The following is a 143,029-nucleotide window of genomic DNA, read 5'->3' on the forward strand; positions in this document are numbered from 1 at the left end:
CGGGCCCTCCCCCGGCTGCCCCGGCCGGTGCAGCCCTCTTGTCTCCGCCTGCCCCCGACAGATGTATATGTTTTTGTCACCGAGCAAGTTTCCAAGAAGCTCGACAGGGGAAAGTCTGGAAAAGTTAATCCCCCCCGGCAGCTGTTGGCTTCGGGAGCCTCCGAGCGTCACCTTTGACACGCTGCCCGTGCGAGGGGAGCCGGGGCCGCAAGCTGTCGGGGCGCGGGAGGCGCGGGAGAGCCGCGCAGGGCGGCCGGGCGCGGCGGGCGGCAGCGCGCGCGCACGCAATTAAAAAAGAACCGCTAAAAAATTTTAAAAAAATTAAAAAGGGAAAAAAAAATAAAAATTTAAAAAACCCTTTGTCCGGTCCGCTCCAACGCGTTGTGCCCGCTGCTCTGCGCTGCCCCGGGCCGGGCCGCCCCGTCGGGGCGGGCCCCGCTGCCCGCGCCGTGTTTGCTGGCGTCAGACGGGAGATTACGGCCGTTTCGTGGTGTCATTATCTCGGATTTAAAAAGCACACACACGCAACGCAATTCAAACAAGCAAAGTTGCGTTTTAAGTCCGCTCCGAGTATCTGCTGATCAAATAAAGACTTAAGGGCGGTAACGATTATTCTGTTAAATATATGGTACTTGACTGCACAAGCAGTAATTGATTAGCGCACCGAAATGATCTCTCTCCGGCGCTCCCCGCTCCGCCGGCGGGGCGGGAGGCTCCGCGGGGGGAACCGTGCCGGGGTCCGCGCCGAGGGGAGCCCACGGCCGGCCACCCCCGACGGCCGGCAGCCGGGGCGGGGTGCCGGCCTCGCCCGCCCAGCCCCGGGCCCCTGCGAGCCCAGCGGGGGTCCCGGGGCACCCCGCGGCCGAGCCGGGCCCGGGCGCCGTCGAGGAACGGCGGCACCGCCGCTCCTGCGCTCCTGCGCGGTCCTCCGCACCGGCGGGTTTTGCGCACCAGGGCCGCTTCCCCGTGGGGATCCCCGCAAAGAGTAACGGGAACAAACATTGTAAAAAGAAAAGATGCGAGTAGGGCTGCGGGGAGGTGAGTGCGAATCTGCGGCCGCTCCTTTCTAAGGTGAGAAATTGAACCCCGGCAGAGGCCGGCGTGTCACAGGACTCCGAATTGTTTGGGGTTGGCTTTGTGCTCCTTTCTCAAGAAAAATTTGATGCTGTAATTTCCTGCGAACTGGAAGGAGTAACTTATGTTCACTATGGTGTTTGCTTTGGTAACTAATCGCTAAACGCGTGGAGATGAAATATTTTTAATTAAACTGTAAATAGTGTATAGATATTGATAATGAAGAAACTGACGACGTTTCGATTAGATCCGTGACATCACCTCGCGTTGGCCTGGGAAACAATCACAGCCGTTCACCTCGGCCTCGAAATGCTCCCGATAATTTTGTTTTATTTTATCTTAAACATTTCCTGAGATCATTAATTAGGTTTCGGGTTTATTTTTTCTTCTTTCGCAGATACATCTTTCCTTATCTATCCCTCGCTATAAGAAATGGAGACGCTGTTAACGTTAACATTACAAAAATTCGGAGAGATGTGGAAGCGTTTAGGGACGGGGGAGTCAGTGGAGAGGCAGGAACTGTGCGGGATCTGTACGTGGTTTTTACCGCAAAATAAAATACGGAGGAGTTTCGTGCACGCAGGGAAAATGAACGGAGGTGAGTAACGGGTGTCTTTCGGAGACGCCGTTCAATGGCGCTGAATTCTTACAAATATGCACGTGTGTGTTAACTGCAGGAAATAAATAAACCCGCTGTGGAAATTCTGAATTTACGGGGGAAAAAGCTCATGATACTCGCTTCCAGGGCGGTACGCGCAACACGCTTAGTAGGGAGTTGTCATGATTTTAAAAGTTTCCTGCGAGCCTGCCCGTGTCTGGGGCTGTATGTAGCTCGCCGACCGCACGCACGCACGCAGCCACACGCAGAGGCTGTGCACACGCAGCCACACACACGCCCGCGCCCACGGCCGGTCCCGCACGGCAGCCGGGCTCCCGGGGCAGGGCCCCCGTGAGCGCCCCACGGAGCCGGCGGCACGGCGCGGTGCCTGGGCGAGAGGCGGGCAGCGGGGAGGCGGCGGCTGCCGCCCGCTCCGCTCCGGGGTCGCCGCGGGCGGCTGCGGGGCGGCGGGCAGGGGCGCCTGGGCCCCGCAGGCCTTACGGTGGGGGCGGCCAGGGCAGCGCGCTGCCCCTCGCACCGAGGGAAACCTTCGCAGGCCTCGGCCACGAAGCTGGGGCGAGAGCTCCGAGAGAAATAACCCCGGAGGGGATTTCAGCCGCTGCCGGGGGGGACGCCTGCCCTGGGACCGGCCCCCATCCCCACTGCCGCGGTCTGAGCCAGCCCCGCGGGGCCGGTGGCCCGCTGGCAGCGGGCTCCTGGCTCTCGGCGGGGAAGGGGCCTCGGGGCTTTAGGCCGGGCGAAGGGAGAGTGACGGCCTCCCGTTGCAGACCTCCGCACGGATCGCGCCGGGGAGCGGCAGGACGGGGCGGTGTGGCCCCGCTTTGCACCCCGCCGGCGGGGACTCGGCCGGGGCAGGTGCTCCGGCCCCGGCCCCCTCTCCGCGGAGAAGACGGGGCGCTCCCGCGGGGGGAAGCGGCGGCGGCCGGGGCGCCAGGCGGGGCGGCCTTTGTGCGCTGCCGGCCCGCTGCCTCCCGGCTGCGGCCCCGCGGCTCTCCCGCGGCGCGCCTCGGCCCGCCCCGTCCCTCCCGCCGCTCGGCGCCGCGCACACGCTGCACTCTGCCCGGCGTGGTTCGTTATTGTTAATGGGCGAACAATAGGCACATCTGCCCTTTCTTCCAGCATAAAGGCACCTTAGCTAACGAGGGGGGCTGGCGGGTGGGCTCGCTTTTTCTTTCTCCTCCTCCTCCTTTTCTTTCTTTTGGGGGAAAAAATAAAAGAAAACCAGCGGCATGTCCGGCTGCTGGGCGCCTCGGGACATATGCTCGCCTTGCACCGCCGGGCACGGCCCCCGGGCCACTCGGGGTCCCCGGCGGGGCGGCAGGGGGGGTCCCCATCGCGTTGCCCGCTCGGACCCAGCGGGACCGCGGCACGGGGAGGGGGAGGACGCAAGAGCTTGGCGGGGCGGGGTAGAGGCGAGGCGGACGGGGTACCCCGGCGGGCCCCGGGACGCAGCGCCGTGGGGCCGCTGGCGCCCGTCCCCGGGCCGGGTAACGGGAAGTTCCCCGTTAGGGCGGCGCAGAGAGGAGACCCCCGGGTCGGCGGGCGTGCGGGGGCCGGCGGCTGCGGGACACCGCGGGTGGACGCGGCGAGGGTGCGGGGGTACACATCGGGCAGGGCCCACGGGCGCCCCGGGGCAGGGCGGTCTCACCCCCGGAAGCTCCCGGTGAAGTGAGGGCGAGGAGGCTCCGCGCTCACGGAAAACGCGGAGTCACCGAAGGGGCGGGGCGGGCGGCCCCGACACCCGGGAGCCAGCCGCCCGCCCGGCGGAGGCGGGGTGCGGAGGGGGCCGGCCCTTTGTGCCCGGCGGGGAGGGAGGGGAGGGGGCGCTAGGACCCGGGGGGCGGCGGCGCGGAGCAGCACTGCTCCGCCGGCTCTGGGCGCCGCCGCGCGGAGCTCGCCTCCTTAATAGGGGCGGTGACGTCACGGGGCGGGGCGGCGCGGGCGGGGGCGGGGGCGGCGCGGGGGCGGCGGGCGCATGCGCCGTGCCGGCGGCGGCGCCGCTGCAGCAGCGGAGCGGTGTCCAAACGGCGGAGCGCAGAGAGAGCCATGGCTAGAGATGGCGAGGGACGCGGCCAGACACCCGCCGCGGCTGCGGAGCCTGGCCTGAGGGAGCGGGGGCCCTAGGACCGACCCCACGGCGTCGTCCGGCAACGGGGGAAAAAAAAAAAAAAACAATAAATAAATCACCAAAAAAAGGGAAAAAAAAAAAAGGGGAAAAGCCACCAGCCCGGCAGCAGCAGCACCGCCGCCAGCCCACAGCGCCCGCCCGCCGCCGCCGGCCCGCGGGAGGAACCGGCCCGCGGCCGCCGCGAAGAGCTCCGGGACGCCCCGCCGCCCACCAGATAGATGTGCGGTCCGGCCGCCCGCACGGCCGACGATGAACGCGCAGCTGGCGATGGAGAACATCGGCGATCTGCACGGGGTGAGCCATGAGCCGGTGCCCGCCGCCGCCGACCTGATGAGCGGCAGCCCCCACCACCGGAGCGCGGTGGCCCACCGCGGCAGCCACCTGCCGGCCCACCCGCGCTCCATGGGCATGGCCTCCATCCTCGACGGCGGCGACTACCACCACCACCACCGGCCGCCCGACCACGCGCTGACCGGCCCCCTGCACCCCACCATGACCATGGCCTGCGAGACACCCCCCGGCATGAGCATGAGCAGCACCTACACCACCTTAACCCCCCTGCAGCCTCTACCTCCCATCTCGACGGTCTCGGACAAGTTCCCCCACCACCACCACCACCATCACCACCACCACCACCCCCACCAGCGGATACCAGGCAACGTGAGCGGCAGCTTCACGCTCATGCGGGACGAGAGGGGTCTGGCGTCCATGAACAATCTCTACACCCCCTACCATAAGGATGTTACCGGCATGGGACAAAGCCTCTCTCCGTTGTCTGGATCGGGCCTGGGGAGCATCCACAACTCCCAGCAAGGGCTGCCCCACTATGCTCACCCCAGCGCCACCATGCCCGCCGAGAAAATGCTCACCCCAAACGGATTTGAAGCCCACCACCCTGCCATGTTAGCCAGGCATGGCGACCAACACCTCACCCCCACCTCCGCTGGCATGGTGCCTATCAACGGGATCCCACACCACCCCCATGCCCACTTGAACGCCCAGAGCCACGGGCAGATCCTGGGCTCTGCCAGGGAGCAAAACCCTTCTGTAACTGGTTCGCAGGTCAACAGTGGAAGTAATTCAGGGCAAATGGAAGAAATCAATACCAAAGAAGTAGCTCAGAGGATCACCACCGAGCTCAAGCGGTACAGCATCCCCCAGGCTATCTTCGCCCAGAGGGTGCTGTGCCGCTCTCAAGGGACCCTCTCGGACCTGCTGAGGAACCCCAAGCCCTGGAGCAAGCTCAAATCCGGCCGGGAGACCTTCCGCAGGATGTGGAAGTGGCTCCAGGAGCCGGAGTTCCAGCGGATGTCTGCTCTGCGGCTGGCAGGTGAGCCCGCTGCGGGGCGGTCGGGGCACGGCGGCGGCGGGGCTGGGGCCCGGGGCCTGGGCAGGCCGCCCCGCTCCCTGCCTGCCCCTGAAGAGCAGCCCCGGTGTCCCCCCGCCCTCCGCCGCCCCGTTTCTCTCCTCTCCCCGCTCCGCGCACCGGCACCGTCCGGCTCCTCCGCGCCGCGCTCCCGCCTGCCAGACAAAGCCGGGCCGGGGCTCGGGCTGCGCACTGCGGAGCCCCGGCTCTCCCCGTTAGCCCGGGCAGGGCGAGGCGGAAAGGTTTCAGTTGGCGGTTTGTCTGAACCACCGGGCCGTACCGGGCGGTGCCGGTCCCGGCCGGGCGGTGCACAGCCGGGACCGGCACCGCCCGGTACGGCCCACGGACGGGGTGCGGGGGGATCCCCGGTAATGCACGGCCGAGAGGAATCGGTGCGTCTGCTTTGTGCCGGTGGCGGCGGCGGCCCCGGGCTCCGGTCGCAGCGCCCGGCGGGGCTCGGGGCCGGCGTTAGCCCCGCGTCCCGCCCGGGTTGGGTCAGGAGTGCTGGGACAGGGGTTTTCCCCCAAACGGTACGAGCCCGGCGTGTGAGCGCCGGCTGAGGAATGCTGTCGGCTAAAATCGTTAGATTTTTTTTTTTTTTTTTTAACTGGTTGTAATTATCATTAGGCCGTGGAGTTTGAATTTCGCCTGGATGTCTCTGCATGAGACACGCGGTCCCTGTCGTGTCTCCGCGCTGCTCCGGAGCCTCAAACCCCCTCAGCCTTTGCTGCTGGGTGCGCTGCGGAGCGCGGCTCCCGTATTGTCTGCTCCGAGATCGCCGTCCCGTTCCGTCCCTGCTCTCCCTCCGCGCCTCCCCGAACCTGCCAGCCTGCCCTCCCAGTGCAGAGCCCCGGTTTAATATGCCGTGAGTGAGGGTTTGTTAATTAAGTGATAGGTCTCCATTAATTTGTCCCTGGAGAACGCGAGACAGTCAATCCGAGTTGGAGCCGGGGTCACTGATCCGTTTCACAGACAAAAATAAGGGAAGGGCCAAATCTTTCTCCTTTCAAATGCACAAATGCTCCTGCGCTCTCGACTACAACGACGGTGGGAATTGGGAACGGCTTCCCGACCGTGCGGGGACCCGGCTGGGCCACCGCCGTGCTCCTCGCCCGGTGTCAGCCGACGTCCTCGTTTCTGAAGCCTAAAGCAGCGGTGGGAAGGGCCCGCAGCAGGCTCCCCCCCGGCTGCAGCGGGCCCTGCGGTGCGCGCCGGCGGGAGGACGTTGCTCTCTTTGGCTTCCACTCCTGCGGAGTCAGTTTCAAAGGTCTGAGCTCTCAGAAAATGCCCTTTCCTCCTTCCCTTCCTCAACAACCGCCCCACCAGGAGAAAACCCTCGTCTTGCTGGTGCTACCCAGGAGAGGAGGATGGAGTCTGTGTTCCCAATATCCCCGTAACGATTGCTAAGGCGAACTTTCTTCGATTTGGAGCGTATATTTACGACAATTCGGTCGACCTGAATCTCCGCTCGTTGGCATAGATCGATACTGGAAACAACCCTTCGCTTCGGAGTCTGCTGGCATCCCCCGGCTGGCGCTGCCGGCCGGGAGGCGCTGCCAGCCCCGGCTGCGGGCCCGGGCGGGCGGGAGGCGGCAGCTCCCCGCGGCGCGGCCGCTTTCTGCCGGGGGACGGCCGCGCTCTGCCCAGCTGCCGGGGCCGGAGAGACCCATTGTTCGCTTCTGCCCCCAAACCGCCCCTTCCTCCAGCCACCCCAGCGCTGCCCTCGCATAAACGGATCCCGGTAATCCCGTTAGAGAGACAAAGCCTCATTATTCCGCCTTCCCTTTCCGATGAAACCCGAAAGCTGGCACCTTGCAGAAACGGCCTCCCCGGGGCGAAGCTGGGCTCGCAGCCCGGGGAGAAGCGGGGGGGTCGGGGAGGGCTGCCCGAGCGTCCCCGCGTCCCCCGCAGCCGGTGCGGGCAGCGCAGGGCTCCGGCGGGGCCCCGGGGCTCTCCCGGCGCTGCCGGGGGCTTCGCCCGCCGCGGCCCCTCCCGGGCGCCGGCAGCCCCGCAGCACGTGGTCATTTGCATAGCGCCGCGTCCCAGCCAATGGGGGCGGCCCCTGGACCCCCGCCCCGCCCCGCGCAGGCAGCGCGCCCCTCCGCGCTGCCCCTCCGCGCTGCCGCTCCGCGCTGCGGACGATCCGCTGTGGATGCACCAGCCATCGATTTTGTTTTGTGCAGGTCTTAAATGTGTGATGATCTTACTAAGTGGTAAAAATCTGCCCCGATTGGTATTGATGTATGAACATCAATTCAAAATACCATAAATTACTCCAGCCGACGCAAATTAAATTTCGCGTCCGAATTATAACTCACTCCCGGGCGTTTAGAGAATTATCAGGTAGATAAATACCCAGAGCGGAGCCCTCGCCGCCTTCCTTTCCGCCCTTTCTGATTTCCTGCAGGCAGCGGCCGGGAGGCAGTCAGGGGGATGGAGCCTGCTTATTTTAGGCCTCACGGTCTTGCCCAGCACTTTATCTTGCGTATTTGCCCCTTCCAGCCATCCCTGGGGGATTCCTACCTCCCAGATTACAGAAGCTCCGACAAATAGAGGAAAAATTGGTAGTTACATGGAAGCAGGATTGAGGTCTTGACACTTCCTGGGCTGTCTCTTGAAATGTAAGCAGAACTGCTAATTGCAAAGCTGACCTCTTCCAGCCTCCATCTTATTCATCCCATCTTCCTTCTCCTCTGTTCTCTTTTCCTTTGTCTGTCCCCCTCTCGCCCCCCCTCTATCACTGAATATTTATCTATTTAGCCATTTCTCTGTTAGTTATTCTCCCCCCTCTCCCCCCGCCTTCACAGACATTTGGAAGGGCAGTGAAGGGATACCGAAAAAATAAATACAATTCAAAGAAAATGTACAGCCCTTTTGCAGCCTGCTGGGATTTAAGGGTGAATTAATTTCAGGTTGTTTTCGTATGGGGGGAGGGAATAGGAGGGGATAAAGAAGGCAAAAACCGACTCGTCTTGCTCAGGAAAAAAATAATCTGCTTCGAGCCATTTGTTGTTGGAAACGCATCGGCCCGAAGGCCGGCTGCCGGCCCCGCTGAGGCTGCCGGCCCCGCACAGGCCGCCCCCCGGGCGGGCGGGGAGCGCCCCGGGGAGAAACGCGGCCGAGAAACGTTTCGAGCACGGGCGAGGGGGCTACAAGGGACCCCTCAGGCCCCTTTGGATCTACTGCAGGAGGGGTCCGCTTTGCCGAGGTGCACCCTCTGGGCGAGCTCGTCCCGACGGGGCCCCTCCGCGGCGGCTTCCCGGCCGCGTCCCCCGAGCCCGGCCCGGGGCGGCGGAGGCCGGGCGAGGGGACCGGAGCCACGGGGGAACCGCGCTCGCCCGCGGGGCTCGGGCGCAGGGGGTGGCCCGAGCCTCCAGCGCTGCTCGATATTCGCCTGCGACCGGACTGTCATTTTTCAGGGTTGCATCTCTTTTTCTCCCCTCCCCTCTTTCTTTCTCCCTCCCGAAGTGAATCCCGGCTGAGCTGAAGCCTTGGGAAGCCGGCGAGAGATTCTCGCCAAATTAACTGTAAAGAAATCGATACAGTAATCAGAGCGTTTTCCACATTAAATATGAAATCTAATGGACGCCGTTTGCACCTCTCGCCCCGCCGGCCGCCCCGGCGTGCCCAGGGAAGGTCGGTGCCGCCCCGGCCCCAGCAGCGCCCGGGCCCCGGGGGCCTCATTGGGGCTGTTTAATATTTACCCGGAGGCGACTTCGCATAAACGCATTTGCATCAGGGAGGCGGAGGGCATCGACCGGGGGGTTCGCCGCCGGCACCCCCAGCGCGGCGCGGGCCCGGGGGAAGGGCTCGGCCCCTCCGCGCCCTGCGGGCCGCCCGGAGGCGGCGGGGACGGGCACGGGCCTGGCTCCGCGCACCGCGGGCGCCGACAGCGGCCGCTCCGCAGCTGCCGGCGCGGTGCTGGGGCCGAGGCAGGGACCCCCGGCCCGGTGGGACCGGAGGGCGGGAGAGCGGCCCCCAGCCCGCCCCTGGCGCGATCGTGCCCCGCCGCAGCGCCCGGTGCGCAGCCGGGCGGGCGCTGGGAGCCGCGCTTGTTTGCCGGCCGTGTCCTTGCGGCGGGATTGATTTACAGCCGCTCGCACACAGCCGCGTTTGCCCTTCGTTAATGTTTGCCCAGCGGGAGGCGGAGGAGCGGGGCCGGGCGGCGGCCAGCCGCGTTCCTCCGCACCGGGCCGGGCCCGCCCCGCGACGCCCCCGCCCCCGGTAGCAGGGCCCGGCCCGCGGTTGTTTGTTCGTTGGTATGTTTGTTTTAATTACCCGCCGCGTGGCGGGGAGGCGCCGGGGGCCGTGCCCCGCTCCCGCCCTCGCTGCCGCTGGGGTGAAACAGCCTCAAAACGGGGCCGCTCCCCACGGCGGGCATCGCCGGGGCCGCCCCGGGGGGCCGCACGGCCGGGCTGCGGGCGCGATGCCGGCCTGGCCCGCCCCGTCCGGCCAGGGCCACCGAGCCGCCCGCAGCCCTCGCACCTCGGTTCCCGGGGGCTCTGCGCCATCTACTGACCGCCGGCGGGCGGGAGCCGGCCCGGGCACCCCGCCTGCACCGGGCAGCGGCGGCGGCGGCTCCCCCGGGCTGGGAGGCGGCGGCTGCGGCCCGGCGGGGAGCCGTGCACCGCTGCCCGGTGTCTGCGTCCGCCGGCGCCCCGATCCCCCGGGGCCGGCGCGGCCCCGCCCGGCTTCAGCACCGCGGACAGCGACCGCCGGCCCGGCCCGGCCCCGCTCCGCTCCCGGGCGAGCCCCGCGGCGGGGCGGGGGGCGAGGCCGGGGGAGGCCGGGGCGAGGCCGGGGGGGGGGCCGAGGAGAGGCCGGGGGAAGCCGGGGGGGCCGGGGGGAGGCCGGAGGAGGCCGGCCCTCCCGGTTCGGGGACGGGGCCGCCCGCAGCGCGGCCGCAGGGTTTTGCCGAGCCGCCCCGCGGCTGCCGGCGCCGGTGGGGAGCGGCGCAAGGGCGGCCGCAGGCAGGGCCGCGCTGCTGCGGGCGGGCCGGGCTCTGCCCCCGCCCCGCCGCCGAGCGCTCGGGCCGCCCGCGGGGGCGCCGGTGCCGCCTCGGCTCCCGGCCGAGGGGAGCGGGTCTGGGGACGGCGCCTTCCCACCCGCGCCGTAACTGTGCTCCCCCCGGCACTGCAACGGTGCGCGGCCCCGCCGCGGGCCCCGCCGGGCGGAGGGGTCGGGATGCCCAGGAGCAGAGCAGAGAGGTGCGTGGCGCCAGGGCTGTGCCCGCCGCGGGTGGGGACCCGGGCGCTGCCGGGGCTGCAGCTGGGTGCTGGCGTGTGCGACCTGCCCGTCACACGGCCGGCAAGGAGCGCGATGGCGAGACTGAGACAAAATGACCTGGAAATGCGCAGGCCAGGAACGCATCGGTGCCCGTGTTCGCATGTACCGGCACTGAACCAAAGCTCATCCTTTGCCTCAGGCAGCCTTTACCTGGCCTCTGTGCAGCAGAAGGATCCCCATAACCTCCACACAAGGGACAAGTTCGTTTTGAGGGAGACCTAAGGTGGCTCTTAAGCGCAGGAGCTTTTGCTGAAGTGCTGGTGGCTTTAACCTGAAGACTACAGGCATCGAGGGGAGTTTTTCCTGAGGACAGAGTGAGGAGCCAGCATGGCATCGTGTCGGGTACTTCCATGATCTAATCGATAAATGTTGATTCGCATTTCAAATATCAATCTATCTGGATGAATCATTGCGGGTTACTGACAGAGAAGCCACCGATGCTTACCGACTTTCTTCGGAAATGCAGCTTACTTGAGCCATTTCGCTTAAGAGGAAGTCAGTTTTATGATGCTGAAAGAGTAATTTATAGGGACAATTTATTAGCTCAACGGTAGTTTTGATTTTTTCCCATTTTAGGGCGGTAGGAGGTCTCAGTGGGGACATTTTATGTACAGCCCAAACGCAACTGAAACGCGACGGATTGCTGCTTCGCGGGTGGGCAAGCAGCATCGTGAGCCGCTGCGCCGTGCAACGCGGGCGTCGGGGTGTGCGAGCGCTTTCTGGCCGACCCGAATGCGGGAATGCTGCTGGTCAACGAGCCGCGAGTGCCAAATCCGATGGCGCGGGGGCTCCTCCTTAGCGACTCCGGTGCAGAAGCTGCTGCCGTGAACCCCCGCTAAGGTTACGGGTGTATGTAAGGTACGGCAGTGCTGTGGCCGCCCCCCTGCACCCTAGAGCTGCCGGTGAGAAGCTCCGGACGGGCGGTGCAATCAGCGCAGGCAGCTTGCCCGCAGCTCCGCAGCCCTCCCCCGCAGAGGCAGGCTGCCGCGCTGCTGCCGTAGTGCCCCCCAAAACGTAGGAGCTTCTTTATGTCATCACTGCTGCATTTCTCGTTCATTTGAGACGTATCTCGCTGTTTGAATATATTGCCGGAATTGACTGAGGGCTTAAAAATCGGAGCAGGGGAAGCGCGAACGGGCAGGCGGGTCCTTAGGAAAGGAGCCCGAGAAGCTGGCCGGGTTTTTAAGCAAATCTGACGCTCCTTCCCGTCCGAGTGAAGGTTTTGCGATGGATTGCGTCACTTCCACCGCTCAGAAACTCCATTTTCGGCGGCTGCAGCAGAGCCCGGGGCCGGGGCAGCAGAAGGGGGCGGAGTAACCCGGCCTGACGCCGAGCCCGGCACCCGGGCGCCCGGGACGCCCCCGCGGCAGGACGCAGGCCCCCGCGCCGGCGGCGGCGGGCGGCTGCGAGGCTGCCGCTGCCCAGGGCCGGCGGCTCGGGTGCGGTTCCGCAGCGGTGTGCGCCCTGCAAACCCCCGCGGGAGCGAGCGCGGCGGGGCGGGGCGGGGCGGGGCGGCCGGGGCTCCCCGGGGCTCCCCGGGGCGGGGCGGGGCGGCCGGGGCTCCCCGGGGCGGGGCGGGGCGGGGCGGAGCCGCCGCTCGTTGGCGGTGCGAAGCGGCGCGGAGCGGGCTGAGGAGCGGCGCGGAGCGGAGCGAGGGGCGGTGCGGAGCGGAGCGGAGCGGGCAGGTGCGGAGCGGCCGGGCTGCCCGGCTGGGCGGTGCGGGGTGCGGAGTGCGGGGTGCGGAGCGGAGCGGGCGGCTTTTCCTGGCGGCGCGGCGCGGCGCGGCGCGGAGCGGGCGGTGGTCCCCGGTTGGACGATGCGGAGCGGTGCGGTACGGAGCGGTGCCGGGCGGCGCGGGCGCGGAGCGGCGCGGGCGCGGAGCGGTGCGCGCCCCCCCGCGGGGCAGCGGCGAGGAGCGGGCGCCACCCAGGGGCCGGGGGCTGCCTGCGCCGCGGCGGCGGGGGGGCGCCGGGAAGGGCTAACGCGGTTAAAATATTGATGTAGTCGCAAAAATCGTTCATTAAGGCAATTTAATCTTTGCTATTAAATGTCCTTTCAATTCATTTGGGGTAATTAAGATGCAGTTAAAGTGATTAAATTCTAATTACTTATGCTAGACAAAGAAATATTTGTCACAGTAATATGGTTAACTAAAGACCCGGCTAAAGAAATTTAACGTTTACGTTAAATGATATCGCAGGAAAATCGGGTGCTTTCCCCCGATTGATCCACTTAGCGACAGATTCTGCAATGGTGATGTCAGCTCACTCAAGTGGTTACACTGTAAGTTTGTGTAAACCCCAGAATCCCAGACTGTTGAGTCAGCGCTCCTTAGTCGGATTCACTTTATTATTCCAGGGGCAGCAAATTAAGGTCACTCATTTTAATACAGTGCACAGGAGTGAGATGTGCACTGTTCAGTCTCGGCTGGGATCTGTACCTTGGCAGGCTGATGTCATTCTGCGAGCTTCCCGTGTAGGAACATATTTTTATCTCTTTTCATGTTATGAAACAACAAAAGAGGAGTATTGCCTGGGCCTGATGGCAGAGAAATAAGACACAGATCAAATGACCTCAAAGTAGATGGATACACCTGTACTCTAAATAAGCATAAATACACATCACTAGAAAGACGAGTGCAAAATGCTGAATGATGCCAGGAGTAATAAGAAATAATTTAGTGTGAATTCAGACATTTCAGAATAGCCCATACTCTCTTCAGTTGAAAGGGGAAAGTTTTGGGGAGCAGCCAATGAACTGTGTCACCCACGCAGGCTTTCATCACTGACCTGTGCAGGGCCTTATCCTACGGTGGGTTGAAGCTTTTGGGAACACCTTTTGCAGCATCGATGCTGTCCGCTACCTGCTAGAGCGGGAGCACATGGCCACGAGCTGCCCTGACGAGCAGAGGCTCTGTCTCATGCAGCACCTTTCCGGAGGGATCCCGTCTCCCAGGTGCCTTCGAAGGCCCCAGGGCAGTGATGAGCGGGATGGGGCAGTGCAGGGGACCACCACATGGTGATGTATCAGAGTGAATGGCACACAGCGGCTGTGCTTATTCATCCAGCCCAAAGAGATTTGCTTGCTTTTAGTTCATGTGGTGAAGTCTGCCCTTAGGTAGCATGTGTCTTATGGCCCCTTATCTTGTTCTCATGTTCTCCCAAATATGAAGTCTTTGATAATTAGGAAAGATCTGTCATCCGTCTGTCTCTCTGCATGCTCCAGAGGAGTTATTCACATGATAAGGATGGAGCTTATCACACTTTATTATGCATTATCATCCCCATGAATTTACCATAAACTTTCGGCTACTTGCTTCCACTGAGGTGTTGTAGCCAGCATGATTAGAACTATCTCTGATGGCCAAAGTCCTTAAGCAGTTGCAACCTCCTATGGAAATCCTGCTGCCTTTTCCACCCAAAGGTAGAGCCTCCTTCAGAAGAATGTCCCGCAGGATATTCTCTAGCTTGTACCAGTGAAGAGTTTTCGCTCTCTAAGAATGTTATTGGATATTTTGTGATGTTTCAAAACTGGAAGCAGGTGCTTTAGAAAGAGATTCCCAGGGTCTCAGCGGGCGCAGTTCAGGCCGTAGCTGAGGCAGGTCCCAGCCTTTATAGACCCAACACAATAGAGATTAGAAAATACATGTAAGGAGAGAATTCTAAAAGGGCTTTTTATGTCTCTAAGACATGTCCTATACACATGAGGCTGAGATAGCTAAAAGACTAGGCTTTGCAAAAGAAGGGAGAAAGGATGATCATCACAAAACTTTTGAGAACACTGTCTCTAGTCAATCTAAAAAATGTCTCCCTGTCTTTCCTACGGTACGTGCAGAAATGCAGGGCTTGCTGTTGTCAGCACTTCTTTGAGCTGGGCTGCATCATTTTTTGGGGATTTCCCACTCACGGGGAGGGTAACTGCTCTGAATCCACAGCAATGAACCTGTTGGCTTGTAAACTCCCCATTGCTTTCTGGCAATCTCGCACTGGAGTCTTTGAGAGAAGCATAAAGCAGTTGTTTTTTTCTCCTACCTGTCTGAAGCAAATATGATGCTCATCAATTGTAAGGATGAGACAGTCCTGGAAACTAAACCGGTTCAGTGAGGGTGGTGGTGAAAACCCCAGAGCTCAGTGCCGAGTTTACCTTCTGATGTGAAGCAACCACAAAGTGTCTCCTCAGGCAAGACAGAGACGAGCCCACAGTCATGAGAGATCCCCAGTCCTCTCTGTTCCCCAAAGTGAACATTTCAGCTACAAAATGGGTTCCTACAGACTCCTCCTGTCCGTCGCGTCTGGCTCAACCTTCCAGCCACAGCGCTAATTGGTGTCAAATAATGTGTCAAATGTGATGGAAATTAGCGTGGTGTGAACCTGCTCATGGGGAGCTGAACCAAGACCACCGCCTCATCTTGTACAAGGCACTCAATGGCCGTCAAGTAATAATGGCTTGTGGTCAGCAGTGACCCAGGCCAGAGCTGGAAACGTGACCTGTCACCTCGGGGTGAAAGGCCCTGTATCCCATTGCCAGTGGCCAGCACACAGTCTCCTCTCTGTGTCAACCAGGCTCTGAATTTAGCATGACTGGAGACGTTATCCTGTGTGTGTCTCCCCGTTGCTGGTCTGGACCTGCTTTGGGTACAAACAGAGGAAAAAAGGGCTCCCCATAAGCAGAGACCCACTGTGTGCCTTGGCCTCCTCCTGCACGGGGTGGGAAGACTCACGCCAAGGCCCTGGTGGGACTGCACACTTCCCATGCAAGAGGAGCTGTAATGCTGTGCTGTTGCAGTGCACTCAGGCAGATGCGCTCCCGTTCTGCTGTCCTGTGTCCCTCCTCCCTTTCCAGCTACTTCGTATGGTCAAAAACCCAGTCGTGGCCATTGCTTGTGCCTGTCCCGGAGCTAGTGGGAGCTGCTACTGGCAGCTGGTGAGCGGCGTGGCCCTTCGGAGCGCGTGGCCGCTGCCCCAGCCTGTCGGTGTGCATGTAAGGGCACGGCTCTCTTGGTGCCAGGTTTGAAACCCTCTAAACCCACCCTCTTCTTCCTCAGCATCTGCCACTTTTCCATCCTGCATCTAAGAGCGTGCGCTCGGTGATGACAACGTGGTGGGCCAGCAGGCGAGCAATGCCTCTTGCAGGGAGAGTGCTCCTCTGCCTTCACAACTAGCCCCAGGGGCTGGCATAGGTTTCGCTCAAGTAGGATTTTCCGTTGTCATTCCCCCTGCTCTGGTGCCAATTTTCCAGAAAAGAAGCCAGGAGAACTTGTGGTGCTATTTTATTATGTACCCAAAACAAGAGAGCAGAAAGCAGGTTTCCTGAGAGTATTACCAGTTTCATTCTTTGCTTCAGGTTTTTAGAAGGGAAAATTAGTGTTTGCCACATATAGCTAGGCACACATGTACGTACCAAGTGCTCCTGAAAATTGATTTATGGTAATCAGGGTTTTTTTCTTAGATTTTTAAAAAGAAATCCACCCTCTAGGGATGAAAGACTAGATCAAATGTCAGGGTTAACACCTGAGCTTACTGTAATCTTGATTTTTAGACTGACAGAACAGTGTAGTTCACATCACAGGTGGGCAAAATATCCTCTTCGCTGTCTCCACCTAAAGATGCAATTAGTGTGTTTTCACAGGGGACACTATCCTGCTCGCACCTCCGGCAGAGCAGGACTGATCCCAGCGTGCTGCGCAGAGCTGGGCCAGCCGGGCGCTGCAGAAGAGCAGTGATAGACAGCGGAGCTGCAACGGTGGGACCCCGGTTCTGTACCATGCACGGCCAAGCAGGCCTCAATGAGATGTACAGACCTTACAAGGTCTGGCAAGTTAACTCGGCCAAATCCCTCAGGCGACTTAGAAGGAACAAAGGGAGACAAAAATAGATTGATGGACTGTATCAGGAGAATTGCAAGTGTCAAAAATATCTGTTGCTCAGGGCAGAGGAAGATGGAAGTGACTGGAAGAGGCCAGAGTTCAGCAGTGGATTTATAAGGCTCCTTCTGGCACTGATAATATTACATTGTCATATCTGCACATGTGTTGCCAGAGTCAAAGTGACTCTTGCTTTATCCTCTGCTTTGCTTTTTTCTCAGCTAGACTTTCTTAAGGCTTTTTCAAAAGGCATCGCAAGGAGCATCGCTCAGGCGGGGCAGCCCAGAGACAAAGAGCACATCTGGCTGCACGGGGGAGCGAGGGCTGCGCGCGAGGGCAGCGCGCGAGCAGCTGTGCCGTGGGAGAGGTGCACGCCTCTGGGGAGCACAGCACCCCACGAAGCACCTGAATTCGGTTTCTGTCCTGTGGGAGCGCATCCGCTCGCAGTGCTCGCGGGCAGGTGCACATGAAGGGCATCAGTGGAAATTATTTTTATTATCTTCTGCTATGTAGAATAAAATCCAGATGAAGGTGTGTCATAAACAGTTTTGAAAACAGACTCTGGTGTTTTTCCAAAAGAGGGTTTCAGTCGGTGTCTCTGGAGCCTCTGACTTCAGTGGCGAGCCTTGCCGGCGTTAGAGGAGGACCTGGCCCCGGCAGGCGTAGCTGCTTTGTCTGAGCGTGACCTGGGCTGAGCGCAGGCTGCTGTCACGGGGCTGGATGGCTCCAATTTGTCAGCCCTCGCAGTACGAGCTGGCCGGGCTCTCTGCCTGCTCTGGATAGACTCTCACGTTGGAGCAGATTTTATCCCGTGGCGTACATTTGTTCTCTGGCAAGCTGGAAGCTACAATTTATTATTAAAATTGATTGGCTCCAGTGCAGGGAAAACGATCGTAAGGAAACCCTATTACGGTTTTTCATTATCACCATTATTTATTTTTAAGTGCTATTAATATTCCTGAGTCTGGACAAGGCAGAAGATGAAAGGTGGTATCCACCCTTCCTGCTCACAACCCAAGGCCTGGCAGCACTGTCTGCAAGGGCTCTTTGAACAATTAAGCATATTGGAAAGTTTTTGCCCTCAGTCTGCCTCTGATGAAGACAAACGCCAGCAGAGCTGAAAAGGAAACAACTTTTGCATTGCCTGAAAATGATCCAGATTTTGAAGGTATTCCCGCTCTCTCCCAGGTGGAAAAAGGCTCTGCAAGCAGTGCAGGGCAGGGCCAGGGGGCTGCTCATTGGGCACCGGGGGTACAGGAGGATCCACGGTCAAAGCTCGGCTGGGCTGGGCTGGGCTGCCAGGGGCTACGGATGCCTTCGTTTCACCTGCCGGGGCTCTGCCACGTTCAACGAGGATTCAACCTGTTGCGTGTGGGTCTTCATGTCTCAGATAAGGTCCCAAATTGCAACCGAGTCAGTATCTCACTCTCGCTGAACCAATGCATCATTAGTCCTTAATTCAAAGTAGAACTCCAACTTGGATGTGAGGACAAGAACTGTCTTATTTCACAGGCTGAACTAGAGCATATTTCCACCTGTTCCCGCCGGGTGTGGACCAAGCCTTAGGAAACCAACAATCCTGCATGATAGTTTGTTAAAAAATAGTCCCTGGCGGTCTGCAGGAGGAAGGGATGGCTCCCAGCTTCGCCAGGGAGCACCATGAGAACCTCAACGCTCGCTTTCTGATGGGCTTCACTGAAATGGAGTTTTATTTGCAAAATACTAAAATTGGCTTATTTGTATCATAGACTGGATAGGATTTATTTTTTCTCCCCATCGATGAGCACTTTTTTCTTACCTCTGTGATGTTACTAGCAGTAATTACGAGGTCTCTGATACAACTGAAGTTGAGGAACAAGGCATGTTGTAACTCTGGAGACATTTTCTAAGGAAATAATTATTCATCAATATTACATTTCACGAGATGAGCACAGGATCAGGAAGACAACATGTTAAACAAGTTAGTTTCACAATGGACAGTTGGGTTTTTGTTATCCTCTATGATTTCAGAGAACTTATGTACTAGTTTGTGATTGAAACCCCAGAGGTTGACACCGCTAATTGAACTAGCTTTGTCTCTACTGCTGTGACTGTCATTTCTGATGTGACGATTCCCGCTGAAGCATCGTACAGTGCTTACTCAGATCACGCTATTTGTGTAGTTAGGATTTTGTGACAAATGATGATCTGGATAGAGGATCTAGGTGAAAGCTGGAATTCGTGTGGTCTTTAAAAAAGGAAGGTGTAAAGCAGCGCGAGCAGAAATGAAGTGTTGGGCACGGCAAACGTTATCTGAGTTTGGTTTGTCTCCTTTTGTGCATGAGCCCGTTAGCAGGGACAGAGTCGGAGCTGGAGGCTAAGGTTGTTACAGAGCCGAGCTTCTGCGGCTGCTTTCACAGGAGCTTCTGACGGTGAAATGGTTAGACGTGTATAACGTCTATATATTGAGATTCTGTTGATATCTTTTTCGCTCCTCATTCCTAATATTTGTCATTAAATAACAGATTATTCTTGCAAAAGTATTTTTAGCCCTTGAGTTATCAATGTTAGCTTTCAATGGGGTGCAGGATTATTGCAACAGGAACTGATCCCCGCAGTGAATTCAGCAGCTTGACTCCAGTGGGGGCTCGCTTGCATGAGGAAACCTGTTTTTCAGCCCAGAAGCTCCACAGTGTTTTAGAGGTCAGGATGTAACTTCAAAGCACTCTTCAAAGGTTTTCAGATAAAAATAACTGTAGAAGATATGAGTTTGGCATCCCAGTCCATTTGATCGATGTGTCATTGCTTATGAAAGAATGTGTAGCTGGAATATATATTGTTAGGGAGCTCTTCAAAAGCTTCTCCTCAGAGGGGGCTGAGACGCCGGCGTGCTGCTCCCTGCCTGCCTGGGCCAGCAGAAGGTGCCTTTGCATCTCCTGAATCTTGCTGTCTGATCTGTGCAGTTGCTATTTCCCTAAGTACAAAAGGTGGATGACTATTTTTATACCTCCCTCAAGCAAACCTAACCCTTGTGCCAAGGCTGGCTCTTCGTAGCAATAAAAGATGTAGGAAGGACCTTTGTAAAGTAATTTGCTGTTTTCATTCCAATAACTGTGGAATAGGTGGAGACACCGCACAAAATTCTTCATATAATCAGCACTGATCTCCACAGAAATCAGGACTAGACAGGCACAGAGACAGAACACCCATATTACCTTCAGAAATACATCTCTAAATCAGCATTAAAGGACATTGTGAGAGAAAAAAGGGGAAACAGACAACTTCAGACTCTTTTGAAAGTGAGACAGAGCAATCTGTCCTCCCAAGGAAACCTTTTATCCTAGCGAAATGCTAACAAAGATGAGCTGGCAGACAGTCAAAGGCGGGGGGGGGGTGATCCAGGAGTTGTTCTCCAAGCCCCCTTGGATCCTGCCTGGCAGGTGATCTGCAAGGCACATTTCAAATTGCAAGTGCCCTTTAATAATTTAGAGCAAAATAATGTTCTGAAAGGGAAAGAAGGGACAATAGATGAAATAAGGTGAAATTCTTTAAGGAAGATTTACTAAACTGTTGTTCTGCATGTCAAAACGTGGTTTATTTTGTTCAGAATGCATAATCATCTGTACTGTAAGACTATAGTAGCATCCTGGTTTCTCCCAGTTCCTTAATTCTCAGCCAAAAAAAAAGCCACAGAAATGAATTGACAACAAATAATGAAGGTAAAAAAGGTGGGCAAGGTTGACTCTAGAGCTCAGTGAATTTCCACCTTACCTTGTAGGCATATTACATAGTTAAATTCTCAGCACTAATGGGCATGATCGAAGTGTAAACTCTCAATAATAGCATTTGCTGAGTTTTAACAGACAATTATAAAGGTATTTTCTAATTTCTGTTCCTTATATTTTTATAGTCTATAATAAGTTAAAAACTTAAATTGATGTGTCACACATCCTCTCCAAATTTGGAAGCTAAAATGAATGGTCCTTTTTCCTTAGTTTGTCCTGTTCTGCGTTCCCGCGGACTCCTTTGCCAGCCGTCTGTAACCATCCTCCCCTTTCTTGCAGCATGCAAGAGGAAAGAACAAGAGCACGGGAAAGACAGAGGGAATACACCCAAAAAGCCTCGGTTGGTCTTCACGGATGTCCAACGTCGAACTCTACATGCAATATTCAAGGAAAATAAGCGTCCGTCCAAAGAATTACAAATCACCATTTCCCAGCAGCTCGGGTTGGAGCTGAGCACCGTCAGCAACTTTTTCATGAATGCACGGAGGAGGAGTCTGGATAAGTGGCAAGACGAGGGCAGCTCCAATTCAGGCAACTCATCTTCTTCATCAAGCACTTGTACCAAAGCATGAAGGAATAACCACGAACTAAACCTCGGTGGAAAAGCTTTAAAAATAAATAAATAAATAAATAAAGACAGACCAGGACCTCAAGATAGCAGGTTTATACTTAGAACTATTTGAAAAAAATGTTATTTATAAGTCCAAAGAAACCAAAGACTTATTTCACCTGCATTATGACTTTGTTCTAAGACACACACTTTAGTAGGACGACGACTTGCAAAAAATAGAGAGGAAGAAGAAAGCAAAATGAAGGGAATGAAACGGAATGCAAGGAGAAGAGAAACAGACCACTGGTCTTACACCTTCGCCCATGATCATCTTCACCGTACTTGGCTGTTTAGTGGTTTGGAGCATAGTGATTTCTTGTCATTGAACGGACATCTCTTCAGATATGGCTCTTTATTTCCACAGCAATTGCCATGAAGGTGTATTGTGTATCCGTACCGCGTACACGCCGGTGGTTAGGGACTTAGTCAGGGCTGGTCTTCAGAGAGGGTTGTGCCATGGCACTGCTGACAAAGCGTGGAGTCGTCTGAATTCATTTGAACGGTAGTGTGATTTTTGCTGTTTCATGGTTTGAACTTAACCGGTGCAACGCCTGGAAACAAGTTCAAACTAGGCAAAGAAATTTTGAATGGTACCTAAACCAGTGCATTCTCTTTGTTTGTTAAGGAATGTTCAGATTTAAAAAAGGAAAACTATTCCATCCATTAAAAAAAATCGACTAGCTACCAAAGAACACATTTAATAATTATATTGCAGGTATTTTATTGCAATGATTTTAATATTCCAAAGCTATTTTTACACAAAATACTATGTAGAGTTATAGGTATAAACTAATCTAACTGTATAACACATAAAACTTGTAATCAAGACTGTTATTTGCAATTAGTAGAACCACATTATTGTTTCTTTCCATGATTGGCAAGAAAGAATGTCATCCGAGGAGATCGCAGCCCCTGTCGGAGCACAGGTACTAATAATGGGATGCTTCTTCTGTTGAAGTCAGTCAGCCTTTTTGTCACTGACTTCAAGGGGAGCAAAAAAAGGGGCTGTTCCAGCCATGTGTAAGATAGTGTGGTAGCTATCATGCGTGCATCCCCTTTTTATGCTCTCCCAGGTTGCTATTGCTGGAAGCCCGTTGAACAGCGCTCTTTGCAAACCGTGCACTGTATATAAATACAGCTCAGCTCTGCCATCTAGCCTGCAAACAGGAGACCTGAGGCATTTTGTATGCAAAAATGAGAAGAATTGTGAAATGTAAAACCACAGGGCTCAGCATCTGATCAATACTCATTGACATTAGTGAGCTTTTTTTTACCTATTGACTTTACTAGGCAAAGGAATAGCAATAGCTTTGAAGGCTCGTGGTCTTTTCCTATTGAAAACAGTGGTACAACATCAGTTAATGTTGGTGGGAAGAGCTCCAAGAGGAGCTCTGGTAGTGCTTTTGGAAGGCTGAGCCATGGTGCCTCTGAAGTCAATAGCAAAATTCCCATGACACCGAGGTACAACCTGATGTTTCGTGGCGTCGCATCTGTGTGTAGCAGGCTGAGCTTTTGTCCTGTGCATTCTTTCTTGCTCATCTATTAATCAGGATAATGCATGAAATAGTTTAAAGTTTGTAGCTGAAAAGCTTTAAATGCTCTGTTGCTAACAGACCCGTAGAAGAGAAATCATCCCATTCCTACTCAGATAAAATTAAAAAGAAAAGCGTGTAACATCTGCGTGTTAAATTTTAGCATAAGGGGAAAATAGACTTTAAAAACCATACATGTGCCTGTTAGATTTCTAACCGGTGTTTCAAATTACTGTAGTAATTCTACTAGTTATATTAAATTCCAAAGTAACCAAATATGCAGGTATAGGCCCAATGCAAGGATTAGAAATAGATAATATTACTTATACCCTTAAAAAAAAAAAAAGAGAGAAAGGAAAATTCAAGGTAAACTAGAATCCAACCACCATCAACAACAGCAGGTACTGGTTTTTGGGATGAAGCCCACTCAAAATACTAGCAACGCCAAAGTTAAGCAACTTTGTAGCACCAGTTATTTCCCAAGAGGACAGGGTCTAGTCAAGGTTCAGGGTATACAGTTAATTTCCAGCAAGTGTTCAGAATAGAGCTGAAATATCTCTTTATTAAAATAAAGTGAAATAAACCCAAGATTTTTGGCACCGAATATTTCTCCACATTTTCCTACGTTAAACCCACTTTAAGACTGACAAAGCAATTGTCTATGAAAATGTAATCTAGTCCATGAGTTTTTCAAGTCTCTAGCTTACCTTAAATTTTAGCGAGCTTTCTTTTAAAGTGTTCCATCCCCATGGAGACGTAATGAACATGGAAACATTAATAAGCTCACGTATAAAGTATCTTATGAATGCAGTCTCATTAGTGTAAGGTTAATAAAGGACAGTGATAACTAACGTTTTAGTTTTTTTCCAGCAAAACACTGCTTTGTAATGTACCTATAGTTTAGAAAAGAAAGCCTTATTTATTTAAAACTTGAGAATTTAAAAATGCAGGGAAATTCAAAGTACATTGCCGCATTTTTTAGTATTTCCATTGTATTGTCTTTAGAGACTACTTGCTGAAACCAAAGAGAACTTTCATACCAGCATTAAATTTGCACCCAATATGCAATTTCAGGATCTCTGATACACACACACACACAAGCCCCTGAATAGGTCTGTGTATATATACACTCACACACACTTTTATGGGGGTGTATGTATGTATACATGCGCACACATACATCCACACACACTAAAACTGATGCACAAGTTATAGATTTTAAGCGTTTTGGTTTTTTTACATGTCTGTTTAAGTATATATAAACCTTTTGTTTTTTTATAAGCCATTAGGAACAAAACCACTCTTCCCATAAGCAATATGCGCCTCATACTCTGAATAGGCAAAGAACACACTTTTCTTTAATTCCTTTCAAAACATGAAGCAAATAACTATGGAACTGCTCATTCTACCTGTAAAGCTGTTTTACCTCTGAGCAGACTGCCCGGCTGCACCGACTGAAGCATGGACAGGTTACCTGGTGCTCCCTGGCTCGGATCCTTGCCATTCCTTAGCAGGGCATCCTTAAAGGGGAGCTTTTTTCTAATGCTGCACTTACCATCAGACAGGAAAGCCTGTCTCTGTCCTGTTAGCGTTAGTCTTTCGGTTCACTTCATTCCTGACAAAACGGAAATTAGTTTCAAATTCAACAAAAGGACCTAAAAATCTGCCAGGAAGGGTTAGGAGAGGGAGCAGAACCTGAAGCGATTTGGGAGCATCGGGAGATGGGGCTTCAGCCAAAGGTGACTCCACGGGCGAGAGGGCATTAGGAACGCGCATTCTGCTCATAGGCTGCATCCAAACCTGACCGCAGTGACCCACGAGGGGAGGCTGGCCAAGAGGTGAACTGTCCGCATCCATCCCCATTGTAAATGGCATTATTAGCTTTCCAGGAAAAAAAAAAAATTAAAAAAAAAAAAAAATTCAGACCAACCCGTACCGCTATGTTAGCCCCCACATTGCTTTCCAGGGGCCTCAGCCTCCTCTCCTTACTCAGGTAAAGCAAACCCAACAAGAGCGAGCGAGCCAGCAACAGGCTTTCACTTGAGAATTTGCTCCTGCTCCAGCCAATGCCAGAAGCAAATTCCCAAGCGGCCGAAGTGGCCGGGGGTGCCCCGGCGTCCCGGCACGGGACCAGCCCCACGGCTGCCCGCGAGCACCGCTCTTCTCCTGAGAGGGATTTCAGGACAAGGCCGCGGTGGGAGCGGGCGCTGCCCAGGGAGGCTGCCGCTGCCTGGAGGGCTCGGAAACACCGCTGAGCTTATACCAAAGAGTCTTAGGACACCTCTCCTCACCTGAGTTGTAAACAAGACATTTTTACCCCGAAAAACGGTCCTTCTTTCTACTACTCTTCCTCCTATCCTCCTTCTCTTCCTCCTCCTTTGTACATAAGGATGAAAACTATGCATTTAGCAAACAAAGAGAAAGCACTTACCCTTTTCTATCTCGCTGCGTTTGGGTGCATTCAAAGGCCCAGGGGCTAATTTTGAGACTTTGCTTAGCCTCCTGGTTTATTATTGTGGTGTGGTTAGCTTTACAATACATTTGGTAACTATTTGCTAAAGACAAAGAAGCAAAAGATAAGGGATAGCTACTTCCACGTGTTAAAAAAAAAGAAAAAAAAAGAAAAAAAAAGTGTGTAAAGATCTACTATTTATAGTGTGAACCAAAGACGCTACCTCACTCGATTTCCATTGGTGATTTTAATCACATTGATGATACCAAAGAATACCAAAGATTTTTCATGCACGGCCTCGGTCTGGAAAGGGAACTCATCCTCCTTCTTGCCCCCGTCCCCCGACCCCCTTCCTCACCTTCACTCAGTGTGTAACCTTGTCTTCATTCTTAATGGTAATGCTAATAACCTTACGAATACTTCTCTTGCTACAACTGCTACTACTGACGATGATAAGGATAATGATAATAATAAAGCTCTAGGCAAACATGTTGCAAACTTCGTAAACTCATAGGACGAGTGCCTTGCTTGAACCAAAGTGTTAAACCGCTGTTGACCTCTTTATCTCTCACCTTATACTCTTTGAATACCTCAGCCTGTTAGAAAGGCCACTAATGAAAAAAGGAATAATTCTTCACCGTGGTGCTTTTTGCCGTGCAACCATGCAATGAAACTTTCTTTGATACCAAAGGAAAATGTTTTTTTCCACTTTCTTGCTGACAAACCAAAGGTTCCCTCTTCTTCCCCCCCAAGCAGCTTGAGTCCCTCAGCCCAGACAGGCCGTGCATCGCTTTTACCAATTCCTCCAAATACCTCATAGTAATAAATCTTTAGGGTTATGTTGTATAGAGAGTCTATGTGATAAGGCAGAACTTACTAGTTTGATAATTGTTAAGGTTACTTAAAAGAAGCTTTATAATTCTTATTTATTTTGTAGGGGTTGTTTTGTTTGTATATTCCTTTTATATCGTTTGGTTTGGGTTTCTTCTTTTTTCCTTTTTTTTTGTAGGAACTTCTCTGTTATACTCAAGGAAGATCTTATTCCTGGGAATGTTTCAAAGTGGGTAAAGATCGCTGTTTGCAATGAATGGAAGAAAGGGAAACATGGCTTTGATTTCTTTTGTTTCAACTAGGATGCTTTGTGTTTGCTAGTCGATGTTCTTTTCACAGGGTAAAAAAAAAATATTCTCTGCTGTGATAAATGGTTCCTATTTTTTCTCTATAATGTGCTGTGATTTTTAATTTAATTACATTTTGTATACGCTTATTTAATCACTGCTTTAATTTATGACTGTGTAGTTTAAAAAAAAAATTGTATATAGTAGATTCAAAAATGGCCAAAGCTTTATGTTACAATCTTTTCATTCTTGATGCCGAGATGAACTGAAGGAGAGTGCTTCTCTTGACTGCAGGGTGTATCTTCAGCCTTGTCTTGGCATGCACTTCCACCCGTGTTACAAACACTGCCAGGTTATCCCCCCGGGCCTCCCTTCCCCCAACTTGTACATGCCAAAATGAGTGTTTCAAGGTAGTACTTTTGTCACTTAGAAAGCAGAAAGGCATTATTAGTGTGTTTTTCCTTTAATTTATTTGTCTTTTTCTAGAAAGGTTGCTTTGTGGGTGAGACCCGCACATCCAAAGAATTTAAAAGTCGTTTAATGTTTAAAAGCACTGGCATTTGTGAGAGACTTTGCTGAGTTTTTGTTTTCCTTCGCCATTCGCACGGGTAGCGCAAGTAGCGGGCGTAAGCCTTGGGAGAAAAGCTAACTTGAATTTGGAAACCTTGCTCACGGAAAGGCCTTCGCCAGCCCCGCCATGTACCCGCGGGGGTTCTCCTCCCGGGGACACGCAGGGGACGGCCGAGGGGCGGCGGGCGACAGGCCAGCGCGGGCCAGCGCGGCTCGGAGAGCGCTCGAGGGCTTGGGCCACCCGTGGGCCACCGCCGTGTCACCCGCTCTCCAGCCAGGGCCCGCAGGCAGGGATGGGTCAGGGTCCGCGGGGCGCAGCCCGGTCCCCCGAGAGCTGCAGCCACATCCAGGCTCAGGAACTGCGGCAGAAGCGCGGTGCCCCGGCTGCGGGAGAGCGGGGAGGGACCTGTGCAGCAGCCCTCCGAGGGGACCGGGTGCTGCGCCTGCCCCCGGCCCCCACAGCTCGAGGGAGGAAAAAGCAGTTTTGAGTTGAAAAGCAAAAAAAAGAGTAATGACAATGGTAATTTTGCAAAGCTGATGATGGCATCATGGCACAGAAAATAGGATGCCACTCACCTGTATTTTATTTTGCATAAAGAATAGATTCTGTTTCAACTAAATGTTGTGTACTGACATGGTTTGTGATGGCTGTAAATATTTCCTTTCCCCGCACAGTAGCTGAGCTCCAGGTGTACCTTGTTTTCCTTTGGGGGGATAGCGGAGGGGTTGAGGGAGGGAAGGACAAGGGCAGGGTTTGAGCTTTTGGTCAGAAGTTACACTTTCTAGGTACATTTTTTTATACTTCAAGTATTGAAACGGGGCAATAAAGACGCTCTGAAATGCAGGATCATTAAATGGTCTGTTGGTAAGCATTGGCTAAATGTCTGCTTTTAATACATAAAGTAATGCCGTGCAATGAGTTATGCTTCACATGGAGGGGGGAGACAAAGTATTAGTCTACGAATCCAGCACGAACCATCGAACACTGGACAGAACTGTACTTAGGAAGACACGGTTTCTTTTCCTGTTTCGGTAGTTTGATTTTTCACAGTCTGTTCTGCATTTATTGCATCCTCACTGTGGAACTGCGTTAGTTTTGCAGTCTGAACCGAACAACAGTATTAAATGAAAATAAACTTTAAAGCGTTGTCTTTTACTTGCTTCGGTAGTTGTCTTCATAACCCCCTGCCCACAGCCCAGTCCCAGCTGAGCGGGAGCCTGGGCCAGCCGGGCCCCGGCCCCCGCCCCGGCCCCCCGGCCCCGCTCCGCGCCCCGCGCCCTGCGCCCCGCGCTGCCCCCTCCGCCTTCACCTTAGGTCCGTCTGCCGCCGCGCAAAGAGGCGCCCGAGACAATCACAGGCCCCAGATCCGTAGAGGTAGGAAATCTTCCAAGAGCGAGAGGGAGTTCTTCCAGAGCAATGAAACAAAACCAAAAAAAAAAAAAAGAAAAAAAAGAAAAAAAAAGAAAACAAAGCTAAGATTTTGATAAAAGACAACTTTGCTGTCATTTTTAGTTTGCCCATTAGGAAGCAGTAGTAGTTTATGCGTTGCATCTGCATTTCAGACTAAGTGATTATTGTACCTAATTACGGTTGATTGCTGATATTTCCTCAATCTCCCTCTTAGTCAAGCGCTTCTTCTGTATTTTTGTGTGTAGCGACGACAAGTGTAATGCGCTAGGCATTATTCTGGTTTGGTTATGAGTATCTCCTGTACTGCGTTAAGATTTCCTTAAGTTACTTTTTTTAAGCTTTGCTACTGTTCTCACTTTATGCCGTGCAATATCATCTGCTGTGTTTGCTAAGCAAAAAAAAAAAAAAGAAAAAGAAAAAAAAAAGAAAAAAAGCAAGTGATGATGTCATCATGCTTTTCAGTGTTACAATGTTTCAGCGTTTATGTAGTCACAAAAATGTAGTAAATAAAAGGTTGGATTTTCCAGCACTTTAAATTTAGACATTTCTTGCCTTCTTTTGTTTCTCCATGTGCAGCCACAAGGCACCCGGCTGAGCCGAGGGGAGCGGGTGAGCCCCGCGGGGCGGCCCCAGCTCTCCCATGGGACGGCAGCGTCCGGCTGTGTCACAGGAGGGACATCCACGGGGGGGGAGGGGGACAAAATGGCACCCCGGCCTCACGGCGCTGCGTCTTCTTCCCTCCATCCGCGCTGAGGCCTGCGGCAAACACCCCCACGCCTGCCCGTGGCCCCCCAGGCTCCCTGTCCCAGCTCCCGCTTCCCCGGCGTGGGCTCCAGGGGAAGGGAGTGCTGACTATGACAGGCGATTGTGGTTCATACCACATGCATTTCTCTAATTGAGGGAAAAAACATTAAGAAAATAAGTGAAGCAAATAATCTTGGTTTCCTTTATATCGTCTGAGGGTATGGATGTCACCAAACTAATTCACAGAGGTGTTTCCTTTTGTGTGATGGAGTCCATCTCAGGCCCGCAGGATCAATATTTAATTGTTTAAAGGGATATTGTATTCCTTTCCTGTCACTGTTGTTAATGCCTCTGTGCTCTGTAATCCCACGGGGTCTTTTCCCGGGGATCTGATCAGAGAGATTACCCATCACTTGGGAGTGGTGGGAGGAGAGTCCCCGGCCGTAAAAGATTCAGCAATGCATCGAACCATTTTCTCGCTATCTCCTAATGAAGTGATGAAGCGTGTGCCACAAAATTTAACAGGGTTTTGTGGCAAATCGGGTTGCGCTGCTGAGAGGAGGATTAAACCTTCATCTTTGTCCCATAAATCATGGCATCAGCTACATTTATTCTGATGGATGGTCTGGACTCTACTGACAGTATTTTACCCCTGGAAGCGTCTGCACCCTGTGCCCTGATGCGCAATTTCTTTTTACTGCTAAGCTGAGAGAGGCACTGAGCGCACCCGTTTAGAGGGCTTCCCTCGGGCTTGGTATCCCAAGCCCATGCCAGAAACCAGAGCATCACCAGCAACCCATGTTCAGAGCAAGCACAAAGGCAGCCAGAAATGTCCTCTGTCCCCAGGAGAGCCCGTGGGGTTTGCTCTCCGCAGCATCATGCCGGCATCATGCCGGCCAGGCCTGGGATAACTCGGCACTGACACAGGTCAGTAGCTCCGTGGGACGGTGCTGGCCAGGGTCATGGTGCAAAGTCAGGGCTCCAGCATACTCAGCCGTGTGCAGCACCCTCACCCGGAAGAAAAAAAGCACCTCCAGGGGCACAGCAAAATGCTTTTTCCAGAAAAAATAATCTGGAGATGCCACAGGGGTTGAAGCCCATCAGAGAGGTGCGGGGACCGTCTCCGAGGTTCTCATCCCACAGGCCAGGGGAGGACAACGGGCAGCGTGCGGGCAAAGCCTGGTGCAGCTGCAGCAGGTCCCCTCGCTGTGACCTCGCTCTACGCCTCCCGTACCATATTTCCCTCTCATGTCAGTCATTTTGGTCATTAATCTCCCTGACCCCAGGCACTGGAGGGTGGCCCCTGGGGTGTCCCCATCCCACGCAGCAGCTCACTGCCCCCCACCCTCGGGCACCCCCACGGCTGCCCAGCCCGCACTGCAGGGACAGGCCAGCTGCCAGCAGCAGGCGGGGAGGGATGGGGTGCCCAGGAGCCTGCACAACTTCCCAGTTACTTCATTATGTTAGAGCTTTGTATTTATACTGGAGTTATGTTTAACACTGCCATGCTGGAGTTATATTTAACGCTGTCATGTGCACCCTTTATCTCAGGGTGCTTGGGGGAGCTAGCTGGGCTTACCACAGATGCCCAAAACCCAAACACCAAAATGAGCTTCAGAAACTTTTTTGAGTGCCAGCAGAAACTGAGGAACTGGGCCAGCAAGCAGAGCGGTGCAAAACAGCTCCCCAGCACAGGGAGAGAAGTTGCTCTTGCCTCTGTTCCACCTAGACCCTCCCAGGGACCAAGACAGCAGCAGCAGCTGGGTGCTGCCTTCACCCACCCTGCGCGGCATGGGGCCACTCCTGGCGGCAGCGCAGGCAGAGGGGCAGTGAAGGTGGCACAGGTGATGCAGCAGCTGCAGCCCATCTGCATGGGATTAACCCAGGTCAATAAAGGCTGCCCCAGCAGGGCCCTGCTCTTGTAGCTGAGGGAGCTGTGCCTGGTAAGGGGGTCTGGTGTGTTTGGGGGGGAGAATATGCACTGCTTTGTGCTCAGATTTAAGCTCTTTAGGGCTTTGTGTTTGTATGTGCAGGGTGGTGGTGACTCAGGTGCCCTGTGTGAGATGGGGCAGTGCTGCTGTCAATGTTATAAATGAACAATAAGTGCTAAAAGCCTGAAGTGTGAGGGAGGGCTAATGAGGTGGGGACAGAGGTGGAGGGATGTGCTGCCTGTGGGGCTGGGAGCTGCAGCAAGGCCTGCCCCTATGGCAGGGAGGGCTGTGGCATGGAGGGGTGGCTATGCTGGGGCTGCCCGGAGACTGGGACAGCCCTGGGACAAGCCCTGAGCCATTTGCTCCCCATTAGGGTACTGCGAGCACTGCTGGGGGCAGAGGAGGCTTCGAAGTGCCCAGCCCCTGCGTGGGGGCAGCTGGGTGTTATCTCCCTGCGAGGTGACTGCTGCTGGATGGGATGGCAGTATCACACCCACCCATCTGGGAGCCAGGGGGCTGTTGTTTATGTACAGGAAAAAGCCCTTTGTAAAAAAACAGCCTGTTCATCATGCAAAATAATTTCCTGCCCAAGGGAGGTGCCCAGAATTTGATTCTCAGTTATGCTTTTGGGACTAATTATCACTTAAGGTTAAAGATGATTGGGAGGGAAAATTAATCCTTGTTATCAGCTTCATTAGGAAGAACTACTGCATTGCAGAACATAAACTTTTCATGTGAGTGAAATCTACAGTGGCTGCTAAGACACAAACCACAGAGCTCAGGATGTCAGCTGAAAACAGCTGGCAGCAGGACCAGTACCCAGGAGTGCTATTGCTGCGTGCCCGCTCAGCCTGCGTGCTCTGCCCCGGGCACCCGCTGTTGTCCCCTCTGGTCACACAGGTCTTTTGCCTGACCGAGGGTGGCCACTCTTTTGTTCTGGTATCCTTATGAACAAAATACACCCCAAAACTTGGCAACTGTGCCCCCAGAGCAACACTGCTTAGCCAAGGTTGGCCTGCATGGCAGGGCTGCTTGAAAGAGCTGCTGTGATGTACATGAAAGGGTTAACAAGTCCTTCCCCTGGTAAGGGTGAAAAGGTTTTTGGATGTTTGAAAGTGGAAGCAGGATTTAAGCTGGTAGCCAGTAGCAAGGCTACATCACTTTGTGTGACTGTGGTCAAAGTTTTTACATCTCTGGTGTCACCTGCAGGCTTGGGCTCCTGGCACTCTTGTTGCTTACCCAGAGAACTGGTGCTTAAGCTGTTCTCCTGCTGGACCCGCACAGTAGTTTGAGATGCTTAGCGTGTGCCGGGCACGAAGTCCCATGGTTCAGTGTAGTGTGACTCTCCCCTGCTGTGCTTGGTACAAGGGCCAGAGTGAAAGGTAGCAAAGCATCTTCCGATGAGCTTCTCTTGGCGGGGGTGCTTCCGAAATTTGCCAGTGGTGTTGGTCTGTAAGGAGCGGGGGCTGTGAGACAAAAGGAAGGCTCGTGGCTGTGGCAGGAGGCTGTGCGAGACCCCTGCCCTGCAGCGGTGAGACTCCTGCAAGGGGCTGCTGGCAGGCAGGGAGCAGCGGCCTCTCCCTTGGCAGCGTGTGCTGCCCGGGGTGGCTTGGCTGCAGAAAGAACTGTGTTCATCGCAAATATCCCTGGTGATGCGGGGACAAGGCTAGTGAATTACTCAAATTACTTGAATCTCCCCAGTGGTGCACAGAGATTCAATCTCGGCATGGCATTAAATCAAGTCAGTGACATAGATCAAAGGATACTGCTTTAATCACCTCGTTAGGCCACAGACATCATTAGTTACTCATTATGATGTGTTGATACCGGCATTCTCTGTAACACAGTTATGTACACTCGCTATCAGACATTTTTCTCATCAAATGGGATGTCAATACTTTAACATCTTAATGAGTTACAGTCAATATCCATTGCAATAAAGCTCGTGTTTTCTCATGATTTCATCTACCCTTAGGGTTTTGATTAAAATGGCTGCTTTTTCCAGGTAATTGATTGAGGAATTATGGAAATTCCATGTAGGAATGAGCACATGCTGCTACGCAGGCTCCAAAAACCTTAGATTGCCTCCAAGTTCTTTAGAGGCTACAAGGGAGTTTGCTATTTTAATATAGATTTTGGATACTGTTGCTTAATTCTTCTTTCCAAATGACTTGTCAAACAGTTTTAGTATCAAATAAAGTAATTAAAATATCCAAGAGCGTATTGGAAAAATGCTACAAGCAACTCATTGGTTTGCAAAGGTCTAAGAATAAGAACAAGTGCTGCTGTCAGGTGAGCATGAGTTCAGATGAACATGCACAATAGTAAGGTTTTCTGATTTGCTGTGTCGGCAAAATATTAAATCATTTGCAGGAACATGAAAGCAGCCAGAACAAGATGCGGTATTATTTCAGGCTCAGGTTTAGCAAGTGTAAGTCTGCAGAAGTCCCCAGTTTTCCAAGCTAGGGGTAAGGCAGCACCCATTTAGGCAGAGCAGATTTTTTTGCCAAGTGAACTGTGAAGGAGCTTGCCAGTGTAGTGGGAAGGAGAAGTCTTGAAGGTTCCTCAGCTTGCTGACCATCTTTTATTTTTTCCTCTGAGAAAAATGTTGACACATCACCAAGAAAAAGAAAATGAAATATTGAAAGGAAGATGAAGTAGTAGCAGCCAGCCAACAGAACTGACCTGTTGCCCCATGGTTGTCTCCTACCCAGATGGGCAAGACTGGACACCAAATAGGGCTGTGCCCAAAAATGGTTTTCACTTCATGCAGCCACTGAGGTTAGTTCTCCCTGCCTGGACCACGCTGTATCTGGGTCCTGTGTTAGTCCCTATTACATGTCTGAACAGCTCCTGGGGAAGCAGTAAGCTTGGGCACTTGTCACCTGTTCTTCCTTTCCCAGGCTGGCTGCAGCTGCACTTGTTGCCCTCGCTCCCTGACTACTTTCACAATATTTCCCGTACCAAGATTGGGAGAAAACCATGTCTGCCTTTTTTTTCCAAGTGCCAGTGTGACAGCATTGTGGAGGGAGCACTCGCTATATGCTCAATGTGCATCCGCTCCTGCTCACTACTGTGTACTAATGCCAATCCTTTTTCCAAATACTGTCAAGTGAGCTCTGACCTCTTATATATCACTAGTTGCAGTTTCTTAACCTTTTCGCTCGGATGGACTTCTTCCCATGTGTAATCAGAGATTTACAGATACGAAGACCTTGATTGTGTCATACTTGCACATGAGTATCCTAGCGCATGAAAGATCTTCCATTACCACAACTGCACTGCTCTTAGCTCTGGGGTTTGAACACTGACTGGTAGCAGCTGCAGCTTTGGTGCTGCATTCTCTAGGTAAATCCACAGGGCTTACCCCAAGCACCTTTTATTCCCTCCAATGCTGATGTATTCAAGGCCATTTCTGCTGTGTGGTTTTTCATGCTCTCCCGTTTCCTCTGCAGCCAGGATGCCCTTGATGCTAACTCATCCGCTCCTTTCAACCTTGTCTGCCCGCCCTGCAGCCACAGAGGAGGACGTAGGTTCAGCCCCTGGGAGCAGTCCTGCCCCTAACAGGTAGTAGGGAGGTGTCTTTGATGGTTATTGAGGACTTTTGGCTTGTCACAGGTTGCCTGCTCAGTCCTCCTCTCCATCAGCCTACTGGAGACATCATCCATGTGGATTTGGGGGGCTTTTCTGTGCTGAATTCGCAGAGTATAGCCACCTCAGCAGCTCAGGGCACCCTTAGGTGTGCCACACAGGATGAACAGCAATGCCATCCTGGTGTGCTACACACTGGGAAACATCCCAGGGTGTCAGGGGAAAGGCAGGGAAAAGACCAGAACCTCAAGCCTTGAGACTGGAGGATGGTATTGCAGGACTGCCCCAATATGCATTGCACCTCCCAGCCTTATTGCAAAGCGTACAGATCAAAATCTGCTGAGGGAAGGCTCTCCAAATTATGTAGAGTGAAGGGCTCAAACCAGATGAGCGAGGATGAGCCTCAACTAGTGGCAAAGCCTTCCACCTGTATTACCAAACCTGCAAGACCTCATCTTGCCAATCCTCCGCTGCTCCTGCGGGCAGCAGCCGAGGCGGGCAGGGGCAGAGCCCTGCCTGAAGCCCAGAGGGACCCCTCTCCTGCCTTGCTGCAACCCTTTCACCTTGACCCACTGGGACAAATCCTGGCTCCACGCAGGTCTTTGTTTGCCTGCACTTTGACCTCTGACTCCTTATAAAATGTGTAAGTATATTGCTGAAATACAAGTAATTCCCTTTTAAACAAACCTCCATGATATTTGACACTTTTCCTAACGACAGACCTAGGGCTGCAGTTTGGGACTGTAAAGCCACATTCTAACTGCCTTTTATTTTAAAAACCTCTTTTATACAGGAAAAGACAGCAGAGGTCTCCAGGATCTAATTTAAATCCTGGATTAGACATTTCTTTACTGTTTATGGTAGTGAAAGGCTGTGTGGTTGCTGGATTCACGGGAATAAGAGAAAATTTGTCATATTCTTAGCAGTCACTGAAAATAGAAAACGAGCCCTTGTGATTCACATTGGAAAACACCAGCCGTTTCTGCTGCTGAGCTCAGCAGGCTGGAAAGGGCGAACCCCGGGCAGAGCCCGGCCATGCCAGGAGCGGGCAGGCACCCTGGGGTGCACATGGCTGTCCTGCCTGTGAGAGCTCGAGGTGTTTGGGGGCAACCCTTCACAGACCTGTCTGTGCCACTCTGCCCAGCACACACCTGAGCCACAGGACCCAGGCGCTCCTGTTAAGGAGCGGATATATAAAGTAAAAGCATCTGGATTTTTGCAGAAGAGCGTGGCCCCCAAATAATGCGTACTGGGGTTAGTGTTGTGCTGAAAGTATATGGAGTCACCACTCCAAGCCCCTGGTTCATCCTCAGGACATCGCAACCTGGGGGGCTCCTCAGGGCCTCCCCTGAAAGCCAGGCTTGGGTTGCCTGACATACAAGTGGTTTCTGGTGATCTGTCCCCTTCTCCTTGAAGGGTTACACACTGCGGTAAGGCAGTGTGGATTTACCAGTAGGACTGATTTCTCCAGTTACCCAACTTGTCTAGATTACTGGAGTCCCAAAGTGAGTAAACAAGATAAGAAATCTGCTTAGGAAATACTTTGGATGAAAGCCCAAAGGAAAAACGTGGCTGAAAGTGTTCCTTTTCACAAGAAGGAAAAGCCTTTGTCTTTCCTTTTTGTGCAGACCTCACCCCTATGCTTTGCAAGGGCGTAGGGAGACTTTGCATGTTTATTTTGAATAGGAACATGCAGATGAGGAGTTGCAGGTAATGAAGAAGGTAGAAACAGCAAAGGCAGCAGGGGGAAAGCACAAATATTCAGAGTACCGAGGTGAGACGCTTTGGGGCCTGATTCATAATGGAGTTAGGCAGAATGACTGCAAGAAGGAGCCTGGGTCTCTGCGCCCAAGGAGGAGCTCCCACAGCTTTGCCAGGCTGTGGATCAGGCCCTTGGCACACAGGAAAGGACGTGCCAGTGCTGGGCTCCTGTCTGCACCCTGCCAGCCCCTTGCAGCCAGGCTGGAGATTACTAAGCTTAAAGCCGTCTCTCAGTAAAGGAAATAAGCACGCTGAAGGGTGCTGGGAGCAGGTGGAAGGCAGTTGCACAGCTGCAAACAGCAGTCTCCAAACAGGAAAGGCTTCTGTGCTTGGGGATGCAAAGGGCGATGACAGCCCAGCAGCTGGCCTGGAGGCTGAAGCTGGCCCCCTGTCCCAGAGCAGGTCCATCTACCAGCCCTGCTTCCCAGCCCACTGCCGGCTCCTCCTGGGAAGACAAAGGGCTGTGTGGAGGAGATGCTCTTCTGGGCCAGGTGTGCAGCTAGAACAGCATCCCTCTGTGAACGGCTTGAATAGGCAGTGATTCACAAGTGGAAGATGCAAGGGATCGGCTGTAACCACAGCCCCAGCTCTGCCAGCAAGCTCGGAAAAGGGGTTGGATGTGGATCAGATGTTTTAGCAGGCTCCTCTTAGTACAGCTGGTATGATCCAAACTCCTCTGATTCAGATATGGAACCTTTTGCAATGAGGTTACATCCCTAATGATGAGCATATATGTTATTTATAGGGATTTTAAAGACCATAAATTACAAGCCTGGCTGAAGAGCAACCCTATGAGGTGCTGGTCTGTTCCCGGACCTATCCTGCTCCATAGAAGTCCCTTTCGGATGCTCACAGAAACAGCTTGCCTTCACATTTATGTGAGTGCCTGCTCCCAATTTTATCAGAAGTCTCAGGAAAACTAGCCTTTCCCTAAAGCCTCACTGGCTAGAAGCACACAAGTGAGAACTGTAACTTTCACTTGGGAGGGTGCTTCAAGCTGTTGTGTTTGTTGTGAAAATCAGGAAAAAAATATCATGATCATAATCCCTAAAATCTTCAGGACCAGAAGGCAAATAAGACCTGTCAAATTCTATCACCTGTAATTCTTTTTTATTGAAAAATCAGTGCCGTGAGTTTTGAGGGTTTACTTCATGATATTAACATTTGGGATTAGTAATAGTTTTCTCAAGTTGGTGGAGGTTTGCATGCACCTCTGGAGGGGGAAATTAGTGGCCAGTGCAATGCTGACTGTGACCAGTCAGGCTTTCAACTAACTTTAGTGGACTTTGCATCAGCTGCGTGTTGGCAGCTTTTTCAGCTCCACTCGCTTCTAAAGGAGGCCTACCTAGAGCAATTAGCTCACAAGAAGTGTCATTCACAACTGGCAGGAATTATATGTTCCTTATCTTTTTAATTAGGGTATATACAATGTTAGTAATGACATATTATCTGTATATTAATTTAAAAGGGTTGTTTCGATGTCAGGCATGCTTATGTAGGGTCACCTGTATGAGGATATACATTAAAAACAGATGAAAAATCCCTGAAGAGTTATACAGCCCTGCTTTTTCAAAGCACTTGACCTTAGAAGTGCTTTAGATTGCTCCTTTCTACGTTTCATTTATTTTTTTACATTACACCTCACTTGGCAAACACTAAATTGCAGGAAGTCATGTGCAATAAGGGACAGAAACAAGTTCACTTTATTTAGCTGTTAGTATGGTCATTGGTGTGATGAGGAAGAGAATGACAGCATCTGAAATGGCGGAGGGGACCCTCGCCTTTCATCTAGGGATAGGCTCCCTCAGCTCAGGAACACGCAATCATGTCTTCTTCTGCTGGGATCACTTTAGCATTTGGTTGCTTTTTCTCGAGCTCAGTACTGATTTGGGAGCCTGGGGGTTGCTCACACGTTCTTTGCTGTAGCCTCACCACATCTTGCAAGAAAAATGCTGCCTCTGGTCCAGGCAGGCACCGCTGGGGGACTGCAGGTCCTTTGGGAGATGCCTCCCAGCCAGGCACTTCTCCAGGGCTGGGACAGCCCTGTGTGTGCCAGCAGAATAAATCCCCAGCTTGGGCAGAGGTTTCTAGGTATTTCTAGGACAAGAGCAATGGTATGCTGAAAGCTGAATCTGGCTGCCTCCAGAAGGCCCATCTGAAAAGCCATCCCTTCTGGGCTCTCTAGCAAGAGTCCCCCAGCCCTTGGTGCAGGCCAGGCACTGTTGGCGTGCTGGGTGCCTGCGGCAGCGTGCACAGCCCAGGGGTGCAGGAAGGGGGTGGCCCTGTCCTCACTGCACTGATGCAGCTGAGCACCCCAGAGGGGTTTGCAGCCCGCCATGCTCTGAGAGGCTGCCTGGGCACATGTGTTCAGAATTGCAATAGTATGGATAGTTCAAGGGCACATCTGGAGGAGGGTCTGACATCCAGTGTCTAATGAGAACCTCCTGGACACTGACTGGTAAACTGAGCTGCAGGGGTGGTGACACCGGTGGTCACTGTGTCTCCCAATCCGAGGGCCTTAGGACTCCCACTCATGTTCAAACTGACCTAAACAGGTCGGTGGCTACCTCCTTCCCATGTAAGCATATCCACTCCTGAGTCTCTGCTGTTCGTCGCCTGGTGTAGTAACAAAAAATTGGAGCAGATTCCAGTCTTCATTAATACACAGCTGTAAATAGCAGCATCTCCACGGTCCCGCCAGGCTGCCTGCAAATAGCCATTAGACCCCTTAGGAAAGAGAGAGCAAATAGAACAGGCGTGGTACTTGGATGTAGGTTTGCTGCCAGCTTTGTAAGGATTCCAGCCCAGAAGTGCTGTGTGGTTAGGTATGGAGCGGGTTGCTCCTTGGGGAGCCGCCAGCTGCTGTGAGCCCTCCAGCTGAGTACCAGCCCTAACTAAAAACCTAAGCTTGTGTTTGAACCTTCAACAGCCAAACTGGAGATGGAAAGGCATGTCTGTGCGATCAGAGGTAAGCCAGGCAGACCTGGGAAAAACAGGATGAAGAGAGACACCAAAGAGCAGGTTTGAGACATGGTGGCCGCCTCTGAGCTGTGGTAGGAAGTCGGGGCAGGTCTGTGATTAGATCTAAACAGAGCTGAGCTGTGTTCAGAGCCCTGCTGCACGGGGTTTTAACCAGAGACAGAAACCTGAATCATCAAAAATGTTCACAGACTAGAAATGCCACTGTATACCGAAGCGTTGAAGAATTTCATATCGATGTGCTTAATCAAAACAGTACAGCCTGGCACTTTGAACTCCAAACCGTCCAACAGCAAACTGCGTTTCTTCGTCGCGGCACGCTGACAGGCAGCAGAGTCGCAGAGGCCGGTGCCCCGCGTAGCCCTGCAGACCAGGCTTCCTCCCGGGACGTCACCTCCCAGCACTCGTCCAGGCTCAGGTGACAATGTACCACGCAGGTGAGACTTGAAAGATGTGATCTTATTTTTAGGAAAAACAGCAGATTAAAAAAAAGTTCTTGTTAAAGTGTGAGTAATGGGGAACCTGTGGTGTTTTCCCAGCTGCAGACTAAATCGGCGGCATGGCTGTAGCATCTTTCTTCGGCAGTATTCCAGCAAAACACTTGAGTATGTGCTTAATTAAATCATGTGAGAAGCTTAAAGGACTTGAAAGCATGTAGCTAAATGCTGTGCTGGGGACTTAATATTAATGCCTCAGTTTCCCTTCTCCAACATAGAGAAAGAAATATTTACTTCCCATACGGAGTGCTGACAAGCTTAATTCAATCTTACTTGTAAAGTGCCTTGCGGGCCTTAGGGAAAAGGTGCTATAAAAATCAGAATATTATTCTAAACTCCCTGGCAGGAAAGCACTTAGCTCTATATGTTATCCTACTGGTGATACATCTCCCTCTGGCTGACAGCAGGAGCAATTAATGTATATAAACCAAAAAAGGCTATTTACAGGGCTTGTGCTCCGTGTAATCTGCAAACACCTGATGACAAATCCAAATCTGAAAAGATGGAAAAGACTGGTTTTAAGGGGTTTTAGTGCAAAAATGCGTATGTGTGTGACTTCAGAGCAGCAATGGGAAAAGGGCTGTTTCTCCAGTAAGGTATTTTTTATTCCTCATTCTTTTTTATAGCCTTTGCTATTAATTTTTCAGTTTTTCTGGTCTTTTGTAAGTTAGCGATCTGTACCCTAACACTGTTCTCTTATTTCAAATTTTCTTGATTGGATTGAGAAGAATCTGGAACCGACCTCAAGAGGCAGCCGGAGTTAAGTGAAGTCAAGGGAGCCGCTGCCAAGGAGAGGCCTGTGAGTGAAGCCAGCTTGGGAGAGGTTAGGATAGGGTTTATTTTTGGAAAATCCAGATTATAATTTAGAACAACCCTCTAATTGTGATTCTGCATTTACACATGCTGAAAATACTGTTCAGGACAGAGTATCCCAAGCAACACGCATTTGCCTTAAGGTTCACTGGCATCAGTACAGCTAGCACGGGTAGTTTAGACATTTTTAACACACTGTCTCTTCATGCGTTGAAATACCAGTATACTGTAATGCCTGCTTCTTTGCCAAAAGTGAGTGAAAAAGTGTTGCTTCAAACTATCTCCCCAGATAAAAAACAAATGACTGAAAATATGAAGCTCTTAACTGGTAGTTATTGTGAATCCTCATTTCCTGCCTATACTTCTGAACAATATGTTCTGACTGAACTTAATGTTTTTTCCTATTTTTGTCTTCTTTCAATGACAAATGATACTTAAACTACCGCATAGTAAACATCAAGAATCATAGCTACTCCTTTGGTATTTTTAATGTTTACGGTATATTTCATTTGAAATATTATTAGGATGAAAATGAGTTCTAAAAAATTTCTTGAATACCTGACAAAGTAATAATAGCAAGTCATGAATGAGTGATAGTGGTTTTTTTTTTTTTAAATTTTTTGAAGTATGAACATTGGCAACTCCCTTCTCTATTTGTGTATGTGTTTCTGCCCTGCCTTTCCAGGATACAACCTCTTTATTGAAATAATATTTCCTCTTCTATGCCTGCTGTAAGTGGCACACAATGAAGCCTCATTATTCAACAGAGACTCTATGTGCCATGAAAAATAAATAATTAAACTCCAACTATTTCAGTAGGTAAATACTGCCTTTCTCGCTTGTGTGCACAGAGCAGCCAGTGTTCCACATCTGGCAGCAATCTCCTCTGGGGGTTCAGTCTCCTTGAAGACCCCTGGCATGAAACCATAACGTGCTGACAACAGTGTTTGTCACCCTCTGCGTCTGTCCTGGGCCAAAGGGAAAGGGGTCAGTTGGGATATGAGTCCCCACCGCCTGCTCTGGCTGCCTCGTCGGAGTCAAGGGTGGAGGAAGTTTATAACCAAACTATGTGTCCATCATCCTCACGGACCCTTCTAGAGCTATAGCTTCTATATGTGCTAGGCAGGCATTCATTTTCTGTTCCACCCCTGATCTCTAGTTCAACTAAGCTTGGTTTTATGATAGCTGACATGGTACATGGCCTGGGAGTTTCACACAAATACTCTAGAAGGATGAAATGCTGTTTAGCTTCCATTGAAAGAGAGAAGAAATGCAGAGCTGCCTACCTGGGATTCTCCAGCTCCACAGTTTTGAGGTCAGTGCTGGCAGTGCTGCCCTGGCAATTCCTAGCAACTGTGGGTATGAACAGAATTTGGGGGGCTAGTGAGGACTGCCACTGTCTGATCAGAGCTGATCAGTCTTGCTCTCCTGTCTAGATTGAGCAGTTTATTTTAATCTATAGCTTAGTGTGTTCTCCCCTTGTTTTCTTCACCTCTGGTTTGCCCATTTTTCTCCTTGTAACCATACCACTGAAAATATATATTCCCTCACCCCAGAGAAGTGCGAGGGAATCTCTGGATTTTCTCTTCCACATAAACTGTAGCTTCTCCACGTGCTGTGGCACCTCAAGTGCTTTATTTTGTAAACAAATTTCAGGTTACTGCTTTGCTAGATAGTATGTGCTTAAGGAACTGATCAGCACCCACGGTACTTTTGGTGTTTGAGTAAAGATGTACAAAATGATCAACACCAATTTGGTTGTCATTTCTAAGCCACTCCGTTTGAAACTTCTGAGAAAAGTTGTTTGAGGGGCAGGGTATGTCTATTAGATTGTGAGGCTCTGGCTTGTGTAACGAGAGCAGGCTTAATCCCTGCTAACGTCGTCCAGGCATTGTCGAGCCGGTGTTATACAACCACCTGGAACTGCTGCCAGGTAAAGCTGTTGGGTGCCTGTTGCGCAGCTGGAGGGGACTGTTATCAGAAGGGGAAGTCCCGCAGTGCAAACAAAAACGAATGCTCCTGGTCAGAGCTCAAAATCTGCAGAGGGAAATGGAAATAGGACCAGCCGGGCAGCAGGTGCGTGGCATAGTGTGAGTGGCGGTGGTAGGGTTCACAGGTGCCCTGGCAGCAACCTCAGCGCCTTAGCCGCCACAGCGTCCATGTGAGCCTGGCTCACCTCTGCCATGCATGACTACAGATGGTCGTTGCTGGGGCAAGTTTCCATTGCAATGAGGACCTGGCTTTCAGATTTTTAAACAAGGAAGGTGAATCCAGAAGGCTGATAACAAAGCAACGATGAAGATACAGTGCTACAGTGACCCAAGCTGTGGAGGAAGTGGGAGAAAAGCAACTTCACGCAGTTTGTGTCTCCACAAGTTCATGCTGTGCTGGGGCGTCCAGAAGGCATCTGCCACAAGCTAGAGCAGCCCTAAAGATGCTGCAGCCTACGGCAGCCTCCTGAGACAGCCCAGAGCCCAGGAGCTCTGTGAATGTATCCTCTTCCCAGCTCCCCCATTCAGTCCCTTTCATAAGCAATATATTTATTTAAAGAAGGGGGGGGGAAGAGATTGCAAGTCTTGGTATGATGCTTCTTTCATTTGCCAAGCAAAAATCTGAAATCATTAAATGTGCAGAACAACTGACTTGGTGAAGCAAAGCTGAGGAATGGCTTTAAATGGGCCACGTATTTGTTGCTGGAGCTTTATTGCTGATAGCTGCTGACAGTTGGCTGCTGGCTCTGGACAGTGGAAAAAATCGTCTCAATGACAGCAAACAAACAGGGACAAAACCCTCCCCTTTCTTAAAATCAGAGCAAGGAAACGGACTCTTAGCATGATGGGTTGTGACTAGGGCCCTGTTTTTGAAACGTGATCCATGTGTGCAAATCCCACACAGATCGGATGCCAAAACTGCAGCACTTCTTTGACATTTCAGTTGAGAAGGAGAACAAATGCGTTCTGTACTCATCTTTTCCTTTTTTAAGCAAAAACAATTAACTTTGAAACACGGGCTTTGATTGCCATCTCTCTGACGTCAGCTTTACATTGATGTAATTCTATAGACTGGCGGGATCATTGCTGATTTGCACTGGTGTAAGCAGGAGAACAATCGGGCTCTGTGTTTTCCAGGCAGTGGAGCTGCTTATGTTTTGTGCAAAGAAAGAAACTCAGTTAAACAACTTAAAGGGAAAATAAATTAACCAAGAAATTCAGAAGGAGCCAAAAGCAATATAAGCACAGATACAGCCGCAATGTTCTAACTGTATCACTAGTTTTAAAAAAGTACCTAGCCTAATTAAGTAAAGATCGACTTTGCTATAAATATGTACATCAATGTTTCTCATTTTCAAGTTTTAATTGACATCTGAAGGTAAGCAATTTAATAACTTACTGCAATTCTAAAAATTTTTTTAGTATACATACTGTACTTTATTGCTTTTCTTTGAGATCCTTGAACAAAGGTCAACTTCCCTTCCCCTTCAAATAATGTTATACAACATGAGAATAAATCAACTGTAAGGATTAAAATTATAATTGATCTAGTGTGAAAGTAGCAAAGAAAGCACTACCCAATATAGCCCAAGTTGAAATCCTAGCTCCCTCTGTTTGAAGGGGAGTTGACCTTTGTATATGGGCCAAGGATTTCACCATTGATGACATTTGCCAGGCACAGTTTTTTTTTGTTTTTTTTTTCTTTTTTTTACACAGTGAAGTACAATTGGGCCTTTCAGTGTTTAGCTTTTAATGCTTATTTTTTTGCCATAGTTGCTATTAGGCTCTCACTTTCAGAGGATGTCAGACTCCTGAAAAGATAAATTGTTTTGGTTTAGGTACAGTAAAGCTTACAAACACTATGCTTGGGGTGAGAGATATAGGCTTGGTTTTTATCAAGAAAATTTTGGTACATGAAGAGAGCAGAGCTGGGCCCATGACTGATATAACCAACCTTGCCAACGAGCGAGGTGAGCTGCAGTGTTCTTCACTATGGACTATACAATTACAGGACAGCAGCTAATGAGTGGAATTTTAGGGAATAATTTTTTATCTAAAAAAGAAAAAGAAGAAAAAAATTGGGAACCAGCAAAACCTGAATCTGGGTAATTTTCACATTTCTGTATTGAAAAATCAGTCCTGATGACTATGTGCAACCCTTTCTGTCTAGTGCTGTTTCCATTCAGTCTTTACTGTTAACGTGTAGTACATGCCACTAAGCAGCCATGAATAGAAGGGCTCTGGCTAACAACTACGCAACTAAAATTTTTAGAACGAGGCCATGCCTGTTTTGCAATAGCTCTGGCATTTACCTAATAAGCCCCAACTCACTGCCTACTTCAGTAAATGATATGCAGCTTCTCTTGTAAACCATGCATGTAGTTACATTAAATATTGCCCTGTATTTAACAACGTGCTACTTTCCTGCCCTATTCTCTCGTAAGTTTAGTAGGAGTTGTGGTATTAATTTAGCCTGGGTGGAACTATAGGCTGGGCTTGTTGTTCCAGCAAGGTAATCGCTTCTCTACATAAATGCATTATCCTTTTCATTTATGGTGCCTGTGGAAAGTCGTCTGTAATTTCAATACACTCAGCAGTGTAGCGGTAGTAATTCTTTAATGTGTTGCGAACATGCTCACTGTGTCAGTTTTCTCCTAGGTGCAACAGCTATTCAGGGAGAGATGTATGACAAGATGGCCCTTTGGAGAGATGTTGGCTCTGCTTCACCTGTGACCGCCAGGCCTTTCTATGAAATGGGTACTGATGTGACAGAGGATGAGCGCTGCCTGAAACCAGCAAGTCCAAAGGCCTGCCTGACAGAGGCTGAATGGGATGGCAAGTCTGCAGACAGCCCTGTGGAAAAACTTGGCAAAAGGTGGTTGTGGTACAGCCTCCAGATAAGGAGCCAGTAGCAGTGGAGGCAGATGAGGGCAAAGGCTGTGAATGTGAGTTCTGCCATAGATAGAATTATAGAATCATAGAATTGTTAAGGTTGGAAAAGACCCTTAAGATCATCGAGTCCAACCATTAACCTAGCACTGCCAAGTCCACCACTAAACCATGTCCTCAAGCACCACAGCTACCCTTCTTTTAAATACCTCCAGGGATGGAGACTCAACCCCTTCCCTGGGCAGCCTGTTCCAATGCCTGACCACCCTTTTGGTGAAGAACTTTTTCCTAATATCCAATCTAAACCTCCCCTGGCGCAGCTTGAGGCCGTCTCCTCTCGTTCTATCGCTTGTTACTTGGGAGAAGAGACCAACCCCCACCTTGCTACAACCTCCTTTCAGGTAGTGGCAGAGAGCAATAAGGTCTCCCCTCAGCCTCCTCTTCTCCGAACTATACAACCCCAGCTCCCTCAGCCGCTCCTCATAAGACTTGTGCTCTAGACCCTTCACCAACTTCGTTGCCCTTCTCTGGACACGCTCCAGCACCTCGATGTCCTTCTTGTAGTGAAGGACAAAACTGAACACAGTACTCAAGGTGCGGCCTCACCAGTGCCGAGTACAGGGGCACTATCACCTCCCTGGTCCTGCTGGCCACGCTATTCCTGATACAAGCCATTGGCCCTCTTGGCCACCTGAGCACACTGCTGGCTCATGTTCAGGCAGCTGTCGACCAACACCCCCAGGTCCTTTTCCGCCAGGCAGCTCTCCAGCCACTCGTCCCCCAAGCCTGTAGCGTTGCATGGAGTTGTTGTCACCCAAGTGCAGGACCCGGCACTGAGCCATGTTGAATCTCATACAGTTGGCCCCGGCCCAACGGTCCAGCCTGTCCAGGTCCCTCCGTAGGGCCTTCCTACCCTCCAGCAGATCAACACTCCCGCCCAACTTGGTGTCATCTGCAAACTTACTGAGGGTGCACTCAATCCCCTCATCCAGATCATCAATGAAGATATTGAACAGGACCGGCCCCAACACTGAGCCCTGGGGAACGCCACTTGTGACCGGCCGCCAACTGGATTGGATTCCAAATGATGAGAGCTGCCAGATGAGAGCTGCCCGAGCTGGGAGAAGCTGGCTGGGATGTGCCGCTGACTCCTTGGTACAGTGCTAAACCGTGACCCAGCTGCTGCGGTAGAATGGGGAAAGTAAACAGGGCTGGCGGAGGCATCAGAGGTTGAACTTCATGAACTTCTACCAGATGGAGTTACCTCAGCAATTTATTTGGTGCAATTACTTGTGCAGAACTGCGCTGGAAATTATTGCAAGATAGATCAAGTCATTAGCAATAGGAAAACAGCAATGCAAAACTCCAAACACTTCCTTCCAAGCGTTATGCACTCACTTTCCACTGAAATTAATAGAAATTATACAAATGGGGTGCTTGGATTCCTGCCGGATCACTGCCATGAGTAACTGGGGTATAGCTTCTGGATATACCTGCTCAAAAGTAAACTGAGAGTGCTGAGTGGCGAGAAATGACCTAGATTGGAAACAGTTCTTGTGCTTCTATTTTCCCAAAACCTTCTACTGTTGGCGACATCTTGTTGTTTGTCTTGGCAAACATATATCTCTAGCTTCTGTTCAGGGAATGTCAGGGCTTGCTGTTGCTACAAAAATTTCAATTTTAATAGGGAAACCTATATATTTTCTGATTAATGTTTCCATCAAGCTTAGTCCTGAGTAAACATTGTGTAATGTTAGCATTCATCAGTGAACTTGCACAACCCTCTTGAAAAAATATTGAAAAAAAAAAAAAACAAAACCCTGTTTCCAGTCTAGAATGAATATTACAGCCACAGAAAAGATCTTCTATGTACAAGAGAATAATTTCTCTCTCCTTCAGAAATTAATACTCTATTCACAAGTAGATCATTTACTTTTTTAATCAGTGCATTTCTGCCTGATTATTCAAGTGCTGATGCAATGCAACTTAACTGTTGTGATCTTACTGAGTAGGTATTAGATTGACATTTATACAGAACGGGTGGTTAGTCTTTTTGTAAAGCAGAACCTTTATGTGCCTTTATCTTCATACTTCTGCACTTCCATTACCACCAGTCACCACTTCAGATGGGACAGCATTATTCTCTTTTGGAACTGGTATCTAATTAGGCATTACAGATCAGTTACTAAAGAAGCACACAGCACTTATGAAATATCATTTTAGGAGCTGCGCCAAACAGAGAAGAGATTATACAAGTTACTGTTTCCAAAGTGAATTATGGAAACGCAGGAAGGGCTTAATTTCTATTGGCAAGAAGGCCTGACTGCTAGACCTCAGTCTCTGGAAGAGTGGCAAAAGAAGAGATTCCATCCCGAGAGATGCCAAGCTCCTGTTGCTGCTGCCAGAAGAGCGCGTGCCCAAAGAGATGCACAGGGCATCCCATGTGATCGGGGGAACTTGAGGAGCAGCATGGGACAGGGACCGGGTTGCTTCCAACTAACGAATCTCCTGTATGTAAATAAGGTTTAGTAACAAAGTGTCAAGTCCAGGAAATTATTTCTGGTGAGAAGGATAAGCTTTCTTTTCGAGAGGAGTGCTCTGTTGTTCTCATAGTTCCCTCTCAACTTAGTCTTGGCTATGTCTCCAGTGAGAAAGTACTACTAGGAAAACAAAGGAATTGGAGAGCACACAGGAAAAAAAAAAGCCCAGATGTCATTTTTCTAATTTCAAAAAGTGAATTTAGGAGGTAAGAACATAATATTAGCTATACATTTTTACTTTGAAAGGGCCAATTAGTAGTAAAATTAAGCAATGGAGGGTTTTGGTAGGAATGGTATGAAAAGATAAATCCCTGTAAGTTAGCAAACACCAGGGTCTAACAGTAGAGCACCTGTTGATTAACACATGTTATGTTTGTTTACTCTCTTCAAAATATTTAGCGCCAGGACCATGATTTGTGTATTTCTAAGAAAGAAAACCAAAATATTGCTCTTCCTACTCTGTCGCAGATCCTGATTTTCCAGACATGGGACAGGTTTCCTGTAGAAGTAACTCCACTGCCTTAATTGATGCATTTATACCAAGGGGAGCTGATGTAACAAGACGAGAATCAAGCCCATAGGACAAAAGTTTTCAAAAATAAGTATCTAAAATCAGGTGCCTAATTCCATAATTAGGAACCTGAGTAGAGGTGGGCTGGTTTTTAAAAATGCTGCGGATTGACAAATTCTGCTGAAGTCAATGGGAGCTGGAGAAGGTTTTTCCTTTGAAAATCAGGCTGCTTTATTTAAATGTCCAAATATTGTTACGGGCCAATGCTGGACATCCTGGGTTGACAGTTTCTTTTTCCTATCCCTATGTATAACTATGTCAGCACGTACCCAGTACAGAGAGTTCTCATCATGCAGTACTCTGTAGAATATAAGTATAGCCCATCTTGCCAGACTTTCTGATGTAACAGTCTGTGTTTGGGGACTCAAAACGAAAAGATGAGATGAATTTACTTTCCTCTCTTTGATCCTGAGGCAAGCCCCAAACGTAACTGAGAGAGGCCTATAAGGGCTGTTCAAAATTACGCTGGTGAGAAGCTTGGTGGAGGAACTTCTGCACAGGCTGGAGGTGGATACAGACCAAAACCTCCTCTGCGGCTCTCGCCATCAAGGTCTTCCTGCCTCTCAGATCAGCGTGAAACAGAGCAAGCGGAGGAACTCTGGAGGCACTGCCTTAATGCCACTTGGATATCTCTGCATGACCTAGTGAGCCACGTTACCTGGTAATTGTAAGGATGGGAAATACAGTTTGGGCATTTTTAATGCACTTTTGAATGTAGTTGGGTTGATGCTACTAAAATACTTAAATCTAGCTGTTAAATAAAGATGAATGGGGCTAAAACATATACTCAGAAGTATTGGCAGCTGAAGCTAGCAGCAGTAACACAAAGGTAGGCATACATACAGAAGACAATTTTCTCAAGCTGTCCTTGCTATTGTGGTTATATGTATCTTGAGAAAGAATTATGATGAATTCTCTTCCATTTAACTAGACCCACTTATCTGCACACAGTGATGAATTAAAAACCAAATCCAAAATGGTTATAACCCCTAAAACTAAACTTTTAGAATATATTGTCATTTTAATTACATTGGTTTATAATTTTCTCAATTTCAGTAACAGCTGGCTTTTCTGTTCTTGCAGACTAATAAATTCCTACAAGCATATAACTCATTTCTATTTTAATGAGTAACCGTGGTTACTACTGGTGACAATTAAATTACAGTTGATTCTTCATAGGTTTTTTTAGCACATTTCAAATTTGTTACATTGCATACTGTAACTTCTAGTCTATTTCTGATTGTCTTCACCCCTTGGTTACAATATTCTCCCAAGTGTGGTGGCTTTATACCACAGAGGTGGCAGCCATGTCAAAAGCAGTTGTGCCACATCACTTAGCAGGCAGTAATTGTCTCCAGGCACCACAGGAATCTTGATCTGCTGCATCAGACATTACTTCTTTCACAGCTAAAGCTGAAAAGACACTTGGGGATATAACCTAAAATACACTGCTCCAGGCTGCAGGGACCATGCCAAAAGCGTAAAGTGCTGAAGTTCTGAAGGAAAACATACCCATACATTTATCTTGATTTATTTAAAAAAAAAAAACAACTCATTTCTATATGAATAAGGCTGATATGGCAACACTGTGTCATGCGGCCCCAAGCAGGGATTTTTTTAAAATCCAATGGCCAGTTTCAGCCAAGCTTCACACGTGGGTACTGTTCATAAGAGAACAAAGGTCTGATGCATTTCAGGGAAAGAAGGAGGTAGAGCGGCTCTGTTAAGGTTTCCACTGAGAAAGAGGCTGCCACCAAAACTCATGCTTTTCAACACCGGAGACCATATGTGCGAGAGCTGCTGTGACTGCATGGATGCTGGAGCCTAAGCTCTCACCTGTCTACACACCAAAGGTAATCAACCATGAGACACAAATTGATAAGAAACCTGGTTTTGTCCCTGCTTGTCCTCCCAGAAGTACGTGTCGGTCTAGACTTGGGAGTGGGAAGGCAGTTAAAGTTGTGTTTGTAAGCTAATCCTGCTTTTGTGTGACGTGTAACACAGCCATCCACTTTTCAGATGTTTTAACTTGACGTTCAGCTTCTGAGGTCAGAAATGCATTTCAGTGCTGTCATTGTTCTCAAAAAATTTCCAAGTGTGTGTAAGCGAATTCCCACGGTTGAAGCCCCTTATGCCATATTTTCTCTGTGTATTCATGCAGCACTCATCGTTTGGTTGGTGACTGGGAGGAAAGTTATGAGTACAAGGCCATTTTTAGCCATTTTAGCCAAACTAAGTCCACCCATTTGTTTGGGCGGTTTATCCTTATTTTGCTTTTAATATTATACATGAATTATTGTATAATGAGATCTGTCTAAACATTCTCAATTTTCTATTCTGCTTTTTTCAGATCTGTTATACATCTGCATGGTCAAAAGGGAAACCGTCCTTTGTCCGAAGTGAAGCAGGACCTGAAGCATGTATCTCAGACACACCCGCTGCCCCCTGGGTCGAGAAATGGTCTGACTCAAGAGGGGAAGCTGACCCTGAAATCTCCTACATGGTCACACAGAATAGGACCCTGCGCGCCAGACCTGGCTTACTCTTGTTGTATCCCTTAGAACTTTATTTTTTTTATGATGAGTGGTTTTCAGGCTGGCACCTGCACTTCCCATTGGCTTGAAATCCTAAAAAGAACCATGAGGTAATGGGAAACTGTGCACTTACTATTTGGCTCATTAATTAAGAAAACACTATGGAAAAAGCACTTTGAGAGAGCATTTTCTTGGAAGTTGGGCCTGTTTGTGTCTGGTGAGTTGTTTTAAAAAAATGCTGAAGTGAGATTAAGACTTTAAAAACTATTAAAAAATACTACATGAAGCATAACAGTTAAATAGCTACAGTTGTAGTTAAACAGTAGAAAGGCAGATTTGATTTTGATTGTAAAACCAATATTAGAACAAGCTACAAACTAATTTGTAATGTCTTACAGCAACAATTAGTGGCCTAAAGGATGTGACTTTTCATGAGGGTGACTATCACCGGTAGGAGGATCTGACAGGTGGCTGAATCATGCCCAGTGTAGTCATGCTGAACTTCACATATACATACATCTACACTATTTATTGCTCAGTCAAATTCATCCTTTTATAATTCTGGATTGCCACATTTGCAATTATATTGCATCCGGCAGAGAGATCAGAGATCTGTAATTACCAAACACATCTACAGCAGTCACACAGCAACAGAAGTGACACTCATGTACTTAGGAGCGTAGTATCAAAGCACTGCATGTGATACCCTCCCACTTGCCCATGTGTTTCAGGGTATGAAGAGGTGTTTACTGCACAGTTTATTCTGTGAAGCACCCTCTGATGATGCACAACTGATAAACAAGAGAGGGCAATAGATGCAGTTCATATGAACCAAACAGTGTAGAATTAAGTAGTTCTGGAATTTTACATTCTTTCCAGTATCTTCAGTGGCTGCTCGGCTGGCTGTGAGAAGAGGGTGGCTACACAGATCCTCAGTGTATATGCATCTGCAGGCATCCTGGCACACCAGAAAGGGTGGGGAGTGACTGACCCAGGCGCATTGTTTCTCTACAGAAAGGGCAGAAGACGTGCATACCAATAAATCACTGTAGGGAGTGAGTGCCTGCCATAGGGCTCAGTCTATAAGATGGAAATGTGTGTAAACAATAATCGCAGTGGCAGGGAATTGCCAGTGTAACGACTGGCGGTGCAGCGGTGCCCGTGTATACCCCAGCTATAGGACCCCATTAAAGCAAGAGAGGCCTGTATCATCTCATCTGTCTTTTCTGACCAAGTCCAGCTCAGAGTGATAGAGCTGTCTGTGGGGCTTTCCCTGGCCCTGGTACAGTCTCCAGGTGAGCTGGAGCCCTCCCTCTACTGTCAGGAGGCCACGATACCACAGCCACTTGAGCCTGCACAGATCTGGGCCCCTGGTGAGAGAGGGAGCCCTGTCACCACCGCAGCTTGTTCCCCCATTTTCCGTGGTGGCATTGGCAGTTTGCCTGCACCCCGACGGAGCAGGCCCAGGGCTCAGAAAGGGCCGCAGCCGCAGGGAGGTTCGCTTTCAGCAGCCCGGTTCCTGACCGGCTTTGACAGGCAGCCACGCAGGCCTTGAAAAGAGGGATGGCGCAGGCCCGTCCCTTTCGGGGAAACCTGAATTTCTGCTGGATTAAGGCGGTTGTGTAACCACAGCCCAGCTGACTCCATTGTTCCTCCGCAGTTATCGGTGTCAAGCGAGCGCCAAGCGGAGCGCTGCCAGGCAGGGCAGCCGATGGGCCGTGAGGGGACGGCACCAGGGCAGCGGCCTCCCCCGGGGCCAGGGACACAAACGCGGCCTCCTCCCCTCCTTCGCAGCTCCTCGGGCCGGGCGGTGCGAGCGGGCGGGGCACAACCCCCCGCGGATGGGGCAGTTCACACTTTGAATCACCGCGCGGTACATGCAGACCTATATAAATCCCTACAGCCATGGGCCCGCGCTCCTGTGGCGGCACGGGGGGCCGGCGTGAGAGCGCCCGTGTAGCCGCGCAGGGCGAAGAGGGAGAGCAAGCGGCTGACGGCAGTGCGGGAGAGGCCCGTCGCGGGAGCGGGCTGAGGGGCCGCGCCAGCCCCCGCCGGAGCCGGGTGAGCGAGGGGCCGCCCTCCTCCGCGCGGGGGAACCTGCCTGCCAGAATACTTGGCGGCGGCGGGGGGAAGGATGCCGTTTGGGTAACCGATAAGCCGCGGCGCCACCGTTGCAGGGCAGCGGCGGCCGCGCTCCCCGCCGCCGGGCCGGGCCCGCCACCGCCGGCAGGCCCCAGCCGGGCCGGCGCTCCGTTGCCGTGACAACGAGCGGCTCGGCGGGCGGGCGGGCGGGCAGGAAGTGAGGGCAGAGGATTGGCCGCCGCGGGGCACGTGAGGCGGCGCGGGGCGGCCGGGCCCGGCCCGGGGGCGGGATGAGCGCGGCGCGGGGCGGGCGCGGAGCGGAGCGGGGCCCCGCGGTCCCGGCGGGCGGCTGCCGCGCTCCCCCCTGCCGGCGGCCGAGCCGCCCTGCCCGCCGCCGCCGGGCTGTGATGTGTGTGCCCCGCTCGGCGGGAGGCAGGGAGTGCCCGGCGGAGAGGAGGGGAGTTAGTCAGCGGCGAGGCGGAGGAGGAGGAGGCGGAGGAAGGGCAGGAGGCAGAGCCATGGAGAGCAGCGCTCCGCGGCGGCGGGAGGCGCGGGCTGTCTGACCGGGGCGAAGCGCGGGGGGCACGGCCCGGCGGCCCGGGCGGCAGCGGCGGGGCCGGGGATGAAGGGGCCGGGCAGCCCCCCGCCGCCAGCCGCCGGCCGGTGACGGGGCGGGGGCCCGGCGGGGCGCGGGGGGGGGGCCCGCTCGCTGCCCTCCGCGGGGCAGGCGGGAGGGAGGGGACTCCGGCCGGGGCTGCCGTCGCCCGGGGCCGCGGTGACTCAGAGCCGGCGCGGCCGGGGGTGAGCCGAGGTCTGTTGTTGTGGGATTTTTTCCCCGGCAGGTTATAAATAGCCCCGCTCGGCGCCGTGTCAGGGAAGGACACCCTGGCCGGGCGCGGGGAGAGGCCGCCGGCGCTCAGCCTCCCCCGGCCGGCCGCCAGCCTGCCCGCCGGCGGGCCCAGCTGCTAGCGGCGGGGTCGGGCGAGCCCCCGGCGGCGCGGCCCGCCTCCGGCCGGTCGTTGTTACACACGGAAAATCATTACTGTCGGTAGCTGGAGGCAGCGACAGCCAGCCGTCTCGGGGAGAGCGGCGGGGCGCTCCGGCTCCTTTCGGACCTCTCTGAGGAAACGGAGAAAATGAAGCCGGAACGAGGTAAACGGTTTATCGAGAGATTTCTGTCGTGCTCGTTCTGTTTTCTTTCTAGGATTAGAAATGGCCTGGTATTTGGTTTCGGTGTTATCGCTCTGCTTCCTTATCCCCTTCCCTGTCATTTTGGGGGATGGGAGAGAATCCAGGTGCGCGGGTTGGGCTGGGGAAATGCCGGTGGTGCCGGGAGGGTGCCCCCTCCGAGGGCGGCCCACAGCCCCGCGTCCTGCCTGCCCTTCGGCTTTCCATTGTCTGGGGTGGATGGGAGGGAGGCCGACGCCGTAGCAAACTCCTCTCGCCCCGGGAGTGCTGCAGTTTGTGTGTCAGATACAGTCGGCTTGTTAGCACGGACCTGCAGTGCTGAGGCAGGAGTTGGTCAAAGGCAAATCGGGCATCGACAGACAATGCCGGCACATGCACGAAAATGTCAAAATGTGGCTGAAAAACACCCTGAAAATAACCGTAACTTCCATCTGTGTTGTTTTATAACCCGACAGTGGTGTTTTGTTCCAGTTATAAAGGCGATGTATCATAAAAAACATGCTGAAACATTAAATTTTCACGATCATTTGGTTACTGTCTTATCTGGATTACTGACATCTGGTTTTACAGAAAAATAAAGTCGACTGTCTATGTATGTGTTTATAACACTTCAGCTCTTTTGCAGTATAGCAACAGCTGCTGATGCCCCTAGAGTTGAAAATATGTCATGACTTCTATTTTGATCCACATGAGCAGTGATTATTGATTCCTGTTAGTTAAAGCAAGATTTTTTTTTTTAAAACAAATCTCATCGTAGAATTCTGAGTGTTAATTAAAAAAAAAAAATCCTTGCTTAGATATTTGGGTTTCTTAAAGTTTTGATGATTCTACTGTTTACCTGCTTGCTTTCAGTTTTAAAAACATTCTTTTTGTGTTATAATCACTTTGGTGTCTTGAGAAACACTTTAGTATAGCTTAGATATCCGTGTATTAAATACTAACACTTACATGACATACACATCTTAATTAGGTTTGTTAATGACATGTTTGCTAATAGTGATACCACATAAATGGCCACTGCTAGGTGGATTTCTTGTGTGTATATGCTGTAAGGATTATATGGTGTGACGATAGTACTGAAATGATCGTAACCATGTGCATAAATTAATAGGGTTTAAGTACTAGGGATTCAAAAGGGGCTTTCCTCTTTATTTCTTAATTGCTTAAACCTTCACCTGATCAAATGCAGCAAGGCAGGTTGTTTTAGAATCTCTTTAGATTTTAATACCAGACCCTGAAGTCTGAAAACTATTTACTGCCAAGGTGAAATAAAATTTCAAAAGAGCCAGGTAAAACCCAAGTCAATATTTGCAGCTTTAAAATGTTCTGCTGTAGCAGTTCAAAACCTCTATATGACCTTTGTCTATTCTTTTCTTTAATTTTTAGGCAGAAAATTTAGAATGTTGGAAACATTTTTTAGTTGCTGTATAATAAGCCATCAGATGCCTTTTTTTTAATCAATCTGGTGTAGAGAGAACCAAATTTATGAAGGAAGCAAGTTTTTTAGGTTGTTGGGTTATGTTTTCTGGGTTTTTTGGTTTGGTTTTTTTTTTCCCTCAAAGCTGACAGTTAATAAATTGAGATTCCTATCTGTTGTAAAATGTCTCACACACTGGGTGAAACCCTTCAGAAGTAATGTCTTCAAATTCTTTTAAGAAAATTAACAAAAATCATGGATCTTGCCAAGCATTGGAGAGTATCTCCAGCCATTTTAGTAACTACCTCTAGCTTAACTGTGTGCCAATGTAATGGAGCAATACCATGCACAAAGGGGGTTGTGAAAGTGCTGCCTAAATGCCACATGCAGCCCACAGAGACTCTTAGGAGGCACGAATCATGCAAATGTTTACATGTGCTGCTTTCTGCATAGCAGCTGCACCACAGGATACAAGCAGTCAAGTGTGCAGTCACCTGCTTCCAATCGTCGCAAATTAATAGCAAAGGACAGGGGAGAAGCAGACCACTCAGCTTGCCACAGCCTTCGCTTTCCTACAGACCCTCAAAATCCCGAGAAGACTGCAAATGCACACACCAAGTGAAACATAAAGAAACAGACTTAAAAGGACTTGAAATGTTCTGGTGTTTTGTTTTTTTTTTTTGTTTTTTTTTTTTTTTTTCATTCTTACAAATAATTATATCGGAATCCATTTGGAGCGAAGAGATGTAGTTCTTGTAGTTAGAATTAAGCTTAAAAGTATACTTAAGAAGATTGTAATGCCCAGGCATGCTGGGAGAAGGTATGGTTTAGCCTTTGTCATACTACCAGTAAGATTCTTGTTATCACCAGCAAAAATGGGTGGTGCAGGAGAAGAAAGGGGAGATCCAAGTGTGCAACCACTTTTTTTAACAGTGGGAAATGTTATAGAATATTTTAATTTAAGGAGGTGAGAGGGATGAGTAGGAATTAAGAAAAAAGGGAAATTTGGCCCTAAGGTATGCAATATATGAGAGCAGTATGGAGGAGATGGAATGTGGAGTGTTCCATAGCAAATCCATGGAGCAGTTTTGCAAGTGAGGAAGAGAAGTTTGAAAGTGCAGGTGAAAACGTGAACTTATTCCTTTGCCAAGCAAGGGCACAGGGCATTCACAGGACATGTGTCATGAGCATCGCTCAGGACTTACCTGTCAGGTGGGGTGTCAGTGTGGAAGGCCAGTGGTTGTGCTCAGCTCATTCACATAACTACCTCTGTACCGGGTCTGGAGAATTCAGTAACTAAATTACTGATGGCTTTACCTTTCCTACACTGCCATTATTAAAGTGAGGTGTTGAAGCATCTTAAAATACAGTGGTCACATTGCTTCAGCTGGGGCTTCACCAGCGCTGGTGAGAAGAATGATTTACCTCCCTTTCTTACATACAATGGTTTTGGAGTGACGTTTGAGTTTTGGTTTTGTTGTTTTGTTTTTTTTTCTTTTTCTGCAGTAACAACATATCAACTTACCTAGCTTTGATCCATGATATCATCACAATTTAGTTTCTGCAGTACAGCTGCCTCGTCAGCTGCTTCACGTTGCACGTTTGGACCACTGTTTCCTTTCTCAAGTATAGAGCTTTGCTCTTACTTCTATTGAACTTCGTTCTAATGACTTCAGATCACTTTGCCAGTTTATTGAATTTGGAAGACAGAACTAGACTTCGTAGCAGAGTGCTTGCAAACTCTTCCAGTTCAGCTTTGTTCGTAAACTGTATAAACACACTGTTTCACCATCGGAGTTAAGGAAAACATTGCATAATGTCAGGGTGATAGCTTACTGCCAAACTCGGAAGGCTCGTTACGTACTCTTAGAGTACACTTGGTGCACAACTGGAAAAAATCTTGTGGTTTCGATGAATCTACAGTATAATCATGTTTTACTGTGGGAATGTTACAAGACATCAAAAGTCTTACTATAGTCTAAATAGCTCAGAGTTACTGCTCCTTCCTCTTCCCTCCCCCTCACTGCATGAATGATCAGTTAAAGGAGGAAGACAGGCTTGTTTGTCTCTAAATGCATACTGGCTGGTTTTTATCACCTTATTCTAGACTTTTCTTACTTCTTTATTACCTTGCTTTGTTTATTCCTCTGCTGTGTGCTCTCTGTGTAGAGACTATTCTGTTTTCACTTACAAATTAAGCAAAAGCAGTTGTCTCTTACTTTCTGAAGCATTAATTCCCTCCTTGAGATTATCCTAATTTAAAGAAATGGTGTTCTGCCTACAAGAGAGGAACAATCAGTCTGAAGATGGCTTTTTCTCTTCTTCTTCCTTCTTTGCAAGTCAAGCTTGGATATGTGCCTCTGGGTCTCTTTGTAGTAACTGGGTTAAGAGACTTTCTTCCACCTTATTTGGTAGTTTGGTATGGAAAGAGCTAACTTTTTGGGTTCAACGAAAGTCTGTTTACTACCTCCTGTCAGAAACATAGCTGAAGGATTTCTGAATGTATCTGTGAGGAAAGCTGGAGGAGAGATTGATGAACAGTTGATTGAATAAGGATGAGGAGGCATGGGATTGGGGGGAAATGAATTGAACCAGTGTGTTTAGGAGTTGTGGAGTTAGTTGTTAAATGAGGAGATCTGGATAACGTCCTTGTTTTTAAAAACAAGACTTAGTTTTATGCCCTGTATTAACTCCATGAAAGATTTTGTGGAACTTCTTAGCAAAGAAGATGTGCTACAGAGTATGCAGATCAGGAAGTGAAAATATCTTTTGAAAAAGGATGAGTGGTATTTTAGTGTACTATATTGCACTGTGATACAGCACTTTAATTCTGTATCTTCTCAGTGAAATGTCATGAAGCACTTAAACTTTTCTGTGGTAGAACGACATTGCCAGTAAACAAAGTAATAAACTGGAGATGAGGTGCTTCCTGCTCAGTGGAGCTGTCACTCCAAAAGTGTTTGGGCAATGCTTCGGGCTTGGTTGCCACAGGTAAGTGCAGGTTGGGTGGTAATGAGCTGGAGGTGACGCTGCTCCCTGGCCCGGGAGGAAGCCGTGCTGGCAAACACGCTCCGCCGCACAGGGGCACGTGCGAGAAGGTGCGTGTGGTGAGGGAGGCTAGCTCCGAGGGCAGGAAAGGGCGGGGGGGTCTGCTTTTCCTATGTGGATTACTTTCAAATACAACCAGTGTATTCTTTAAAAGAAAGAAAAACTAAAACTGTTTGGGATTAAAAAAAGAAAACAAACAAACAAACAAAAAAACCAACAAACCAACCAAACTGACAGGTGGTCAGGATATTATACTCAGACTCCATTTATAAGCCATGAAGCCATCTAGCCCTAATCTTTGGGGAGAGCAGATTTGTCCTGATAACACTTAATATATAGATGCAGTGGATGAGGATGAGTGGACAGGAATATAAGCCTTTCTTTTTTTTTTTTTTTTTTAATTGAGGGTAAAGTCTACACCTCTGTCCTTGCATCCAAGAAATGGGAATATATGCCCTTTGATTAAATTTCTACTACAAAAATTTAACTTAGAAGAATTCTTATCTTTCAGATGCTTCACTTCCCCCGCCCCCCCCGCCTCCCTAAATCTAGGGATATTCATTTGTAGAATAGGAAAATCTTAGGTTTTGGGTTGAAATACCTGCTTACGTTAAAGTTTTCCTACCTGTTCTGTAACCTGTAGCTAGTGTCGACAGCGACGCAAGTGCTCCTACTGTAGAAGTAGCTCTTGGGTTGGAAGAGTGCTTTTATCCATGTTGAGCAGTGAGTGTTCTTCATTGCGTGCCTGTTCCTCAGAGAGAACAAACCATACTAATAACAGCTTTGCCATTTTCTTTTTGTTGGGTTGGAGTTGTCCATACTAGCTGCCTTCAGTGGGGCTCCTGTTGCTAAAATAGATGCTGCTGGAGTGGCATTTAGGTGGATATTTTGGGGCTTGTGGATATGCCAAGTCCATAGGCTTGGACTATATAACTGACCCTTCTGACCATATTCTTGACTTGCTGAAGTGAAAAACTTTGGCATGCCAGATCAGATCCCTGGGCTGAAGCATATTAGATTGGACTTAGTTGTTAAGGGCAGTGTTGAAACTATTATTGGATCTGAGGTCTGCCATCTTCTGAATGTTTTTAAAAATAAGCTAACATTTATAAATACAGATTCTCATGAGAGCTGTGAGTTTGTTGCCAAATGAAGTTCTGCTTATTAAAATTAGAAATCTTCTGTGCAAACAGAGTAACTGACGGGAACAAACCAGCTATATGACTTTTATTAAAAGAACTTGCTCTGTCTACTTCACTGTTTACAAAATGTTTCTTTGTTATTTTGACAAATGTCTACTAATAGCAACTGTTAAATGCTGGTGAAATAGCCATAGCCTTTTATCCTATCAGCAACAAGTTTAGGATAACAGTCTGGCAGTTGCTAGCTGTTCTTTAGTCAATAAGGTCTTGCAGTTTAACTGGAATTATAGCTATAATAACTACTTTCTCCATTCTGATGTGATACTTGCTAAACTATGTTTCTAGATTTTCGAAGGTGTCTTACATCATTGTCTTTCAAGGTGGTAGTAAATTGTTCAGTCTTTGCAGGTCATTTGTATTTAATGTTTAGACAGAAGCCGTTTTTTAAGTTTAAATTGTTTTAGAAGTGCATGTACAATTGCATGGTTACCTTTGTACTACCGAGTACAAAAACTTCATGTATAAGTAGGTGATTAAGGATGTCTGTAAACCCGGGTGACTGCAAATACAGAAGAGTGCTGCTTGGACTTGGGTAGGTAGTTGGACTTTGGAAGACCTAACATTCATTACATATTCCTTTTTCTGCTTGTCCAGTGCAGGGTGGGATGAATATAGCTGTAAGCACACAGCCAAAGCCATGTGCAGTTATTCTTGATCTGCATGCATAACTGTACCAGGATTGGAAGAGAGATTTTTATAAAGGCTACTCATAAACAGTATAATTGAGTTGTAAGAGCTATGAAAATTCTCCAGCTGTTCTTAACAATTCAGTGTTGTTCTGACCATATAAAGTGTTTATACTTGGTTGTATTAATATATTTTCTTCCTTGTTAAATGGGCCTGACTAGTTCCTTTCGCTAGTGATTTTTGCATTATCTTTTAATGTTAACTTTGGGACCAAAACTATTTAAAGTTGCTATCTGGGATGGTATTACTACATTATGTTGACTCAAAATGCAAAGATGTAATGGGGTGGTATGAGGACATTCTCAGGGATAATTTGGAGAAGAGCTGTGTATGAATCAGTGGAGGCAGATGAACACATGGGGAAGGAAGCACTCACATATGTGAAATACTAATGACGTTTCCATGGGTGTCCTGAATGGAAGAACCTTTATTAAGAAAAAAGGTGACCAAAATAGTCTTACTGAGAAGTCTTCTGGACAACTTTGTTTCTTTAAGAGCAGTAAGAGGAGTTCTTCAGCTCCCCCCGTACACTTTTATTTTGATTTGACCATTTTTCCTTTTGTGGGAAGGCATCCAATCTCTTTCTGTCCAGATATGTAGTACCCAGTAAACACAGGGCACTTAACCTTTTCTCTTAGCAGTGATCAGTGCATTTCCCAAACCTATTGCTAAGTATGACTTTTTTGTTCCTAGGGAAAAAACTAGTTGGATTTTCTTCTGAGGTATAATAAAAAAGAATGTATCAGAAATAAGGAATCTCTGATTGCATATGTGCCATGTCATCTGTTTTACATTGCGTATCCTGTGAAGTTAGTGATTTTTTTTTTTTCTCCATTAAGATCCCTGGGAAGCAGGTTAGTAAGTAAGTCCATTTTAGCCTGTGAACTTTAGTGAGACTGCAAGCAGGTGACTGCTTATGCTAGTTTAACCTTTTAATGGTGCTGTGCATGCAGGGATTCCTTTTGCCCACTGATGAGCCTTCAGCATTTTTAGGGCATGTTTCACACTTCTCTGTGCTGCAATAAATTAAGCTTCTTTCTCAGGGTGCTGTGCAAGTATTGTCTTGTTGTTGGGTATAATGGGGGAGGGAAGGGCAAGAGGGAGAACTTCAGTGAAGAGTTGAGGATGGCGAGTATTAGCCCGTATCCTCAGTACAGTCAGTACCGTGGTGGGAGGTGTTGGGGTGGTGGTGGTTTCTTCTGAGGGTCAGGGGAAGGAGAAGGAGAGGTGCAGGAAGAGCTGCTGTGGTCAGCACACTCTTTTTTTCAGTGGTGGGAGGCCCTTCTCCCCTGCAAGGTATTGTTCTCCTTGGTTCCCTGCCAGGGCACCAGCCCAGCAACGTAAGTGAAACACACCATGGCTCGCTCACGCTTTCAGGCAGGTCAGCAAGTTTGGTAGAAAGCTTTGTCTGCAGACTTGGGGGGCAGAGAGGCTGGTTAAGAGTAATACCTGAAGAAATGTCTGTGACTAGTCGCTGAAGGCATAACTTCTGTGTTAGCGGAGTGAATTTTTGATATGTTGTGTTAATGCTTTGTGCAGTTTTCTGTAAAGTATCTGCATTTTCTTTGCATGTTAGCTCTGAATATTTACAACGCAGCCCCAGTAGGACATCCTATTTACTTGCTCTTTCTTGCTACAGCTTTTTTAGTCAGGCTTTTAATTTTGATGAAGTAGTCGGACTTGGGGGTAAGGGGGAAGAGGCAAATGCATCAGGAGGAGGAGAGCTTTAGTAAATATTTCAGTGACGTGGAGTAAAGGAGGAGGAGTTTCCAGTAGGAACTGAACAGGGACAAAATCGTCAAGATCAGCATGGACTGGGAATGCATGGTTAGGGGAAAGGGATTAATATTAACACTCATGCTGCTCAAAGGTAAAGCCTTTTTTCTCTGCTGTATAATTCTTTAAACGCAACTCATTAAGCATATTTCCTATGGAAGGTTTCCCACTTCAGATACCTTTTAATAAAAAGTATGGCTTTGTTTTGCTTTATTTTGAAGGGGAAACAGTTTCTTCCTTTTGAAGCACATGCTATTCAAATGGCCAAGAAATTTTGCTCACTAGGGGGAAGCCATGAGAAACAATGTGTCTGGGGGACTAGAATTGGGGGAGAGGGCTGGGTAATGATTGCTGCTGTAGCTACACTGGTGGCCATGTGGGATGTTCAGACAGTGTAACTGCTTACACCACGCTAGTGCAAGGAAGGTATGGAAGACCCCTTTTAGAAGTGTGCCTGCTGTTAAAAAGTGAATGAGTAGAACCAAGTAGCCAGCTTATGGAGCTGAAGCAGGAGGAATGGTTCATAATACCAGAAAAATTTGAAGGTAAAGATCAGGAGATCAGTGTAAAACTGCTAGAATACACATCTGCCTCATCCTACATTGAGCGATTAAGTTCACTAAAATTGGCATAACTGGCTGTTATTGTACTGCCTTTGGATGTTTCCTGCTGATAGTCTCACTGATTTAACAAGTTTCTGTGAGAAAGTATTTTGGATCTGTTAGAGAGAAAAGGTTAAGTGATGCTGCTTGATGCTTGATGTTCTTTCATCCCATCTTCATTTTGAGAATATATAATGGCTTTCAGTTTCATAAATGTTTTAGGAAACTTTTTATAAGCTGGTTGTATTTATTCTCAGTTAGCTTCTAGTATGAAATGTTAAGTAGCTTTATGATCTGCACTGATTTTGTTTTAAAATCATAGTGGAACTGTTAGCATCTGATGCTTTCAACTTTTCTAGGCATACTAGAGACTATATGTAGTCTTTCTCATTCATGAAATTTGACTTTAAACATCAGAAAAAGGAAAGCTATACATGAATTAAGACTGTGGATGGTATATCTTATCAGCTTTTTAACATGCATTGCAAGCATCAAGAACTGCCCTCAGCTTTGTTCTGGGGATTTGAGCATCTGAGGGGGGCGAAGGGGAATAAGGTTGTCTGTATGAGTGCTTAGTGTTTTTTATAGTCCGCAAATTAGTAACTCAATCCAAAATGATTGTTTCAAGCAAGGGATGCATTGGTAGAAATGTGCTTTTGTTTTTTTATCTCGTCTCTACAACTAGGCTGTGTAAACATAAGGTGCCATGAAGTCACTTATGCTTCGCTCCTTAGAGGTCACGTGCACACCTCGCTTTTCCTGCACAAGGCAGGGCTGGAATCTGAACTAGTGTTTTTCTGAACTAGCTCATTGCTCGACATCCCGTGCTTTGGCATGGCCCTCCAAAGGCTGAAGCTGAGTGTTTTTTGCAACGTAGAGATGATGCCAATTATGTCTACTGGCAAGTGCTGCTGAACTGATGCATAGTTGACTTGATGCTGAGATGAACCACACTTGGCTGGGATTTCCTGCTTTGTGAAATGTGTAGGACTGCTTATTCCTAAAGTTTGTGTTGGATAAAATCCATTCTTATCAAGACCTCATTTTTTTTTTTTTTTATTTTCATGAGTGTTATCCTGTTTGTGGCAGAAGGTGGGTTAAAATACAGTCTGTTTATCTTGCTTATTATTAGTCATTTAGTACAGTATTAAATTGCAAGGGTATTAGTAGTATTTTAGGTGCAGCTACTTTATGATGGTGGAATACGCAGCTTAGGGTAAAGTCCTATGTATATCTCTTTGTGCTACTGTATTCTCTTATGTTCAATCACACTAGCAATGTCCCGTTACCTTATGTATCTTGTACCTCTACTGGAATTTGTGGAAGAATACAAGATCAAACTGATAAATGAGTAGCATGCTTCAAGGTGGGTTTTGTTTGGAATTTCTAATATGGTAATTTCTAAATTTAGCATTTTAATAGGCCAGATGCATGCATTTCTGGGGTGTTCTTCCCCAAATATGCACAGAGCTCAGCTGTGTATATCTACGGCTGGCTTAGGACAGTAAGCGTAAAAGCTGGAGTGTCAACATGCTGTCTGTCGTACTTCTACTGTATTTGAAGAATATCAGGTGTGAAAAGGATCTTTGTGGTTGCGCTCCAGTAGCCCAGCGTGGGGAGACTGTTCAGGAGCATTATGGTGGGTAGGTATGCCTGTCATCTAGAGGCAGCTGCTCCTCACTAAAACATTGTTAGTTGGCCTGTAAAAACAACTGGTGCCTCCGGAATACTGTCTCTGCTGGCCCGCATGGGAATGGACTCAGGCTTGTTGCTTCTGCCTCTTGTTAGCAAAACTTCTAAACATACTGTGTTTACCAGTGTGATAAATATTTCTCTTACCCCTCCCATTCCTCCCATAGATATTGAATAACTGTTTCATAGAAAACTATCTGAGTACTTTTTTCAAAGGCTAGGTGGTTGCTCGATTAAGAAAATTTGAAACTGCTTTTTCAGACAACTATAAACTACGGTGTTTTTGTAGAAGTAAATGTTCCATGAAAGAAAAATACTTGGAAAGCAAACTGAGATAAAATATACAGGAAGCCTGAATGTCAGTGACTAATGAAATGGTATGTTTTGCGTGTAGCTTTCTGTAAGGCACTATCTGTATCTACAATCTTTAAATGGGCCAACTACTAAAAGGTATCCAACCTTCCTTGGATAAAATGTCTACTTAAAAATCTGGTATAGGCTGTTTTCTCGCAACCACAGCTAAATAAATGATACCGCTATATAAAATGTGAGCGGGGAAATGTCATTGTTCTGTGAAGTAAGTAGCATATTTTCCACGCTCTTGAACGGGTTAGTGAGTGCTACTGGATTTTGAATGTGGTTGTGAAGTCTAGTTTGATCTGGACTTCTCATAGTTTCATGGCATCTAATTACAGAACAAGAGTTTTATTCTTGTTTTGTAACGTGGTTAGGCTGAGAGTAAGATTTTTTTTTTTCCTGCTGATTATGTTAATATGGTTAATGTCATCTGACTTTGGTTCTTGTAAATAGGTAAGAACTGGATGAAATTGTTTAATGTGGACAACGTTGTTCAGACTCCGCCTAGGATAATACGTGCAGTTTTGAGGCTACTCCCTTGAAACAACTTCATAAATTAGTCCCCAAAAGCGCCCGCTAAAAAACTGAGGAGGAGGTCAGAATAAATACTGAAGCAGGGAGCTCATCAGGTAGGTTTAAGAGCTACAGTAAGGCAAGGAGAGCTAGTAGTGGGACTTTCCTCCCGCGGTGTGCGCCGTGCGGGCGGGGCGGCAGTGAGCGACCCTGGGCGGGCGGGCGGCCCCTTCCCCGCCCCAGGTGCCGATCTTCACCGCCTCGATACGCTGCTGCGCCGGGCCGGTGCCTCAAAACGGGTGCGGTGGGTGAACGCCGGGGGTGTGTTCCCAGCGCACCGACACCTGGGAGCTCGGCTCGGCTCGGGGCTGTTCGCCGGTGCGGGTGGCACAACGCCGCCGCGCCCCCGGGCAGCCCCTGCCCGCCCCCTCCCGCCGCTCCGCCGGCCGGGCCCTGCTGCGGCGGGGGCGGGCTCGGCCCTTTCGCCGGCTTTAAAATCCCCCTCCGAGAGGGAGTCGGGCCCGGGGGGCCGGCGGCTCCTGCGGGCTCCTGCCGGCTCAGGCTGCGGAGGGGCAGGGCGGGGCGGCGGCAGCCGCGGCCCGCCGGGAGGTCGTGCCCCCCGCGCTCCCACGCGTGTCGGCGGTTCCGCCACAGCCTGTTTATTCCCCGGGCAGGGGCACGCGTGGCAGTCGCGCTCTTTCTTGCTAACAGTCGCGCTTCAGTACCAATCTGAGCGGTTGCTGCCGCCGCGGGTGTGTGCTCTCTCCCTCCCGCCCCCCCTCCGCGTTCACCTGCCCCGGCGGGGCGGCGGGGGCGGGCGGGGGCCGGGCCGGGCCGGGCCGTGCCGCCGAGGAGGCCGGCGCTCGCCCGGCGGGGCCAATCGGCGCCCGGGCCTGTTGCTATGCTCGCCCCTACTCTGCCTCCTTTGTGGAAGATGCCGTGGGCACCCACCCGCGCCGGCGCGGCGGCGGGGCTCGCCGCGGGAGCACGGGGCCGCGCGGAGAAGGTGCGTACGGCCGCGGCGCCCGCCCGCCCAGAGCGGGGGGCTTGGGTGGGGGGGCGGCGGGGGGGCCGGTGGCACCGGGCCGGGGGCCCTCCCCGGCTCGACACAAGCTGGAGCTGTGTCACTGGGAGAGCGACCCGCAGCTTTTGTTGGTGTTCCTCTACGAAAGGTGATTTAAAATCCGCCTGTACTAAAGTTTGCCTCTCCGGTTGCGCTGAAGAAGCGTGCGGTACTTAGTCTGTAAATAGTCCCTTTAAAAAAAGAGTTTCACCCCATGTTCTGACTTTCGTTCTGTATACCGAGCCTGTGAAAGTTGGATTTTTGTGAGGTCTTTTTTTTTTTTTCAACTTCCCTTTACAGGAAAGTAATGGACAGCCTAAAAATTAACTCTGTTAATTCATTACATTGTTAGGGCAAGAGTATTAAATGGCCTGGAACAGGAGGGGGATATTTTTAAGCCTTAAAAGCGAGACATCTAGTTAAATGTCAAATCTGCTAACAGTTGTAGCTAGTGTAGCCATATGTAACTGCTTGACTCTTCATTGTTATGGAGAAAAAAAACCTCTACCCCCCTCCCAAAAACACCCTGAAGCTTAACGGAGTTTCTTCCATGCCTTGTTATGTAGGTCAAGTTTCTGTCTCCCTTTTTTTTTTTTTTTTTTTTCCTCCCCTCCAGCAGGAGGAAACTATTACAGTATTTTGATTTCTGCTAGGAACAATGCATGAAAACATTATCAGCCCTTTGCCACTACTTGTTTGTCTTGGGGCAAATGAAGCTGATGCAAATACGTCAGCTTTGGGGGCAACTAAAAATATGTATTTTTTAATTAGCAGCTTACTGGTTGCTCAACTATATGCTATGTTTAAAGCTAATTAAATAGCATACTGAACTCAATGCTGAATTGAGGGTTATCCATTCCTTTATATGCAAACGTGTTCTCTAAAAATGCAAATGTTGTTCCGACCAAGTACTTGCATATATTGTCATCCTGGGTCTAGAGCTTGTTGGTGCTCCTCCAAAAGGTACCAGAGCTCTAGCTACAGGGATCCTGCTGACGTTAGATGTTCATCTCCTGATACAGGAGGAGGAACAATTCCACTAGTGTACTCTTGTGGTTTGTGTGGGAATATTGGTTTTGAATCGCTGAAGCATTGCTTTATAAAGTAGTAAGGAATTTTTGAGAGGACAAAGTGAAATTTTGTAATTGCATATATTAAATTTTAAATGTGTTAATGCCTGCCATTTTGCTATGTAGAAAATTACCATATATTAGGAGAGAGGGAGGCAAAATAGATTCTTGGCTGAAGTTCTGTTCAGCCTTTAAATTTTGACCCAATGTAACATTTTATTCTTTTGAGTACCAGAAGACTGTTAAAGCTTAATAAGATGACTTACAATGTGGAAACTTGTAAATAGCTGAATTGTGCTGTGTGACACAGTTGAATTCTAAAACTATCAAAAATGTTCTTTTGTTTTATGCATTCAAAATTCCATAGTAGGCTCTGGTGTCCATTTTAAAATGAGCAGTCTTTTACACAACTTGAGAGTTGTAATGTCCTCGTTGATCCTCCCAAATAAAGTTTAAAAACAATTTAATGGGCCTGGCCATTCTCCCAGAAATTTTTAAGATGAGAAGCATATATTGTCTCTTTTGTAACTTTTTTACTTTTGCAGGTTACTGTTTAACTGCTTAAGGGCAGGCCTTGTAGGTGAAGGTTAATAGCATTGGAAAAATTACCCGAGGAGCTTCGTGCTGCTCCACCATCATCAATTTCATCTCAGTTCTTTCCGAGCTCCTTGCATTTCTGATGAAGAAGTACAGTATCTGCCTTTGGTCTGCTAGACTCACTCCTTTCCCTGCACCCCACCCTGTAAATAATCTGGACTGCAAATACTGAAACAAACCTACTGAAGCTGGAGGTAGCCTCACTAGCTAGGAGGAGGATTTTGGGTGGTCAAACATGTTCTGACAAAGTTCCACAAGATAAATTACCCACCACTTAGATGACAATGAACAGGTTGTAACATCAAAGCTTTGAGCGATGAAGTAGGAAAGCACAAAGAGAAGATGAACACAGAAAGAAACTGCAGTAGAAGAGGTCAGATGTCATGAAAATAGTTTGCTCTGGGCTTTTTGTCTTTTTCTTTATTTCAGATAAAATAATGGGATTCTTAACGTACATTCCTTACCTGAGGACGCTTCCTAACAAGTCCTATGCTTTTTTTTCTCTGTGTGCTTTAAGTATCCTGATAGCTAGTTCTGTTCTAGCAGCAGTGCTGCAGAAGTTTCCAGCTTGTAGGTGTAATTTCTAACTGACATGATGTTGTAATAAAGTTATAAGAGTATCAGCTCCTTCTTAACCTGCATACTATATATCTAATGTTTAATGTGTTGTCCATTAAAATAAAATTCTTGAATTCTTGAGTGTTTCTATCTCTTCTCCTTGTGAATATTCTTTAAAAGCTTGATTGTTAACAGTGCATTTGCACTGTTTGGTTTGTTTCTCATTTTCTTGTTTTTCAGTTATTCTGGGGAAACAAACAAACAAACAAGCTCAGCAGCATTAGTAGGTGCCTCACATGTAGGGAGAAAATGTGCTTAACAGTTCTTCCCCAGTGTGACTGTATTTATCTTGGGCTTAGGTATGCCATCAGTGTTCACGTAGCTTCTTGGAGTTGAACCAAGTCTCTGGAGTTAACATGGTTTGATAGTCAGAAAGCTGCCCTGCCATGTAATTCACCAAGCCTTCACATGTGAAGTTGAGTATCTGTAATGGAGACTTTTCCTGAACATGCTGAAAGAAAAGCCTTTTCAGACACTTCTAGGCTGTTTAGTTGCATTGTTCTCATTGGAACCAGAAGTAATGGAACTGTCTGGGTTCTTGTTTTGATACAGTATCACGTCTGTCTCTAAACCACCGCATTACATCAGACCTATTCTATGCACGTGTGGTTGTATCTACCAAATCTCTCATCTTTGTAGAATCTGAGAAGGCGCCTGAGCCAGTGCTGTCTCTGCACCAGGTCTTGCCACACTGAGATTGCTAGTGCATACCATAGGCTGCTGGTCTGCTTGTCATCTGAATGAAAGACTAGCCTGCAAAATACTGTTTTGTTATTTGGATGTGTGAATTTAGTCTTCTGATGCTCTGCAACTCTCTTCCCATATTCCAACATAAATACTTTTAAAATTTTTCTTCTGCTTTAGGTTCAGGGGATCTGAGCTTTACTGGCTATGCCTGTGAACAGAATGCTCTTAGCATATGCGAGGCAGTGTTTCCTTGTTAAATGACTGAAACAAGGACTTCCTGCTGAAGGCCTGTTACTTGCTCCTAGTAGTGCTGTTTTTTTTTTTTTGTGTGTGTGTGTGAAGTAGTTTTAGGAACAGTAAAAGAAACAGTCATGTTGTTCCCTTTTTGTCAGTGTATGGCCTCCCACTTTCTTCTGAGAGCATGATGAGTGAGGAGCAACAAGACTGGCCTGCTCTCCTAGGACTAGATTCAGAGTCAGTATTTTGCTTTAGGTCACAGAGATTTGAATTAAGATAGTGAAGTCAAGATAAGGTAAAAGGTTTTTAACTCCAAAATTCTAAGCTTGGAAATGTGAGAACTAAGTTTTTGTTTTCTTAATGTATACAGCTAGTAGATGAATATATTTCAGATTCTCATAGAGGATAAAAGGCAGTATTTCCTTGCTAGTATCACATAGTTGAATCTATGCTGTTCATACTCTGAAATAAAATTACAAAACTGTTTTCTTCTGCAATATTGAGAAGATGGGGTATAGAAGACCGAGGGATGCTGTGGAACTCGGGAATATAACATGTAGTGGAGTATGCTTAAACGGGAGGGATACAGCCTGTCTTGCAGTTCAGCCACATCGTCTACTGTCTGATGAAATTCTCTTCAAATTGATGTCACTAACAATAAAGCTGCTGCTTCCAGATGATGGTGTCTGCATAAGAAGTGCATGCCTTTTCCTTGGTGAGAAAGGAGAACGTTGACCAAGTTTAAGTAATGGTGGTCATCGTACCTGAAAGATAACCGAGCCCTCAGATGAATTTCCACATTAATTAGGAGCTTTACAAAAGGGGTGAAGGTGGGGAGTTAGATTCTGCAAACTTAAATAGCAAGCACCACTGCTAACAAGCTAGACTGTTGTTAAATAGTTAATAACAGATGGCTGAACTTTTGATGCAAATGATCAGACAGAACAAGAGAAGTTCTCTGGATCCTGACCCAGAGACTCCTCACTGCTGCCATGGCAACTAACACTTTTTTTCTCTCCAGTTTTAGCAAAGTTTATGGAGCTGAAGATGACTTGTTGGTTTTACGACTTTAAAATAAATTTTAAAAGGCAAAGCAGACCAGCTGGAGGAGGAGAAAACGTAAACTAAGAGAATGTGGATATGAATTCCTAGAGGCCTTGAGTATTTCAGTCCCTATAAGATCTTTCTAAAAGATGTCTGAAGGACTGTATACTTTAAAGTGCCTGGCAGTTAAAGCATTAGTTTAAATAAGAAAGTTTATAATCTGAGCGGATCTATGTGAATCCTTTTCAAAATTACCTGCTGCAACTAGAATACTATTGCAAGGGGGAAAGGGAGAATGGGGTAGGAAGCTCTCTGTATTTGGCCTGAGCATGGTACAGAGGAGCAAGGAAGAACCTGTGGCTCATGGGCTGGATGTGGCCTTTCATCTGACTTGTACTTGCCAGGCATTTGTCCTCCTTGGTGGGAGTAGGGGAATGTCACTGGAGAACAGCGGAGGTCTGTAGTGGGGGCCATGGAGGGGGTTGAAGCTGTTTGCCACTGGACAGGGTAGGACCTTCTCTGCCCCTTTAGTTCAGTTGTTAAAGACTGGGAGAGTATTCTGGAGAAATACCACTACAGCCCTACTTTGTCCGTGCTCTTTTTGCTAAGGTGCTTGCCTTCGGCTACTGTGAGCAGCATGCTAGAAGGACCCCAAGTGCTATCTTTCTTATTTTTATAGTAAAGTTACTCTACAGTTCCTGTATCTACTATAGTTAAATTCAAAAGAGAAGGTTCAATATCTATCTTCAGGGTAGGACACCTGAAGGAGTGTTTGTATAGACTAAACTTCATGGCACTTCATGAAACTACTGGAGGGAAGTGCTTCTGAGGCAGGTTTTGATCTGGTCCCCTGGGAAAGCCATGAACAAGACCTGTGTATATTACTGAACACAGGTCGCTTCCCATAAAGCATAAACAACCCGTTGTAAGTCTGTTTTATCAGTGCTGTTGAGAACATGTAGTTCTTCAGCTCTTGCTGTTTTTGTGAGGTACATCTATGCCTGTGGGTCTTACACTACAACAGTGGCTTCTTTACAGAATGAAGTCCTTCATGTAGATGTGTGCCAAGCCACTGTATTCTCAAACTGTATTTCTAGAGCATATCATATTGCTGTGTTTGATTGTCTGGGCAGCTAGGTCAAGGAATTCTTCAGCATCCAGGTGTATAGCTCAGTCATAATATTACTTTTAGAGAGAAGGGAAGCAAATTCCTGCAGTTCTTACCTGAAGATTATTATTTGTTACCTGTGATACAAATTAAGAGGCACATTTGGGTATCACATTTTGCTGGGTATTATACAACCACGGAACAGAAGACCATCCTCACCTCAGACCTTATGCAAGTATCAAACATGAAATCAGTGACTTCCAACAGAGGGCTGTAAGGAAACAAAGGGATAATACTGATGAGACAGATAAACTGTGCTTCCAGCATACAGGCTGACAAGCCTTTATCACCGTAACAGAAAAGCTGGAAAGCAGAGTCATTTTGCATCGAGTGTGTTCTTCCCATCTATAGGACAACATGGGGGGAGGAAGTACAAGTGATTAAAATAATCAGAGGCTAATTGGAAGTTTACTGCAATAGTGAGTGGGAGACAACAGGAATGGTGGTAAGCCATGGAAGATCTTGAAAGTTTAAAAAAAAAGTAAAAGTAATTTGCTTATTATGAAAGATGATGTTTTGAGAGGCAAAAAAGACAACAGGAAAATATGGTTTCCTGTTAGACACCAACCAGACGTACCTTCCTCACCAGGCTGGATGCTGGTGAGGCATAATCCTTTCTGTGTCTTTTTCACACCCATTTTCAGTGATGAATTCCTTGAGAAATCCTGCAGGCACCGCTGGCACTTCCCTGAGCAGGCAGATAAGGCACGGCCATCTGCTCGCTGAAGCCCAGGCGGCATTCACGTGGGCTGTGCCCGGCCCAGAGGTCCCCGCTGGCAGGGCGTGTTTCCTCTCGGGAAAATCCTAGGATTTCAGACTGTGTTTTTCCATAGCCAAGAGTAAAACCAAGTCAGGCTGAAAGCAGTTTTCTAAATGCTATTTCCTAGGGATCCATCCTAGCAATAAGGGTGTAGTGAACCCAATTTGCACGGTTTTCTGGGGATAAAGAGGGCAAGTTGCTTGTTATCTGGATTCCCATGCCAGATTCTGGCACGAATGCAGATGGTAAGAATAAAATGTTCTGTGCTAAAAATCTCTTAGATATGTTTTTTATTAGTTCTTGAAGATAAGCGATTGCAAAACCCAGCTGTTTACAGTAATAGCCAATGTAGTCATATGTACATTTAAAGTCTTTTTGACTATACTCTTCTATGCTTACTTCTTTGTTAACTCCTAAAAAAAGATCCTCTTCCTCCAACAAAATTATGCGTTATCACTTAATAGCAATGACATTTGTTTTCTTTATTGATTTCTAACAGAAAATCTCTGTATAATCTTTTTGGTAACTGAAAGGGTTGACAGAACAAAACAAGTATGTCTGTCAGGCACTTGGATTCTGCGATGTTTGTGGGGCTTTTTTTTTTCGTCTGATGCTCAGCTTGAGCATGCACAATAATTTATTAAATCTATTAAACCTGACAAGTGGGCGAATCCTTAATGTTGCCTGAACTGTGCTAGTAGCTGATGCATAGCAGATAGTGACTTTTTGGCATTTCTGAGCTGAAGGCAGCTTGGAGCAATTTTTCCTAAAAGAAAGTAATTTTGACATTTTCTGATTTAAGTTTCATTGAATATTTGCTTTGGACATTAATACCTTTTCTGCTGGTCCCAGATTCAACTTTTTTTTTCGCTGCTGTGTGCTTTTGATTAAAATATATTTACAAATTATCAAGGAGGAACTAAAGTTGGGGTTTAGTTGTTTATCTGTCTTTGCTTATGTCAGTTGTTTTTGCACAGAATACAAAAGAGGCTGTGGAGGGCCTTCAGCTTTGACTGGATGAAAACTGTTGTTCTTCATACACTGCTCGTGTACACTATTTTTAGTGTAGTGTTTTGTTTTTCCTAATAATTTATTGCTCTGTCTCTTGACTCACAGGTCACCTGATTTTAGAACATTCAAATGCAGAGGCTGGATCCTTTAGTATTCTATAAAGTGCTAGCTTATCTTGAGGAGCAGGATGCTGCTGCTGTGGGTGAGATTGGTTTGGAAGTGGTCGTGGAGGGGTGAGCCCTGTCCCTTCGGTTCTCTGGAAAGTATGTTCTAAGAATACACAGTACAGGGTGTTACAAAACACACGTGCAACCAATAAACTTGGAGCAGAGGCCAGGGATGATGGGTGACTCGAGGTCAGCACTGTGCAGGGAGACTTTTGCCTGCTGGCCCTCACCGTGCCTGTCTTTGCTCCGTGCCAGCAACAGCGCAGTCATCCATGAACTCACTTTTTCCCTTGAGAAGGGAGAATTGTTTTGAACAGATAGGTCATGAATACACCACTATTATTCTTGCTCTAGTAGTGTTAATTTTGGCACTTCGGATGAGTGTCTTACATCTAGGATTGTCATAAACTTGTTTTGTTCCACGAGGTGCCCAGTGGCTGGATGTTTCTGGTAGCCTTCAAAGCTGCATTGCAAGCCTGGCAGGATGGTTGAATGAAGGGGAGAGGGAAAGCAGATACTTAAATTTTGTAAGCAAACAAGTATGTTATTTGAAATTTCAGTGTTCAAGTGGGCCCAGTATTTAAAAAGGTACTTTCCAAATTGTGTGTATATGTGGAGGGAAAAACCTAACAAGGTCTGACTGCTCCAGAGTTTCATTAGTCTGATTGTTTTTTTAAATCTTAAAGTAAATCTGAACTGTAACAATATAAGCGTCACTCAGCTAGATCCTGGTGATTCTTCTTCAAATTGCGTGAAAACAAAGAGGGGAAAAAACCCTACGTCCATCAAGCTATTCAGTACTTGCACAGATGAAATAGGTCTAGACACATAAAATGACTATTCTGATGGTTTGGATTGAACTAAAAGTTCATTACTGCCCAGGCAGTTGCAGATTTTTAATTCCTGGCCCGTGAGGTCTTTTCAGCCTCATGGAAAACTGCACAGATGGTCATCTTCTCTAGAGTTTAAAAATAAAGCAAATTAACTTTCACCTATCTGGATCTTGGGTTAACTGAAACGGGGATATCAGCTGATCTAGGTAACAGTGCTGGCATTCTCAGGACTTCCTTTTCATTCATAACATTATGGGTTTTTTAAGGTTCCTGTAAGACAACAGAATATTTGAAATTGAGTGTTGTGCACCCTTGAGGAAGGGGGGTTGCTTTTTGGTTGGGTGCAGGGCTTATCGCTGCGCTGGTGAGTTGCTGATAGCACCTCTTTTGCATTCTTACCAAATTTGTAATGCTAGTAACGAAACCAAAACTTTTTGAAAACATGACACATCTAGATGATGATCAAAATTCTTGTCCCTGAAGAAATGACATACTAATCATGCACGTGGGAGGCCTCAGGGTTTTTTAATAGTCTTTTAATAGAGTAGACTACTTTCACCAAAAAGTGGACTAGGTCATAGTTGTGGTTTTTTGTTCCACCTCCCCCCCCCCGCCCCCAACATGTAGACTTCTGCCCATCCCACAGCCTTCTCTGGTTTACTGTTGTTTTTGGGTTTTCTTGTTACCACAGTAAAACTGAGAAATAGCAATACCTGTTAAAAATAGATACTGATAGGTAGCTTTGAGGAGATTTTCAACATACAGGAAGTTCCTCAGTAGTCTTTACAAACAGTTGTCTTGTATCTTTCTGTACATTGAAAAAAGATACTTTTCAAGAGATTAAAAGCAGGGAGGAGTTACCAGGGATGCCTGATTTGTGCAAGTTTAAGTTAGCTAATTTAAGTCAGTAGTTCCTGACTTCAGAGTCTGAAGATCATGGCTATCAAAAATCATCAGTTGGGCTTGTTGGCACCTGACTGTAGTGCGAAGATGAGAATGCGTGGCTACTGGTTGTTGAAAGTTTTCAGGCTATGTAGAAGGCTGAGTGCTTTAGTACTTACAAAACTTCACTTGCTTTGACAACAATATTGTGTTGAAGGCCGAGTGCTTAGTGAAGGGCTTCCATAATGTGCGATCCCAGAAGTCAACATGGTACTTTTTTCAGGGGGTTTCCCTGACTCCAGTGGCTGCAGCATGCCTGCTGATTCCACCCAAAAATGAGACAGTGCTTTCACATTGCACTTTTCAAATTCACTCTGGTTTATTTTCAAGAGGTCTGACTATGATCTGAAGCAAATGGCACATGATGTAACCATTCTTGTTCTTGCAATGATCTTAAGGAAGAAGAATACCAGTTTGTGCCTGGTGATTATAAACCAAAGTGGAACCTGTGCTCACACAGAGCGTAGCTGGCTTTCCCCCGCAGGAGTTTTGTGTGCTCCCATTACAGTTTTGTTCAGGCCCTTAATGACTCTTCCAAATGATTCACTCAAAATAATTTTGAGAGCTGAAGGCTATGTTACATTCCTCCTCATAAAAGAAGGGTTATTTTATCAGTATTAACAGGAAACTCAGCACAAGAACGCTTGAAAATATATTGTCAAAGTTTCTAAGCACAATAAATAGTTAAGGTGATGAGATAAAGCATGAAATATCCCAAAGAGATTAATTTTTAGTGTTAGTGGGGAAATTTTAAAAACCAGCATTTTTTGGCAAGTGTAACCCTACATCACTATGAATGCTGTTCCCAAAGATACTTGTGTATATTGTGAAGGTGATAAGCTACAGAGAAATAAACTGAGTAACACTTTAGCAAAAATCCAGATGCAAATATGCCGTATTTTAAGTAGAGGGCTGCTTTCTCTGGCAGAAATACCTACTGTAGGATTTTTAAACAGTCCCGTGTTGTTTTCCAGTAACATCTGAGAGTGATTTATTATCACAAATTACTGCTTTCCGCCTTTAAACCAATGTCTGTATAAAATATTGCAGAAGTCTGCAAATAGTTGAATCTTTGTCAAGCCAGATTGTTAAACAAATTAAAGAGGAAACTTATATCTGTTGTCCTGAATTGTATTTTGTTTAAGGCCTCAAATAAAATTTCTGGCATGCATTTTTATTTACGTATTATAAAAATGCTATCACAGCTGGAATTTAACGCATAGCTGCCGTCAACCTGTTTAATGGGAGGGATGTCTTGGCTTCCAAATGGAGTGAGACCTCCCAGTATTCAATTGCTGCAACTGTTGTATGGATGATATGCCTTCAGAAAGAGATGAGGCTTAGCCAAATACATGTGCTTTTTCATTGTTAATTTCACTGGTTTTCCTTTGAAAAGAAAGCAACAGCTATGGAGCCACCGCAGTACGATATTTACAGCTCACATAAAGTTGAGTAAGTTGATGAAAGCCTTCAGTCTGTATGTCTTCAGCCATGTAGTTGCTGCTAAGCTGGTTCTTGAATTAGTGAGTAGCAATAGTAAAGATGGTCATCAGCCGGCATCATCCTCATCTCCAAACACAGTTTCCTTGCCTGGGGAAGCCTTGATGAAAGATGAAACAGTCATCATCATCAACATCAGTGAAGGAAGCGTGAAAAAAAAAATTATTGAATATATATCTAGAAATCTCATATTGGAAAATCTGTATTTTAATATAAAAGCACTTAATCGTTTTTCCAGAAAACACCTTAGGAAGAAATTTTCACATATTCTGTAAGCTTAAGTGCGTTCTGTTTTCTGTTCTAGGGTGACACACGGCTCCTTCAGCTCCCGAAACCAAGCATGTTGGATGCGGTTTCACATTATGGTGGCAGTGACTGTGAAGCTAGCCTAGGTCTGATCTCCACGTTGCCCTTGCTTCCTCCTGTGAACTGGGGTGGGATTTAAAACAGGAGCATTTCAGTAATTTGTTTTCAATATAATTCTGCAAAATTTGTATCAGCGTATTTACAAAGGTGGTAAATCGCAGTATTGATGATGAGTGAAGGCTAGATATAAACCATTTATTGCCTTCCCATTACAGCTGAGTGTCTATTCTATACTTAGTGCAACATAATTGTTCTAAAAGAGGTGTTTTCTCCTAATTGTTTTCTTTTATGAACTAACAGAAATACCTGAAAAAATAGTTTTGAGTTGCAGAATTAGAAATCCTGTTGCTTTGTCAGGTTTTTTTAAGTTTTTTGTTCAGGTAGGTTTATCACGTCACGCAGTTTGTTCTAACATAATCTAATTTAGACAGAGCGTCAGCTAATCAAGGGAAAAATGTAAAAAGCTAGAGAAGAATGAATGGAAAACTCAGAAATTACTTAATCTGCTCCTGATAGGCGTGTTTCATTATAATATAACTTCAGAGTTTTTTGTGTAGTCACATTTAACAAAATCACAATCTAGGAAATCATAATATAAAGGAAAACACAAATTGATGTGTGGTTAAGTAAGGGAATTAGCTGAGACAAGTCCTCTTTGCTTTCAGTACCTGTCCGGTTATAGCATGTCAGTACAAGTAGCATCTTTTGTAACCCGTACGGTAGACAAGTAAGTTTAGGGATCAGCAAAAAGCGCATGTTCTGTTCCTTCAACTGGCTTATATTTAAAATGCTAAATGTTGCAGCACTGAAAATCTTATAGCTTTACACTGACATTTCAGCACTTATTTACCCATGTCAGGATACAGTGGAACAACTGTATTTTAGAATATATGAGTTCTCTTGCAACTTTTGGTGAACTGAGGTTTGAAACGAGCCTCAAACTTCACATTTTCAGGTATTGCTTTCCTTCTACTAAATACAGATGATGAAATCATAATGATTGGCCTGCTTCACAATTTGTGATTTCCTTGTGGAGCAAGAAACAATTCAGCTTACATCATTTGTTCTCAAGTATTCCTTTTCTTTGTCCAGTTAAGAGAAAATAAAACCAGTTTCCTTGACCAAAATGCAAATATTGGATCTAGAATTTGGTTTAATGCCAAAAAATCAAAAGAAGCAGGTTAAACTGTTGTTGCTTAGGTAAAAATAGAAAGCTACAGTTGGAAGAAGAGAAGTGACTCAGTAAGCAGCATGGTGATGGCAAAATAGGATGTCAGCCAAAACGCAGGAAGCAAGATGGGAACACCCAGATCAGTTTAACAGTCTGCATTTTACACTCTCAAAGAGCAGTAGTTTCTGAGATTACTGCAGGAAATTTAAGCTTTAAATGATTTTAACTGGATTTTATTTCTGTACTCGTTAAGCTATTTGAAACTAAGTAAGTTTCAGTAAAATGTGAATTGTACGTGTTTTTTTTAGTTCAATTTTAAGACCAGTCTCTTTTTGGTAACTTTATTTACAGTAAAGCTGCCTCAAGATTAGCTCTGGATGCTGTGAGAGGCATCCAGCAGAAGCATGTGGTAGATCAGCAGTGATACACGCATACCAGGGGAGTTACTGCAGCGCTGCAGTCTGGATTGGAGCTGATGGCACTGATTGGTACTGATTGATTTTTATTGCTCTGGAGCTCCAGAGGAACTTAATCAGCTGCCATGTAGCTGTGTCTTGATTTTTACTGCCCCTCCCCGCCCCGCCCCCCTTACTTATAAGATGGTGTACTTTGTTTTGTTTTTCTAATTATAAACTGGCATAACAACACAAAAGCAGGAGAGTTTCTTCCTATTCTCCTGCACAAAACTAAGTAGATCCAGCAATCTTTTATAGCTTATACTCAATTTTCTTTGAATAGCAGGTATGCATCAATCCTAATGTAAAATTCCTATGCTGCCATTTCCTCCCTACAGCTGAACTGCTTTGATAATCAGGTAGTGGTTCAGTTTGGTACCCTGGAAAAAGTAAGGAGACAGCAAGAGTAAGATGAGGTACTGTGCTGCTCTCCTCATGTTTTAATAATGTCTGTCCCAGAGCTCAAAGATCTGGAGCCCTAAGAATCTAAGACAGGAGTCAATGTGCAAAAAAAAAAAAAATCTGTATAAGAGTATTCCTAAGATAAGGTGAGTAACCAGCTCATTGCGTTTTCTTAAATTTAAGTAAACTTAACTAATAGCTTGTTTCTTGAAGCAAGTAGACCATCTCATGACTTTAACTCTTGATAGCTTAAATTATACTTAAACTCTTAATATTGCAAGGCTTTTGAAGCGTATGACTTCAGATGTAATTACGGGTTTGTAATATGCAGACACAACATGACTGCTCATTCAGAGAATCATGAATTTGGGGGGTTCAAGGGCAACTTTCTTTTGAAGTGAAGCACAACGTGGAATTGGTTAACCGAAGCATCCGTAGGTGTTTCTAATTCCAGAAGAGAAGCTGTTAGTCAAATGTTTACATTGTGTTTCATTTCCTTTACAGTAGTTTCTTGAATCCCTGCCTTAGTCTTAAAATATGGAACTACCTTTAACCTACTTCTTGGAATAGTGAGATAATAAAACTTATTCAGAGTTGACTGTTTTGGGGGGAGGGCCAGAGAGCTTTTGCTGTTATTTTTTAAATGGAGAGCAATGCCTTTGCTAGGAGGTGATGGGTTCTGAACACTGACAGTGCAGCTGCATTTTCTCCAGTGTACCTGACTCTCCTGCCATGGGACTCTCAGACTGAAGCGTCTCCTTACGGACTGCCTGTACTAAAAGTACAAAAAATATGATCCAAGTACTTAAGCAATATTTTTAGTCTTTCAAAAAATTGTAGCACATGAAGGAGGCAGAGAGCAGAGGCAGGCAACCATGCGACGGTGCCCTCTGGACGGCTGGGGTAGGGCAGGAGCAGGGCTTGCGGCAGCTGGGAATCTGAACTGCCTACACCATGCACTCCGTATTTTGTTTAGTGGTTTGCTTACTGCGTTTCCACTTTCTAAGTGAAACAGAAATCTCATTACTTTAAATCGGTGACCTTCAAAATCCATTATGGATGCCTAAAGATTTTCCAGAAAAGGTCTGGACTGTTACAGAGCATAGTTAAAGGCAATTATTAGTTGTTTCATGGACTTGCTAAGAAAGCAGCCCTCCAAATCGGTGGAGGTCAGGACTAATGGATACTTCAAGTTGAACAAATTTGTCTGTCTTTGAAGGCACTTTCCCAAAATGAGCTCTTCTCCTCAGAAGAGGAGAACAGGCTTGGTAGATATTTGTGGCGTCCAGTGCAGTTATGAAAGGTGCTAGCACAATAAAATAAGCATGGACTGAGAGAGATTACAGTTGTAGCACTGCCTGGTCGTGGTAGGAGGAAGGCACAGGGCAGGAGCTCTGCTGGGGCCGTTCACTGCCTCGCTGTCCCTGGGCAGGACAGGGCAGTGGCTTGCAGATGTATCTTCTGGTGGCCCCTGGAGCACAACAGGTTACATGGTACCGAATGGCTTTGTTTCCTGTCTAAGCCTAGAGAATAGATTAAATGCTCTTCTAATACGCATATTTCAGGAAAACATTTTCTGTAATTACTACAGAATATGCTGCGATAGGAAAGGGAAGGGAGTTGGTCTGCACAAGTGTGACCTAGTTGGGAAAGGAGTCAGCTGGGCACAACTGGATTAACTGAAGTTTTGGGAGGGTCCTTGCGTTACAGTTAAGTGGATTTGTGACTCACTAGTACCACATACCTAACTTCCATAGATGTTTTAGGATGTGACCCACTTTAACTTTTTTTTGGGGCGGGGGGTTGAGTTCTTGTTCTTTATTCCAATGCCCCAGTGACTTTGTGCATGTGTGTAGTGGATGGGGGAGGACAAGGACTCTCTTTATGACACCTCTAGTTAAATGAGCTTTTTTGCTTGTGCAGAAGATGTAGAAAATCAATCTTTGTTGAGGTTGGTATGTGCAGGAGACAAAGGAAGACAAAATGATGTGCCGCCAGGTTTCAGTTCTCCAGTATTGTATATTTTGGTTTATGTGTAGTAGCTTCAGTCTAAATTTATATTTTTTTCTCTTTCCCTCCTAGAATAGTCTCACATCTGCTGCTATCTCTTGTGACCACCTGGTCAATAAACTTTGGTGTCAATGTATTGATTAAAGGGCTGTAGTGTCTTGTTACTTTAATTCCTATGTACTTGTGTCAACTGTTTTTCTTTGCTATTTTAAGGGGAATAAACCACAGACACTTCTGGGATGCATATCATATGCTATATACTTGCATGTTCCATTGCTAGAGATGAAGCAGAATAATAATCATGCTTGTATAGTCAGATTATAGGATTGAGGTTATTCTATGCACAATGTATGATGTGTGTCTTAAACAGGGCTGATTCATACACAAAAGCAAACAGTTACAGCACACACACAGTAAGACTTTTTCTAACTAAACACTGAGTTTGCTGTTTCTATAAATGTCTTTCCACCCTTGTCCTCAATTACATCAACTTGCATCATCTGTGTCTGTTGTATAGGAACAATTACCAGGCTTCTCAATATTTATAGGGTTTTTTCCTTTATGAAAACTCTTAGAAGTTGCTAAATGATATAGAAATCTAGTGGAGCTAAAAAAAGTCAATATGCCACATGAACTCTAGGAAAACATATTTCTCTATATCCATTGCTATTCATGCTTTAATTTTTTTTTAAAAGTCCACATCAAATACCTGGGTTTTTTACATTGCTGACATAATTTTAAAGTGTTGGCCCTGTCTTTATAATGCTGTTATGAAAACAGTAGCATTTCCTAGTTCAATACTTGCTGTTTATCATCCTTTAATGAGATGCAGTTTTTATTTTGAAACAACATTGTGTTTTTGTAACTGCAGCCAATACAAATATGTCTCTCTAGCTAGTTGGGTCTCCTCTTCCATCCTTAAGGCAAGAAACTGGTTGCTTCTGAAATAGTAGGTCTGATACAGGAACAGAAGCAGTGTTTGCAAATTGAACTTAAAATAAGTTTTATTTGTTTACAAAAGCAATATTGTGTATGTATTCTGAATCTTGAGTAATGATTATTTCAGATTTATTTACCTTGCTTTATTCACGACATCTTGCTTATTTACTAGATTCACTGGATCTTGCATTTGGACATTACTTAAACTGTCTATGGCTTGTTATGTCAATTTGTGATATAAATCTGTGAAGACACCGAGCATTTTAAGTATACAATATAAGCTTTGGTATCAGATTTTTTTTAATGCAAAAGGGGGTGGACTTTTTACCTGAATCTAACCAGCTCAGCAGAAACACTCAGGTCATAGGATCTATCTATTAATTTGTGTCAAGTCCAGAAGCTTTTGATCAAATATGGATTCTTTCTAAAAAAGAGAGCCAAATAATAGAAGGTATACTGCTTCACATGGTAAGCTGTTAATGTTAATTAAAAGGCATGTCTAATTTACAGTTACTTGCCATTTAAAATTCTCTAGAGTGAATTTTCAGGTATCACATCTTACTGTGCACATTTCTGTTACAGTAAGAAGGTGATTGAGATAGGATCTGTCTGCATAAGCATGTGCAGATCTTGATCAAGCTCTCTAATTTTTTCTTTAAAACCATAGATGTTTTTACATATTTTAACTAAACAGAATTCTTCTTACACATTTTTTAAGGATGAATTCCCCTTCTGTTTAGTCTGCTAAGCATGAGGCAATTCTTGCTTAAATTAATATCACTCCTGCTGAATACTTTCTAGATTTTTGGAATTTTTATGTCAGAGTAGGGAAAAATACTCCAGTAGTGATCCTTCCTGCTGTGGCTTTCTTAACATTACCATGGCCTTTGGACATACAAAGACGAGCGTGATGCTTGTGTTAGCAGCAAGATAATACTGCAGTTATTTTTTTGTCAGCTATAATACCCAAATCCTTTTCAGAGTCTTTCCAAATCCTGTTTCCCTGTCCCTAAGTATGCCTTGCCTATTGTTCACCAGACTTTCAGCTGAAAAAAAAAAAAAAATTTGCATGTGCCTAATTTTGTAGGTGACTCATATCACTACCTAAGTGTCTTGTCCTCTCTGTTATTTACCATTCCTCTAATCTTTCATGCACCCTTTATTAGTCATTTTCTGCCATCCGTCAGATGAATGACCATTTTAACTCATGCCAGATGATTTAATGTATTGTTCACGTGCCATATGGGGTCCACCAGGATAATCCATCTATCCTCTGGCTTTTCTTCTGCCGGAGGGCAGGCGGTGGCCAGATGAATTGTCTTGGCAGCACCCTGCTCTTCTGGGGCCTGCGGTCCCTTCCTGGTCAGGGTGCTCCCCAGGATGGGGGGCAGGCAGCCGGCATGGGCAGCTGTTTCGGAAGAGCCCTTCCCTGCTCCCCCCCCCCCCCCCCCCCCGCCGAGGACGGAGCCACAGGACTTGTGCTGGTTGTGGCAGTCCAGCACCTGGCACCTTTTCATAGATGGAGATGTGGCACGTACGGTGCAGGTCAGCAGTGCTGTACCACTGGCCGCGTGCGCCGTGGACAGATGTGGGTGCACGGCGGGAAGAAGGTCCAGGTTATAGCCCGTCCCTGCCACCCAAAGCAGCTGTGTAAGTGCATTCCTTTAAAAAGGGGGAGAAAAGAGTCAGTAAAGATGAGGAGTCCTGTGCAACGAACTGAAGTCCCTGGCAGCAGGCTGACTTATTTAACTTATGTAGATCCCTCAAAATAGGCTGTAAGCCCTGGGGTCCATGGAGTACAAGCCCGGGCTAGGCAAATATGTACATGCAAAAGCTAGTTTTACACACTTTACAATTTGCATATACAGGTAATTGCACATTTAGTTGGAGCTTTTGTTTCATGCATCCCTTCTTGTATGGCGCTCTCGAATCTGTCTTGCCGTGTTTGTCAAATGCTCCACTATTAGGGAATGAAGACAAAAAAGACTTCTGAATTCTTTTTTTTTCCAAGTAGAAAGGTATTTTATGCATGGTAATCAAAACATGAATAGAAATTAACTCTGCCCCTGTGGCAGTTTTGTTTTGGTGGATGACATAGGACATTTAAGCTAAAATTGTGAAGATGTCATGTGCTTTTGTTCCCCTAAAGCATAAAAATAAAGAACCACTGGCAGCCTTGCCCTCCACCTGCTTTTCTTTGCTGCTCTTAAAATAGACTTTGAAGTGAATGTATTTTAGCTTTCTCAGGAAAGAGATTTTTCTGTAACCTCTTCAGTAACTAAATCATTTTGAAACTTAAGCCTTCCCAAGCAGAGAGGGGAATGGCATGATCTGGTTGTACTTGAATCTGTTTAAATGATGAGTGACATCCTCGTGATGAGGGAGGAGAAGGAAAAGGGTGCTCTGCAAAACACCATAAAATCAGGGGACTGGTGCATCTAGCCTCTGCAGGAATCGAGTGTGCCAGGGTAATTCATGAAGAGCAATGCTAGCTGCTGCTTTGTGTACAGAGACTTGTTGAGTTTTAATTCTTTGTGCAAGTTTAGACTGACTGTGGTACCAAACAATGAATACTCTGTATGTTCCTTGGGAACCTTTCCTATGTGTTAACGGTAGCTAAAAATGGACCTCTCAAGTAAGCTTTGCTCTCAGCAGGAGGGACTCGCAATAAAAATTTTAAAGAACATTGTGTCCCACTTTTTCTGATAGAAGTAAATCTTTCTATTTTTTTTCTTACTCAATTTTTAATGTGTTTTATGATGTATTGTGGTGATGTCTGTCACATGATACTAATGATGCCAAGTCATGCTGCCATCAGACTTCTCCCACTAGAGCCCAGGAAACTTTTTTTCTTCTAGAGAAGCTGTGATCCAGCTGTGGTTCAGAAGACAGTTGTTTCTCAGCACTGCTGAAATCTGGTGCATTGACCAGTTACTACGTGAAGCTTTCTTTAGAGTGTTTCTGATTTTGTCTGCTTGTATTGACAACATTATGAGATGAGGAAAGATGTTTTGTGGTGGTACAGTAACTTGGGCCTTATGGGGAGTGCAGCAATTCTGATACAAAGATCCATTTCCTATCGCTCTTGTTTTAAGTGTAAATTGAAACAGACTGCGGGGTCAGCCAACAGTTGAAAGCTTGTTATACAGCAGATGTCATTATTTTTCATCTTTTTGAAATGACAGATACTTTGGATGAATACTTTGAGTATGAAGCTGAGGAGTTCCTGGTCTCCTTGGCCTTGTTGATCACCGAAGGTCGAACACCTGAGTATTCGATCAAGGGCAGAACAGAGGGCTTTCATTGCCCACCGGCACAATCAAGTCAGCCGCCAACAACTAAGCATGAATGCAGTGACAAACTGGCTCAGGTATGATGGTACCCATTTCATTTTAAGTGTCGTGGTGTGCATCCTTGCTACCATGATTAAAGTCAGCCAAGAACCCCATGGTAGATTCACAGTTAAGCATGAATAACAGTTGCTTTCTGTCAGTCCCGCGTTTCAGTGAGTATGTAATTCAGTATGTTACTACTAATAGATCTGTCCTTAAAATGAGAGATCATTAAGCCTTTTATCCTTGAACATGAAATTCTGCATGACTACCTGAATGCAGTACCTATTTGAGTCTTTATTATGCAAATGGAAAGCACTATACTTAGCATTCTTGGTCTGGTGGTTGGTTTTTTGTTGGTTTTTTTTTTTTTGAGAAAATGTAGGCTGACTTGCTTAACTTTTTGCTTTTCCAGGTATTCTTGAAAAGTTAGTGATCCAAAAAACACAAGCACATCAAATCTAGCTAGTCTATTTGGGAGTAAGGTTGGAGCACCCCATCTCTCAAGTAAAAGTTCCTAAGTACTGTGTGAATTTAAGTTATTATTCATGCAGAAGTTAGCCTGTTTCAAGACACAGAATTTATAAAGATACTGCTTGAGTGTGTCTATCCAAGAGGATGACTTGTGGAGAGAGAAATACGAGGTAGCAAAGCATCGTGGTTGAGGCAATGTATTTTTATGAGCTCTTTTAATTTTCTACAGAAGTTGCTCAAACAACAACCATAAAGGATTTGTTAATTATTTTTCATTTAATAGCTCTGGAATCTTATCTCTGATTTGGTGAAACCTAGTTTACAGAATTTGACCCTTACCCTTTTCCAGTACTTTGCAACATGTTTTTAAAGTAGATTTAAACCTGGCTAGTGTTTTTATGGCTTGCATATGTTGACATTTTTTCTTTCCCTCAGTGTCGTCAAGCCAGGCGAACCAGATCTGAGGTTATGCTACTGTGGAAGAACAATATTCCAATCATGGTAGAAGTGATGCTACTTCCAGACTGTTGCTATAGTGATGAAGGGCCCACCACCGAGGGGAATGATTTAAATGATCCTGCAATCAAACAAGATGCATTGCTGTTAGAAAGGTGGATTTTGGAGCCAGTTCCTCGACAGTAAGTTGGATATTAGGATTAGCTGATAGTTGCAAGAATCTTGTCATATTAAAGTCCTTAAAGTAGTCGGTTAATGGTTTTGCACTGGCCCTTTGCCATGAAGACTGATCTAAGAAAACCACTATTTACCAGTGAGATCTAAGCATCTTTTAATCTTAGTCTTCCTGTACTCATGCTTTCTGCAGTGCACATTGTACAATGCAAAGTATGAAATGCTCCTAGCTGAAAATGGTCATTTTTATATATTACTTGTTATGTTCAATTGTATAAATTATTATGTGGATAAAACCAAATCAGGCTCTGTAATCTTCAAAACGTTTGAGGAGTTTCCTTGTTTTGCTTGATTCAGATGTGTTTTATTTTCAGAATGAAGATCTGAAAATGTCCTAGTTCTCTGCGTATATTCTTACCAACACCCATGTGTTTCTCTTAATACATTTCAGGAGCGGAGATCGATTTATTGAAGAGAAGACCCTTTTATTGGCTGTTCGCTCTTTTGTTTTCTTCTCTCAGCTAAGCGCGTGGCTGAGTGTTTCACATGGTGCTGTTCCCCGAAACATTCTGTACAGGTATGTCTGGGATGGAAAAAAACTCGTTTGCTGTTCGCAGGTTGTTGCAACTTGTCTTAAAACCATTCTTCCCTCCTGTTTTCCTCTTTGCTTTCAGAAGGTGCCATGTTGTTGGCCCAGTACTAAACTTGTTGTTGGCCCACTACTAAACTTGCTGTTGGCCGAGGCGGTTGTTTAGGATTTGTATACTTCACAAAGTACAGCAGTTGCTGGTGTCTCCAGTGCTTTTTCTTAGACGTTTGTGTTATGAAGTAGATAATTAAAGACTCTTCATTTAGATATTTCTGTACACGCACTTCTGTATTGTTTCAGGGTGAGCGCTGCAGATGTGGACTTGCAATGGACGTTCTCCCAGACACCAACTGAGCATGTCTTTCCTGTTCCTAATGTTTCTCACAATGTGGCCTTGAGAGTCAGTGTCCAGTCCTTGCCCAGACAATCGAACTACCCAGTTTTGACCTGTAGTATTCACACCAACCTTAGCTTTTACGAAAAGCGAATGCAAGAGCGTAAGTTACATCAGCACAGTGATTCCAGTGCGGCACAGCAATGCAGTACCTCCAGTCCGCAGCGCTTCTGTGGGAAACAGACATGGACAATGGCACCTGAAGGCCTCCTTAATGGAAAGAAGACGCCTGAATTTACTACATCTATCAGAAATTTAAAACTTTATCCATCTGCCGGACTTGGATCTGACTTTGGGCCATCGCAGTCCAAAGTTCAGTGCTGTAATGCTACAGCAGACAATAAGACACAATCTCATGAAACACCTGTCAGAACTTTTAAATCCTTTTCTCTAGTTGATTCCCGTGTTTCGAATAGTCATTGCTCTCATCAGCCGACAGGAGAAACCAATCCTTTGATAGGCTCTTTACTTCAAGAGCGACAAGAAGTCATCGCAAGGATTGCTCAGCACTTGGTTCACTGTGATCCAGCTACTTCACCAGTTGTTGTGGGACGTCCATTCAACATACATGAAAACAGCTCAGCTACACCAAAAGCTTTTCGGAGTACTCACGAAGATGAAAACTTGCCAAGGAAAGGCAGGGAAACCTCCCCTGTTTCTATCGCCAACTTAGACAATGCAATACAAGAAGATGGTGGTGAAGGCAAAACTAGAGCAATACCAGAGATTACACTGCGTGATGCCCGTGTTCCAGTGAATCATTGTGGCCGTCAGTTGGCAGGAGAGAGTAATCCCCTAATTGATTCTCTGCTCCAGGAGCGGCAGGAGGTGATAGCAAGGATTGCCCAACACTTGATTCATTGTGACCCAGCTACTTCTCACGTTACTGGACATCCATTCAAAGTGCATGAGACTAGCCCAGTTACTTCAAAAATTTTCCGAAGTACATATGAAGATGAAAATTTGCTAAAGAAAGGCAAGGAACCGTCTTCTGTTTCTTTTGCTAAATCCGATTTTTCTTTGTTAGAAGACAGTGGTAAATCAAGGACAAAGACACCAGATACTCCTATCAGTCCTTCCAGGTTTGATGGAGAACTGAAGGCTTCTCTGAAACTCCAAGCAAGAAGAAAATTGGTTTTAGCAAAACCCAGTGAAGCTGTCCAAAATGCATTTCATCAGACTTCAAATAAAACTTCTCATGCATTTACTAACATTCACACATCATCATCTTCATGTATTAAAGAAAATAAATCTGAATCGCCAGGTAAATTGGAAACAATACATTCTGGTTATGCACAGAAAGACCAGATAACCAATAGAATTAAACAGTATTCAAATTTCAGCAGCATTGATGAACAGATTTGCACAAATAAACTTAAAGAAAGAACAGTTGTTAGTGAGAACAACGGCACGGACAGTTTTAACAATTTACAGATAGATAAATGCAGAATACTTGAAGGTACAAAAAAAGCAACTGTAATGCAGGTATCTGACTCTTTGCACAAAAATGAGCTCAAGTGTTTAGATAAAGACTCAAGAAAACCAAATATTTATGAGCAAAATACTCAGCTTATTAGTATTGAAAATTATTTAAATAAAGACCATGACAGTTTCAAAAACAAAAACAAACAAGATAAAATAAAAACTGCACATGATGAGAATGAAGACCCAATAGGCCTCGATTTCCAAAGCACTTCTCAGAAGAAACCTACAGAAGACGGTGTAGTTAAGTGTGAGCGGCTGAAGAACCCAGATGTACAGGTAAATACATAGAGGAAAAGACCAACTCTATAGCTGCTCTTAGTCAGATAGCTTGTACCCTATATCTGCTAAGGACCAATATGAAGAGGGATTTAAGTCCAACTTCGGAGGAAGCAGCGTGTTACTATTGTCTTCTTGGTCTGAAGTAACGTTTGGCCGGTAGTGCCTCCCCCATACCTTCTTAATTACAAGTTTAACGTTGAGAAGAACGTTGTCTTGTTCTGCTCATGGTGATAGCATTATGAATGACAGTTTCCATAGGCAGTTAGGCCTCCTGTCTTTTTATAAATACACCAGTGTCTGAATATGGTACATGATCTTTAGTGAGCAGTCTGTGCGATTGTAGATTGAGTCAAGGGGAATTTATACTGAATATTTCATAATACGCTAGTGTGATGCAGGTCCACCTGGTTCAGAAGTCTTCTCCGTTACAGCAAGCAAAGTATTACCATGATAGGCCATTGAAATATCCTGTTGATATCTTGAGTAAATTTGTTTTGCTGACAGAAAGCACCGTCTCTAAAACACACAAATATATGGCGGAAACATAATTTTCGATCCTTGGATGGAACTTCAACCAAGGCTTTTCATCCCAGAACTGGATTGCCTCTGCTTTCAAGTCCTGTAAGTTATTGTTGAAATTATAACTTATCTTTTAAATGAGAAAGGAAGTATTTTGTTCTTTTAATATATGTGTATGGTAGAAAATTTGACAAATTACCTAGGTGAAGTGGATGTGTTTACTTTCAGCGTCAGAGTGAATACTCTTGCAAGTGGAAACTTGGGAGTTAATACTCAAATGAAGTTGAACAATAATTCTGGAAAAGAAAATATTCAAGAGGTAGTTGTTGAGATCCTATCAAGATTAACAGAAGGTGACATTAGAAAATTCTATTGCAAAAAAAAATGCTTCAGTGCTATTTTAGAGCACAAAAGAAAGCATTTTGAGGATTAGTGTTTTAAGTGTAAGCTAACATATTTTGTCATTGAAGAGTTTTTGTGTGAGTTATTAATACCTGATTGCCTGTTATTCCAGAGCTTTTGTTTCTGTGAACAGTTTGTACCATATATTCTTCAGCAATCAGAGATGTCACTGAATGACTAAGTGATACAAAGCTGCTGTGATAAGACAGAGGCATTGGGGAAGTGTTACAGTTCTTGGTAGGCTGTTGGGAGTTTTAAAGAAAAAGGCAGTCTCAGTTAAAACTACTGAAGTAGTGATGTTCTGTAATCAACACGATATGTTTTATTCTTCAGTACTAGTAAAGGCTGTCATATTTTCAGGGAACTTGGATGGAAATAGTTACAGCTTGTTTATTAGTAATGTTCTGTACCATTCCAAAAAGACGTCAGCCTCTTCAATAAGTCTTTGTTTGAAGTACTTCCTGTTAATCAGAATTTACAGTCTTGTCATTAATAATAAATAATTTTCTTCACCGAGTTTAGAATTTATAGGAATTACTCTCTTCTGCTCTGTTTTTATAATTTTGTAATGTCATGAAAATTCTTGGCAAACTTGTGCTTACTTGGCAAAGTTGTCCTTACTAGAGGTACAGTTTTCAAATTAGCATCTTCTTTCCCTCTTGAGGTTCCTCAAAGAAAAACACAGTCTGGGTGCTTTGATCTGGATTCATCACTGCTGCAGTTGAAATGTCTGTCTGCAAGAAGGTGTGTTTTGTTTACCAGAAACTTTAAGAATTTTGGGGGAGACATAATGTATATACATACCTGTATGCAACAGCAAAGCATATTAGCGAAGACAAAAAATGGGTGCCTTTCAAAAGAATCCTTATTTTGAAGTAAGGCTTGGCAGCCAAGTTGCCCCAGGGGTCTCCAGGTTAGCACGGCTCTGGGACATAACCATGGTACGAGAGCTGCTGCTGGGACGAACTCTGTCCCGTGCAGGGGTAGGTATGCTGTAAGATACACTTCAATTTTCAAACAGAAAAGACAGTAATTGTTTGTTCTTCAAATCAGTGTTATTTTTGTGTTATGTTTTGTTCTTAGTGTTCAACAGGTTAAACATTTTGCCATAACTTGTTCAGAGAACTTAACTTCTAAAAGGGACCAACCGTGACCTTTTATACGTTAATACATGTAACATAAACAGCTTTTAGGATGGTAGTTTGATGTTGGAAACTTCAGGATATGAGATATCTGCATACAAAAGAAAATAACCTGATACTTTGGTTCCTGCTAATGGAGTTAATGATCAGCCTAAATTTTTATTGTCTTTATCCCTTGTAATGTAAAACTTGTGAAAGTATTTGTTCAGTTAACTAGAAAATGTTTTGCTAAAGTATTAACAGGCGATGTTCAACTGTTACTTCTCTAGGACAACTTTTTGTAATACAGTAAGTAAATTATTCTTTCTAGAGCTGTTTATACCCAGAAGACAAAAGCAAATGTGTTTATCCTTTATATTTATTCTGTCCTTATTTTTTTTTTTTTTAATAGCCCACAACAATGTATAAACAGAGACAGTGATCCAGAGAGCCATGGGAAACCTTTTCTAAGTTCTAGTGCTCCACCAGTAACAAGTCTTAGCCTTCTGGGAAACTTCGAGGTATTGCATATTCTCTAGAATTCTTGTGGTATTTTTAGTATTCTTCAGTACTGCTTTTAAAAGTGCATTACTGTGAATAATTCCAGCCTGGTTACAATGTAAAAGTTCATAATTAAATTGAACAAAATTTGTTTTAATTTCCAGCTGTAAAGGCACGTATTTCATACCCCAGACATCATCTGTCTGAGAGATTCAGATACAATGAGTTGCTTATAACTTTGATTTCCCACTATGGTCAAGTTAGGAGGTGTTCTGTTGACTTAAATGAGGTTTACCAACCTGTAATTGTTTTAATGTATATACCTAGAAAATGGGATTTACATTTTCACTCTAAAAGTCTACTTAATATGTCACAAAAGCTGTGTTAAATCCGTGTAGTAAACAGAACATATTTGAAGTATAGCCTCCAGCTTTTCACTTCATGTAGCATATCAAATATCAACAACTAATAGGTCGTGCGTTAACATGTTGTATCATACTCCATATTTGTGAAATAAGGAGTGAATATGTTGAGGAAAGTTACAGATTCTAGATTATTATTTTTTTCAGATAGTATATGTCAAGGAAAATCACGCACAGATCCTGCTGCAATAAAATTCTCTGTGGGCTTTTGCACCAGTTTCAGTAGAATGAAGACTGGATTTGGATGATGCTTTCTCTTAAACCACTATCATCTTGCTGAATGTTCTGCTGTTCATAATAATTTTTGCCTCAGCGTTGATTTTTGGCAGGTCACCTTACAAAAGGCCCAGGTTCTTATGTCAACTTGTTTCCTTGTTTGCTGCTTAGTTTTGCTGTATTTTATTTGAGGCGTTCCCAGCCTAAGCTGTATGTGTTCTGTTTTTCAGGAATCTGTCCTGAATTTTCGCTTAGACCCGCTCGGCGTCGTGGAGGGTTTCACAGCGGAAGTGGGAGCAAGTGGAGTCTTTTGTCCCACGCACATGACTCTGCCAGTTGAAGTGTCATTCTACAGCGTTTCAGATGATAATGCACCCTCTCCTTACATGGTAAGTGTGTGGCTGGATTTATTTTAATGAATTCTGATAGGTGGAGGTGAAGAACAAGAGCTTGGTGAGCAGAGGGTTCAGGCAGTGGGGATTTGCAGGGACCTGCGTTATTTTCAACTGCTTATAATGGAGTCCTCCTGTGCCTTTTTCCCTTCCCTAACTAGTGCTTTTCCTCCCATTGCTCTGCGCCACCATCCAACTGCTCTCATCTTGGCATATTGAACGTATTTGTCTCCCTCCACACTGGAGTGATCAACCCTCACCATCTCTTTTTATCCATCTAACTTAAAATAGGCAGTGAGGCAATAGCTGGACTTAATGGGATACATTTCGTTGTCCCAACAAGCAGCTACCCAGGGCAACTAACCACTCTGCCAGCAAGTGGCTTAGGTGCAGGCCAAGGTACAACTGCTGATGGAGACCTTAGACTCAGAAGTTATCCAGCCCTTTCTTTTAAAGCAAATATTGTCTGAGCTAGCGTGACACATGGCACTCTCACAAGCTGCATGGGTTGCTGATGTTCACAGCAACACGGTATTTGTGTTCTTGGTATCCGTGTGCTACTTCTGTTCCACGTTTCTACAATGACAGCATGGTTCTTGGATGTCTAAAAGTGCTTCCTTGTAAAAGCCAAAGATGTCTTGTATGCTAGCATTGAATGAGATGGCTAGATTTGTTCTGAATGCCTTTTAAGTAACCTCAGTGTTACCTGGGTGACAGAGCTAATTTTTAGGGGTTTTCATATGTGTATGTCTTTCTAAAATACGGTAAATAGTCTGTTTAAACATGTAAGTAAAGCATTGAACACCTGATTATCCCAATTATTAGATTTTAAAGTCATAGCACTTACCATATTTCTGACCTTCTGTTTTTAAAAGTATTCAGAAAATGAAATGGCTTTGCAAATTAAGTTTGAGTAATAAGTTGCGTTTAAACTTGTATATGTCTTCTCTTAACCACTGCAAAGCAGTATCTATTGTTTTGCTTTCATCTTTCTAGATTATTTCACGTTATTTTCCAGGAGATGAAGGGATTCTGATGTTCCTCAAATGGTTAAAGTAGCATCGCTTATTTTCCTAGCTGGGTTTCATTGTTTCAGGCTTTTCCACATGCTCTAAACATGCTGTTATGGCTGAGTCTCCCAGGATTAATACAACATTTGTATAGTGCCTCTGTCATCAGAAACATTGTTTCTATTTGTATAGCTAGTTTCTCTGCTCTGGGGTCTTTTTTTGTTTGTTTGTGTGAGTTTTTTTTTAAGTCCAGCGTGGTGGGATACAAGAGTTGAGTGCTTCAGGTTAATCAAACCTGTGCTGTAGGGCAGTACCCTGAGGGTGGCCTCAGCAGCATTACAGCACCGTGCGGGACACTGGGATGCTCTGTAAATCACAGCTGCTACAAAAGCAGATGTCATCATCCCTAAAGTTTGGATCAGAATGGAAGATTAAGTGCATCTGCTGTGTTTGAAAAGCAGAAATTAGTTCTGTGACATTTGGAGTATTATTGGTACGACTGTAGGTGATATAAAAATGGAAAGAAGGAGTCAAATCTTTCATTTTAACTTACACACCATTTTGAAAAGAAAGCTCTATTTTGCCATAGCTCCCTGACTGCTAGTTTGAAGATGTGGAAACTTGGGTCTTGTTTCAAGAGGAGAACGTACGCCTTATTGCACAGCTTTTAATGATCTGCCAAAGTATCTGTAAGGCCCCTGCTGTTGATTTTTAACAGCATCTCAAATGCATTGCCTTCTCTATTTTTAGTTTTTATACATTACTGATAGTTTTTCGAATAAATACAGTTACACGAATAGAACATTTTGATTTGTTTATATCTCTCCCTGTGAACGAAATGTGTGTCTTTTTTTTTCTAGGGTGTAATTACTTTAGAGTCCCTTGGTAAAAGGGGTTATCGGGTACCGCCTTCAGGAACAATACAAGTGGTACGTACTCAGCAGATACGGGTGCCTTGAAACCACTAATATCAAGAAAGTCATGCAGAGGAGATGAGGTTATTGGAGATGAGCATGAAGCTAGCAGTGGAAATGTGCATCTCTGTAGGTACTGTAGTTATTCAAAGTAGAAATCTGTGTGTAATTTATGGGACAAAAAAGACTCCCAACCTTTGAACCTGTCTGTGCTGTGAAGAGACTTAGAATCAGTTACTGAAGATTCAGAATAGCTGGGGACACAATAGCTGTGGCTTTGAAGAAGTAGTGGAGAAGCAATTAGGCCACAGTCCGAATTCTGAAATACTTCTAAAGGGATTAAGATTAAATACTCAGTTGTAGCTAAATTTTGTAACATTTCAACACCACCTATTCTTTTGTAATAAAATCAGAAAGTAAATCACAGTCATTGCTTAGAACCAACAATCTGCCTCTTTCTTTTAAGAACCCAGTCCAGGGTAATACATTGGTAATTTCAGGCTTAAAAGCAAAGCTCACCACTGTGCTTGTGTCTAGAAAACAGTGTAGACAAAAAGCTGACTGGAAAAATAAACAAAAACGGGGATGCAGATTAGCAAAGTAATAGTAGTCATATACTAGTGTTTCATTCAGATTAGGTTGTGTTTAGTGTTATATTTAAAAATGGGAATTGCTAGTAGCTGAAGTGTTGAAAAACAGAAAAACTGCACAATGTTTTTACATCAACGTTTCTGTATGGGACTGGAACAAAGTGCATAGAGGATGGTGACTATTTTGGCAGGTGGAGTTTGTTGGGGTTTTTTTTTGTTTGTTTGTTTGTTTTAAATTTGTCATCTCTAAAGAGTATTGTATTGAACTGTTTGTCTTTTCAGACCTTATTTAACCCTAACAAAACTGTGGTGAAGATGTTTGTGGTGATCTATGACTTGAGAGAAATGCCAGCTAATCATCAAACATTCCTACGGCAAAGAACTTTTTCTGTTCCTGTGAGACGAGAAATCAAGAGAACTGTCAATAAAGAAAATAGTCAACAGACTGAAGAAAGGCTACTACGCTACCTCATACATCTGAGGTAAGCTCCTCAGAGTTAAAAAAAACAAAACAAAACACAACAAACAAACACACACCCCCCCCCCCAAACCCAGCCAAACAAAAGCAGAAAAATCAAGTACCTGCCAAAATTTATCTCATGATTTCTTTCCCAGCCAGCCTTTCTGTATACAGACTTATTTTTAAAAAAATAATGCTTTTAACTTGGTCTTTAAGGGAGACAGTAGAGGAAGAAGGGCTAATAAATAATTTGGATTCTGCTTGGGAGCAACAAAGTTAAAATATAAAGCTATTTCTTGGCATTGAAGTATTTTGTATAGCCTTGTAAAGCTTAATTCTTTTCTTAGCAAGAGAGATTTTATTTCTGGCTGGATCAATGTACTTTTTTTTGAGGTTACAGGAAATAGTGAGTGTGGATATTACATGGGCAAAAGCCAAAACTGAGGATCCATGTAGAGAAGGTGCCCAGTGTCCTACACACATGCCTCTTCACCAGAATAGCTTGTAACATGAAAAACATTCTGAGTTACTCCTAAAAATACAGTGTTTAGCGATAAAAATGTAAATATCTGTTCTATGATGCAATACCGCTGGTAATGCCTTTCACTTTATGAAATAGTCACACAATCTTCTTTAAATGATTTACAAAGCACTGCCTGAAACCAGATACTGTGCTGCTGCTCTTGGGATGTTCTGGAGACTGCAGTTTGAAACAAAGGAGGAATGATGGATATACTCTGTCCTTCTGCAGTTTGCAGACTTTTGCCTACATTATTGTAGTAAACAAACCACATACAGACCCAGTGCTTTCATTGCAGCACTAGGAAACCCGGCAGCAGCTGACATTCTGAAGCGAGCAAGCAGAAGAAAATAAAATCTCTTACACTTTTCTCTTTAACTTGTAGAATTACTTCTGGTACATATTAGTTTCCCTATTTAGTGGCATTGATTTCTACCCAGCAGACTTTTGAAACACAACTTTCACAGGGCAGTGATTCCAGGCCAAGCTTTCCTGTTAAATGGAAGTTGACAGTCATAAAAAATGTGTGTTGCTTTACTGGAGTGTGAAAATAGCATCACGATGAGGCTGTTGGAACTCTGTTTTCATTCTGAATTTTAGCCTGGATTGAAATTCATCCTTTCAGGCCACACTACCTTGCTATGTCTAACTTAACCTCCTTCTAAAAATTTTCTTCTGGGGTAAATTCTGAAAAAGAGTGTGTAGCCCAAATAAAAGGCTCTGTTCACTTGTAATGTTGATCTAACTGATGCAGAGGAACTGGGGACAGGCATCAGCTGCAGAGGTGGGCAAAAATCTGTGGCCAGCTGGGTCTGGCATACAGGCGTGAAGAGTAGTAGACTTGCATCCCCTTTCAGTTTCTGCTTTAGTGTAGTTTGTAAATTTGTTGTAGACAGACCCAATAATTACTTCTATTTGAAGGCAAACCTACTTTCTTCTCTCTCGTCTTTTATAGCTAGAAGTCTTCTTTCATGAGCTTGCTACTTCTGATACCTGCTGAGAGACAGAAATGTAGCAGTTCTGTTGCTTCTAGTTTTGAAATACCTGTACCATTTAGCTCAGCTTTCAAACCCCTGGTAGGGATCAACTTACGGGTTTATAATCTGTAATTGGAAATGCATACATTTGTGGCTGGAAGAACAAACTGGTAATTACGATGCTTAGCTGCTTACTTTGGAAAGTGAATACCTGCAGAGTACGCCAGAAGTTTTTTGCTTCAGAGATGAACCCAAACACTGGGTCCTTTCTCACAATGGAAGAACTGCAAAACTCCTTGAAATATTACGTAGTTTATGTTGATCTGTCTTGTGGTTTATTATACAGGGTACATCAGATTTTACAAAAGACTCAGTTGTCAATCTAGTAGGCTTCTTTACTGAAGATGGATTTTAATTAGGAGAGCTTGAAAAGTTTTAGTAGTATACTAATTCATATGTAGGTTCATTTAAAACTTCATTTTTAAAAGCAGTAATGTTTCCTCAAGCCCATTTTACTGAAAACTTATATACAAACCTAAAAAATTAAGATTTTTTTTTTGTTACTCAAGCTGACTTAGAACAGCCTTTCAGTTTTAGTTGCAGTAGTTGTTGAAAACAAGCATCTTAAGCTTACATGTTGAAATTTTGCTCAAAAAAACAAATGAAGTCACCACCAGCAAGCTGCATTGTGGTCGCATCTGCTTGCGAGCCTTAATCACAGTTGTCAGCACTCACATTATGAAAGCTTCTTTTCAAGTGGTAATTCAGCAAAAATGCTTGCATAGGTCTGGAACTTAACATTGGCGGCTGGATTTTCTACAACGCTCTTTTAAAGTGTCAGATTTATTGTGTATGCAGCTTCTGCATGCAGTTTTGTATGTTTGAGATACTGTTCAATATGTTCAATTAGGCTGTATTTGTACCCACAGCTACAGATATAAGACGTAGCTTGCACAGACAGCAGAGCTTTATTCACTGTAAGAAAATCAAGAGTTGCACCTGTAGTTTTTAAGTCATTTCTTGAAGATGCTTTGGGGATAAATTTTTTGTTGAATGAGAAGCAATGATTTTTGCGCTGTAATTAAATCTACGTGAGCATAAGAGCTGTGAGTCCAGCTCTGCTCACACCTCGTTTCTGCCCAGTGTTGTGAGGGAGACGACCATCCGTTGCTTTCTAGGTCACATTCTGGCACCCCTATAAAAGGCAATTAAACAGTTAACCTGCCCACAGCTCAGCATTTTTCAAGTTTTTAAAGCTTGGTCAACAGCTTTAGTTACTGACATATTGCCTCTTTTAATTGCATGCAGCATAATTGTTGTTGCTTAACAGGAGCTGTTACTGAAGGCTAGGTGGGGGGTAAGCTTGAAACTGGTTGTTAAAAGTAGTGATTCCTCAAGGTGTTGAGAAACTTTTTTTTAAAAATATTTTCCTAATGTGGCATATGATACATTTATTGGTGGAAGCTGAAGATACCTGCTATTACTGATTTACTAGTTGCTTTTTGATCTTTCTGATCTCTCAGCATTTTTCCTGATCTAGAAATTTGTATTGTTGTCCTAATGATTTTACTTACAGGTTTTATAGATTGTGTCGTATAGTCTTTGCCACTTGCAAAACATGTCTTGCTACATATGTTTTTGTGATCATCCTGCTATATCCTGTTTCTGTGGCTTACTCTCTTCTTTGTGAATTTTGATGGACTATAAAATATATATAGGGGTTTTGTGCGTGTATTTGTCACTTCTTCAGTAATGTTTATCACTTTCTTTCCTCTGCCAGACCTTCTAGCTTATCTGATACTTGTGTGTTTAAGCCTTCCTGTATTTGTCTATTGATACCGTTCCTAGGCCACCATCTGTCAGACCTCTGCTGTGTTTTTCTTGATTCCTTTACACAAAACTACTGGAGCTGCCACAGCTCTGGAGCCTGTCCCGTGCTGGCCACTCCATCACCGCCCCGCAAGGGTGTATGTAATGGTTGTCTCTTGATTATTCCAATGTATTTGCATGTATGAAAAGCAACACTTCTCAATCTCAATTACCACAATAAACATTTCTCAAAGAAAAAAATTAGATGATGGAAGCAGAGATGAGAAGTATCCCCTGAGCTGAGCTCTGTTGCTGTCTCCCACTCATCCTCCTTCAATCTTTGTGAAATGTCATGCTCAGAAAAGCCACGTTACAGGGAAGTTTTATTTACTGGGCAAAAGGAGTCTTTCAAGATTCTCATTAATAGAAAATAGTAAGCTTGAGAAGTTTAAAAATAGACCTTGCTAATTATTTTCTGATAGATCCATGTGTAAAATGGGAATCTACTTTATGATGGTGCTTTGATAACTAGATCTATCTATTCTATATGAATTAATTTCAATCATACTTTTGCTGCAAAAGAGCTTTCAATTAAAGTTTTCATTTTAAAATGTCTTATGACCTACATGCTGAATTAACTGTTTGTGGTGTTCAGTTTATCCCTTTTCTCTTTCACTCTTTCTTCTTGTGCTCTCCTCCAGAGTCTTCTCTTAAGATAGAATCTTCTCCCCTTTGCCTACCAGGTAAAGGGCTTTCACACTGACAGCACTGAGCAAATAAATAGTGATGGATGGGAGCTCTGTGGGAGCCAGTAGGAGCATTCTGCTGGACCCCACCACATTTAATGCCCTTGACAGCTGTATCTAGGAGAGAATTTTCCTTTGTCTGGCTGTGGGGATGACTACAGGCTATTCTGCATCACTCGTCTGAACAACACGGTGGCACAGAATCCATTTCTACAACCTGCTTGCCCCAGATGATGAAACCTTGACGGATCTTGTGTAGTTGTCTGTCTGTCTCGTACCTCTCAGAATTTCAGTCTGATTGTGGCTAGGTTTATTCTAGAGATACTACTTTTGCTTCAGTGGGGTCAATGAGTAAATGCTTATTAAAAATCTGTGCAAATTGTAATACATGTGATAAAAGTATGCACTGCTCTCAGCATTTGTAATGGTATCATTTTGTCATTACAACAGCAATAGCTTTTCTGTTTCTATTTCTATTACAGTAGCAATAGCTTTTCTCCCTTACCGTGACATAGTGATAGTGGCGTTAAGTTCAGTTGCTGTAAGAAACGCCCCTTAGGCTCTCCTGCCTTCCTGGTCAAGGGAAGGAAATGAAGGATTTCTGCCAGATGAAGACTATAGAATACAGTTCTCTGATGTGCAGATCTCGTCTCTCTATCTGTAGTTGTTAAATCTCAGGGAAAGTGAAACTGGCACGTTCCTGGCAGGTTTGGAGGACTTGAATTAGGCTGTTTAGCTGCAGCATAAAAGATAAATGGGCCAAGGAACTAGCCGCTGTTTACTTTGGTGTTTGGGCCAGTGAACTATAGTCTCTTTGAAATAGCTCCGTATTCTGTGTGAAAAACTTTTTTCTGTCTGCCTGCAGAGATCCCCATACCTACTGCTTCTCGAGTTGGACTTAAATTTGGCATGTGGTATAAAGCAGTAGTAAACTTCTTGCTGATACATTCATAAAGAGAGCAATGAAATCTGTCTGTATGATAGCTAGCACTGAAATACATATATTTGACATGTATATATGCCTTTGTTGATATTTGAACCTTCCCTTTTGTCTGTGCTAAGGCCACCCTTTGGGCATTTTCAGGAGTGCTCAGTGAAGAGCACTTTTTGCCTTTCTAGGTCGCTGAGAACATTAATCTTCGACGTACATAATTGCAGCATGAATTTCAAATATGCCATGCCACTTTCAAAACTGTGCACTACATTGGTGTTTAGGAACAGAACCTTTAAATGCCGAAGAAAAACAACGTAGATTGAAAATGTTACGTTATTCTTTCTTCTTTCATTTTAACTGACTAATTTTGTATGTTCAAATGTTTTTTAGCCTTCATCTTTTAAAGGAACGCATTTAATTCAATAATATTTGAAGATGGATCTTTTGTTTTAGATAATACAGATATTTTTATCTTTTCAGGTTCCAGAGTTCTAAATCTGGAAAGATCTACCTCCACAGAGATGTAAGGCTCCTATTCTCTCGGAAATCCATGGAAGTTGATAGCGGCGCTGCATATGAACTCAAATCTTACACTGAATCTCCAACAAATCCTCAGTTTTCACCAAGATGCTAGCAAACAATGGCAAACTAAAGTATTCGTTTTACTGTTGATTACTCCTTACAAGTGAAGATCAGTAGAGATGACAGTATAAAGTTAAGTCTGTAAAGGAATGAAAATAGCGCTCAAGAGAGAGAAGGTTCTTATGTGATCCTGGACCAGTTTTTAAAAGGTTTCTGGAATGAGCTTTGTGTATTCCAAGTAGACTGGAAACATACTTAAATCTAATCTTTTTGTACTGTTTAAAACCACTTCATTGGATGTGTTGCAATAGCAAATTCCCAAGTTAGTTTAGTGTTTACACTTTTTATTTTATTTTTCAGTTATTTAATATTTAATGTTTCATTTAATACTCAAGTGATGTTTGTCTTTAGTGTTCTAATGTAGCATAAATCCTATGTAAAATCATACTATGTATTTTTGGCATTAATATTGAAATCTGAAATATATACAGATGTCTTTAATCTGTGTGATGTTTTAAGTGATATTCATTTAAGTTATTGAAAATGGGGACAACAGGTGAATTTCCATAACATTTCATACTATGCAAGCATTTAGCTTCCTTTTTTTTTATATTTAACGGTACCATTTTCCTTTTTTCTCACATACAGATTCAGTAACACTTGCGACCATAGTGCAGATTGTTTATTTACTACTCATGCATTCAGATCATTGGTTCAATTCATATTTTGCTCCCTCAATTTCTTTCTTTCCTTAAGGGCCGCTTTAATTTTGCTTTCTGTTATTAGGTTTTCTCACATAAAATTCCCGTCCTCCCCCATTTGATTTCTGAGATTGTGTTAAAGGATGTACTGTGCAAACAAATTAGTATTTATATCTTAAATATATGCAAAAGCTATGAAACTTGTACTTTTTGTTTTGTTTTTAGATAAGGAGGATCTTCATGTAATCCTAAATATTTTTAATAGGTCAATTCCATTTAGGCCACTAGGTGGCCATAGGAAGTTTTACTAGAAATGCTATGTTGGGCATATAAATATTTTCCAATACGTATGTGTATTCCTAAAACAAAACACAGTCAGATAAACAGTTTATGCTAAGTGTTAAACTGTGTAACTGAGAGAAATAAACTTAGAAGCATTTGATTATATTTGAGGTATATATTTAATAATGAAAATGAAGCTTTACAAGTCTGCTGAAGATCTTGGAGTTTCTCAACTGTCTTACCTTGGTTTATATGTTTTTCTTTACATTGCTGTTTGTTTTCAGAGTGTCAGTAATATGAAAGGTGACCTGACCTTCATATCTGGGAGTATAACATGCTTATCTGATGAAGACTCTGGAGAATGAATGTGCATCTTGTGTATTCAGCACTGCCCTTAGATGAGAGGAGAAGTCAGCGTATCATGAAATCTCCAGGAAGTCTGCCAGGGACAGAAAGGGAGACCAGACTTTCCAGATAATACTTATAAACTACCCTGTATGTTCAAATGACCGTTGCTACAGAAGGGCAAAGCTCGGGTATTACTGAGTCCGTTCCCCACTTCAGCAGTATTTTCCCCTCTGTTACACTAGGTTTTCAAAGGTCAGCTAGCATTTATTTTATAGAGACTTGGGAAAAACTGTACAGGAAGAGATTGTTTGCAGTTTCTACTCATTTGTGTGCTCTGTAAAACTGAGAAAAGGCTTATTTTGGTAGCAGAAGAGTCTAACACAACTGCAGTTGTACTGTGTACAGAACTAGGGTCTAGACTAGTATAATGAGAATGTGTCCTAGTTTCTTTGTAGCTACTATTGAGTCATAAGTAAGCAGCATGTATCCTCAGAGTACTTATTTGTGTCATGGTGCACATCTGCTTGCATACTTGATGAAAAAAAGGATGAGAAAAGGACATGCTTTTAATGAAAAGTCACAATTCACCTGTAGTAGATTAACCTTTTATTTTGCACTGACAATATGCAATGTTTGTATGTCTGTATCTTGATAACTTTAAATGACTTCTTCAAGCCATCCTTTTCTCCCTTCAGAGTAATATATTAATTTGTTTTGAACAGCAAAGAAGTGTGGATTTTGAATATGTGGTCACTACAATTCATGTCTAGGAAATAAATTTGTATTGACTTCAATAGTCAAACTACACTTAGTCCCTGTATGGATTCAGAATGAACATGAGCTTAGATTATCCATGCACAACTTTGATTTGACTAAGTCATTCTCCGTTTACAGCTTGATCTGAGTTAACACTTTCCATTAGGGACACACCTGGAGAAATGCTGAATGTTCATAAAATATGAACTGAATTCCACATGACCTTTTACACACAGATTAAGAAATGAGACTAGACTAATTTTTGAGAGGTCATTTGCTTCTTCTCTTTACTCCTCAATAGGCTCAACCATATAGAATTATTTTTGACAAATGTTTCCGAGTGGTTTATGAGGGCCTCCAGTAATGGAGGCTCTAAGTAATCTCTTCCAGTGTTAAACTATACTTATCATGAGAAAGCTATAATGTCCAACTAAATCTTGCTGCGGTTGAAGTCAAATACTACGTGGCCTTTTCACTATAAGCAAAGAAAACAATTTAGTTCTTGTATCTCCCTTCTCAATCTTGTTTTCTATATCTAAGACAACCCTAGACTGTTCAGCCAGCATTGCCTCATAGATTTTATTTTCTCATCATTCTGGCTCTTTGCTTTCTTCTTTTGGTCTTAATCCGTGCCTCAAGCTGGACACAGCATCCGAAGCAGGACCTCTCTGTGCCCATTAGACTGGAAGGATTGGTTGATAGGTCTTATAGATTAAAGTCCTCTTCATACATCCCATCATAATACTTGATTTTTCAGTATCAGGAGATGTCAACTTGCATTCATCTTGTTATCCAGTATACCACAGGTGTCCTACTTGCTTGTTCCCTATATGGTAGCTTTCCTGCATGTGTCATTACTGAACTTCATTGTCCCACTACCCAAGATTTTGTATCTGATCTTCTGTTTGAATCTGAATGGCAATTATTTTCTAGTGTTCTTGTAGCTTCTCTTACTCAATGTAATCTGCTAATATTAATAAAGTTTATAGTATGTTATCTGGGTCACCAGTGAAACTGAGGAAGGCCCTGGGAAGCCCTCTGTGAAACCCTACTCAACACAGCATTGCTGTTTGAACAATTGATAGCCATTACCAACAAAACTTGCATCCATCACGTTAAAGTTTAATCTGGTTAAGTTTCCCTAATTTGCATGGGTAAGTGTCAGAGGCCTTATTAATGCCAGAAGGTGTCTGGAAATTCAGCCACCTTCACGCACTTCTCCACGTGGTCTGTTTCCTTTCCGTTAAAGGAAATACGATTGCATGAAACCCTTGTTCTTAATTGTGAATTCATATCTAGCTACTCAGTTTCTTTTGAGTGCTTATTTTAGATGATTTCTCCGATTTCTTAGATGATTATTGATTAGACTGCTTAATTATATAGCTTGTATTCTGTCCTCCCCTTACTCCTGTTTAATCAGCCTCTTGGAAACCCATTCATTTTCTACAGGTTCCTATATAGATGACCACTAATTAATTGGAGATTGCTTCAGTCAGTTCTCTAAACTCTTAAGGATAATTTTTCATCCAAGTTGAAACTATTTACTAGCTAAGGAAAAAAATAACTGATTCAAATATCCTATAAACCGATCTTTCCTTATTCCAGCTTGAGGTTATATTCTGTTTGTCACACTAGCTGTCTTGATCATGCCAGACTGAAAAAAGGGAACATTAAATCCTTTGGTCTTTACAAGGTTTGTTCAGTAATTTTCAGTAATGATTCAGTGCCCCTTCATGATCTCCTTTAGATGCACACCCTTAAAAAATTGACCTAGTTTCTATATGCTGCTTTCTTGTATTTCAAGCCATTGAAGAACTTGTGTTTTTCCTGAGGTTCTTAATTTACTTCCCATCCTTCCTCTGTACTGTATAGTTTACACTTGTTCCCTTAAAGAAATAATTTCATTAAGGAACTGCTGAATCCTCAAAACTGTGTTTTCCGTCACGTTAATTTCCTAAGAGATTTGAAAGAAATTCCTGAGGTTTGCATTCTTGTCTGTTGTCACTGCTTTGTTGTTCTGCTTCCTTTCAAAATTTATGAACTTCATCCTTTTAATGATCATTCTTCTAGGTGTTGCTCTGTTTTTTATACCTCCAGACCATTTCTCCCTAGTTTTGTTAGAAGCAAATGTGGCACACCCACCGTTATCATTGCTTTTTCTATCATTAGGAAAAAAATAGTCACTAGTGCCTTCTGTGATTTTCCTGTGCAATCTGCCCTGCTGTATCCCTTCCTGAACGAGGAATACGCACGTGCCTTGAGTTCCCTACTGCTACACAATCCTGGTCTCTGGACGAATCTCTCAATTGCTCAAAAAAACCCGCTTCCAGCTACTGGTTTGGGAGGCTTTTAGTAGAATTCAACTGTGCCAAAATGTTGACTTAACAGCTTCTGTTTTGATTTTGCCTTTGATGCCTTTTCTGACCTGTCTCAGTCTGTCTTCTGGACCTTAAACATACAAAGCCTGTCCTTGCCTATCCTTCGTGAGCTGTGCTCAAGCTGGTTTACCACACGTGCAGGGTCTGCAGGGTGGAGAGAGCATGCTGGTTCTCAGCCAGAGGGCATGCTGAACGCTTGGCGGTACGTGGCGGTGGGAGGGCTGGAGGTCAAAATTACAGGAAAGCCATGTAAGATAATAGGAGAAGATGTTTTGTATAGGAAAAGTGGGACTATACATTCATTTAACTGAGTACTAAGTAAAATCTATACGTTATTGTTCCCATAATCCCCATATTTAGGGAACCATAAAGATTTATTAATGGTGAGCTATTTAAACCTTTTCTTTATGTTCTTAAAAGTCTAAGAAAGTCCGAGGGAGGGTATTGTTCTGCCAAGAACCAGACAGTGAAAAGTAGATAGGGAGGGAAGAAAATACTTTATATAACTTGACACTACAGCGTTAAGAAGTTTCAGTGGACTGTCTGAGACCTCCTCTCCTGTCAGCTGGTGTCTGGGATTCAAAAAAGATCCTCAAGTAAAGCTGTTACGGACTCAGCTCTTCCCGTTTTGATCTGTAAAAGCAGCCAAAAGAACTCATTTTCGCCAAGCAGCAAAGGTCTTTTTTTCCCCTTCGCCCTGGTGGCGGGCCGGGGAGGCCGCGCAGGCCGCAGGAGCAGCGCGGCAGGGCCGTGCTGGGGACCGAGCTGCGCCCGGGGTGCCGCGGGGGTGCCAGCGAGGCGCCAGGGGTGCGGGGCCGACCCTCGGCCCCTGAGAGCTGCCCTGCGGGAAAGCCCAGGGGCGTCTCCCCGGGGTGCCTCGGGGCAGGGCCGCAGGCGGCTCCGGCTCCGCGGGGCGAGAACCGCCCGCCCGCCCACCGGACTACACCTCCCAGCGTGCCCGGCAGCGGACGTGGCGTCAGGGGGCGGAGGCGGAAGCGGCTGCTGCGCGGCGCTGGGCGCGCGGCCGTGCCGGCGGGGAGGCTGAGCGCGGAGGAAGTCTGGTCCCCCCGGCGCACCGTCGTGCGAGCCGCCGCCATCTTGTGCGGGAGGTGGTGGCAGCGCTGCGCTGCGCGGAGGAGCGGCGGTCGCGCCTCCCTCGCCTGCCCTCTCCCCGCCGTCCTGCTGCCGCGGCGCCATGTCTGCCGAGAGTCCCGAGCCCGCCTCGGCCGAGGAGCAGAAGGTGGGTGGCCGGCAGCCCCCGCGCAGCCCCGCCGAGGAGCAGGAGGAGGCCCGCGGGGCTTCTCCCGCCTCCATCTGCGCGCTGAGGCGGAGCGGGGGCGCCGCGGCCGGGCCCTCTCCCTCCCTCACCGGGGGCGCCTCGCGGGCCGCCGCGGCCCTTAAGGCAGCGTCTCCCGGGCCCGGCCGCCCTCTTCGCCGCGACCGGAGCCCCCTCAGAGCAGCGGCCCTCGGCGCGGGGGGGAGTCCCGGCCCTTCCGCCGCCGCCGCCCGGGGGGCAGGGGGAGACGGGCGGCTCTCCCCGGCCGCCCGCCACCGCCGGCTCGGGCGGGACGGGGCCTGCGGCGGGAGCGGCGCCGTGCTGCAGGCCGGGGCCGCTGGGAGGGCGCGGGCCCCGCGGCGGGCGGAGGCTGGAGGCGGAGGAGCGGCACCACCATGTTGGCTTCTGCACTGGGGAGCCCTTGTTCTCTGGTAGCTCGCTGGCCTGGGCGGGCCGGGGCGCTTCCTGGCTCCCTAGGCCGGCCCCGGCCCCGCTCTCCGCCGGCTGCTCCGCCGGCCGGGGCGTCCCGGGGAAAGGATTGCAGCTCGCAGTCGCAGCGGCTGGAGGCCAGCGGTAATCCGGTGGCTAAACTTTTATTTCACTTTTAGAAAATTCTCAGCTTTTAATGTAAGGTATTTAGGAGGAGAAATATCCAAAACACGATGGCTGTGGCCTGTTCTAGTTAAGGCTTTTAGAAAGAATAGCTGGCTGGGTTATCTTGTGATGGCACTATTATGTCATCTCTGTAACTAATAATTTTATAGTTTCTTAAGTGGGATTTGGCTTCACAGATGACTGTGTGCTGTTAGCAGTTTCCCTCTGTTGGCTGTGACTTTAAGAAGCCGTTTGTTTTTTAGTCTCATCATTGCTGTATGGACTCAATTGCAATCTCCACAGCTATTTCTGATAGGGAGCAGTTATGAAACACAAGTACTGCTTTGAAGGACACTGAAGGAAAAAGCTTAATCTGCATCAGCTGTCAAGTTTTTGTTTAATAATTTACAATTTGTAATATGAGTTAGTCATACAAGTAGAGCTTCGGGGGTTAATATGGAATGATACCTTCTCAATAGGTGCAGTAATCAGAACCAGCTTCTATGGCAGGTCTGTAATCTACTCTTAAATACGTATGTTCTGCAGCTCGACTTTACATTTATGTTAGGTAGACTACTGAAGGGATACCGTTCCTGTTCAAAGCCTATAAAAATAAATCCTGGCCTATGCAACACTCCTAGAATAGCTCTGTAATAAGAGCATAGTAAAACATGTGGTAGCAAGTTTATTGTGATGCCTTCTAGTGTGTTCTGATGAAGTCAGGTGACTGGGGCTGATTTTGCTAACTGAATTTCAGGCTGAAGTCTTGACATGCAGTGCTTATGCACTGTTTTGAAAAATTACCCTTTATATGAGAGACAGGAGGCCCTTACTGATCTGCTAATTTCGTTTTAATCTGATGAGGTGTTCAAGACAAATTAATAATCAGTGCTATTATGGCATTGCAATATTAACCTTCATTAAAACTGTCCGGGTAGGCAAAATTGAACGTTCATTCAGTTAATGCTTAGCTCTGAAATACTTACATAGACAACCCATTTTGCAGTACTTATGTATGCTTAAAAAAGATGAAGCCCCTAAATGAACTTTAAGGCAGCGTTTTCATGACCAGACCGCTTTTCTAAACTTTTCTAACTGTAAGAAGCTTGTGCATGTGTTAGGCAAGAAAGGTGTTAAACAAGACAGTGATACAAATTGAAAACTTGCCAAAGACCAGTGTTTCCTGTTCTCCGTGTGAAAACCCAGGATAGTGGCAGGGGGAAGTTCAGCAACAAAGAAACTTTAGACATTGGAGAACACATGCTTGGTTGTCTGACTCTCTTTTTGCCTTAGAAGCCTATATTTTTCAGGAAGCTGTTAGAGGTGGTGCATTTTGTTTCTGGACTGGCTTTTGCCACATCAGTTCACTGTAGAGTTGTGCTGTTGTCACGTTTTCCCCATTTTCTGCTTTACATTTTGTCTGATGTCTTTTGCTAAAAAGGATAAGCTCTTCATACCAGAGTTTGAAAAGGCTGATGGCTCTTTTTTTAGCCATGCAGTTCAGTTGTCCAACAGATATGGGACTTTATGCTGTTAGTGCCTCTGCAAAGATTAAAAGCAAAAGCTATCTTTAAATGTGTTAGGTAACTACTGCCTTCCTGGTAGATCCTTTTGATGAAGTAAGCAGACTTCATTAGCTGTGTCAAATTCCTGTCGAGAACTAAAATTATAACTTTTGTGTGGTTGTCACTAGGAAGAAGAGCGTGGTATAGCTTGATTTCCGCCGCCCCCCAATCATTTGTTAGTCACTTGGTTGTTGCTTCTGTAACTCAAGGGAGAATGTTGTAAATGTATGAATAGCCTTGCCAGCTGGGTTAAAGCCTTTATGGCTCAACAACACATCTCCAAGAGTGCTCAATACCCTCTAGTCCACAGAAGAACATAAGGTCAGGACATGCATGCAGTGATCTTCCCCAGAAAACTATCCCAGGTCTCAGCAATCTGTGGTTTAAAAGCCTTCTGAGCTGCAAATGAACACATCGAGTTGCTTTCTGAATCCATCAAATTCTTGGCACCCCCTGTATCCTTTGGCAAGGAGTTCTGCAGCTTAACCATATTTTATATGACGAACTGTTGTCTTAAGTATTTTTTGAACCTGCTGTCAGCTGGTTTTGTTTGATGCCCCAAGTCTTTGTATTGAAATTCTTTAATTGCATAGTTTTTTGTCTTAGTTGTTCTTGGTCATCAAGAATAAGTGACCATAGTCTGTATCCTTTTCAGCTGCATTGATGCCTAACACAGTATTTTGTGTTTTGATTGCCTGCTGTGCGATTATTTGTCAGCCCTGTGAGTTTGCATAAATGTCTCCTTTGATGCACCATGAATACATATTTATGTAAGCTATTTATTGTTGGCCCTCTGTTCTTAAAAACTATCTCCTTTTGGTTAGTATTGGCAAAACATGCCCCCTCAAATGATTTGTCTGTTGGCTCAACAGTGAGTACCCGGTGATTCAGCATTAGATGTTGAAAGTGTTTAGCTGAAAGGATTGCTTTTGAGAAAATCCTTTCTGTGATGGCATGATAATAAAGCACAAGAGGAAGGATAGCAGCTGAAGAATGATCTTTACAACACATGAAAACTGAGCCCTTGGCTAGTATGATATTATGTAGTGAGAAATAGTATAGTTCTATGTTCAGGAGTGTCAGGGAAACTTTGCCTTCTATATTTATTTGTATTTTGCATCATATTGCCTAGCCTGGTTTTCATCTAATAAAAAGCATTGGTTCCTGTCCTCATAGAAGTTTCTTTTAGACTGTAAGGAGAATTTCTGTCTTTCCTTGGTAGAACTGTTAACTCAGATTCTCACTGTATTATGCAAAGCTGTCTTTGAGATGTCTTGGCCTAATGGAGCAGCTAGGCAACGTTATATTCTAAATCTGTTGTTACAACCTTTGCTTCTGAAGTTTCTTACCGAAAGATGTTGAATATTATAGAACTTTGAGATTTTATGAGAGAGATAGGAAAGCACTGGGGTACGCTAGTGTGGTGGCTCTAGTTCTTTGGCCGTTCTGGTTTAAGTAGCTCCCAGCATCTTGTGTTCCTCTCTCCTCCTGGCTGCTGTGCTGACATACCTGGTTGTGCAGCTGCTTGGTGATCCAGACTGTGGAAACTGATCCAAATGAAAAACAGCCCAACAAGGGAAAAAAAAAGTTAGTTACATTATTATTTTTCTGTTGAATTAATTTCTGTAACCCATTCATGTGGAGTACACGCAGTCATGCTGACTGATGCAATGCAAAGGATGATGACAGGATGGAAAAGAGTGTGAAGGGGCTGCCTAAGCAGCTCTAAGTAGATAAGAAACCTTAGTCACAGCTGAATGTGAGGCCCTCTTGATTTCAATGGCAATTCTTCTTTCCTGCCTAAAAGTCTTTCTGTTACTTCAGATGATAATAACAGTTCAAGAACTATAGCAGTTAGTGCAAGTCAATATATGTTTTCCCTGAACTAGCAGTGGTTTGCATGCAAAATAAAATGGCCTTGGCCAAATACTGGAAAGTAGCAAAACAAGAATTTTGAATGGAAGATATTTTAGAAATTACCTAAGAGAAGAAATTGTACTTCATACATCAAATTGCTACATGGACTGGAACAGATGAGTGTGAAGTAGAGGTCATTGTTGGAAGGCTGGATGTACAAATCGCAGTTTTTGCCAAATGAGTCTCTTCGAATGATTAGTTTGAGCATCCATATTTTACAGTATAGTCATAAAATAGGTATTCTATTTTACACGAATGCACTATCCAACTGTCTTCATCCTCGTAATTTTAGGATAATTATAGATGTGTATAGAGAAATACAGTATTGTTGCTATTAATAAGATAGCAGGCATGTTTTTGAGACTGAGCTACTTTAACACTGTTTCACAGTGAATATCAACACATTACAGTTAGAGCAATCGTACAAACTCGATTGTGGCAATGCGAGTGCTAGTTTGTCTGTGCAACTTTGTGATCAAACAGGGGCAGTTGAAAAAAAGTCCTGTGGCTCTTGCCCAGCTTTCAACATTTGTTTGTTCTTAGTGGAACCTTTGTTTTGACCAAAAAATGTTTTTTGTTTGGGGGATTTTTTTTTTTTCCAAAATGGAATAATTTGATTTTAGTATAGACTACTTTTATGTGAGAGAGAAATGCATTAATTAGATTCAAACACGTCTCCAGGAAAGGCATCTAAGATGGGAGGCTGAACTCCTACTTGCTGTCACTATTTAAGAGACAATGTATGAAAATGTCTATTTGAATAATTGATATGTTCACTTGGTAGCAGCAATCCGCATGTTGGTGAATTACCTGCGAAGGTATTCTGCATAAGTAGTTCATTATTGTATACTTCATTTACAGTATTGCTAATTGTCTTTCAGGAAATGGAGGATAAGGTGATCAGCCCAGAAAAAGTTGAAGAAGCAAAATTGAAAGCAAGATATCCTCATCTGGGCCAGAAGCCAGGAGGCTCAGACTTCTTGAGGAAGAGGCTTCAAAAAGGAGTGAGTTCTTTATTGTCCACAGGGTATGGACAAGAAATTCCAAAATTCTTGTATCTGTGATTTTTTTTTTTTTCCCGCTCCACAGACCTTTGTGTGAGTAAGAGTGCTAAGAAACTTAAGCTTTGTCTGTGAAAGCACAAGGAAGAGAAATTTGTTTCCACAAAACAAATGCCAAATTAGCAGGGTAGCTGTTCGCAGCATCAGTGACTCCACTGCACTTTTTAGAAAAAATTAAACTTAGAAGCTCGTTCAGTGCTGCTGTGATAGACTTCATAAAAAACATTACAGTGAACATTAAGGGTCAGAACCTCATCTCTGTTTTGTACTGATCTTATCTTGCCCATTCTTAACGTCCCCAAAACTTATGTCTGCTCTTATTATTCATGTTTTTAGCACCTGAAAGGTTAGTGTCTGCTGTGTCACACCAGGCACCACCTGACATCAGTGGCTTGAGAGTGTCGGTGTAATTCTGAATATACACCCTAACCAAAAAAAATAATGATAGAAGAATGAAGAGTGAGTTAGTATTTCAATATTGTTCCACATTTAACCAGTGTATCTTATTTTCTTAGTTATTCAACTGTTTATTTTTTTAGTTTAATTATTCATAAAGTGATTATGTCATGCCTTTCAGGCACGCTAGAACTCTGTTCTTGGAATGATCCTAGTATATCACTGCTTCTGATGGTGCTTTCATTGCTGTCATATTGTGGTTTGTGTTGTTTTTTGTTTTTTTACTATCGCCTAGGCCCTTTGAGTGCACGCAATGATTCCAAGTATAAATCCTTCGCAAACCAGCTGTTGGAGTTCAGTGCTGATCTAATTCTGTGCTCTCTGGTAACATATCCTGTGAATTGTTACTGTTGGCAGGTTTTTTGGATAAGGTTTCTCTTGCAAGTTGGAGCATATGCAGCATAGCTAATGGCTGCTGGGCACGGGCAGGTGGTAGATTAGGTGACTCCTTTTGTGAGTTATGCTGTTATGTGGTTAAAGGCAGCCTAAACGAGACTTCAGTGGGTTCAGTGTATGTGTAGACACAGAAGGGAGAAGTGTGTATTGTGATGATAATTGAAGAAAACAGACCAGCGTCCACTCCCTAAGGATTGATGGCCATAAAGGAATAATGACTGCTTGCACTCAGTGCAAATGTGAGGAAAACTCACCACCAACAGTAACAATCTGTACAATGTCTTCATGTTGATTATAGCACTATTTAATGCAAAGGTTGTGGCAGCCTATATTTTTCAAATTTGAGCAGAGGTAGACCAGTGGGCATCTTAATTGACTAAGCGTTTGGGATTTTGCTACTTTGATGAAAGATGGCATAAAGTTGTAGATTCTAATTTGTAATCTGCCTTCTTCAGTTCTCCACTCCTGATGTGGTGGTTAATAACTTTCTTCCATTTTATTTTTTATTACTTTTGTTTAGTGTGCTCAGTGTCTTAAATGAGGAAGCATCTTTACTTGATATAGACGCCTGGTATACTTGGGCTGCCTGGATTGCTGAAGTTTAAAATAGAGTGAGGATAGTGAGTATGCTTTCAGATAGTGCTTCTGACACGAAGACACCTGGACAGGCATAGTCAGTTTGAAAGGGATGATCAAATACAGGCCATCTATGAGAAGCTAGAGTAAATGAGAGGAAAATACAGGAATAAGTTAAAGGAAGAAATGGACTGATATTCTAATGCATGAAAGATGGTAGGTTTTCTCAGATATTCTTCTAAATGTATGTAGTCAACTGTAGCCCAGATTTTCTTTGATTTGGCAACCAGGACATGCTCTGCACATTGATATTTGCTCTCCAGAAATGTTCTGCATTGAGTGCACACACCATTATTAGCCCACTTTCTCCAGAATAACAGTAGATGAGAACCATGCTACACCATGCTCCTGTAGAGGGATTCTATTTGGAGCTCTTCCATGGACAGAAATAGGTATCTGTTAACAGCAGTAACACATTTAAAGATTGAGCAATTCTGTTATTACCTAGTTGCTGTTTAAAAGATTTTGGTTTCTTCAGTCTTGAAGGGCAAAATATGAAAGCCTTTTTCCAAATCAGATTACGGTATAACTTGAGGTCTAGTCTGCTGATGCAGTGCTAGAACATTGTGGTGTAAATAGGGGTTACACCATCAGAAGGATTGAATTGGGAAGGCTTATGAATAAAAGTGTGTGGTTCAGATGTACTACTGACTGCATGGGAAAAACAGATTTGGTAACTTTAAGGCTCTGGCAGGGAACATTTAAAGCCTTCAGGAAGCCTTGCATAAACACCCCCCACCCACCTTAGGTAAAGGCCTGTTAAGTCAGGTGTTGAAATTACTTCTCTCTAACAACTGCTGCTACTGAACATTTTGCAGCTGGTTAGTACTAATGCAAAATAAAGAGTATGGTAGTAATATGCTGCCTGGAAGCACTTAAACATAGCAGGTAGTGATGGCTGTTTGTTCAACTGACTGAGGAACAAGCCTATATTAAGCTAACTAGGGATTGTTCTCTTCAGAGATGATTGTGATTGGAAGCAGCAGTTGCTAGTGTAAATCTTTGTCCTGAATCTAAATTTTTTGGCCTCGTATGACAATCTGTTCAAAATCATGTGTTAAAAGTACCTTAACAGTAGACCTCAAAGAAAGATGTAAACAAAATACAACTTTTCCTGCGATTGTGTCAATGAGCAGTTGAGGACTTGATGCAGACCTTGGATGAAATTCCATGCCTCATCTTACTTACCATGATGCAGATAAATCATAACAGTGATTTGGCTTCAACATCCATAGATAACTTAATATCTGACAACAAAAAAACCTGTTAAAGGTAATGCTGATAAAAATATACTGAAATATTAAGGAACACTGTTTTAGAAATTCAAACTTAATATACTCACTTTTGTATTCAGAAGACACCTGGAGCATGGGATAAGAATTTCCTTCACACAGTGCTTTTCAGAAGGACTACACAGTAGATTTGACTTCGCTAAATAATTGGTTTGGGAACTTTAGGGATGATAAGTTTCACTGTTAATGTATGCAGATAAGAGGTTTTCTTGTTAGCATGCAGTTGCATGCTGCTTTGATCTTCTGGTATGATAGAGCAGGCTCTGTTCGCCAGCTTTAGTTCATGCATTGTTTGGTTATTCTGTGTAGCAGAACTTGTTCACTGCAACAAAATTTAGGAACCCCAAGGTTTCACTTGTGGGAGACCAGAGCTCTTGGGAAAACCAGGACAAAAATAATGTTCATGTATGGTGTGAGTTTAAGGGTATACATAGAACCTTAACTGTATGCTTACCTAATGTTAAGAGTTTAGCTATGTGTGCCTAATAGTCTTGATAAGATTTTTTTTTTTTTTTTTTCCTAATCGACATAGAGCTACTTTGCCAAATTGGGAAGACTTTATAACTGTTTTTAAAATTTAAAGAATCTATTTAACTATGTAATTCAGTGTATGCATCTGATAAGATTTCAGGCTTTTAAATATATGTGTGTTTTGTCTTCTAGCAAAAATACTTTGATTCTGGTGATTACAACATGGCTAAAGCAAAGATGAAGAATAAGCAACTGCCTACTGCAGCTCCTGACAAGACAGAAGTCACTGGTGACCATATTCCTACTCCACAGGATCTTCCACAGCGGAAACCATCTCTTGTTGCTAGCAAGCTGGCTGGCTGACGAGAACAGCTGAACTGCATGATTATTCTCATTCCTGTTATTTCTTCTTAATAGTTATTTCTCACCCTCACATCCCCCTTTTTCTTTCTTACACTAAGTCATGAGACTGACAGCTTTGCAGGTAGCGATAGCATGTGCTGCTATTGTAAGGGAGTACTGTTAAGAGTAAAACGTGTAGTATTTGGACTAGTTGAGAAAAATGCACTGATTAAAAAGGACAAGTTTGGTTAGAGCAATGTAATCTACTTGAAAATGTACATATTGCCCGTTTCCTAGTGTAGGACTGGTTCCAGCAAGTGACATTGCAAGTTTTACAACTTCTAATGTTTCTGCTTTTGTTTGTTCATCTTAATTACAGCATATTTGTATTTAATATAACCTCCAGTTGTGTTGGGTTTTTCTTCTGTGTTTGGGTTTGTTGTCTAAAATAGAGGTTTAGACCACAAGTTGCTAGATGGTAAAGCATGTATAAAAACAAAGACAGGGCTCTGATTGAATTTTGTTTCTGCTTTTGAACTTGAATGGCCTTAAACCTGTTTCAGCTTTAACAATAGAGTTTTTACTTGGGCAATATTTGCCCATTCTGGTGTAACTCTTGTGAATCTAGTGCTTATTGACAACTGCCTGTTGAAGCTGGTATTCTTTTCAGTTCCGTAGCTTAGACACACTTTTGTTGAAGATGTGAATGAAGTGTGCATGTGCATAGACTGTTGAATTCACTCTTGTGCCATTTTTGTAAATACAATAGTTTTGCACAACCTTTTGCAAACGTCTATTAGTTTTACATTTTAAAAAGCAGATAATGTGCCAATCAAAGCACAAGTGATTCTGTATCTTTCAAAGTCTTGTCCTGAAACTAAGAGCCCAGAATCTTGCTACTGAAAGTAAAAATTGAATACCTGAAATTTGTGAAACACTTATATTTACACTTGACTCAGCATTATGCTTTTGCGGTTGTATATTTTGTTTTGCAACAATGTCCAGCATTCAGATATAAATCTGGAATTTGTACCTGTATTTGGAGGCAAGTGCCCTTTCTGTTCAGCAGCTCTTTAAGCTTTTAAAGCTGAAATGCTCTGTCTGATGACATGGGAGATGGCTAAATGTAATGTTCTAGAGAGTTTCCTGTGTGGCAAACTCCAAATCTAGGCTTGCTAAGGTTTGATACGCAATTGTCTTTGGGCTATTTTAGACTTCTGGAAGTGGAAGGGTATAATTCTTTTTTTTTCTTGGATTCCTGAAGTGGTACTAAACTAACTCCTTTTCTCTTTGTTATACAGCAGCCCCTCATTGGCTTTGGGGAAACAAAGAACTGGAAGTGGTATTTATATAATGGCCTATTGAGAAAATAGGTAACTTTTCATGTCAGAAAATAGGAATGAACTTCAGTTCTTCTTTATGATGCAGGTCGTAAGTACTAGATTGCCAAAACACATAGTTGATATTAGACAGGTAACTTGATGCATTTAGAAGCATGTTTGTTCGATGAATCAGAATATTAAAAGTGCAGTATGATCCATAATGTAATTGATTTTAGTATAGGTCACAGCCTTGATGCTCTTCGGGAGTATAAGAAACTCTTTGAAAAGATCAGTGTACTGAATACTTCTTTCTTTAAAGAAACAGTTCTGAAACAGCCTGTTAAAGCACTGATGTGGGTATTGTAAGAGAAAACACTCTTAAAGATGCATGTTTTTAGAAGGATGTGCTTTGTGTTGACATATTCGGAAAGGTCTTACAAGATAAAGGATAGCTAGTCAAAAAGAACACTGGCCCCTATTTTCTGCAATGCTCTCTTCTAAAGGCAAACATAAGAAAATGATCAAGAGAAAATGAAAAATCTTAATTTTGTTCTGTTTTGATCAGAACATGAGCAAAGTATTTTGGTTCAGAGAAGTCATTCCAGACAATTTTGAAATTGCTAACCTGATTCTTTTCAAGTCTGTATAGCCCTTTTCCATAATTAAATGGGCTCTGTCAAACCTGTCCTTATACCTTATACTCCACTAGTAGTAGACGAATTTTTTCAGAACAGGTTGAAGAAAAGGACTTACTTGACTTCTTTAAGTAAGAAATTAGGCTGAGAGAACAGCAAGGAAACTAGATATATCGAAGCAAACTGCTTTTTATAGATGTTCGTCCTAATGTGAAAATCCCTCTTTATTTTTGTATGTATAAATGAAATTGAAACTTAATGATAGGACTGGGCCTGAAACAAATTTTGAACAATTTAAGGTGACTTGCTGTGTATTGTCTGGTGCCACTATTCTGTAGCTCGCATAAGGTGAGCTTTCTTGATGTTTGGGAAGGTTTTAAAAAAATAGCTATTTAAATTTAAACATTCCACTCACTTAGCTACAACTCAGCTTGTCCTGCTGGTTGGACAACGCAAGCTCTTCCGATGTTCAGTGACTTGCAGTTCTTAATGATTACTACAAATTCAGCTATGAATATATTATCCATGTGTATATTTGAAGTACTGTAATACTAACTAGGTCAATGACTGATTATGAGCCTTCACATCTGACAGACCTCAGCAGCAGGCACAGATATTTTGATTCTATACACTGTATAAAACTTAAGTCCAATAATCACTTAACAGTAAATCAAACATGACTGCAGATCGATGCTTACTTTCAGCTTACTCCAGCAAGATAACTCAGCTACCCAAACTTATGTACATAATGTATTATATGAGTTTTACCATTTGATAATTACCTTTTTCAAAGAAGACCTGTCCACACTGTAGACTGGCAGTCCCTTTCATATCTTGCCTTTAAAGATAGACATTGTTTAGTTATTAGAGTAGTACTCATGTAGGCTTATAATAGCAGATAGCACCAACATTTTATTCGAGATAGTTAAGTGGATTAATTACAACTTCACAGATATGTCCCCAAATTTGTAGCGCCAAAGGCTTCCCTCTCATTGTTCTTGATGTAGTAGGACAGTGTTTGTGTAAAGGCCACAGGAGTACATTTTGTTGGACATATTTACACCCAGTCAAGATGTTAAGGTGATAAAAATGTCAATTGTTCTTTACAAACTTACACACTGTATAGTATACAGAATAAATTGATCTACTTAGTTTTTATTGCAACGTGGAGATTTGTCTCGTCTTTACTCTGGTTTCCTAAAAGACACTGCATACTTCGGTATTCTCTATGGAAAATTTCTAAAACCTAAATCTTGCTACTCTGTATCATTAAAAATATGACTGGGCTTTGGTTTCTAGTATGTTAGACTACAGAATTACTTTAATGTAATCACATTTATATATATTTCAGTGCTTATTTTTCTAATGAGGCAATTAAAGCTTATTGTTTGAAAACTCCGTAACAGATGATTGTTTTGGTCCCTTGCACTGAGTGAAGGGTATTTCTGGGAATTAGCTTGGTATATAGAAGTTTGGATTGCTATAGACTGTATTGGCCTGAATATGGCAACATTTCCAAGAAATCAAGATGCTGGAAAAAGTCCAACTAATTTAATATTCAGACTGTGACTTAGGTGCTGATCTTTGTGCAACTTCAGGATCCACGTGGTGTATTTACACAATCAGCTCAGTCACCAAGGTCGTAGTAACACTCTCTATACTCTGCATCCCTAACAAACTGAGGAGAAAAATATCCAATTTAAGTAGCGTCATTCAAATACCATGCTGAGGCAGTGCAAAGGCTGCATTAACACTGGCATTAGTAACCTAAAGTAACTTACTGAATCTCTGCATGGGGAGTGGCATCAATCTTGAGGTGAAGGCAGACCATGTGAATACAGGCTTATTGCCCAAATCTGTTTCTAATTAGGGCTGTGGCAGGCACGGTTGCACAGACCTGCGCTCAGAGAAGCTTTGTGTTCAGTGCCTGTGCTTGCAGAACATGACCACGTTATTCAGGAGGGAGGCAAGATTGCAGTAACTTGTTTATTTGATGGCTGGGGGTCTTTCTGTGAGGTTGGGAGGAACAGAGTGGGGGAGCATGCAAGCAGGATGAATGTGTTTTGTGTGGTGGTTTTTTTGTTTTTGTTTTTTTTTTTTTAACTTAAAGTGGAGTTGGGCTGAATGTGTGGTTTCATTATTTATTCCTGCTTTAGTACAAGTGAGCTACCCTCTTTCAGATTCACACTTCGGCTTTTTCATCCCAATTTCTGGCATCTATAGATCCAGAGTAGCTTGAAATCTGAGAAGTTCTATGTGTATTCAAAGCATTTATTCCCATTAAATATTTATCTTGATAATGTTTCTGGAGTACTAGCACAGAGGCAAACAGCCTTGAGCTCAACTGATGGGCTTGAAAAAGCTTTAGTTTAGGCGCAGATGACTGAATTATCCTTACCTTTCTCAGGCGCTACATCTTTCTTCCAACAAGGATGCTGCTTGATATATGTTCATGATAAATATTCTTGCGTATTTACAGCAAGCACAGAAGTCTGTTTACTTAATTCTTTGGAAAATATTGACAGAGCCTCCACTGATTTCAGAGGGATGTTTATCTGACTTTGGTTTAAAATGGGAAGATGAAGTACTTTTTGTTTCTGACTTTGTCTAAATTTAATGACAGACTTCAGTTGCGTTTAGTTTTTTTACCTTATTGCAGAACAGTGTTGTAGCTCATTAAGAGAGGAACATGGTTGGATAACCTCTCAGCTTCCCTTGACAATGTTACAGAATAACCAGATAACTGTCATTGACATTCCTGGTACAGGGAGTCTCCACAGAGGCTGGATTCAACCTCTGCTGGTATTTCTGTCCGTGTTAGTATGGTAGGGTTATTTCCTTACTGGGTTTGACAAAAAAACAACTGTAAGAGTCTTCCTTGAGAAAAGGGATTTGGATTTTTAAATGTGCAGCACTTCCTAGGAGTTGAATTATATGGCTGAAATTACAAGGATGCTTAAATGCAAGAATGGGAGCTATGGATTCTTCTGAACTTCAGGTCTGTTCTCAGGTGATGGTTTTTATACTGTTGAAAAAAAAAATCTGCTAATACATTGAAAAGAAAATATGTATGTGATGTTTGAGAGACAAGAGAAATCTTCCTAGTATAAGCATAGATGGATCGAGGCAAGCTTTCTGCATAGGAGTCTCATCATGTAGGTTAAGAATTCGTTGTGTCTTGTCTTTTCTGTAAGCCCCAAAAAACAGGGAGTAAATCCCAAGTGTTATCAGAACACGTGCATGGTACGTGATTTTATCTTCCTACGTATCTCTTACATTACATTTCAGAGTTCTTGACTGGTAACTGTTCAATCAGTACTGGCTGAAACCAGCCCTGTTTGTTTTCCACAGCTAAAAGTAACAGGCCTAATCCTTGTAGTGTGCGAATATAGGAAATGGTAGGAGGAGGATTTTAGCCTATGAATTCCTCAGTTAGCTTTGTCTGGCTTTCCAGTGAAAGCCTCTTGGAGCTAAACTGATGGTCCATGTTTACTATACAAATGCTTTTCTGAAGGAGTGGATAGGCCCATCCACTGTGCCACATAAACCATCTCATATTCCTTATGTTAGCAGTATATATTATTTCTGTGCCTCTAATTTCCCTTTTTTGTTTGGCCAACAGAGAATTCACCGCTCACTTGCGGTACAGTGTGACAGCAACAGAATAGGAAATCCTAACTGAGAAGGGAATTTTTCTGCTACAGTTGAACAGATCGTCGATGTAAACAGAACATAGATGTAAGAAAAAAGATAGGACAGATGCTTTGTAGTCACTTCTGAAAGAAATTACATAAACTAATCTCAATTCATAGAAGGATTATTTTCTATCTTTGTTTTTTGATTGGGTTCAAATTCAGTATAAAATTCTGCATGTGGACTGTGTCAGCTACGTCAGCCATATGTTGTCAGCTGGAATACCCTGGGGTATATGCTCTGAAATCGAATGCCGTAAATGATCTTTTTGAAAAGATGCTGTGCAAGATACGAGATGAGGACAAGTGTTTGATCTTGCCAGCAAATGTTTGATGCAGGAGATGCATGTTAAAGTAATAAATTAAGCAGTGCGTCTAGATACATTGCAAACAGGTTGTTTCTTGGCAACTTTCAGTGCCCTCAATTCCTGTCCTTAATGACAGATTTGAAATCTTCATTTATGCAAATTGTGTCAAATCATAGCATATTTTGGACTCAGATATCTATTTTTTGCTGGGGCTTATAAATACATTTGGCTCCTGAGCTCCAGCTGTGAATGGCTGATACAGTAATCCACAGTCCAGGCGAACTCCTGAAATTAATGTCTTTGAATTTAGAATAGATATCATTCTGAGGAAAGGGTATTAAGTATTGGATATGAAGCAGCACACAGTTAGAGAGGAGGTTCGGGTCCCTTCTGAAAATGAAATTGTGAGATTTCTGTGGTGCGTGCATCCAGATTCTTAGGTTAAGCCTGTTAAAGGGGGATGATCACACTCTTAAATGAACCCCAAATCGCTTGTCTTTTGTGTTACACGTGAAAGGCGACTGGTAGCTTTGTAGTATAGATCTCTCTGTTTTGCCATGGTGTACACATGAAAAGCAGCTGTGTCAACTTCTTAGCCAAACACCTCACCCCTGACCTGGACACCAATTCGCAGGGACCAGTTCTTGGCTTCTCGTAGGACTGAGAGCAAGTGTCCAGCTCTGCTGATGGGAGTGAGCCGCCTGGGGACAGTAACAGTAATCGTGGTTGATAATCCTGGATGTACTGGCAGAACATGGGAAGGACAATATTTTTTTAATTCAATTCTCAGAGTTTCAACTCCAAACTCTCCCAGCAAAATCAAGATTTTTTTTTTTTTTTTAACCTCTCTTTTGAATTTACTAACCTTAGTTTACTAGCTGTGAAGACCATATATCTGTGCCTAATACAAACAACTCCAGATAAGGCTCCATATTTTCATCTTAACTTTTTCATTGTGCTTGCTACTTTTTCCATCTCCTTTCTTTTAGATAGCAGCAGTAAAGTACAGCTAGATGATAGCATTTATTGGGAGTGTTTATTTTGGGAATCAAGATAGTAACAGCCAGAAATAAAAATCAAGCTCAGTTGATCAGTGATTTTGAGCAGGTCACCCATCTCTTTTCACGGCTCATTTTCTCTGTTTGATAGTCACAGCAAGTTTCAGGGGGAGTACAGATACTACCTGCTGAATACAGAGCTGTTATCTAAACAGTTGAATTTTGCAGAGATGATAGCACTTGAAAAGTCAAAGCACTTTGGTGGAGAGTGTGGCAAATATCACCGTTTCAAACTGGTTTTGTATTTTGGACCACTTGGACTGGTAGAATGCATTCCCAAGGTGAAAAAGGAAAATACAGAAAGATGGTAATAGCTTCAGTTCTGCTGTCAAAAGAAATCTTTTCATAACGTGAGCTGTAAGAAACACCCATTGATGATTCATAAAGCAATGAGCTGCCATCTCAACACCTAGCCAGAACATGGATTATGCTTTTTGTTCCCTTTCAACATGGAAGTTAAACTTCTCGCAAAGATGTGTACCTTCATTTCTTGGTGAGAACTGGACTTGCTTATCGAAGGAACTGGCTTTGGCCCAGTTCTCTTCAGTGTTTTCAGTAGCGGTTTGAATGATCCAAGATGCAATCAAGCTGGAAGAGGTTGTAAATGATTTGCAGGATGGGATCAGAATCAGAGAGAGAAACAAAAAACGGAAAACTTGGCACCTGAGAAATACATGCAGAAATACAGAACGGGAATAACCGGGTAGGCGGTGGGGTGGCAGCCAGGCACGCAGGGGCCGCAGTGGGCTGTAACCCCCGTGTAAATCCCGTAAGCAGAGGCTGCTGCACCCACGGCTGACCCGTCTGTGTTACCGGGAGAGCTACCTGTGAAAGGAGGGCCTCGCTCCCCGGTGCCCGGCGATGCCGGGCTGCAGAGCTGCGGGCCTGGGCACCGCGCCTCAGGCAGCACCCGGGCTGGAAAGCAGCAAAAGTTATAGACGTCCCTGACGAAGGCATGAGTAATTTGCTCAGTCTAGGAGAAAGAAAATAAGAAGCGGGATCAGGAGGGAGGGGAGCAATACCGGTCCTTGCACAAAGCGGAGGCCGCGCTGGGGCCGCGCCGAGGCGGGAGGCGGAGCGGGCTGAGCCGGGGCCGGCGGCGGGAGGCGGACAGCGGCCGCGGGTCTCCCCCAGCCCTGCCCGTCGGGGCTCCGGCAGCGCCGGGGGGGGCGGGCAGCGGGGGGCCGGGGCCGGTGGCCCCACGGCACGGAGCGCCTCCGGGCCAGCCGCCCGCCCGCCCGCCGGTGGGAGGCATCGCGCCGCCCGCCTGCCTCCCTGCCCGCCGCTCCCACAATGCACAGAGCAGCGGCCGCCCCGCCGCCCGCCAGGTAGCAACATGGCGCGCCGCGCCCGGGCCGCCGCCTGAGCATCCTCCCGCCCGCCCTCCTCCGCCTCCCGCCGCCGGGCTGCCGCAGAGGGGCCGCCCGCCCGCGCCCGGCGCCATGGCAGCCTCCGAGCTCTACACCAAGGTAGGGCGGCGGCGGGGCCGGGGCGGCCGGGCCGCGGGGCGGGCGAGGCGGCGGCGACGCGGGGGAGCGCGGCCCGGGCGGGCATCGCCGCTCCCCGCGCCGAGCGGAGGGCGGGCGGGCGCGGGCAGGGGCCGGCGCTGCCATCCGCGGCCCCGGCGGGAGCCGGCGCCTCTTCCCAATCTGGACCCGCATCCCGGCGGGGCGCGGGGCCGGTCCCGGCCGCCGGTGGGTGCCCGGCCCGGTGAGTCACGGCCCCGCCGCTCCCCGGAGAGGCTCTGCCCGCCGGGCCGGGCCCGGCCGGGCGGGGGGCGGCGGGGAGGCAGCGCCGCTGCGGCGGCGTCCGCCCGCCGAGCCGCGCAGGGAGCCGGCCGTGCCGCGCTTCCCGGCCCGGCACCGCGGGGGCGCCGGGAGCGAGCGGCCGGGGCGGCCCCGCCGGCGCGGGGGGGTGCGCCGCTCCCGGAGGGGGGCGCCGGGGGGGAACAGCCGCGCCGCGCCGTTAGCTCCTTCGAAACGGCGTCCCGGTCCTTGCAGCAAAACACCTTCACCACATAGGTGCTTCAACATTAAACTGACCTGTTCGATGACACTGCACCTTTAGAGTCTATTTATTCTTTTGGCAGTCGTTCAGAAGCCCCACAGCCAGCAATGATGTGCTGTGTGACTCTCGTATGCTTTTTAAACAGACGTTTTTCTAATCTTTTTGGTCTTGTGTGTTAGTATCTCATCAGCTTCCACCCGGAAACAGTTACTGCCCTGCACATCTTCATGATGGCAAAGCCTGCAAATCAGGAGCTGTTGAAATGATCGTTTCATCCACTAGCAATTCATTGTTTTCATTGCTCTGCCTTGATCTGCTGCAAAAATCTGAAAAAAATGACAGACCAGAGGTTTTTAAGGGCAGCAGGGATCACTGGGGTCACCAGAACTGAGCACTGCAGTACAACATAGCAAACTCCAAATACTTCTTTCAAAAGCCTTGCACAAAGTGTGTTTTATGGGAAGCCATGCCATCTAGATCCTTTATGAAAGGAAACTTTAGTCTTGCTCTTTGTGCCAGGAGAGAAAGGAAAGGCATGAATAGTTCACCTTATTTGTAGAGTCCTCCCACTCGGATACGGCGGACAGCACGTTGGCTGTGCATCACCACAGACCAAACCCGACAGTCCTTTCAATAGGCTTGACCGTATCTGAATAGTATATTCATGGAGGAGAGATTGGGTGTGAGGAAGCGAGGTGCGTGCCTGCACCCCCTAAAGGGTGCTAAATACATTCATTGATAGGAGGCATCTTGGTGTCTTGTGTCTCATAGAAGAGTATCTGTTAACTGTCATTGGAAAAAGGGATGAAAATCAGCATTCTGGTCAAGAGGGCAATGGTACTGCGGAGTTGTTCCCAGGCGCCCAATAGAGCTCCTCTATGTAAGGTGTTATTTTGGAAAGGTATTCTTGATTTATTGCTCTCTGTGGATGTTGTTATTATAAACTAAAATGTCTCGTAAAGAGTTGATCAGAAACACTTCTCTCTCTTTTTTTTTTTTTTTTAATTTCCAACCCCATGTGACCGTGAATTCACTTCCTTGAGTTGGTTAAATCCTTTGGTCAGAAGCTGCCCCAAAAATGTGGGTGTCCTGTTGTCTCGGGACTGTGTTGCAGTGGAAAGCTCAGGGCCCCTTGTCGTTCCCGAGGAAGGCACGGCTCTGAATCGGGCGCCGGGATAGGAAAGCTGCTGGGCGTTCAAGAGAGACTGTCTCTGCTCTCTTCCCTCTCTGCTGCCTTTTTCCCCAGGTAAAACCATCGTGCTGCTTAAATGGCGTTCAGTGTCTCATCCTTGGTTAAGGAACATAAATAATGGATTTAAGGTTGTAGCACGCAGAGGTAAAAAGAGCAAACACAAAGTCAGACAAGTGCAGGGGTGATCCTCCAGCAGGGACTCGCTGGGTGACGAAGGCCGTCAAGATTGCTTCTGTGCTTTACTCACACCACAGGCTGTTCTTGTCCTCTTTAGAGCCTTATGTAGGCACAGAAAGAGTGACTTTCACATCTTTTTTATACTGGCAGGCAGAGTCGGGCTTGTCGTTCAGGACAGCTGCTTAAAGTACCAGAGCTTCCAGTATAGCATTGACACTTAACGTATGGTATTGGCATAGATACTTTGCTGGCACGCAGGGTAGGGTATGAATTTGCAGCACATCGTTGCTGACTCTGTATGTGCATGTGTGTGTCCTGAAGCGAAGCACTTGGCAGCTCTCTTACCCTCTCCCACTGAAAACCCATGTCCCAGCTTGCCTGAGTTGTTCAGGTAGCTGTGTTCATGTGAGTTACTTGGAACAACAGTTGGTAAAATTACACGAATGGCTGGATGACCAGTGCTGCAAAGAAGCTGTCAGCATCTCTTCAAATGTCGTCTGAGAATGGGAGAAGTAGACTTCTTATTTCCAGCTATTGTTTGTGGAAGTGGAGCTCTCTGCTGTATGCTTCAGTCTGTCCAGTTTTGCTAACATGCACCGTTAAGCCTTCCAATTTGGTTTCTTTGCGTGCCAGCGTAAAAACAGCACCCACTGTCCTAACCACATGTGCCATCTTGAAATAGCATAAAGGAACTCTTACTTTCCCAAGCTGAATTATTTTTTGTTGAAAACCAGCGATACACAGTTTTGAAGAAGTTGTGTCGCTCCTATGAAAATCTTATTCCTTTGATTCATCCAGGTGTGTCTCGAAACTTGGTGACTGTATGGACAGCCTCCTTGTTGCGCATCATTGTAGTCAATCTGGAAATTTGGATTTAAGGTAAAGGACTGGCTCTAGCGCACTCGCACGCTGGTCGCGAACAGTGGGCCTGAGCCGTGCCAGGCTTGGTATTCCTGTGCCCCGTGACGCTGCAAATACAGACTCTGCTTGAAGGCATTAGCTTCAGTTTTGGGGTGCAGCAGTTTAAAACTGCTCCATGGGTTACATCCCAGCCATTCTTATTTAAAATATTATGCCTGTGAGCTCTGTTTAACTTGTCCTATTGGACATCTATCAATGGCAGGTTGGTTGTCCTGCTGTAAGATCGTTTCTGAAAGTTTTGGTTCTTTGACTTCGGAAACAAACTTCGGAGCATCTCAATGTGTTTCCTGAATCACCATAGCCCCGCTGACTGGTGCTTGGATGTAGTTGATCAGCCTTTCAGTAACTGGTGACCAACAACAGATATATACCTACTTCTGCTGACCCATAAAAATAGATAGGGACAATCTAGGCCATGCGTCAGATTCGTTAAGTGCAATCTGCTTTCCTTGGAAATTAAGAACAAGTGAGAACGCTTTGCCTAGACCTGGAACTCATCTGGCTTCTCCGCACTGGCCGAACCGCCACGTTTCGTGTTAGACATCACCTCTGTGAGCTTCAGGCCTGTAAAACCAGGCCCCAGCACGTGCTCGCATTGCCGGCACATGACAGTTAACAAAGCGGATCAGGCACTGTATTTATGCTCCCTCTTCTAAAGTCAGAGTGAAGAGCTGACATCATTCAGTCATTTTTGTTCTCCATTTCCATCCTTTTTTCCCTGGGTTTGAGCTGTTTCTGTTTCACGCTGTGCTTTCCTAGAGCATGCTGCTTTGCCCTCTTGGGATTTCTGTTTCGGTTTTGTATGGCTGCGTGCAATGCGCTTATTTATTTATTTACCCATTCAGTCAGCTATTCATTTATTTTTACTCTTGCTGCTACAAATATGTTCCTCCCTTTCCAGTATCTTTGAGATTAGGGGCAGCTAGCTCCAGCTAGCTTGCTCCTAATTTAGGGCCTAATCCAATTTCAGTTAAAGTGAGTGGAAATATTCCTTTGAACATAGAGGAATCAGTAAACAGTTTTTGCTGGAGAGCACGGTCTGGGCAAGCTGAACTCAGTAGCTGACCTTCAGTCCTGCCATTTCTCCTTGAAATGGTTCAGTTTGAGGGTTTATAAGCAGTAAATTGAGTTAGGGAAGTGTCAGAGGGAACCGCATAGAACAAAAAACCGCTTGTGCAGTCCCCAGTGTTGCAAGGAGCCCTTTCTTGTTTTCCTGGGGCTGTCTGCAGGCAGCTGCTCTGGGTTTGAAGCCAGGCTGTTACATGGCTCGGTCTTCCCCTTCAGTTGTGCTGGGTCCTTGCAAACGAAAATGGCAAAAGGCAGATTCTGGCCAGGTTATGGCTCTTCTTGGGTACGTTAATGGTACGTGGGGAGGGAAATACAGCAAAACCCAACCTGAGCATACGAGAGAAAATATAACTGTATTTCCAAATTTCTGTGCTTATTAGTGGGCTTTTCTTGGGGGTTAAAAAAGAAGCTGCCTTAATTATATAGTCTTGTATATTGCTGCTCAAACTACTGCATGTGACATAAGTGTTTTCTAAACATTAAACAGTAACCAGGTGTCTCAGTAGGTCGCTGCTTTGTTCTTCCAGCGCCGTGCTGCCCAGTAAGGCAGAGACGGGAGCCGTTCCTCTCCACGCACCATCTGGGCGTCCCGCTCTGCATCTGAGTCGGACCTGGGCAGTTCAGAGCAGAGAGGCTGTTGCAGAAGTCAAATGTGTACTGTCAAGCAGCTACATCTGCAAATGACAGTGAGCCTTTACCATATATTTTATAACTGTATCTCTGCCCTTTGTCTTCTAAAAAGCTCATGCAGCAGCAGAAGAGGGGGTATTCTGCTTCAGGGACCTGCTGTGTTACTGGAAGAAACGCGATGGCAGCTCTGCCAGTGACAACTCACAACTTTATTCCTATTGACTTTAAACTGAAGGTGCTGGGGATATAATTACCCAACAGTCTAACAATACTTGGTTTAACCTGACCTTGACATTTTATTCTGTTTTAGTAAAAAAAAATGTTTCCTGTAGTTGGATGCCAATCACAGCAGCCGAAGAAACTGAAAAAACTCTTAGCTTTCTAATGGCAGTTTTGCAACAAGTCAGCAATCTATCATTCTTGTTAAAAGCAACCGTGAGCCTTGGGAAGCAAGACGAGCAATGGTTTGGTTCGGAGCGCAGTCTGTGCCGGAGCTGCTCCCCTGGGCAGGGCGGCGGGGCCGGAGGAGGAAGCCCTGCCACCCTGGGCAGGGCGGCGGGGCCGGAGGGATAGCGAGCTGTTTGTGAAAGCTGCTCACAGCCCACAAATAGTTTTTGGGAGGGCATATCCTGCAGGCGTAATGAAACATTGGAAGCGTAGCATTGTTGGGAGCTACTTTTGAGGGAGAGGAGATCATAGCTTTATATTAATTTTTTTTTTTTTTTTTTTGCTGTAGACCTAATCTTGAAAGTTGTGTGAATTCTTTGTTACGTCCCATTTATAATAATTGGTCTTATTTGTTTAATTCTTTGAGTATCATGTTAAAAAAATTGCCTAATAATATTAGTGGATTATGTGGGATCCCCCACAAACTGTCATCAGCAATCCTTGCAGAATAATAATGTCTGTACTTCGAGCTGCCACTGGTTATTTGCAGTCTGTTTCTACTGCAGTGATTTTATAGCATGTGCCAGATAGCTTAGGTAATGGGTTACTATTATTTTTTAGATAAATAAATGGTTAGATAAAGTGCTGTTGAGCTCCTGCTACGTCAGGAAATGCATGGAACGACCACCGTTACCTTTCAGTGAGCCACAGAGCTCCAGGTTGAGTTGGAAGGGATAGGCGGCCGGTCAGGCAGATGTACCTGGCTCTTAAGGTCTCCTTGTGGGGCCTTTGGGAGTTTAATCCTCTCCACGTGTTCTAATAACAAAGTAATTTGTCTCTCTCTTTAATGAGACTCATTGTTTAATCTCAGTAGGACTAAAGAAAGCATTTTTGTTATTGAAATTTGCTCATGGAACCAGTTGAATTGGAGGAAGTCAGAGAAACATCCAGTATCACAAGGTTTCACTGTTTCTGGATGGTCTATTTTTAATTGGATTTAAAAAAAGCAAGAAGTGATAGTAAGGTTAATCGTAGATGGTGTTTCTGCTGTGCGGGAAAAGCAGTGCGCAGCTGGCAAGTGTGCTGCCTGCGGGTACCAGCGGGATGGTGCCTGGATTTCTGGCAAGTGAGAAGAGCCTCTGCAGCAGACCTCGGAGGAGCCAGCCACTTGGGGTGACCTACAGGGGCATTCGTCGAATTCGGATTTCATTACTTGAAAACACAAAGCATACACAAACCAAATATTTAACTATTGGAAGTCTTGTTTATATTACTGGAGTGTTTGACACCTGCATGTATAGATGAGCATAGGTACAGACATTGCTGGTTTGAAAGGCATCTTGGCTAGGGGGAAGATGATGAACCCAGTTTCACGTTGCGCTGTCAAGCAGCAAGAGCTCCTCTGATAAGAGCCAGTGGTTTGTTTTATGCCTCTTAATTAAAGTCAGATTAGCTTGGTTTGCATGTATGAAGTTAGGGACAAGCAGAGCCTGAACTCCTTCAGTGGGCTGGGTTTTCTTTCGTACGCTTGAAAGTGCAGAGGTTCTTTCTGATCTAATTTTGTGCTCGCTGTCGTGGAGCAGTGTTTACTACTGCGTGTATCGTGCTTGACTCTGATAGTGAGTATTTGTACACCTGGGCCCAGGGCCAAGGAGCGGTCTTTGGGCAAGGCTATTGTTCCTGCTGCTTCATTAGCAAACTACTCAAACGAGTCGAAGCAGCGGTGTGCACCTTCTGCTTGTCCTCTCTGCTGCTGAAATAGCAAGGAAGAACTTCCTATTTTACCTTAATAACAGGGTGGTTCTTGGTCCAGAAAATATGGTGTTAGGGTCAGAATAGACCCATGGTTCTTAGAAATTTTCATCATGTCTGTGACTTTGACTTTTTCCTCAAACTGTATCTTTCTGCTTAAGTTATTTTCATTGACCATAACCCCACTCATGATACACCACAACATATGTATGTTTTTGTTGTGAGGATGATGCTTCTAAGAGTTTGATTGGTTTAAATTGGTATCAAAACTTTTAAGTAAGTAGAAATTCATTAGGCACAAAATTAAACCTGTTAACTAAAGGTCATGGGACACAGAGAAAATTCAAACTGTGTTGAATTCAAAGGCTCTTTGTACAGTAACTTTTTCCTTTTGTTGACTTTACTTTTGAGCTGCATCCAGGATGGAGAGTTGTATGATTGGGTTGCTAAGGCCTCATTTACCAATGCTAATAGCAAGGCTTTTAGTGACTTTCCTGGCAGAGAGCAGCACTTTCATGCCCGTGCCAGTGCCACGCTCTGTGCTGCCCATCGCTTAGGACTGCATCATTTCCTCCTCGTTCTCCATGTTGCTTGGCTTTGCTTAACCCTGGGTTTGCTTAAGCCTGATCCTTCAAAGATTTATCTTTATTCCGTGTGAGTAGTTGCATTGCTTAATTTTATGCTTTGAAATCAAGCCTGTAAATCTGAAAGATTAGGCCTTTTATTCTCCATTTCGTCTTATTGAAGGGAAAAAACTCTGCTGTCATATACCTGCTCAGAATAATTCGTGCAGGAAAACAAATGAAAACATATCGTAGGGATGTCATCTCGTCAAGTTCTTTGTATTACACTCTGTGTATGCAGTGTTGTAGTAAGTTAGGACCTGTCTCCTTAAGACCCAATTTTAATATTTAATAGCAAGAGTGTATTTTCACCGGTAGCTTCTGCTTTCAGGACCCCCGCCATCTCGGGGAGATAATGGTTCCACTCGTCTGCTTTTAGCATAGCCCACTTTCTCAGGTTGCTACAGGCAGCAGCCTAACGTGAAATACTGTGTGAGATCGATAACTTGAACTGCCCAGCACTGTGCAAATGTGAAAAGCAACAGAGTTATCGAGCTGATGATCTTGATTTTGGGGTCTTCCTGTTCCTGGCCATCTGGGTCATAACTCGCGCCTTTTCTGTCACAACATAGCTGCTTTGCTGCCTGCTCTCAGTTAATCCTACTATTTAGTAGCTTTAGTTCTATGTATCTTAGTCTATTTATATACAAATAAAATGTAAAGAAGAGACCAGTGTGGGCTAAAAGGTTTGTGGGTTTTTTGTTTGTTTGTTTTTAAAAAGAGGGTAAGTACTTGGTGCGATTAGATTAGAGGAGTGCCCTTCTTGCTGATTTCTGGGCATTAAGCAGCTGGAAGGTGAGCACAGGAAACATTAGGCACTACTAATAAAGTTTAAAGACTTCATTCCTACTGAATGTCTGTGGATTGCAGATATTGACGCAACTTTTAACATATCTATGAATTTTAATGCAAATTCTGAAGCAGGTGAAAATGGATTACTTACAAAAGCAGAGATCTTGTGTCTTTACACAATCTGTTCTCCTTAGTGGCATGGATTTAATTTCTTTGGCCTGTTAATTGGGGACAATAGCAAGAATTGTCACAGACCTTTCCCTGAATAATAATGGTATGGAGGTACTCAAGGCTGGGGTAAAGCTTCTTAAAATGTTAAGGGAGAAGAAGGTACAAACCTAACATCAAATAAGCAAGTATGAATGAGAAGTCAGCACGCCGATGAACGGTCTGCGGGAGCAGTATGGAGATGAAACTGGAGGAGAAGCAGCCAGCAGCGCAGACTGCAGCTGTGCCTGCAGGGTCGTCTTCGAGTCTGTTACCTCCATGCTCTTGGGTGAAAGTTGTGGTTGTTTTCTGAGCATCTTGAAAGCTGTTGCATTTCCCTCGTTGCTCATCAAGTCTTTATTTTTGCCTTTTAACCCCGCTTCAGGTGTGGCTGTAGGTAAGGCTGTCAGGGTAATTCACACAGAGTAAAAGCTGCCACGGGTAATTAGCAGAAGTGGCTTGTTGAGTTTATTTAGCTCTTAGGAGACAGTGGGGATGGTGGAGAGCAGACTCTTCCAGGCTGCTTATTTACGCTGTGGTCTGATGAGAGCCCTCACTTTAAAATTAAATGTAAAGGCTAAAGGAGTGTTGCTTTGAAGACCTCTCATTCTGTCTTTATAGTAGTTAACATAGGAGGGAAATACGACGTGTGACTTGTCGTGTCAAGTTTGCTAAGATTGCCATGTGGTTAGATGTAAACTGCACGTTTCTAGCTTGACAGTCCTAAATACAGAAGAACAGAGACTTCTAATCTGAGTGACTTTCATACCCATATGGTCTCTTTTTTGTAAATGGATATGAAAAATCATTAAGTCTTGCTGCAGTTACCAATGGTGTCTTTGAGTTCTTCCATTTGATTATTGCCAAGACGAGAATTTTGCGATTGCTTTGTGATTTACAGGAGGACACTCTTGCTCTTTGTAGAGCCAGAGAAATAAACTAAAAATACTACGAGCCGGTCTAACAATGCGGGAATTCATTGCCCCAACATGGCTCGTCACACGTTACTCTCTGCAGACTCCATGGGTTATTCATAAGTATCTTTAAAGCAGATGACCTCAGTTGTTTTGCTGAGCAAACCAGAGAGAGAGATTCCCAAGTTGCCTTATGAGTTAGTGTACACCAATACAAGAAATACGGAAATATTTTCCATGGAGATTGAGCCTATTTTGCCTGGAAAGGAAACACCAACTGCCTCTGAAAGTGCTGAAAATCTGTGTTACGAGAGATACGGGATGGAAATAGATGGTTTAGGCTATATGTATGTTAAAGTAAGTAGAATTTTTTTTTTTTCCTTGATTTTAACATAGATGAAGGCTGTACAGCTAAGCATGTAATAGCTTATTAGTATAATAGTTTATTAATAAAGGTTTAAAGTAAGTAGAGTTTTGACTCGTGATCTGGAGATACATAAAGAAGACTTTTTCAAACAGGCCGGGCAATAATTTCATTGTTTGGGACATTGTCTCTCTTAGAAAAACCTTATATGAGGAGAAGCATTTGCAGAAGTTGTTCGAATTTGATGTCAGATTGCACTTCGTCCTTCTGACGATCTTATGTATTGGAAATACAAAGGCAATATAATTTTTTTGCAAACAATCAAACAGATAACACTTGTAGAGAAAAGGAGTGGAATAGTTTCTCTAAGGCTAAATATGGTATACAATTTCCTACTAGTGTGCGAGGTTTTAATTTCACTCCCCTCTCCAACACAGAGGTGCTTTCCATAATTTCTCGTGCTAATCAGGGTTAGAATTGCACGGATGAAGTGGGCTGGACCAGGCGGCACTGGGGTCCCGGCGGTGCTCACAGCCAGCGCAGCCCTGCTGCACCCACCGGCTCCTGCGCCTGCTCTTCCCTTGTGGGATTTACCAGGGCAGGGCTGAAGATCGCAGGGGAAGAAGGGCAGCCGCCCTTGCCGGAGCGTTTCTGAGAGCAGCGCTGTGGCCGTTAACCCTACTTCTGCTTTCACGGCTTCCCCCGACACTTGTGGGGGCTCTTTGGGAGGTTTAATTCTGCTCGCTGGTTTTACGTTAGAGCTTGGCAGGTCATTCGTACAGTTTCTGGTTTCCTTGCATGGGGACTTGCTGTTAATTTCCCATGAAAAAACGGTGGGACTAAATGTAGCTTCACTAGGTGTGCTTCACTGTTGTCAGGTTGCTGTTATGATATGGCAGAAAGGTGTCTGTGGTGTGGACTTGACCATAATGACAGAGTTATGTTCTGGGTTAGCTGGATAAAACTAGTTTTCCCTGAATAACTCAAGCTAAGTCAGTAAAAGCTCTGTTTTAATGATATAACTACATCTCAGCCTGGGGTGTTGGTGTTGTTCTAACAAAAAATAATCTGTTAATTTTGGATTTTTATAACCTCAAGCAGGCATTCTAATTTCAGCGTGACTTTTTCAGGGGGGCTAGGATTAAGCAAAAACAAAAGAATGCTGTTTGGACTTGAGCTCAACTTTACAGAAAGGTGCTTAGAAAAGTACAGCCTTATCTTCTATCAAAGTTTATGCCAAATGTCTTTCCTTTAATTTTTAACTTTTAAATTAAGCTTTCACGGTTAAATCGGCAATTGTCCATACTCCACGTGTTTTACAGATACCAGAAAATTTAGCCTTATTTCACTTCTGTGAGCTAGGTGATCAATTATGGCTCCACTACTTTTTTCTCAATAACTGCTTGTTTCAAACTCCAGCGCTGTAGCACGGCACGGCGCAGTGCATCTGCCTGATCAATACCGCCCTTTATTTTCCCCTCCTGCCTAAGCGAGTGCTGGATGCACCAAATAATCTCACGGCCGTGATGCAGAGGGCTCTGCGCTGAAGCAGAGGTGCCGAGACAGAAGACAACGCTTCCTCGCCCTGCCTGTACGAACCCCGGAGGGGCAACCAGCTGCAGCCAGCGCTCGGAGCCCCGTCCGCCCCCCAGCCAAACGGGGGCTGCGCGGCGCGAGAAGCCATTCAGCTACCCTGCCTCCTGTGGGGGAGGTTCCTCGAAACTTTGGGGGAAATAATTATTAAAAGCTTCTGGAAGATCTTAAAGCCATTTAAGAACTTGAGAAAATGGAATCGACGTTTCATTGTGTGACATCAGCGTCCCAAAATATATAGGAAACGTGAGGGTCTTGACTGAATTTGTGCCAGTGGTCTGGAAAGAATACTTATTTCAGCATTTAGTTAATGATACTGTGAAGTCTGTATTATCACTTGCATCATCTTCATGCTAAAACAAAATCCTACAACCGCTTGTTTCATTTGGCCTCGAAGTTTTCTTGGATCTTACATTCAGGCACCTGTGATGTTAATCGTGACGTGTTGAATGGTTTTTTTGTGTATTCCTTAAGTATTGGCTTTTTTAATTTGTAAATTGGAGTATTTTTGCAAGATACCCACACCATTCACTGTAAGCACACAAACATGACATCATACATCCTTTTCCTCATTTTTTTCAATGCAACATGTCTCATTAGCTTCATATTCAGGGGATGGCTGTAGTTTTTTCATTCGCCCTTAAATTTCTTGTGGCCACTCTTCTACAACTCTTGTAACATGTTTTTCAGGTTGGATGAATTAGGTGTTTTAAGGCAGACTTATAATTAACTTCTTTTTGAAATCACTAGCATATAATTCAGTATTGGCCTTCACTTTGGTGGTAGGGATGGAAATGCAGTACAGCGTACGCCCCTCTGTGTGGGTATGACCCCAAATGAAGTTTTTACATGAGTCAGAGTATTTTCCTGTCACTCAGCCTGGGGCGGGCATCGCGCTTCTGCTCAGTGTTTTCGCCGATCTTATTGTGGTTATTCAGCTGTTTTGTGTCTCAAGTAGTGACCAAAACATTGTTTGTTTCGATCGAGCTGTAACTGCCATCTTTTTTGAAGATCTTTCAGAGCCGCATCCTTTCCTTTGACAGGTCTAGAAATCAAAACTGTTTCAAACACAAGATTTTCTTAAACATTGTTTTTTCTTTGGATGTATTTTTTTAAGCCTGATTAAATGAACGTTTCTTGAGAAATGTGCTGAATTAAATGAGAATAGCATAGTGCAGCCAGTAGGATAGAAGTCCTGCTGCGTCCCCGGGTTGTTCCTGTGGGGCATTGGGCTGTAGGCTTGCTGGTGACTGGTGGTGTGTGAGGAATCCCGTAGGCAGGTGGGGAGCCGCAGGGGCATCGCTCCTTGCCGTCCCACGCGGGCTCGTGGTAGCGGCGGGGACGTAGGGAAGGATGTAGCTGCACTTTCCTCTTAACACAGTAGCCGGGCCGGTGTCTGTCCCAGTCTCTGTGTGGCACTCTGGGAAACGTGTTTTGTTTCTCTGTAATTGGTAATACAGCCTTAATTAAGCCCTGTTAGAAGCATCATGTGGGCAAACTCATGATGTACCCGAGTGGTGCTGCATGTGACCTCCCATCGCTGCCCGGTGGTTTCAGCGGCGGGTGCTGCTGGCTGGGTAAGTCACCGGCTACCAGGCTGTAACCGTGGCCACTGGCGGAGGATGGCTGCTTGGGGAGGATGGAGAAGGGCCTGCGTGAAAGGGGGTCGGCCTGTGAAATACGGCAGGAGCTGACAAATGCGGTTCCTGTGTGCAGCAGCTTAGGGGCGTGAATAGGCAACATTTTGATAGCTAAAGTATTGTCTGGGTTAATAACGACTGAGTATAAACCAGATCTGTCTCCCTCTGTACAACATTTTGAAGAGAAGGTCAAGTACAATCAACATAAAATGTAGAAAGCTATGTTTTTAAAGATGAACAAAATTTGCAACTTTTAAACATTTTGTGTGTTTTAACTCCTTAAAAATCTTTCTTACAAAAATCATACCAACTACAACCTGGGAATATAACTGTTCTGTGATAGATTTGGTAGTTTAAAGTAAAACACTGAGTTTTCTGGCTGTGAAGTCAGGCCCAGTGTGTAGATTTGCAGGGTGATCATTTTCTCTGAATTTCAGTGGAAAGGTTGCTAATAATTGTAATATTTAAAGAAATTTAAAAAATTGCATTTCTGTTTGCTGATCAGATTTGCCTGTAGTAGCACGTCTATATATCCTGTATTTGGGATTAGCTTTTTTTGCATCACTTTGAAGTAAGGTGAAGTTTCAGGTAAATGTAAGTCAACGGATATTTTCCCAGTGGCTGAAGATGCTGCAGTGATTCTTTGTGGGACGCTGATAGTTTTTGATTGTACCTTGTACAATCAAGGGCTGTTTGGCAAACAATGTACAAGTTGGTTTTGGCGTTACAAGTCACCAGGCCCTAAATACACAGGACGCCTTATAAAATTGCTTAAAAGAAAGAAAAAAAAAAAACCCTCAAACTTTTATATCCTTAGGATTCAAATGTAGTGGATATTTATACAGTAGATGAAATACTGGAGTACAACAGATTCTTTTTCCTTGAGCTGTGATTCAAGTAGTTTCCTTGTGCTTGTAGTGGTGGTGTCTTGGGGGGTGGCTCAGAGCCTGGGTCACCGCTGTCCCCTGGCCGCCGTCTGGGAGCTCCGCATGTGGCCGGTCAGGGAATTCCCACGAGTCAGAGATTTATGTGATAACATGGGACTTTTGATCTTCCTATTAGGTAAACTAGCTATGTGAGATTATTTTTCAGATAAAACATTAATACAAATCGTCATATATATTTTCCCCACTATATATCATGATATAAATATATTTTTAAATTTATACTTTCTAAATATCAGGCCTTAAACTGTACAAGAGGTATATAAATGGCTGTTGCTGAGCAACAAGACAGAAGATACGCTCCATGCCCAAAGAATGCTACTGCCTTTAAGAAAATCAATAATTTCTGTTTTGATTCTTTTGCAAAGTTAATGATGCCATTTCCCTCACGTTGTAGGAAGAATTTCAATGAGTCGGTCAGAGGTTTTGCAACAGCCTGCTTGTCGTGGAAATGCTCTACTTCTCAGTCCCTCCTGGTTAGTTGGCATTTTTATGAAAGGAGAGTGAGGTCTTGTCTTTCTCTTCAAACTGCAACCAGCAGCATCGCTTTGTTAATAGCAATGCAAGCGGTGCTTCCTTGGGACTGCTTGCGTATCGCAGGGCAGACGGCAGAAATTGTAGTGGTTTCAGCAGTGACAGAAATGGGACCTCTTTCTGCCTTGTGTGTGAGTGATCAGGATCTCTCTTTAGGGGATCCAGCTTGGTCAAGTTAAGACTTGTGTTCGACCTGTTACTCCAAAACACAGCACTATACCAGCTACTAGGAAGAAAATGAACTCTATCCCAGCTGAAACCAGGACACTCACCCAGCCATGCATCTGCTCATATTGTTAATATAAAAGGTCAGCTTTTCTGTTTCGAGTGTTTCTAAGCTCAGTATTATCATCCATGGTGGTGGCACCGTGAACCAAGTATAAGGGAAAATATAAAGCTGAAAGGAAATTATTCTAATAGCATCAAATCGTGTTTTCAGAGCAACCCCATGCAAGGGAATCACACAGCTCAGGAAATCCTTTTCTGATAAGTTAGCATTTTGCATAGATAAGTTCAACACTTTGCAGCGTGAACTTTTACAACTTTGTGCTCTGTTTTGTAGTTACGCCTCACTAATGTTGACGCTTTTCTTTTTCCAGCCTAATAAGGCAGCCTGCTCTTTCCTGGTGGCCGCGTTCAGTTAACAACAGGTTCACATGGAATGCTTTTGGACAAATTTAGCTTTGACTTTCACCATGCGTTGCTGTTCCATCGGCTCCTTCAGCTAGTGTGGCCAGAATTGATGGTACCTCTTTGATCCAGACATTAATGAGCTGCTTTATTCCTACCTAAAAAGGAGGTCGTCCTTGAAAGAGAGAGGGGCAGGGTCTCTCATAAGTTTTTCATGGTTCACACCTGAAAGTCTGTGGTTTTTGAGGCTGTCTGTAAGTAAATAAATAGGTGATCTCTGCTGAAGTGAAAATCATGCAAGTTCACTTGTATGGGTAGACCTTGCTGAGAAACTAGGGACAGCTTTTTATGCGTTGAAATTTCCCTTTTTTTTCCCCTTTTCTTTTGAGGATGTAGATCATTTCATGAACTCTTTCAGCTCTTACCAGAAGAACTGTTAGGCTGGGAAGATAGCTCTATCTCCTGCAGTATTTGTGATTGTGCAATGGAAGTGGAAAACTGTTTGGCTGCTGAAGCGACTGCTGAGCTGCTTGCATTGCTCATTCTGTTCTGTCAGCAATGTCAATTAGTACTTCAAGAGGTTAATATCTCGGAAGAGAGGCTTTGTGAGTCATATGGTCTCATTTGATAGATAATTATTATAGTCTGCTGATTTCTTCATGTGATCTAAGATGAAATCATGAGTATGAGAGAATACTGTGATTTCCTATTATATTTTCTCATTATACAAAATCGTGATAATACAGCTAGCTTTCTGACCTGCCAGTGAAAAAAGAAAACTTTTCCTTGTATTTTCTTCTGCTGTGAACTCTTCTAGAACCACCACATAGAGATCACTAAGCCATTGCCTTTCAGCAGCCCAGCTTGTCCTTCCTTGAACAAAGTATGGCAATTCCACGCTTCCATGGGAATTTGGAGGTGGTGGGGTTTTTACGTCAGTCTGTCGAGGCTGGAAGAGAGTCTAGGCAAGAAACTGAGTTTTGAAATAGTCCTGTCAATGCACATTTAATGATTTGGTTTCCTTCTGAATCCAAGGGTATCTCATCTGTGCACCTTACTTTTCATTCTGATTTTCTTTAAACTAGTTCAGAGTAAGTGATGGTCCTGTGAATGCTCGGCTGGAGATAGCTGGCTGCTGGGGGCAGCCCAGAGTGCCAGCACGGTGGTGGGGCTTTGACGTGGGTGGGAGGACGGGCCGCGTGGCCTCCTCATGCCTCCTCCAGTCCTGCGTCTCTGATGAGGGTCGGAAGAAGTCATCAGTGGTGAGCCAGAAACACACCCGCAGAGAAAGCACAGCATTACTACCTGGATAGCAAAGCTAAGCTTGCTAGAGCCAAATCAAAACTAAAATGTAAAGTGCAAGTGACGCTATCGGTACGCCTGGGTTATCACGAAGGGTACCAATATTTACCTAAAATTGCATTCACTGCCTTTCCTTAAGTAAATCATACTGTTATCTCCCCTATCAGGAGTTTTATTCTGGTGGTTCAAAATTTACACTGAACTATTGCAAAGAGTAATATATTCCTTGATCATAATCAGGCATAATTTCAGTAAAGTTAATTTGTTTCTTGCTGTAATTTTTATTGTCATTTCAGTGCATTTTTAGGCTAGAATTTCCTTTCCTTTTTAGAAGGCTGATTTGTAAATCAGTGTCTCTAGAAGTTTATCGTATTTTAGTCTTATTTTAATGTAGTCACAAGCTTGATTTTATGTACTAGTAAATACACAAAGAGGGATGAGTAGTAGACACACTAGAGTGAGGTGTTTCCCAAGAGAGGGGGCCTTGGTCCTGTTTCGACCAGTGATGGTGCTTAGTTTTCTGCTGTAGGGTTGGATCCCACTAAAGGCTAGGCAGCAATGGGGTTTTAACATCAACTGCTTATATAAAAGATGGAATGAAAATCTGATTTTGCAAATCATTCTGTTAAATTAATGAGGTGAGAATGTTGTGCAATGATTCAATGCTTATAATTAGGAACATCTCTCTCTTTCCTCCCACCTGTTCTTTTTACCAGGTGTTTTCTTTGGCAGGGATTTAAGGCTAGGCAATGATGCTAGAGATGAAAAGCTACAGCTTAGTGCTCATAGGATGACTTTAATATCTGTAGGGTTATGTCATGTGGAAGGTTCAGCTGTCTGTAGTAACCCAGTTTCTATGGTGATCTGTTTTCTGCTTTCTCTTTCCCTCCTCTAGACAGTAGAAAATGTACAGTTTCAGCTGAATAAATTAAAGGTGCCTATTTCATGCTGGCATAGATCACATAGTTACAAACTGCTACGCAGCATTTTCTGCCTGAAGTTAACAGTATTTGCGTCTTAGAAGGCTGCTGCCTGTTTTACATCAGTAAACTTTTCTTTGCGTAGCCCGGAGGAGACCAGCCTGCTAACCTGTTTTGCTTGACAGTATTTAAATGCTTTCCTCTTTCATATACATTCACTTTGCTTTCTGTTAATTCCTGTGATGAGAGGGAAGCAATATCCCATCAGAAATATTGAGGATGGGGAGCTGCTGCTGTAGGTGGGGGGAAACCTGGGCAAAGCGTGGTATGCGTTCGGTCTTCAGTGGTGTCTGACACTGTGGCATCCTTGTGTTTAACCAAAAAACTTTCTCACTTTCTGGCAGGGTTTTGTTTTTTAGGTTTTTTGTTTTGTTTTGTTTTTTAAATAAAAGAGAGTTCTGTTAACAGGTGCATTGGGGTAAGTTTGGATATATGTGTGTTTGTGAAGTTTTACAGGGAATCCTTTGTTTAACAACCAAGTGGAAAGGAAAGAAGACATTGCTCCTGAGCACACTACTTGACTGCAATACCGCACCTCTGTTGTCATGTCCTGGTTAATTATTTTGGAATTATTCTGTAGTTTCTGTAGGTTTGCACTTGCATTGGCACATACACTTGTTAGCACACACCTTCATTTTAATTCAAACGAGGTTTCTTCGCCTGCGAGTTGTGGATACAGCAGGGCTGAAAACAAACAAATAATCCAAGCGCCCAAACCGTGGCTTCGGCTGCTAATGTCCCAGCTGCTCCTTTTTGTTGCCCTCCATTGCTGCTGTATACAGTGCTCTGTGAACGGCAAGAGCACTTGCTGAAGAATTGTTTTGGGGATCTTTCATTTTTCAAATAATTCATTAATATTCATATCTTTTGGGGGAGTGGGGAAGAGGCTATGTAAATAATAAAGCAATACTGCACTTTTGTACTGAAAACAATAGCAAATATATATGAAACTAATAAAGCTCAAATTAAAAAAAAAAACCACCACGTATTTACTACAAAGAAGAAAGCTTCTTGTCTTTGTATAAAGCAGATTCTTGGGGCTGGCATAAACACCAGTGAAGATGAAGAAAGACCAGCTGTGGGAGCATAACATATTCTGTAGTGGTACAATGAAAGTGAACTTTTAATTCTTTATTTCATTATTTTTCTCCTTTCACTTGGTAGAGAGAATTGCTTTACATGTATGGCATAAGCTTTTCAGGAGTTTGGGAGCTTTCTAGATGAAGGCAGCGGCAGTGCTGTAGAGGCTGCAGTGTGTTAAGGGTAAAAGCCATTGATTTAGGCTGTTATAAATTACTCAGGTGCATGGTTCTTGAGAAGCATCCTGGGTATGGGAAGCAAATTGCTTTG

At 45.1% G+C, this 143,029-nt stretch overlaps 3 protein-coding genes across 12 annotated transcripts; all 3 read left to right on the forward strand.

Moving 5' to 3' along the window:
• Positions 1-4,070: 4,070 nt before the first annotated feature.
• Positions 4,071-20,672, forward strand: ONECUT1 (one cut homeobox 1; the record flags this gene model as incomplete). Its single annotated transcript, XM_082321043.1, has 2 exons — positions 4,071-5,151; positions 20,380-20,672. 2 exons carry the CDS (start codon positions 4,071-4,073, stop codon positions 20,670-20,672), a joined length of 1,374 nt encoding a protein of 457 aa, XP_082177169.1.
• A 32,005-nt stretch (positions 20,673-52,677) lies between these two features.
• On the forward strand, positions 52,678-102,043 carry ATOSA (atos homolog A). Of its 10 annotated transcripts, XM_082322124.1 has the most exons (15): positions 66,119-66,204; positions 77,200-77,287; positions 78,784-78,920; positions 85,424-85,608; positions 86,480-86,682; positions 87,126-87,251; positions 87,564-89,418; positions 89,926-90,042; positions 91,007-91,086; positions 91,719-91,772; positions 91,876-91,984; positions 92,833-92,991; positions 94,865-94,933; positions 95,791-95,990; positions 101,435-102,043. In XM_082322124.1, the coding sequence occupies exons 3-15, from the start codon at positions 78,908-78,910 to the stop codon at positions 101,586-101,588; spliced, it is 3,324 nt and encodes a 1,107-aa protein (XP_082178250.1). In that variant the 5' UTR covers positions 66,119-66,204; positions 77,200-77,287; positions 78,784-78,907; the 3' UTR covers positions 101,589-102,043. The 10 variants fall into 10 exon arrangements, 8 of the variants coding, with proteins under 8 accessions (XP_082178248.1, XP_082178247.1, XP_082178249.1 ...); XM_082322122.1 differs by lacking the exons at positions 66,119-66,204; positions 78,784-78,920 and adding an exon at positions 52,678-52,695; XM_082322121.1 differs by lacking the exons at positions 66,119-66,204; positions 78,784-78,920 and adding an exon at positions 53,440-53,868.
• Positions 102,044-106,991: 4,948 nt separating this feature from the next.
• On the forward strand, positions 106,992-119,357 carry ARPP19 (cAMP regulated phosphoprotein 19). Its single transcript, XM_082321517.1, has 3 exons — positions 106,992-107,241; positions 112,235-112,357; positions 115,858-119,357. The coding sequence occupies exons 1-3, from the start codon at positions 107,197-107,199 to the stop codon at positions 116,026-116,028; spliced, it is 339 nt and encodes a 112-aa protein (XP_082177643.1). The 5' UTR covers positions 106,992-107,196; the 3' UTR covers positions 116,029-119,357.
• The last annotated feature ends 23,672 nt before the right edge of the window (positions 119,358-143,029 follow it).

Source organism: Platalea leucorodia, assembly GCF_965183815.1.
Source record: "Platalea leucorodia genome assembly, chromosome: 9".
In the NCBI taxonomy this organism is placed as follows: Eukaryota; Metazoa; Chordata; class Aves; order Pelecaniformes; family Threskiornithidae; genus Platalea; species Platalea leucorodia.

Excerpts from the sequence above, each read along its gene's own strand:
- ARPP19 (XM_082321517.1), top strand. The coding sequence starts at position 107,197 with ATGTCTGCCGAGAGTCCCGAGCCCGCCTCGGCCGAGGAGCAGAAG. Across the intron at positions 107,242-112,234 it reads CCTCGGCCGAGGAGCAGAAG|GAAATGGAGGATAAGGTGAT; the intron begins GTGGGTGGCCGG and ends ATTGTCTTTCAG. Across the intron at positions 112,358-115,857 it reads GGAAGAGGCTTCAAAAAGGA|CAAAAATACTTTGATTCTGG; the intron begins GTGAGTTCTTTA and ends TTTGTCTTCTAG.
- ATOSA (XM_082322118.1), top strand. The coding sequence starts at position 66,133 with ATGCCGTGGGCACCCACCCGCGCCGGCGCGGCGGCGGGGCTCGCCGCG. Across the intron at positions 77,288-85,423 it reads TGACTGTGAAGCTAGCCTAG|ATACTTTGGATGAATACTTT; the intron begins GTCTGATCTCCA and ends TTGAAATGACAG. Across the intron at positions 90,043-91,006 it reads TGCCTCTGCTTTCAAGTCCT|GTTCCTCAAAGAAAAACACA; the intron begins GTAAGTTATTGT and ends TTCCCTCTTGAG.